This window comes from Urocampus carinirostris, chromosome 2 (assembly GCF_059441175.1).
Source record: "Urocampus carinirostris isolate Australia breed hairy pipefish chromosome 2, RoL_Ucar_1.0, whole genome shotgun sequence".
NCBI classification, from domain to species: domain Eukaryota; kingdom Metazoa; phylum Chordata; class Actinopteri; order Syngnathiformes; family Syngnathidae; genus Urocampus; species Urocampus carinirostris.
Window position 1 is genome coordinate 45,844,164 of NC_142350.1, and position 144,179 is coordinate 45,988,342.

Below are 144,179 nucleotides of genomic sequence, written 5' to 3' on the forward strand. Positions count from 1 at the left end.
TTGCTAATAAGATTTTCGAGAAGGTTTGTTCAAACCTCACTTTGTGTTTGCTGTTAAAAACGTAATATTGGAATATAATATTGTGAATGTGCTTAATTGCTGTTGAGATTGTCATGATTGTTTTCTGTTTTTAGTGTCAATAAATTTGTTCAAACCAAAAAAACCTACCTACCTACTTATATTACCTGCCCGTCCGTCCGTCCATCTGTTTCAGAGTAATATAATTTCTCTCATGGAGATACACTATGTCAAAAACGTAACACAATTTCCATGCCAATAACGCTCGTCGATGAAATTGGAGCTTTCCGGTTTTGAAACATTCAAACGAATCAACGTGACGAGAAAATATCCCAAATAATCCAGTTTATTGCTTCCGAAGATATTTATCTTTTCCCCTCCTGTCTTTACAGGAAAACAAAACACACTAAACAGTATTCACAGCTGCCCGTGTGTTACATTGAATTTTACAACAGATGTGGCTCATTGTTTTTTTCCCCCATTCCAATAAATTGTGCTTCTTAAAATATAAATTAAAATTAAGCAAATTAAAATTACGTCGCATTGCACAGTATATTCAAAATGGTGGGAAACAAAAGTGCACAATTAAAAACGTCAGCATAGAAAAAACATCCGCTTACGAATTCTCGAAACTTTGGATTCACGTCATTTATATAATGTCATCCCTCTCGACATTATCGAACGAAATACCGAACGAAACCACCACAAAACGAGCTCTCGGACGCTCGTTTTAAAATGTACAACATATTAAAATATATACACACACGCATATATTAAGACAAACTGCTTTTCTTCCCTCTTTTTACTCCCCTCCGATGTGCAAAAATACAGCCAAATAAAGACATTTAATACACTTCTAAAGAAATTTGGCAGACCACTAAAAATGTGGTTTGAGTCTTCAAATACTTTCGAAAATTCCAAAAAGTAAAATAATACACCACTTTTTAAAATATGAAGCTGACCAAATTTGACTCCCCTCCACAAATGCTTTGAACTGAGTTAGTAAACAAGAAATCCCTAAATAAATATATTTTCACAGTATTGTGGCAAAAAACATAAAACAAAGAAAAAAAAACATTTATCACAAGAAAACAAGTTCATGCGTGGGTTAAGCCAATTTAAATAAATAAGAACAATATAACAGGGAGGCAAAAACAATAAAACACGTTGAATATTGTAAAAATACATGAATAAGACATTTGATTCCCCTACAAATTAAATTTCAATTGATATGGTAAACAACAAAAAATCCATAGATATATTTTCACAGCATTGTGGTTAAAAGAACATTTGCAACTTAATAAATATTAAAAAAGAATAATTACAGGAATTTATTTTAATGCCAGTCATTTATGTAAAATTAATTAAAAAAACACTTGAAACGTGGGATGTAGAAAAACAATTTACCTTAATCAATTCATTTGATAAAACAAATGAAAATACAATGTTAGCAGACTTTTAACAAACGTTGAATGTAATAAATATTAAATATATAAATTAATTACAAAATAAAATGTATACGGACTTGCAATGTGACTATAGTATATATATATATTTAATTAACTCAAGTGTATACTGACGAGAAACGTGACGCATAGAATAAAAAAACTATAAAAATATAGAGACTTGAAACGGTAGCATATGCGTCGTCTAAATGCGTACAATACACAAATAAATAAATAAACAAATAAATTACTGACTTGAATCGAATGATACCCTATGAATACATACATAAATTATTTAAGCGTTTAGACATGGAATGAACAATTAGTATAAATAAATAATAAAATGTAGGCATAAATAAAATGTAGAAAATAGTATTCATAAATGAATTGCAAATAATTGAATCAATGAAAAATAATATGTATACGATCCTGAAACGTGGGATATGGGAAAAATAAATATATTCTACAGAACAGTTTCACATATCTGATACGAAGGATATAGTATAGACTAATAAAAAAATATATAATAATAATAATAAAAGGACACAATGTTCTAGAAAAGTATGCAACTAAAATAGATGAAAATAAATACTGTTATAGGAAAAGTTTTCACAGGACATTTGAACAACACACCCTAAATTAACCACTAGGTGGCAGTATTGGATCGCGTCTTTAATAAAGTTGTTGCCGGCACTAGTAACAAATACGGATGCTGTTCGTGGAGATTGAAAAGGTGACGGGAAGTAAATTTCAAGCTGGAAAAAAGTGTTTTTTATTTTGAAGGGGAGGAAGTGGAGGGTGGGGGGAGAAAACAGAGACAGAAGAAGTATTAGCTGTGAAGCATTTTCAGGGTCTCTGTCTCCTTGTGGCGCTCATGCAAGATATTTGGCGGGGGTGGCGGAGTGAGGGGCATGAGGCCCTTGAGGGGGTGGGCAGAGATGGGCGAGGGCAAGACGGCAATAGGCGGCAGGGGTAATGCCCCCGCCCCGCCCGGCTTCTTCCCCTCATTGGCGGCGGCGAATTCCTGCTCATCCGAGCTGCAGTCACTTAAGTCGGTGATCTCCAAATCCGAATCTGATTCGGCGTCCCGCTTGGCCCCGCCTCTTCTCTCCCCCGGGCTCTGCTGCAGATTGGGGGTCGACGCCCGGCCTTGCTCCCCGCCAAGCAGGGGGTTGCCCAGCTCGGCCCGGGCCAGTGACAGGGGGTAGGGCGACGGGACCGGTCGGCCCCCTGCTGCTACCCCTGCCCCATTGGCGCCACCCCCAGCCTCACCCTGGGGCAGTAATGTGGAGAAAGGGTGCGGGAGCTGGGAGAGACCGCCGGGCAGGGGACCAGGGTAGAACTGGGATGGGTATAGCGAACCAGGGGGTAGTTTTGGGCAGTTGTTGAGGGAGAAGGCCCCCGGCAGGTAGGGGTTGAAGCCCCAGGGGTAGTCGAACGGAGGACTGCGGGGGTACGCGCCCAGCAGGGATGGCGGTTTGCTGTAGCAGGGGCCACCTGTTATACAAAACATGAAAGTCAATTTTGTGTCGAGGAAAAGTCCGTTCATCATTCTAGTTATTAGTCCATGCTCAATTGTTGTCCAGATAGCACAAGTTAGTTACTTTCATGCTTTTGTCCAGTTACAGCTAATTAATGTGTCCGCATTCTCGTTGTATTGGCCGTCTAGTTATGATTCTGTCCATGTCGGGATTTTTTTGTGTGGTCTTATTTTCATATTCTGTTCCGTTAGAGAGAGCTAGTATTCCAGCATATACCGTGCTGTCTTACTTTCATGTTTTGTTCTGTCAGATCTGGATGGTATTTGACCATGATGTGGTTCTGTTCACGCATGAGTATGGCTTCCATCTTCTCTATTTTGTGTTTTGTTCAGTTATAACTCGTTGGCATTCCAACATATAGCATCTCTTCCCACTCATGTTTGGTCAGTTAAAAGTAGTGTTCAAGATAATATTTTATGGACTTTTGTCATGGAACTCTATTTATTTTTCCATGCACTTGTGGGAAAGTTCGGAGATTTCATGTTTTGTTCAGTGTGAGCTAGTTTGTGTTCCAACATATCTTTCCTCTTCTCACTTTAATGCCTTGTTTATTTAGATCAGGTTACAGTTGCAACATAATGTATTAGGGATGTGCCTGTGTTAGAGTAGGCTTTGATGTCTTTGAATTCTGAAATCCCAGTAAACTTCCTTGTCCTGTTTCTTTACACTATCAATACTAATTCATTTCACATATTTTCTAAAATCTTATTTTGTGCCTACATTAGTAGTTATTGTTCTGTCCATGAGCAGGAATGTTTCTCGTGTCGTCCTACTTTCGGGTTGTGTTCAGTTAGAGCGGGTTAGTGTTCCGATATATCATGTGTTGTCTTAACTTCATATTTTTGTACAGTTACAGCCCGTTAGCGTGCCCACATTATATCGTCGCCATGGAACTCTTGTTCTTGTTCTTTTCACATGTGGGAACGTTTCTAGTATTCTTCTCTTTCATGTATTGTTCAGTTAGAGCTAGTTTGTGTTCCAAAATATACTGCGCCTTCGTCTTCTTGTTCATTTAGAGCACACTGGATCATTACTTATTTTGCAATGAAAATATGGGAAAAAATGTAGAAATTTGGATACAAACATCTTATAAACTAAAGCTTTATCGGCGTATCGAGAGCAAAACGAGCAAAACAAAAGCGCCTCCACCTCGCAGCGCCATCGACCTCCTTCCAAGTGTCGAACAACTCCCCCCCCCTTTTTTTTCTGGAGCTGCCAGGCTGCGGCGATATTTACTATGCGCGCCTAATTTGACAGCGCCCGGTGCACAAGCGCGTGCGCGCGTAGTGTAGCTGGCAGACACATGAATATTGAATCAGTCAGCCGGGCCCCGGCTCGCTTGCTTATGAAAACACAGTAATGGGCGCCCACAGGCCACAAACTGGAGCCTGCACCCTCAATTAGGGCCTTCCTGCCTGGGAAGGGATTAGGACGGCGGGGACGCCAGGGAGGCAAAAGGAAATAAGACCTCGGGACAAAATGTGGAGGATGAAGGAGAAGAAGGAGGGATGGAGGAGGAGGCCGGGGGAGGACTAGCATCTGTTTACACGCTCGCTTGATCCTTTTTCTCTTTTTTTTTGTTTGCCGGTGTGACCTCACCTTCCTTCCTTAGGATCAATTTTGTGTTGAATATGAAAAGTTTGACGTAATTAGTGGATGTGGGTTTTTTCAAGGGAAAGTGTGTGTTAATTTTGTCACCCACTAGTGGTGAACGCCACTTAGCTGCATCGCAGCTACGGACTGTTGGAAAAACCTAGCCATTTTTAGCTGCTTTAGGTAAATCTTGCCATCCAGTTTTGCTTTATGCTTAAGCTAATTTTTGCCCGCTCACTTCAAATAAAAAAGTATGGTATGTCTCGGGTAGTTTTGGCAATTTAGCTTAATACGCTTGCTTTTTTTCTTTTGTGATGGAATTTTTCTCACTTTTTAGAAAGGATTGTTCCCTTTTTATTTGAAATATCTCATCTCATCTCATTAGCCGTACCGCTTATCCTCATTAGGGTCGCGGGGGGGCTGGAGCCCATCCCAGCCATCTCCGGGCAGTGGGCAGGGGACACCCTGAACTGGTTGCCAGCCAATTGCAGGGCACACAGGGACAGACAACTCATTCGCTCATTCACACCTAGGGACAATTTGGACCGGCCAATTCACCTGAAATGCATGTTTTTGGAATGTGGGAGGTATTTGAAATATTTGTTTTCTCATTGTTACTTCACTATTGTAAATACATCTTCACTCATTAAAATATTCTAAAAAGTGCAAAATATTCCCTAAAAAGGTGGTAATATTGACAGGTAAAATTGTTCGTATTTTTAAGTACACTTCTATTTTCTAGTTATTTTTTATTTTTATATTTAAAGAATATTTCTTCCTTTTTAAAAAATAATTATTTGTTTATGATAATTATTTCCTCAGTCATTAAAAAATATTCTTAAAATTTCAAAATATTTTCGGTAAGCAATATTTCAAATAATATCAGAAAAAAAGAAAATGGATGACCTATGTTTTTTATTTGTAAACATGTGGACATAATTAAGCAGTGAATTATGAAGCCCTTTGAGACTCTTTGTGATTTAGGGCTATACAAATAAAAATGACTTGACTTGACTTAAACAAAAATGATTTAGCTTTAGTATCTTTATTGTCATGACTTTAGGGGTTGGTAGCTGCGACTAGCACAACACTATCAACTAGCTTTACGCAGCTGACGTAACGGATACTATCACTGGCTGTATTACAATTAGCCACGAGCATTGGCATCTAGCGTTGCTCAATTAAAACATTAGAAAATTTAAAGTTATTGCACTGCAATTAAACCATTTTTATCTTATTTTAAGTTTATTTACTTTGAATGTTCTTATTAGCCCGAACTGAGCTATATTTAACTTTTGCGGTTAGCTGTCAGTTTTAGTATAGTCTAGCATTGCTCTAGGAGTCGCTAGCTGCGACAAGCACATTAGCACCTAGCATTAAAAGCTTCTTTCATTTTCAACATTAAATTAGTCTGACCAGTCGCTTTTTGTCAAATCTTTGCATTTGGACCCAGCATTCGCTTGCCTAGACACACTGTACCTTTAAATCATGTTTTGGATGTCTCCTGTTGCTTTATTTGTGTAACTACATCAGTTTTTCTTACCTGAACCGAGGAAAGGGAAGGCGTCCAGTCGAAGCTTGTCCCCGTCAGTCCCCGGGGCCCCGCTGCCCCGATCAAACAGCGAGGATGCTCGGCCAGAATCCGGCAAGCGGGGAAAAAGGGACTGGATGGCCTGCAACCACAAAGAGAAAAAATACAAATACATTATATATAAAATCCATTGTCAAATGGCCCAAAAAATTTACAAAAATAGGTTGTTGTCATTATGGCTGATTAGTATCACCTGTTCCCGCTAGTTTGGCGCCAGGCCGCTGCCGGCTACCTGATTGGTTCCCGGTCTTTTTTAAGCTCAGTCCTTTCACTCGCCTGAAGTTAGTCCGTCAGCGAACCTCTGTTTCTACAAGGCAACCACTTTGATCTTGACTCCCGTCTGTCCCGCGTTTTGCATCCATTTTCCACCCGTCCGTTCCTGATTTCCCCGTTTGCCTCCAGCTACAACGTGTTTTTTGACCCCGACCACGTTTTGCTCTCCCATCCCGTCTTACGACCCGTTTTTGATCCCGACTACGTTTTGGCTCTCCTGTCCCGGCTATCGACCTGTCTTTCCGTCTTCGACACCGCAATCTCCCACTTCCACATTCGGAACACGTTCTGATTCTGTGAGAGACTTGCTTCCCGCGTCCAGCGAGCACCGGATCGCGGGCGCTACCTTTCCTCTTTATCTCAATAAACTTGTGAGAAACGTTACGCGATTGGGTCAACCCTTTTTTCTGGACGTGACAGTTATTTCAAAATTAAATATATCAAAAAAAAATAAAAATAAAAATAAAATAAATATATATATATATATATATATATATATATATATACTGGTATATATATATATATATATATATATATATATATATATATATTTGCTGTACATATACATTTAAAATTACAATAAATAAAAGAAACATAAATAAATACAAATATAACTTTTAAAGCCCACAAATTCATTATAAAATTACATAAAAAGTAAAAGATGTATAAAAAAATATATTTGTATTTAATATAAATAAAATAATGGATACTTAATCACAAAAAAAGAAAAACAAATATATGTACCGGTAATGTAATCTGAACGAACAAGTAGATACATACAATTAAAAATAAAGCAACAAAAATAAAAATAAATACATACAATTATTACTTTATATGCCAATAATATCAAAAAAACCTGGTGTGGTGTGTAGATAATTATAAAAATAAATAACTCTAAATGACTCACTGTGTTAAAAACCCAGAAAAATCCCCTTAGTTGTAATTCTTTTTAAACTTAAAATTTTATGACTTCCTGGATTGGTCACAACAGCAAAAAAAGATGAAATATTGGTTTTATCCACATTTCGACGTATACAAAAGTACAAAAAATGTCTTTTATAATAAGCACAAAAAAAGGCAAGGGCAAGAAACTAAAAGGACAGAGGAAATGTCGCCTTTGAGGCATCCAGGAAAAAAGCAACAAGACCCATTAGCCTTAGAGGAGCTGAAACAAATAACAAGAGATGAGTCCGAGTTGGGGGGGACACAGACGGGATTTCTGTCCCGTCCCCTCCACCGGATCAATATTCGGTGTCACCCCCAGTTTGAAAAGCGAGACACTCGTCTTCGTGTTAGCTTAACAAAGCGAGCTAACGAGAAGCGTCGTTGATCTCATCTGACGCTCTTTCATTCTCGATCGATGGGGGGATGAAAAAAAGAAACAGAAAAAAGGGTATCATGTCGTCTTTGGGGGGTGGTCTCCGGGGTCCGGGGGGTGGTTGGGGCTTGAGGACGACCTGAAGTCGTCTCCTCACGACCTTAAGACGGGATGACACGCTCGCTGTCGCTTCATAGCTGATCATCGAAAAACCATTCCAAATGTATTCTGGATTATTCTTATTTTTCCTGATTTCCATAATTTCTGGGAAAGCCCAGCAGGTTGTAGCTCACCGCTGTGCCCAAACCGCTCGACAAAAATAGATTTTTGCAGGAATAAAATCAATCCGTAATACATCTTCAAAAAAAATGGCCCGGCATGCAAACAAGCTTTGATCGACCCAGCATGAAGTGTCTAGGCTTACCTCCGGGGTGCATTCGGGTGCGCCCGAGCCGCCGTTGAAGTGGTTCTGGGCCAGGAAGAAGGGCGAGTTGGCCATGTCCAAGATGGGGTAGTTGACTAGCACCACCTTGCTGAAGTTGAACTTGTAGGTGAAGCGCTTGCCTTTGGTTTTGTGCAAAATGCGCTTGTTGTAATAATACCTGCGAGACAGATCGAAGAGGTTAGGGTTTTTTTTCTTGTTTCCTACAGTTATGAGAGCACCGCTTTCCTTATCTATCCATCCAGTATATTCAGGTAATACAAAGTCAGCAGCCTCAACAAGGAAGCCAAGACATCCCTATCCCCAGCCACTTCGTCCAGCTGAACCCGTAATGGTCCAGGCCAACCTATAGACATAATCATTTTAGGTTGTCTTGGGCTCTCCCCTAGGCTTTTTGACAGTTAGTCATTTCCGGAACACCTCTACGGGGAGGAAACCAAACCGGATTTCCAAGCCACCTCAGCTGAAATGAGCTTCTGTTTTCATTCTTAAATTATTTTGTCAATTTCTATCTGTAAAATGTAGCCACAATTCCTAACCATAGGAACATAGTTTTAAAATTGCAGTTGTCGATTACACTTTATCCCTCCTTACTCCCCAAGCCACGTCAACAAACTCATCCCAAGGTGTTTGCATGCCATCCTCGGGACATAATGTCTGCAGACTGTCATGGGTTGTCGCTTAGGCCTTTTGCCAGTGGGACATATCGAGAACACCTCTCCAGGAAGGCGTACAAACCAGAATCCCAAGCCACTTCAAATTACGCCTCGCACACTTTTAATGTGAATTAATCATTTTCTTATGTTAATTTTTTTGTTAATATATCCCTGGAGAAAAAGCCAAAAATCCTGAACTCTTCTAAGTTATATTTTTGCAGATACTAATTACACTTTCATCCATCCATTAACTGAGCCACTTCAACCAGCTAATCCGAAGACATTCTCAGGCCTGCTTAGAGACATAATGTCTCTAACTTATACTGGGTTGTCTCCGGGGACTCTTGCCTGTGGGTCATTCCCAGAACACCTCATTCAAACCAGATTCCCAAACCACCTCAGCTGGCAAATCTCATAGTAAACACTCTTTATTTTTGTTGTTGTTGAAAAAGTAATCGTTACTTGACAGTTTTTTTAAGTAACTAAGTTACATTTATTTAAAGGTTACGTACCACATTACTTAGTCACGGAAACTAAGTTACTCGGTCAGCATTAAAAAGTTACTCAATTCAATTTAGAGTTACTTTAATTACAAAAAATGTTAATTAAAAAAAAACAACATGAAAAAAGGGTTTTAAAAACGACTTCAGAAAATTAAGTTGGTTTTGGTTTCAACTTAATTTAGGAAAACCTCTATTACTTGTCATAAAATTGAAAAGAAACGTTTTTTTTTAGATTTTGTTTTTAATTGATAAAGTTAACAACGAGTAATCGAGTCACAAATTGTAGATGGCCTGAAAAGCAAGCTAGCTTAACGCGTGAGAGCGGCTAATTATGCACGACATCGCCCGAGTCGGACCGGCACATCGGTACCGTGTACTGTGATTGGTGCGGCGGCCCTTTGATTGAGCAATTAGCGCAGGCTAATGAAGAGGGCTAATTGTGGCCCCAGCCAATTCATAACAATTAGACTCTTGCGACAACCCCCATTAAGAAGAGACCAAGGAGGGGGGCGTGTTTCTCAATTTATTCATGAGAATGTCATGAAAATAAACAAATGGAAAACTTCAAGAACTTCACGCCAAAACCGTATGGTATATAGTTATTAATCGACCATTAATTGATACATTAAGAAAAAACAATCGATAAATAATTTGTGTACATTTTGGAGTACAAATTACTGTAGTCCTCATTTCAAGTTCTCAGGCGTAACAAAAATAGTTTTTCAAATAGAGCCCCGAGAAGCAAGTGGTTCAGCACCACCAGTGATCGATTTTTGCATGCCAATGTTTTTTTTATATTTTACAGTTTCAGGAATTGAAATAAAGAATCTTTTTTTATCTGATTACTTTCTTTATTTTTTTTTTAAACATTTTTAAGTCAAGGCAATTATTTAAAGTTCAATTCATTCAGCTTCCCTTTTAAAATATTCTTTTTTTTTACAGCCAAGTGGTACATTGTATAAAAAAACTGGAAATTGAGCCCAAAGAAGCAAATGGTTTAGCACCACCTGCGGTGTATTTGTGCACGACGCTGATTTCTACATTCGGCAGTTTTAGGAATTTTAAAAGATGTATATTTTCTCCTACTTCTTTTTTGGAACACGTATGTTATGTTGAGGTTTTTTATTTTAATTTGTTTTACTTTACTTTTCTTACGTGCTTATAAATAAATAAAATTAATCGAAATTATATCATATCAAATGTATTATTAAATGTATTGTTTGTTGCAGCCTAATTGTATGTTCTAAAAAAAAAGAGCGACACAAGTTTTTGAGCACCACCTGTGGTCTATTTGTGCACACTAGTTGAGCCTACACTAATACAATTTCTTCCTTTGTATTTTTTGGGGACATACTTTTTTGTCAATAAATACAATTTATAAAATCATTGTATTGTTATATATTCTAAAAAGAGGCAAGTGGTTTAGCAGCATCTGTGCTGTATTTGTGCACACCACTGGATTCTACAATCATGCATACAATTAAATCGTTACAGCTCGTTCAAATTCTATTATTTTGAATCGCTTTTTAAAATATTTTTTGTTGCAGCCAAATTGTGTATTGTAAAAAACAAAAGCGAGGAGAGAGAGAGAGAAAGAGAGAGAGAGAAAGAAAGAGAGAGAGAGAGAGAGAGAGAGAAGCAAGTGGTTCAGCACCACCAGACGTCTATTTGTGCTCGACACTGATCTCTCCATTCGGCAGTGTCGAAAATGTATACTTCTCCTTACTCCTTTTTGGAAATTGTATGTTGCAATTGAGTGCTATACAAATAAACATGACTTGACTTGATTATCTTTTTAATGCACGTTTTTTTCTTTCTTTTTTTAAAAAGATGTTTTTGTATGAATAAAATACAACTACAAATCCAAACACTGTATTTTTAGTACCGTTTAAAATTATATTTTGTTGCAGCCAATTGTACATGACAACAGAAAAAAAACTCCACGCAGAGGCAAGTGGTGAAGCACCACCAGCGGTCTATTTGTGCTCGACACTGATTCTTTTTGGCAGTGATTAAAATGTAGTTTTTTGAGACATGTATGTGTTGATTTTTTCATGTATTTTTTCCTTTTATTTTTTTATATGTTTTCATCTGTATATGAAAACAATCAATTCAAATTCCTGTTTACAATAGCATTTAGTTGTATATCACAATGTGGAGGAAAGTAGTTCAGCACCACCATCCGTCTGTGCACAGCAGTTTTGGTCTCCGTACCTGAGCGCCCTGCTCAGCTTGTCGTAGTTCATGTGCGGTTTACACTTTCGTATCCCCCAAAGTCGAGCCACTTCGTCCGGGTCTTTGATGACGAACTCGCCGTAGTCGCCCTGCCAGGCGATGACACCCTGGTACTCTTCCTTCTGCAGAAGCTCCAAAATGAAGTGCCACAACTGGATCTGCCGAGACCCCGGACTAGATTCCGGCTTGTAGGCCCAGTCCGGGAAAGCGAACCCTAAGCACCAGAGGAGGCATGGTTAATTCTGAGGTTAATATAACCTTTTTTTAGAAACTAAGAAAATCATTTAGGTGGGGGTGGGGATAAAACGATTTGACCTAATTTTTTGGCTTGGTGGTTTGCAAAAACACAATTTTGAAACTGTAATAATAATGATAATGTCAAAATCCTGCACCTAGGTTTCCTCTCTCTCTCTCTCTCTCTCTCTCTCTCTCTCTCTCTCTCTACCTCTACCTCTCTGTTACCTTTTTTAGTCAATCATTAGAGGGTTTGATTTTTCTAGACACAGCTGCGTTTGCTTGTCTTCATATTTCTCCTATCAATTCCCTCCTTTATCACTATATAAACACTCTGTCTCCTTGGCTCTGTGCTAGTTTGTTGCCTTCATTTTCATGTCCCAAACACTCTTGTCACAGCATTTTTTGTTAATCCAGTGTACCGAACCCTTGCCAAGATGCAGACGAGGGGTAGGTGATCAAGTAAACTCAATCACCTACCCCTCGTCTGCATCTTGGACCACGATTGTCGCCTCACTAACTGACTGTACGTGTACTGTACCCTGTCTGAATAAAGACCTCTGTTACTACATCTGTGTTTCTGTGGGTCCTTGACAAATAATCATAACTATAACATAAGGGAAATGATCCAATATCTTGTTACTTTAAAAATGCTACATTTTCCGGGTGCTAATTACTTTTATTTATCACCCCATTTAAAAAAAAATACAAATACAATTCATTAACGCGACAGTGTGTAGTCATTTATCACCAGGGTCGATAAAGGCTTAGAATGGAGCTGCATCTTTTGCATTCGAGTTAATAGCTAGAGTTGATTGGAGTTTGTTTAAATGGCTAACTTTAGTGGCTAGTGAGAGAAGCTTGTAAGAAGGCAAATAAAAAAATTGCTTGAGCAGGTAGAAAGTGAGTATCACTGAAGGACAAAGCAGAAGCAGGTAACATTAATACTAGCAGCTAAAATTGAGCCATAGCCTGCAGCCAAGTGGCCAACATAAGTGGCCAGAGAATGAAACAGAGGGAAAAAAGCATTAGATGCCTGAATCACATAACTCAGCAACATTTTTTGCATGAGCAGCTTTTGTAAGTGTGTAACACTGAGGGATGATGAAGGAGCAGCTAGCAATAACAATAGGAGCTAGCAGCAATCTATCGCCTGCAGTCAAGTAGCTAACTTGAGTGGCTGGAGAAGAAAACAGTGGGAAATGAACTCTAGTTCCCTGAAACACAGAACCAGCTGTGGAAGTGGGTGAAACTGAGAGATGACGCAGGACCATCTAACAATAACCTGCAGCCAATTGGCTGACTTGAGTGGTTAGAGAAGGAAAAAGCGGGGAAAAAAAAACAACCTGGTGCCTAAATCACAGAACTTGATTATGTTCGCTTGCATGAGCAGCTGTGGAAGGTAAGTAACACTGAAGGACGACAAAAGAGCAACTAATAATAACATTAGCGGTTAACGGGGGAAACAGTGGGAAAAAGCACCAGATGCCTGAATCACAAGACCCTGAAAACATTTCCTTGCATGAGCAGCTGCGGAAAACACTGAAAGACGAAGCAAGAGTCGCTAGCAATAACAACAGCCACTCGTAGTGAGCCGTAGTTTGCAGTCAAGTAAGTTGCTGGAGAAGGAAACAGAGTGAAAAAAGTGCCATATGCCTGAATTTTTAGTTTCCTGTTATAAATGGCCACTAGATGGCAACCAGTACAATAAAATAAATGTGATTATCGCCCATCGCTAGTTACGGGAAACATGTATTTTTGAAGTAAGATATACAACCGATGGACGATGTTTATTTAAACGGGAAAGTTTTTGAAAATACCCACCTGGCGTCCAAAGTGCCGGCACTGGAGGGAGCAGTAGATCGCTGACGCAGTTGCAGTCCATAACTTTGCAACACCTGAAAAAAAAAGAAAGAAAATATTGGTCAGACCTTAAGGTCGATTCCGGCCCGCCGGGGGGACTCGAACGCGGTATCGACGGCTAGCGTGGCAAGGTTAGCCTTTGAGGCCGAGCGTGATGCAATCGACGGCCGAATCCTTAAGCAGCGCATTCAATTTTCATTTGATTTAATCTGGCGGCGTTTGAACGCAAAATATTTTTTGTTGATTCCGCACGTAGCATACGTACTTTATTCGAAACTTTCAAAGTTTTTGTTGAACCTGCACAAATAACGTAAACGTAACTTTTCTTCGCTACTTTTTGCTTGGGGTCTTTTCACACAATTAGGTTTTTTTGTGGGCTCATTTTGAACAAGAAGGCAGTTTTAAAAGAAAATAAACCTTTTTGTGTAAGCAAATATACCTGTTTTTTTTACAGCTAGTGTTTGATTAGCCAAGAGACCAAGAAAGAAAGTAAAAGATAAAAGAAGAAAAGAACTGTAGGAATTATCTGTTGGGTAGATGTATCTACTGGAAGGAGGTAAAGGAAGAAAGGGAGGAAGGAACGAAGGAACAAACAAAGGAACGAAGAAATGGACGAACGAATGAAGGAACAAACGAAGGATCGAATGAAGAAACGAATGAAGGAATGAATGAAAGAACAGAAGAAGGAACAGAAGAAGGAAAAAGGAATAAAGGAACAAAGTTAGGAAGGGAAAAATAGTAGAAGGAAGAAAACCAAAGGAAAAAAGGAATGATGGAACTACTGGATAGATCAAGTAGAAGGCAGGGAGGAAGGAAGGAAGGAAGGAAGGAAGGAAGGAAGGAAGGAAGGAAGGAAGGAAAGAAGTAAGGAAGCAAGGAGGGAAGCAAGGAAGGAATGAACAAACCAAGGAGGGAACGAAAAAATGAACGAACGAACGAACGAAGGAACGAACAAAGGAAGGAAGGAACGAAGAAATGAACAAACGAACGAATGAAGGAACGAATGAAGAAACGAATGAAGGAATAAACGAAGGAACAGTAGAAGGAACAAAGGAATAAAGGAACAAAGTTAGGTAGGGAAAAATAGTAACAAAAGAAGAAGGAAGAAAACCAAAGGAAAAAAGGAATGACGGAACTACTGGATAGATCAAGTGGAAGGCAGGGAGAAAGGAAGGAAGGAAGCAAGGAAGGAAGAAACAAACCAAGGAACGAATGAAGGAACAAACAAAGGAACGAACGAAGGAACGAATGAAGGAACGAAAGAAGGAACAAAGGAAGGAACAAAGGAACAAAGGAAGAAATGAAAGAATAACGAAACAAAGGAAGGAAAGGCGGGCAGCACGGCGGCGCAGTGGTTAGTGCGTGTGCGGCACAGTTCTAAGGTCTTGGGAACCTCCTGTGTGGGTTCAAATCCAGCTACCGGACTTACTGTGCGGAGTTTGTATGTTCTCCCCGTGCTTGCATGGGTTTCCTCCGGGCACTCTGGTTTCCTCCCACATTCCAAAGACATGCATTTCAGGTGGATTAGATGGTCCAAAATTGTCCCTAGGTGTGAATGAGCGAGCGAGTTGTCTGTCCCTGTGTGCCCTGCGATTGGCTGGCAACCAGTTCAGGGTGTCCCCTGCCCGCTGCCCGGTGCAGCTAATGAGATTAGATGAGATGAGGAAGGAAGGGAAAAACAGTAAATAAAGAAGGAAAGAAGAAAACCAAAGAAAAAAAGGAATGATGGAACTACTGGGTAGACAGATCAAGTGGAAGACAGGAAGGAAGGAAGAAGGGAAGGAAGGAAGGATACAAAGGAAGGATAAAAAGGATGAAAAGAAAAAAAGGAAGAAAATGAAAAAGGAAGGATACAAAGGAAGAAAAGGAAAAAGTAAACAAAGGAAGGAACATGTTTTTGCACTAAGAACATTCCAGCGAGAGCAGTCTCAAAAGTAACTGTTGAAATCCAATTAGTCACTTTTCTTCTTTTTCTCTTTTTCTTCTCCAAGACGCCAGCAGGTAAAAAGCAGGCGGGGGGTGTCAACCACATGCAAATTGGGCAAATGCTAATCTTGACGCTAATGATCTTGCCAGCAGGAAAACCTTTCACTTTTCCCGTCTAAAAGACGACTGGAGGAACATTTTCTCATTTTTCTTCTTTTTTTTCTCTTCTTTATCTTCTTCTTCTTGACCATCTTCAACGCTGCCCTCTGCATGGCTGCCTTTTCCACGTCTTCTTCTGCCTGAATTTAATTATGCTCTGTGAATTTGGGATTTTTTTTCTCCCCGGTAGCATTGAAATAGAACCTGAATTATTAAGGTGTGTTTGTATAAATTATTATTGCTTACTCCGGGCGTCTCTCTCTCTCTCTCTTCTTTCTCTCTTTCATTCTCCTTTCTCTCTCTCTGTCTATTTCTGTCTCTCTCTGTCTCCCTCTGTCTTTCTTTCTCCATACTATCTATCCTTTCTCCTTTCTGCCTCTCTCTGTCTTTCTCTATCTTTCGCTGGCTCTCTTTGTCTCTGTAGCTCTCCTCACTCTGGCGTGCTCTCTCTTTTTCTCTTTTCTCTCTCTCCTTTCTCCTTTCTATCTTTTTCTGTCTTTTCCTATCTTTCTCTGGCTCTCTCTGTCTCTTTCTCTCTCCTCACTCTGGTGCTCTCTCTCTCTCTCCCTCTCTCTCTTTTCTCTCTTTCCTTTCTATCTTTTTCTGTCCTTCCCTATCTTTCTCTGGCTCTCTCTGTCTCTGTCCCTCTCTCTCTCTCTTTCATTTGTCATTTCTCTCTCTGTCTCTCTCTCTCTCTTTTCTCCCGCTCTCTATCTTTCTCTGGCTCTCTCTGTCTCGGTATCTCTCTCTGTCTTTAGATTTCAATTTCTGATCTCCAGTTTTTAGTTCTACACCCCACATTCTCGTTTGTTACTTTTCAGGGCAATTTACAGACTTAAAGCTCTTTCAAAGGCTTGAAGCATACAGTAGACCCCAAAAATATGGCGCCCCTGCCTCGTGACATTTTCAATAAACGATGTGGTAAAAGATGGGTTTTCTTTTGGCTCCTCGTGACAGCATTGTCTCACTACACCACATTCACAACATAATATCTGGATATATATGCACAGCACACCCCCAGGATACAGTATCCCCTCCTTACAATGTATTCAATATTAAGGTGTGGAATAAGAAAAATTTTATCCCTCTTTATGACTTTTTTCCACACTATATTACATCACCAACTAATTTATTCACATGCCCAAAATCTTTTTCAATTTAGTTATGTCTCTAAGATGCCTGTCTGCTATTGGTTGATGAAGTATAAGATACTGGTCAGCTATTCTTTTGCATGTTCGCATAGTGAAAATGCCAAAATGCTATTGGCTGAACTCCCTCCCACAATGCCTTTCACTTCATTCAGTTCAGAAGCTTGTGTGAGTGATACAATACCGGATCCCGGTGGTGAGAGGACGCTGGCGTGTATGTCGCCGCTTCTCACTCCCAAAAACTTTTTCGAAGTCTACTTTTTCACTGGCCTCTCTCCCTCGTCATGGCGTGCCAAAACATCGCCGCTTTTGGACTATTCCCGATTCCTGAACGTCAGGAGTCGTTCTGCCACCATCCAGTGACAGGATTGCTCCAGTATTCCATCGCGGATCTTCTCCGGATCCGGTGGATTGCACTGGGGCCCCCGCCACCGGAGCTGCTCCACCATCCTGACATCGCTCGCCTGCCTCGACGCCGCTACATTCACCGCGGATCGCGCAGGCACGTCGAGTATAGAAACCCCGGCTCAATCACCTCAACCTGGTCCACTTCTCGACGCCCTCCCTTAAACTGCAGCCGTAGGGCTAACAGCCATGCATTAGCCCGCCTAGCTAGGTCGGCTAACAGCACTGCCGCCGTCAAACATGACACATCCGCCGTAAACTTTGGATTGCTGAACGTCCGCTCACTCACGAACAAGGGCCACCTAATCCAAGACGTCCTTGCCGAACGAAAACTCGACTTCCTCGTTTTAACAGAAACTTGGCAACAAACAAATGACTTCGCTGCTCTAAATGACTCCACCCCCCCCAGCTTTGTTTACATCTGCCGTCCCCGTGGCAACGGCCGTGGAGGAGGTCTCGCGGTAATTCACCGTGAGAAGTGGAAAGTCTTGCCTGTACCTGTCACTGCATTGACTTCCTTTGAGTGTCTGGTGATTAAGCTCCCAGGACCCACGCCAACCATCATTGCTTCAATTTATCGCCCCCCAAAGCCACATAGTGATTTTATCAATGAATTCTCCAGCTTAATTTCACATTTATCCACTCTCTCGCCTAATTTAATTTTATTGGGAGATTTCAATATTCACATGGACAATCCCAACCTGCCACTCACCAGAGACTTCACATCCTGCCTGGAGAGTCTCGGGATACACAGCCTTATTGATTTCCCCACCCACATTAAAGGCCACACATTGGACCTGGTCTGCTGCTCCGGCCTCTCTACTTCCAAGCCCACTTCCAACGTCTTTCCTGAATCTGATCATGTCCTCCTCACTTTTAACACCGTACTCTGTCTCTCTACTGTCAAAACCTCCCGTCTCATTTCTTTTCGTAATACCAAAAATATCAACATTGACACCCTCTGCTCCATTATTGACCGTTCCCCACCCCCAGAAGCTCTTTCAAGCCCGGATGAGCTCACCTCTCACTACAATACCTGCCTCACAAATATTCTAAATTCTATTGCCCCCCTGAAAACCAGGACTGCCTCATTCTCCACATCTGCCCCCTGGTTTACACCCGCTCTTCGGTCATTGAAATCAAAGAACCGCCAACTTGAGCGACTTTATAAGAAAACCGGCCTCACCATCCATAAGGACATGTACACTACCCATACTGCTAAATACAAGGACCAAATTACACAAACCAAATCCAGCTACTATTCCGGCCTCATCCTTTCCAACGAAGGAAATTCAAGAACTCTCTTCTCTGTCATGAACAAAATCCTCCAGCCACCAAATTCTCTCCCCCTCCACCTGTACTCCACAGCAACCTGCAACTCCATAATGGAGTACTTCAATCACAAAATCCTTAAGATTCACCACCAACTCCATCAAAACCTGTCTGCTCCCTCCCCATCTGAATTTCCTTCTGCTTGTCACTTCTTCTCCAGTTTTGCTCCACCCACGACTGCTGAATTATCCAACCTCATACTCAAATCCAAGCCCACCACTTGCCAGCTTGATCCCCTCCCTTCATCCCTTGTTAAATCCTGCCTCCCTTCTCTGCTTCCTCTCATATCTGCCATTATCCACTCCTCACTCTCTTCTGGTATCGTCCCATCACTTTTCAAAACCGCTGCTGTTACCCCTACGCTGAAAAAACATGGTGCCGACCCCAACAACTTTGACAACCTTCGCCCCATCTCCAACCTTCCATTTATTTCAAAAATCCTTGAAAAAACTGTTGCTGCTCAACTCCACTCGCACCTGTCCCTCCACTCTCTCTATGAGCCCTTTCAGTCTGGTTTCCGCCCCCGCCACAGCACAGAGACTGCCCTAATCCGTATTGTAAATGATCTCCTCATAGCATCTGACTCCGGTTTGGTCTCCATCCTCATCCTCCTAGACTTGAGCGCCGCCTTCGACACAATCTCTCACCCTATCCTCCTCAATAGACTCTCCTCCATTGGTCTCACTCATACGCCCCTCAGCTGGTTCCATTCCTATCTCACTGGCCGCACTCAGTTTGTCCAGCTGAAATCTTTCACCTCAAAGCCCTCCCTAGTCACCACAGGTGTACCCCAGGGATCTGTCTTAGGTCCTCTTCTCTTCATCATCTACCTCTTGCCTCTTGGTCATATCCTCCGCAAATTTAATATCCAATTTCACTGCTTTGCTGATGACACCCAACTCTACCTCTCCTGCAAACCAAACTCCATACTCCCACCTCCCTCCCTCACCTCTTGCCTTTCCGAACTCAAAACATGGTTCACAACAAACTTTCTTAAATTAAATGCCAATAAAACTGAATTCCTCCTTCTTGGCACCAAATCCACTTTATCCAAAGTAAACAACTTCTCTCTCAACATCGACAGCTCCTTAGTGTCCCCCTCCCCCCAGGTCAAGAGTCTGGGTGTCATCCTGGATAGCATGCTTACCTTCCATTCACATATCAACACCATCACCCGCACTGCTTACTTCCACCTCCGCAATATTACCAGACTCCGCCCTTCCCTCACCCCCCGCACCACTGCTATTCTCGTCCACAGTCTTGTCACATCCCGCCTTGACTACTGCAATGCTCTCCTCTTCGGCCTTCCTCAAAAGTCCCTCCATAAAATTCAGCTGGTTCAAAACGCCTCTGCTCGCATCATCACAAAAACATCTTCCCAGCAGCACATCACCCCCGTTCTCCAACAGCTACACTGGCTTCCTGTTCAGCATCGCATCAGCTACAAACTCATCCTATATACATATATGGCCATCCACAACCTGGCTCCTCCTTACCTGTCCGACCTTCTCCAGGTGCACGTCCCCACTCGCTCCCTCAGATCCTCGTCCTCCCTCCGACTGTCAGTGCCCCCTGCCCACCTGAGCACCATGGGAGCCAGAGCCTTCAGTTGCGCTGCTCCCAAGCTTTGGAATAATCTACCTCCGGACCTCCAATACTGCACATCTCTCTCCACTTTTAAGTCCCGTCTAAAAACACACCTGTTCAGGACTGCCTACAACACATAGCTTCTCCATTTCCTTTGTTTTTATGATTTTATGTCCTGTTTTTATTTATTATTTCGTTTACAACTTTTTAAATTGTATTTTTTTCATTGTTTGTACAGTGTCCTTGGGTGGCCTGAAAGGCGCTTTTAAATAAAATGCATTATTATTATTATTATTATTATTTAAGTACTGTATATATTCCCCATGGACTTGGAGTAATGCTAAAGGGAGAAGAAAACAAATGATAATCTCGGCGTCCACCTACTATTTAGTTTTAAAGGAAGCAATCTAGTGTGGGGGTTGTTTTGTTTAACAACACCATATTTTTCAGATTTTTTTAAAGTAAAAGTTACATTTTTTCTGTTATTTTTTGGGGGTAGGGGGGGGGTAGATTTCACGACCCTCTTTTTCATAAAACAATAAGATTTTTGTGGGTTTATATCAAACCATTTAAAAAACAAACAACACAATTTTAGGAAGATTAAACACATGCGCAAAAACCCAGTGTGTTCAACGTAACCGAATCATGAATCAGTCCACTTTTCACCCAAATTGGGATATTTTCACCTAACCCAATTGTAAAAAAATCTAAGGGCGCCGACCACAACCAACAACAGTGTGCTGAAATTCCTTCCTACCTATCGAGACGCCCTACCAATGTCCAATACAAGCGTGCACGTTTTTGTCCTACCTATCATATGGAATGTGTCTTTGAAAGTGGAGTACTCAAAATTTTTGCTTTAATTTTGTCGTATTTGACTCTTTCACTGCTTCAAAATATATTTTGCCAGATACGACTGTTAGATCAGCCGACGGTAGGACACCTCGATGGAGGGATAGATAGATAGATAGATAGATAGATAGATAGATAGATAGATAGATAGATAGATAGATAGATAGATAGATAGATAGATAGATAGATAGATAGATAGATAGATAGATAGATAGATAGATAGATAGATAAATAGACAGACAGATACTTTATTCATCCCCGTAGGGAAATTCACTCCGGTTTCCTTCCACATTCCAAAAACATGCATGTCAGGTGAATTGGCTAGTCCAAATTCTCCCTAGATGTGAATGAGCGAGTGAGTTGTCTGTCTGTATGTGCCCTGTGACTGGCTGGGGAACAATTCAGGGTGTCCCCTGCCCACTGCCCGAAGATGGCTGGGATGGACTCCAGCACCCCTGCGACCCTACTGACGATGAGCGGTGCAGAAAATGGATGGATGGACGGAGGTAATATGGAGCATTGTCCCATTGGTAATCAGCAATTACAGCTACAGTGGATGCTTTGCAAGTTGCGCCTGGGTTTGGCAGCATCATGTGGACATATTTGAGAATGCAAGAATGCAGCTCATTTTAGTCTTGTGCCACTTTCAGTAATATCTAGCCACATAAAATGTTGTAGCGGGCCGTATTTGGTGCACGGGCTGCGAGTTTGACACATGTTGTAAATACACTGACCCCCTTATTTAATCAAGTAGATAAAAACAAGCCAACTTTGGGATGTTTTTTTCTACAACGCAATGCACTTTTTGGGTCGTTTTGCAGAAATTGAGGTCAGTTGACCCCTCCGCCCCAAACAATGGACATGGATATTTATCCTTTCTTCCTGGTACCGCCCACCTTTCCGCAAAACCCTTCCTCCGCTTCTCACCCCTCGCTCTTTCCGGCGTTTTGCATCGGCGCGGTAATTTTTCGTTTGATACGCGAGCTAATGCATTTTTTACAAATCAAAGAGGAAGTGGGCGACCCCCCTCCTTTATCCACCCCCCCCCTCTCCCCCCACCCTCCTCCTCCGCCCACCCCCAACCCTTCAGCTTCTTGCCCAGGGCCAGAGAGGAGATAAAGGAGCCTCCATCATTTCCTTGTTAGTTTTGATTTGGGCAGCGAAGGGCTTTCAAGTTCCCCCCCATCACCCCCAGAAACATTATAACTAGCAGCCCAGGGAATAGCAGCGCTCGTGCACGCTAGCTAGCGCCTACACACACGTTACAGACACACCAAAAAAAAAAAAAAGCCATTCGGAAGTATACGCTACCGACACCAAGGTATTCAGGTAGCAAATAAAGACGTAAGACCCCATCGATAGTGACTGGATCGATACGGTCGGAGTGCGCTTTTGTTTCGCTAAAAAAGATGCCGGAACACTGATGAAAGAGCACAAAAGCGAAAGGGGGCTTTAGCAAGGGAGGGGGGCGGTTGCGTTGAGCACGCCGAACTCCAAACAAAAGTAGCCTTTCGCAACCTCGGATGATGGATCGCGTGTTGACGACGCGCTAAACACACAATTGGGGAACCGAAGACGCCGTGGGCCATTCGCGGCCCACCAGAAAGTTTCCCAAAGCTCGCCGCGAAAAGCGGAAATTTGACCACGAAGGTTATGGGAATAAATGAGGTGTTGAGGTACAACCAGCTTATTTTGTATCACCAAAAAGTAGTGTCGACTTTCTTAGTATCAGGTCTTCTGCAACGAAATGCGCCTTATACTCCAGTGCGACCCGAAAATATGGTAAAAAATTATTGCCTAGGCTAAAATGTCGATGTAATCAAGCTAGCTTAGTATAAGATCTTGCACAGGTACAATCCATAAGACACAACTTAAGCTCCAATGTGACTTCTAGCTCGAAAAAACATTAAATATACAACTGTATCCCTAAAAGATGTAAGTACAACCTAAAAATCGAGCTAATCGGGCTAGCTTAGCGTTCAATTTTCCACATCTAGCCTCAATAAAATGCAACTTTTAGTCCAGTGCAACTTTAAAAACATAGATATCAGTAAAAAAAAAATAAAAAAAACAATCTCTCTCTCTCCTTCTCAGGTGGTAGAGCGCTCGTCTTGGGATCAAGGGATCCCAGTTCGAATCCCGACTCGTCTGTGTTACATGTCGAAGTGTCCTTGGGTAAGACACTGAACCCCTAATACCCCCAATAGGCAGGTTAGCGCCTTACATGGCTGCAAGGCCGCTATTGGGAAATGTGGAGCACATTGTAAAGCGCTTTGGGAAGTCATTGACTTGAAAAGCGCGATATAAATGCAGATCATTTCATTTCATTTCATTTCTCTCTAAAAAAAATACATCTTAAAAAAAACATATCAACAAATAAATATAAACAATAAATGTGGCTATGCTAGCGGTGAAGCAATATCCCAGCCTGTAGTATTTTCCTACTACACCGCATAGTAAGCACAGCGTAGTATCTTTAGTACATTGTCACGTGAGAAAAACCCATCTCAAAAACAATTTTTTGCTTCAAAATTACCCGTCAATGGTTTATTAATTAATCAATTAATCAATTTTCCGATGATTAATATAGTTAGAATTATTTACTGGCTTTATTTGGTTGGCACAACGTAGCAAATTTAGCATATTGTCACTGTCATGTGAAAAAACTTTATTTGTTCATTATCCAAATCGGCCCTCAACGGTTTATTAAAGTATTATTTCATCACTTTCTGTCAGGACCAGAACGGAAACAGGACCCAATTGCGTTGCGTTCCTCGCAAGTTTTATTAAAGGAAAGAGGAAGAACTGCATCCACGATCCAGTGCTTGCTAGGCACGGGAAGCAGGTTGCCCTGAACGTGGAAGCGAATCTTCCATGACGAGCGATGCCGGTGTCGGGGACGAGTCAGTAGCCGGGACAGGAGAGCAAAAACGTGGTCGTGGTCGGAAATGAATCATAAGCCGGGAAAAGAGAGTAGACGTGGTCGGGCACAAAAACGGGTGGAAGCCGGGGGACAGACGGGAGCAAAAAACAGGTGGGAGTCAGGGTCGAAAAAGGCTTGCCTAGTGTTAACTGAGGTTCGCAGACGGACTGACAAAAGGGGACAGATAGGAGTGGGTTTAAATAGGGACAGGGAGCCAATCAGAGTCCGAGGCAGTTGGCGCCAAAGGTGCGGGCACAGGTGATTCTCATCAGTAATCATGACACTTTCGTGTAAGAGAGAAAAGCTTTTGAGGACTAAAGTGTTTGCGTTAGTTACTGTCGAGACTTATTTAGCACAACAAGGCATTCCCAGCATCTTGTCGTGACTTGGTTAGCACAAATGATCATATATAGCTCGAAGCTAACTTTAAACGAACAAGTGTGCTAGGTAAATTGTTTTCCAACATAACAATTTGTAAAAATATATTTGTGCAATTTCTAGGATGAGGTCGGTTCAGCTACTCATAAAAGAACCTGCTCATTTTCCCGACTTTTTCCCGGAAGGAGGCGAAACTTCCGACAAGTTTGTCCGAGCACTTGAGTGGCAGGATATTAGTATTACATATGGCGCGGGATTGCACTGTAGAAAATAAATAAATAAGGAAAAAGACTGCTTTAGTAAGAGGATGAAGAAGAAAGTATCGATCGATAGGGTTAAATTATTCATCGTCATTAATTATCGATCGCTCTCCGTTGCCGGGGCTCGTCCGCCCGGCGCCCGAGTTGAAAGGCGGGAAAGCGGGCTTTATTAAAACCGGCTCGGGCCTCATTGTTTCATGTCCTGCGGCTAAAAAAAGAGGTTGAAAAAAACAGGAGTGGAGTTTAGTTGGCTAGCTAGCATAGGGGCGTGCACGACGGAGGTTGCGGCGGCGGCGTCTCGCTGGGATCGATGAGGGATCAATGACTCGCGTGGACTAATAGCCCGCGAGCGCCTTTGATCTGGCGGATCAGAAAAAAAAGGGAAAAATGTGTGAGGCTAGCTGACCTCCGCGCGTGCACACGCGATGGCGAGGCGGACCCTTTGCAAACACGCTGTTTGACATTAGTTTGCGGTGCGTATAAGGAAAGCAGGAAATCAACAGAAAAAGCAGTCATTTTTACTTATTTTAACATGTTTCTATTGAATAAACCCCCTAACCCCAGAATCATACTGTGATGATTGTGGTCATCTAAATCTATCTGAACTAATCTACTTTATAAAGATCGATTCGTGTTTATGTGTGTTTGTGTGTTAGTAAGAATGTAATCATATTTCAGGCATCTGGGAGTGCCTTAGCTAGGTTGCGTGTCAAGGGACCCCAAATAAATACAGTGGAACCTCGGTTTTCGAACGCCTCTCAGTTCGGACAAATCGGTGTTCGACCAAAAATTTCGAGAAATTCTTGCTTCGCTGTTCAGTCAAAAAATCGGGAGTTCGAACGCCGGTACGCTAGGGTGCGATGCTGAGCGACGTACGGGTGTTTAGCCCCTAATTATGCCTCCGAAGAAGGTCGGTGCACGCAGGACAGGTAAAAAAAAAACAAGTTGTTCGTCCAACTATTGCGTTTAAGAAAGACATAATAGGTAAATATGAAAGAGGACGAATTTCCGATCTTGCTAGTGAATACAGCATGGCTAAATCTACAATCAGTACGATAGTAAAGAATAAGGAGGCTGTGAAATCGAGTGATGGGGCTAAGGAAGTTAGCGCTATAAGCAAGCAACTGCCGCAAGTTTTGGAAGAGGTTGAAAAACTTTTGATGATTTTTCTCTCCCCACTGTCCACCACAAAGGTAAGAAATCCTATTCATAATCCTTTTTTTTTTATTTTTACACGTTCATGTTAGCGTAATCTTCCGTACGAAAGATTACGCTAACGCGAACGTACGATTAGCCTGGGTTAGCTTCATGTTTACGTTCTTGCTAAAAATTCAGGGTGTTGGAACGGATTAAAATGATTTTACATTACTTTTAATGGGAAAAACGAATTTCCGTGATCGACCAAATCGGTTTTCGAACAGGGTTCTGGAACGGATTATGGTCGAGAACCGAGGTTCCACTGTACCAATAAAATCGATAAACATGTACTTGCGTGTAGAAGCAGCTTTGGGGCTACATGTAACCATGCGGCTCTTTGGCACTTCCTAGTGGCTCCCTGGCACCTTTTCAACAAGCAAGGGCTCCAACCACCACGTCCAAGTAGAACGCCCGGAAACGCCGGGCCATTATGCTTGTAATCCTATATAGCCTTACCTTACCAATAACCCTAACCTCAACCCTAAGCCTTAATGTTTAATTCAGGGGTTGGGAAGCTTTTCGAATGAAAGAACCATAAAAGCAAGAATATTTGTATATATTTTTCTCTTTTGAAAGAGCCACACCATATTTGTTAAGACCAAATTCAACAAAAACCCGCTCTCCAGACAAAAGGTATTATTCATTACATTTCATTTCACTGTGTGGTTTGATGATATGATCAAATCTATGCATTAAAAATAATGCCTGAGCCTGTGTCTCATATCAATATGAATACACCACTTAAATTTCATCTTCCTCTGTCATGATTACGGATGTGAATCACTTGTGCCCGCTCCTTGCGCGCCAACTGCCTCAGACTCTAAATGGCTCCCTGTCCTTATTTAAACCCACTACTATCTGTCTCCTGTTGTCAGTCCGTCTACAAATCCCCGTGTATACTAGGCAAGCCTTTTTTGACCCTGACTCACGCCTGTCCCGTTTTTTGTCCCTGTTTGGTGTTGATAAACAAAACAACCCCCATACTGTATTGCTTCCCGTTTCCGACACCAATCACATCTTGCTCTCCCAGTCCCGGCTACCGACCAGTTTTCCGCCCCTGACACCGCCATCGCTCGCTACAGAAGATCCACTTCCGTGTTCGGATCACAAGCCGAGTACGAGAGCGAACACCAGATCGTGGGCGCACCTTCCTTGTTCCTTAAATAAAACTTGTGTTACGTTACTCGAGTGGGTCCTGTTTCCGTTCTGGTAATGACATCCTCCTGCAGTTACTCAAGAGTGTTGAGGCATTGTTGTCCTTAATAATGATTTCAAAACAAAGTGTGAGCAAAGTTCTTTCGTAAAAATGTCACCAAAAACTGCAAACAAGGAAACCATCATAGCTACCTTTGGTGCAGACGTAACTGGGCCAGGGGAAGAAGCAGTGCGCGTATTGTGTCTGCTCATTTCTACTGCTCATTCAATCTAATTGCTCTAGGTGCTTTGCTAGAGCTTCTGGCTTTTTAAAGTTTGTTTGTGGCTTTTTATCATAAAGAGTCATAACAATTAACATAGTTTGTTTTAATCAGCTTTCTTTTAAATGATTATTTAGATTTACAGCCAAAACTGGGTTGGTTAGTGTGAGACCTTGACTGTAAACTGTACTTAAAATTGTGTCCTATATATACTGGAGCGAACATAATAGGCATTTAACGTCATATCAGTGTTGCACATGCGATACTTGGCACGATTTGTAACAATACTTTGATTATTTGCGCATTTTCCATTTTATCTCCGAGCCATATATACAGTACTAATGAAAAGAGCCATAGGTTCCTGCCCCTGCCTTAACCCTATCGCTAAGATTATAAAGTTATCATGATCATGGTAATCATCCTATACACCCTAACCCTCAACCCAAACGTTAAACCCTTAACGCTAACCCTACCCCATAAGCACAACCGGAACTTTCAAGGCCCAACCCTTAACCCTAATCTCATGAAGTTATTATGATGGTCCAGTGACATGGCCGCTTTCTTGTGTCCCGTTTCATCTGGAGGGACAAAAGCATGACCAACTTGGGTGCTGAGGTGCTTAACTTGTTTGGGTGTTTGGGCATTTGTGTGTGTTTTTTGCTACTGTTTCACTTTTTTTATTTTCTTTGTTTTTGTATCTGTCTTGCTGTCGGTCACCCCTCTCGTAAGATATGACCAGGGTAGATAGATAGATAGATAGATAATGATTGTGGTAATCATACTATATACCCCAACCCCCAAGTCAAATGTAATACCCTAAACCCTAACCTTAACGCTAAACACTACACCTAAGCTTAGAATCATAACGCTATAATTGTAGTAATCATCGTATATGGCAGTGGTTGGCAACCATTTCTGTACCACGGACTGCTTTAATATCTGACATTGTTCTCGCCACCAAGCCCATTAATAACATTGGTAATGACAACAATAACAAAAGTAATAAAAGCAATACTTATAAGCCAAAATCCACTGTGTTATCAATAAACCACTTGGGGACAAAAGAAAAGTCATTCAATTTTATCTCATCATGACACATTTTTATTCATGGTACTACATTGTCTATCTTTTATATCTTGAAGGCGCACGTGGTCAATCGTCATACAATCGTTATACATTATTACGTGGTAATTGAGCATTATGGAAAAGAGTTTATTCGAAACAAAGTTGTTCAACTAGGTACTGTGAGTACAAATAGTGTGGTAATAAGATAAAACCTTATGCCTTTTGCTTTGACATTTAGAATCCAAGTGGGTTTGTGGCTAGGATTCAGCACTTTCAACGTCCGTCATTTGGGTTTTATTCCTGCAGAATCCAATGCTGAACAAAGTCAGCGATGATTGACAACTGACAAATCATTTCTCAGTTATAGTGATGTAAATAAGGTGGAGGCAAAAAGACTTGCTTCGGTCAAAATTAACTGAGGAAAAGAAAGCTGTGGTTGTTGCAAGTTGGGTGTTAAAATGTTGTCATGTATTGTGTTTGGGTGCCAGAATCAGAGAAAATATGTTAAAGGTCGTAAAGTGAACTTTTACAATTTACAGGATCCCATTGGACACTCCAGATAAAAAAAAAAAAAAAGATGCGTGCAATGCGTGCTTGTTTTTATATTAAAACCAGTCGCACGCAGTGTTTCCAAGCTACTGTTGGCATTTAGGCGACACGATATGAATTACAAATATTCCTCCAACCACTTTCTTTCTTTTGCCCGACATAGTAAGGCTTGAAATATAAAGAAAGCAATTACATGCCATACTATGATGACATTCAACATCAGATCACGTCTGAGTGTGCTAAATTCCATGCAGCTCTCATTGGCCAAGCAATGTCACGTGATCACCTGCAGCCTGTAGTAGTTTAGCAGGGAATGTTATTGCGTTGAGACATAATGAGTCGGTATGTCTTGACCTCCACGACAGAGGTTCCACCGAACCCCCGAGACTGACTCACCGAAACTCTTGGGTTCGATCAAACCCAGGTTAAGAACCAATGCTATATAACTACCACTAACCCAAACCCCTGACCCCTAACTTAAACCCTAATTGCTAAACCCTACCCCCATACCCCAATCCTGGGATGATTATGATCATGGTTATCATCCTATATACCTACCACTAACTCAAACGTTCTCCCTTACCGCCTGATCCTAAACCCTGACCCCCTAAGCTCACCCCAAACCCTAACCCCTAACCATAGGATTGTTATGATTGTTGTAATGTGTATATATCCTAATGTTAACCCCTTAACCCTGATTACCTAGCTCTTACCCACAAACTCCAACCCACTAACTCAACTTACCTAAACCATGACCTAAACCCTTAAGCCTAACCCTGAATAAAATATGCAAAATCTTCCCCAAATTTAGAATCTCTCATCTAGTAGATTGTAAATAATATTTGCTTATTCCAAAATTATGTTTGTATCTGTCAAATGGTGCAAGGAATGGACAGACTTCATTTATGGCTGGAATCAATTTCCACACAAACCTGGACCCGCACCCTCCCGCAGCGTCGGAGTTACTCCCTCTATCGGGCTCACTTCCCGAATTAACCACTCAAGAAGTCACCACTGACTCAATCAATAGCTCATACATAAAAGCTGCAACAATCGCCAATCGTGCATGTCCCACTCGCCTCCTCCTCACACTCCTCTTACTCCGTCTATTACACACTTGATACTCACATTTTTCCCTCATTTGTTCACAATTACAATAACATTAAACTGAAGTAGCATCAGAGAGACTAGAGCCAGAGTTTATTAATCAATCGATTGATTATAACTTACTTTGCGTGTAAGTCATAAATATGATGAAAATATATTGTTATGCGCGCCAGATAGAGAATATATCACATGCTCTTATCAAGTGTCATTTCTTAGCTGTACACACTGGAAGCTATAATAAATATAAATACATAGACAAATACTGATGCAAAGAAAGAAAACTCCATAGGGCCAGGTCATGTTTGGGGTTCTGTCATTGCAACGTACGTGAAGCAAATTATGCCAGCGAAGATTACGTCTCTTTTGAGTTGTTCTATAAAACAATTGAGATGCGAATTTTGTAAATTTCCATATATATTCTATCTATCTATCTATCTATCTATCTATCTATATATATATATATATATATATCTATATATATGTGTCTTGGGCAAATACAGCCTGGTGCTACCCATCCATATCTCTACGCTCTCTACTCTCCTCTACTCATATATATATATATATATATATATATATATATATATATATATATATATATATATATATATATATATATATATATATATATATATATATATATATATATATATATATATATATATATATATATATACATATATATATATATTATATATATATTCATCTTTATATTTTTAGATATAAAATTAAGATTAAAAAATAATGATAACTAAAACATTACAATAATATATGTCCCAGTAGATGAAAAAGGCCTAAAAGTGTAAGAATATAAAAAAAATAATATGATAGGACCTTTACTATTTTAGACTTTCTAATAGATTATATTGTATGATTTTTCCCATTAAAATTATAATAAAATCAACGCAAATGTTCCTAATATTCCAAGTACAGACGTCACCAGGATCGATATTTTTTTCTGAGCTTTTATGTTCAGCAACAGGCAGTAAAGCGGCAACGTTCAGTCAATTGATCACAGATGATAAGAGTATTGATCTGGCGTCCGGGACATTTACACACAATTTCCACAGCAAACAATTGATATATCACCGGAGTGGCTCGTTAGTTGCTTAAGCGAGAAACGATTGTGATCTTCAAAGATTTATTTAAGACGTAAAAGACCTCACAAGCTGCCTACCAGAAAAAAACAACATCATAGTCAACAATACCCGCGCGGAACGTGAAACAAAATCGCCACTAAAGGAGTAATCGATACAATTTGGTAAGATAACGTCTATTTTGAGTTGTTTTTGAAAACAATGGCGAAGGGAATTCTTAAAATTTAGTCAGTTACAAAGCCCAACATAACGTAAGTTGTCTTCTTTCTTGTTTTGTTTTTTTTGGTTACAGATAGTTCCAACATTTTGTGGGTCATTAACCTTTAATCTTTTGTTCAGTTAGAGCTAGTTGGTTTCCCAGCATTCTGAATGGTCTTACTTACATTTTGTGTTCAGTTACAGTAATTCAACGTCCCAACATAGTTGGAGTTGTCTATTTTCCAGTTTTTCTTCAGTTAGAGTTAGTTTTACAACATATTTTGCGTTGTACTTTTTTATGTTTTGTTCAGTTGAAGTTTGTGTGCCTTCGCTTTATTTCATTGTATCCTTGTCATGACATTGGGGTCTTGTAACGTCCTCATGGGAGGATGATTATTGTGTCATCTTCCTTTCTTGTTCAGTTCAGTTGGAGCTGGTTGGTTTTGTAACATTGTGTAGTTGTTTTATTTATGCGTGAGTATTGTCTGTATATTCTCTCTTTTATGTGTTGTTCAGTTAGAGTGAATTACTGTCCCAACAGATTGGTGCGCTGGCTTACTTTTATGTTTTGTTCATGTCAAGTCATGTTTATTTGTAAAGCCTTTAATCACAAGAAGTCTCAAAAGGCTACGTCGTCTACAGACTATTATTACACCATCCCCTGATCTAAAACCTTCATGAGGGCAGGTCGTGCTCTCAAAATCTCAGCATGAGGTTACACTTAGTCAGCATGCCTGTGTTATACTTCATAATCTGGTCATAATGGACTCCGTGCACGAGTGGGAGTCTGGTATTGTCTCTTTTTATGTTTAGTTCTATTAGAGACATGTTGGTGATAGAACATTATGTCTGCATTTTCTCTCTTTCGGGTTAATTTTAGTTAGAACTACTTGGTATCCAACATATTTTGTTTTGTCTTTCTTCCATGATTTGTTCAGTTAGAGCTGGTTGGTGTTTTCAACCTTTATGTCGTGATTCTGTCCACTTGTTAGAAGTTGCCCTGTGGTTTCTTTATTTTGTGTTTTGTTCAGTTAGAGCTAGTTAGTATCACAACATATCCAGTGTTTTCTTACTTTCATGTTTTGTTCTAATACAATAAAGACAACATGTGAATTGGCGTTGGACTATTCCCTATGACAGACCAGACACAAAACGACTTGTAAGTCCTCAAACAAACTGTCATTAAAACGACCTTGTCTACCTTTCAAGGCCGCCCTGCGCTTCGCTAACCCGGTGCTACATTCGCCTTCTTGCCATCCCACGCTCATTTTTCTGGCGCCATTCACGCACGACGTTGAAATCCCTGACACGGATTGTGCTCATATTACGGCCACAACGCATCCATATTGCATTAGCTCATGTTTAACTAGGAGACGGCCGTCGTTGCTTTTTACACGCATGGAGGAGGTGGAATAAAACACACAGAATTTTAAAAACGCAAAGGCCTCCTCTGGCCGCTTCGTCTTCTTCTTTGCCCGTCTCAGCGAAAGTCTTTGATTCGTCGCTTCGGTTTGATCTGCGAGAGAGCGAGTTTTGTAAACACATTTTTTGCGATCATATAGCCACGGGCAAGGGGAGCGCCGGCTGCCGACGAAATAGAAGAAGAAAAAGATAGAGGGAGTCAGGCGAGAGAGGGACGTTTAATGAGGGGGGGAGAGATGGACTGACAGAAAATGCAAGGATGTCCACGGACATGTTAGCGCACATGGAGGTTTTTTCCATCTCTATTCGAGTTAAAACACCAAAATGCCAGGACGACGACTATTTATAATCACAATGATGCTAAAATCCTGAAAATCACCTAGGAAAGTGTGAAACAAGAATAGACACACCATTTTCCAGTCCTAGGTGAGAGACTAAAATGGCCTAAAAAGGTTCTACTTATCCACACAATGATGCTAAAATCTGGAAACTATTGTAAGATGGTCTGGAATACCAAAACACAAAGTTTTGTTTATGTTCTTATAAGGACAATAGGTCCCCAGAAAGATGGTAATTAACATGAAAAGGTCTAGGGAGGTATGAAATAAGAGTAAGTACACACAATCAAAGTATTGTTTTCTAGCCCTAGTTAACATATTAACATGTCTTTACATTGACTATTTGTTTCGAGAACGATGCTAAAATCCTAAAAATTACCAAAAAAAGTCTGAAATATGAGCACTGACTTACAATTTTTATCCAGGCGTAGTTAAGACCGTAAAATGTCCTAAAAGAACTATTTATCAGCACAACGATGCTAAAATGCAGAAAATGTCCTAAGATGTCTGGAAAATACGATACCAACGTTATCACGACAACCCTGTATGTAACATCCCACATGCCGACATTTCTTGTGTAAATACCATGTAAATTATAACTATAGCCTTATCCCCCTTGTCTTAAACATTATCTTCTCTGTTCCTTTATCTTCTTGCTCATACCTCACTATGAATGTGTAAAACTGGAGTGTCATGCCCAATTTCGTTGTCACAATATGTTAGCCCATTTGTAACAATGACAATAAAGGTATATTCTATTCTATTCTAAAATGATAACACAAACATACTTTTGTATATGTCCTTATAAAGACAAATGGTCTCCACAATTATTGTTTTGCCTGAAAATGTCCTAAGAAGGTCCGGAATAGGAGTAAACACTGTTTACACTATATTAGTTACAAAAAATGTCCTAAGAAGTCCTAAAATACGAGTACACACATAACAGTTTAGTTACCTGTTTCTAGTTAAGACACCAAAAGTGTCCAAACAAGGACTATTCATCCCATAAGGATGGTCTAATCCTGAAATTGTCCTAGGGAAGTCTGAAATACAAATACATACAATCATATTTTGGTTTTCCAGTCCTAGTTAATACATAAATATGGCCTAATAAGGACGTGTCATCACCAAAATGACGGTGAAATCCTGAAAATGTCCTATTAAAGCATGAAATATGAGTTCACACAGTTTTCTGTTCCTAGATAAGACACCAAAATGTCCAAATAAGGACTATTTATCCTGCCATGATGATGCAAAACTGGAATGGTCCTAAATAGGTCTGAAAGACAAATACACACACTAACACGTTTTGTTTTCCAGTCGTAATTAACATTCCCAATTGATCACTATGATCATTGTGGGGATGAATGATGGTGAAAGCATAAAAATGTCCTAAGAAGGTCTAAAATTCTAGTACAAAAACACACACACGTAATTTTCCAGTCCTAGTTAATACACCAAAAATGTCCCTATGCTGGTACAATCCTGAAATTGTCCTAAGAAGGTCTGTAATACTTCCATAGTTCCAGGCCTAGTTACGACACCAAAATGTCCTAATAGGGACTATTTATCCCAAAAAAATAATAGTATAATGCTAATACGGTCCTAAGTTTTAAATATGAATCAACACACAGACTTTGATTTCAAAATCCTAGTTAAGACACCTAAATGTCCTAATAAGGACTATTGGTCCCCACAATAATGATAAAATCATGAAAATGTTCCGAAACCCAAGTACACAGACATATACGGTTTTGTTTACCTACCCTAGTACAGACGATCCAAAAAAAATAATTTCCCAGCCACTTTCCCTAACCATCTTAATCGTTAACCCCAACTAAAGTCTAACTCAGACCTTAACTCCAAAATCAGATTTTAACGCTAAAAAGGGATCTAGCCACATTAAGTCAAAAATGTCCCAATAAGGACTATAAATCCCCACACTAGTCCCAAGAAGGTCACAAAAATCACTCATTCTTAAACACATCAAAACCTAACATACTCTCTAAAACCAGGTTTTAAGCTTTTCTTGGCATTTTGGGTTCACCAAATAAGTTAAAGACATGAAAAGAGCCACAAAAACACACACAAACACACGACATTCACACATCCCGCAGAGCTGAGATTGACAGTTTGGTCTCGGGCTAAGCATCATAAGCAGTTGATGAAATCTCAAGCAACTGTGATGATAAATGCCGCAAGATGTCGTCCTATTTGGCAACAAAACTAGTAATATACAATACTAAAAGTAAAAATACATAAATAATACCACCTACTACATTTGTAACAAAATAACCAATCAAAAATGAAAATTCTACAGCATTCAAAACATTTTCATCATACGGCAAAATATAGATGACTCCAAACTGTTCTACGATTCAAAAGAAAATTTGACAATGGATAAGATTGAAAATGGGTTTAAACTACTTTGGAAGGATATTGTACTTCAAAACAGATAGATTAAAGCCCCCCAAAATAATTAACATCGATCTTATTATCCTATAGCTAAATTTCTACAATCACAAGTGCAAATTTACTGTTAGAAAAATCTCATATCACTTTTCAATTGGAAGTAAAATAATACATTTTTGTGGATAAAACTTTCCTACAACCAGAAAATCATCAAAACTAATAATAGTATGAAACAGTTTGGAATTTTGAAACGTATCTACCTCACACAGCACGTTTATTTTTTAAAAAAGATCTTATTGTAATTTGTATTGTTTCTACAGTTGGGTGGAACTTTTTTGTAAGTATATGTGCGTTTTCTTCAATAAAGCGTTCAAAAAACAGCAACTAAAGTGAAAAAGTAATTTAATTCATTTAAATAGAGAAGATAAAGTACAGTTCATACTCAACAACATTGTGAGATATTTTGTTTTACTGTTTTACTGTAACGTACAACGCGTACAAGACCATCTCAGAAAATTTAAATATTCTGAATAAAGTTTTTTTATTTTCTATAATGCACATAAAAGCAAAAAGCGGGATTGTTTCCTTGCCTCGTTTTACAAAAACACTCGATTCAAAACAAAATCCGACATCTTGAATGCCAGTAGCGTCACAAGCGTGGCACGTTGCACCCCCTCCCCTTTTTTACGTTAGCTTCCTTTTTTAAATAAAGAAAATGAATCCCTTACGCCTTTCGTTAAAAAAATAAAGGTAAATCACTTTTATTTTATCCTTCCTTGATTTTTTTTAATAGCTGCAAGCGGAAAAGTCATTATGCATGCGTGTGTCTGTGTGTGCGTGTGTGTGTTTTAGTGTTGAAGCCTTTTTTTTTTCCTCCCTTCGTTTTGCTTCCTTTTTATTTATTTTTTTCTATTCAGTCTTTCTGTTTTTGCGCCCTGGGAATTGTTGCGAGCGTCCGCAAACACACTGCAAACACCCGCCGGCCCAGCGCCATCGATTTCTAATTAGACGGCGGGATAATCGTTGCGGAGGGATGGAGAGGGAAAAAAACAAAGGAGGAGGGATGGCACTAAATATATAAATGAATTAGATGGCGGATTCGTTGAGTTTTATTAGCCAAACAAAGGTGGGAAGAAAAAGGAGAGGGGGCAGGGAATATAAATAATCAGTTATTTAAAAAAATGTCCGTTCGGGCGCCCACTGTCCTTTATCGCCTAACGAACACAGAGATTAAAAAATATATATATATTGACTATAATCTAACGCTTGTTTGATAGGGCGCCACTTTGGTAAATCATCTAATATAAATAGTAATTAAGAGTCAAATCGTCTTGAAAATCTTTTTGTCTTTCTATTAACTTGTTGTTTTAGTGTTTAGCGCATGCGCGTTACGTGACAAGGTGGCAGTGGCGGGAAAATATTTAGGGTGCGTTAAGGCAAAACAAAGGTGAATACAAATATAATGTAATTAAAATATTCCCTGTCGTCTAATGTTTCATTTGAGCGCGATACGTGTGTTATAAAATATTAAAAGTTACACCTAAAAACGTTTTGAAAGTCCACTTCTGACTGACTTGTTAGTACCATAGATGAATGAGACAGATTTATTCTCATTTTTTATGCTATATAGAACACAACACACATACATTTCCATACAGAATTTTACCTCAAGGAGCATTTTTGGAATACCCAAAATACATGAATAATCATAATACCAGAAAATAAAGATAATTAAACATGCAAGTAACATAAAATAAATCGTTTACGTATATTATTGGTTTTAATGGCCTCTGGTTTTGGGAAAGCTTTATGGATACAAATGTATTCTTTTACTTCACATTGAACACAATGAAAGAGATTTTCTACCTGTGAACTTGAACTTGTTAATGTAGAATTTGGTCATGAGGAAAATCAGATTGACAATAAACATAATAATTTTTTCTTCGATGTACATGTATCTTAATCATATATGCCAAGTACAATATTTTTCCAAAATAGTTTGAACCCATTGCATACCTGTCAACCTCCAGGGCTCCAAGCCCGTACAAACTGTCGTATTTTCCCGTACAAAATACCAAATAATCGTACACCATATTTTTTTGCCGGAATGATGCATGATGGGAAATCCCAGGCGGCAGACGAATGCGATTGACAAATTTGCGTTTTTCCATACAAATTTCCTTGTACGTCGTACTCGTCTTAAAATGCATAAAAGCGTACTTTGTACGGCAAAACCGTACAGATTGACAGGTATGCCATTGTCAATCTTATCAGCTATAAAATTATAATTTTCTCAATGAGGCACAGTAAAAAAAAAGTTTCAGGGTCAGCGGAACAAAATGTATATTTATCATTAATATGCAAAACCAAGTGGAAAACATTTGTTGGCCTGGAGAGGAATGGGCGCCACCAGGCTGCACTTGCCCAAGATACACCACAGGAAAGGGTGCCCCTATGACCCTAGTGGTAAGGTGATCCACCCACCATATTTATTAAACCTTTTCGCAATATGCACTTTAGCGGGATACATTCTATGAAATAATTCAAACAAAATGTTTGCACATTGTTTCATAAAGCCCCAGTGTGTCATATTTGACCACTAGATGGCCCTGTATTGTCTAATGCAAATATAAACCATTGCCACAGAGCAGTGTAGTCAGACAAGCATGACGCCAAACACTAGGTAGGGATTCCATTATGTAGAACGAATACAAATATTTCGACTTTTTTACATAAACAGTAACATTGGTATGATAGTTCATGTATTTTTGCCCACTATTCAAATAATAAATTAAACAAATTTGTACCACTAGGAGATACTAAATATTATACATTGTCCCTTTAATAAATTTCAATTTAGTAACAGGCAGACTTTCTCCAGTCAATCAGTTGAACATATTTTTCCTAAAACTGATAATTTTCCTTTTTACGTTGTGATATGACATAGGCATTAAGAGAGTGTGACTGTTGGGTACCTCTTAAATGAAAATTAAATCAATAAGATGAATAATACTTTACCTGTAGTCCGTCATTTGCTTTTAAGCATGGCGCATGAGTAAAACATATATACAACATTACGTCTTCATAATCTTTCGATCTACATTTGCCTTGATTGTGCCGTGCGCATGCGCTTTGAGTGCTTGTAACGTGGCTGCAGTGGCGGGAAAGGGTTCGGAGGCAAGTTCAGGCCAGCTCGTTTACTTTAATCAACGTTTCATCATCCTCGAAGCGGGAGTGCGCACCCGAAGGCGGAGTGCTCTCGCTTTCATGGTCGCTGGGCCGTCAATTCATCACCATCATTTTAATCTTTTTTTCTGCTTTGGGCTCGCTACTTTTAATCTAGTTTTTGCTTCAAAGAAGTTGTGTTTTTTTTATTTTTTTTTATGCTGATACAAAATCCAACTGTAAGTGAACGCATCTTGTTCCCGCTTGAAGTTTAACAGGTATACTCGCAGTATCTAAAGCAAAATTGTCTTTCACAAATATAATAAATACGTCAAATAAAACTAATACAGTACTAATAAATAAAATAACTATTAAATAATAGTTAAAAAAAATAATAAAATTTACTTCTCATTTTTTTGCCCAACCTTTATGGGGCTCGTGGGTGCATATAGCAGCAAGATGGCAGACAATGATGTCAGCTCCTTTTTGGTGAGGCTCATTACGTAAAATAAATCATAATTTCTTGCCCTACAAGTATTTTAAAAATATAACCATGTTTATATGATAGTCCATGTATTTTTTTCTTGTTATTTGAATCAGTTTTGTTTAATGAATAAAGTTTTTTTGTACTACAAGGATGATAAATGATAAACACTGTCCCTTTAAAAAAATTATATTCCTTTTCTAAAAGTGCTGATATTTACACTTATTCTTGCAAGGCTGTTGTCGCTATCGGTGTGTGAGTGTGTGTGTCTGAATGGGTAAATGTAAAGCACATTGTAAAGCACTCTTGGAGGTCTTTAACGACTTGAAAAGTGCTAAATAAATGCAGACCATCTACCATTTATATCAAGTAACCTTTTCTATGCAGGGGTGTCCAAACGCAGGCCTGCGGACCATATACGGAGTGCTCACAGGTAATTAGCGGCCAGAAACAAATACAAAAAATATTTACACTCAAAAATGTTTTGTACCTTGTACAAAACAAAGTATTTTTTCAATTAACAATTTTTAATTTTAACACAATTTTTACATTTTCTGTGAGGTGAAATTTAAATCTAAACTAACCCTTAACCCTTGTTTTTTTATTTACAGTTTTTCACCAACACTATTTTCTCTTCGCATAAAATTCTTAACCAACACAACAGAATGAAAAGACGAAAAGAAAATGACCACCTAAAAATAATAAATTCATGGCCATTTCTTTCTTCTTGTTTTTAAAAAAAAATTATCTATGATTTTCTTTTTTTTAAATCTTAAATCATCTGGACGCCAGGAATTTGAATTTTGATTGATCTGAGAACTTTGTTACAAATTAGTTTTGGTACTTGTCACGGTCGCCATGGCTACCAGTCTGCCGCGCCCCCGAACTCAGCTGCAGCAGATCAGCTGATTGCTGGTCTGCTATTTAAGGCTGGATTTTGGGTTTGGCGGGCGCTGGCTCATTACACAATCCCAGGTCTGTTATGCCTTGTCCTGTTTTAGGTTTAAACATTTTCCGTCTGTTATGCCTTGTCCTGTTGAGTCCGTGCCGGAGGAACTCTGTATTGTTCTGTTTTGGTCCCGGAGTATTGGGCGACTTTTATTTTGTTAAATAAAACTTATGATCGTCAACGCATATGAGTTCTCCCTTCCTGCCTCCTGCCTCCGTTCTGGTCCGGTCACCCCTTCCCTCCACCTCGCCCCGTGACAGTACTAGAAACTTTAGGAACAATCTTTGAATTAGTTTACATGTATTGTACTTTCTAAACTTTATTTTTTTTTTACTATCAACCTCTGTAGCTTCAAATTATATTTATACAAATTATCTTTCTATTTTATTGCACAACTGTCTGGATTTAAGAAACGGTTCACTATATATCAGGTGTGGGCAAGTTACGGTCCGCCGGCCAAATGCGGCCCATCAAGTTATGTCATCGGCCCGCCAAACAAAAACAGTAAAAATATCATGACAACATATATACATATATATATATACACATATATATATATATATATATATATATATATATATATATATATATATATATATATATATATATATATATATATATATATATATATATATATATATATATATATATATATATATACGCTCCCCTACCTTCAACTTACGAAAAACACTAGATACGAACATTTTTTTCGGGATGTCAAAAAATATCCGGACATTGCTGTATGTTAGAATTTGTATTGTGTGCAACCTTTTTCTGAGTACGGGACATTACTGTACTGCTTCTTTCCACCGTTTCCGGGGTGTGGCGCTGTGAGAGGTCACCAGCATCCACACCGAAGAAAAAATCCGCTTCCTCTTAGTTTGTGTGTAAACATTCTGTACTGTATCTCCAGCGCGCTGAGAACTTTGACATTTTTATTGTTTAATATCCTGTGCATCCATTCAACATGGTTGATGTAAAGTATAAAGAAGAGGTGAGCCTTCTCACTTGAGATGAAAGTGGAATAAGAAAGCTTAATGCAGTTGAGAAAACTGTTGGATCGCTTTTTTTCCGCCACTTTTTACCACGGAGGAGGAAGTCTCCTAAATCTTGGAGCTCATCTTCCAAAAGTAAGTTAAACTTAACTTTGATTATCTTTATAGAGCATATTATTTTACAAAATGTTTATTTTTCAGTTTCAAAACAATACAGGTTACTTATACAAGCCTTAAAATTACATATATAAACCTTAGGCATACAAAATATAGCACTGAAGCATCTTACGAACAAATTCCACTTACGAACGATCGAAGGGAACCTATTTCTAACTAAATATCAACTTTATTTCTAAAAACAGGGACTTAATATATTATTTTCCTTTCAATGCGGGCATTTCAGAACCAATTTGATGAAACATTACTGTATTCTGAGAAGGATTGTGTTTTACGTGTAAAATAGAGTGCACGATTAAATCTACGGCTTTTTTAATTCAAAAGGTTGGCATGTATAAAGAAGTACAGTAAATAAATCACGGCAGTCGAAAGTCTTTAAAACCTAAACTGGGTAAAATAAAATAACTAAAAACCTCCCTCTCAAAAAAACAGATAACCAGCAAAGCCAAGACACGTGTGATAAAATGCCAAATTCAGTTCAAGACGTTTTCTAGTCCCGTGTGACCGAACATGCCGGTGGTCGTAAAAACGCTTGAAAAGGAGAAAAAAAACGCTTGTGGTGCTAACCGGATTTGAAGCCTAGCAGAGTTAAGAGCTCGCTGAAATACATGCTGGGAGCTCAGAGGTGAGAGCTCACATACAAATCGAGGGATCTACACTTGAGCCCACACTGGGATAGAAACAAGGAATGAACGATAATTATTGGGTTGAGGGTTATCGGAGTGATAACGCTTAAATATGACATTGCATTTATCGTGCCGATAGGAAAATAAAAATGATAATGACTCACTCGACGACATACTATAATATTTATTCGGCGAAACTATTTGTTAGAAAGATTCGAAGCATTTAGAATACTTGTAGTACTTATAGTAGTCTTAGTCGAAGAACAAGCAGGTTTCAGTGAGCATCCGAGAAGTTTCAACACCACCAGAAAAAACTTTTGGTGATTTTAAAGAAGGCTTTTGACAGAGTATGGCAAGCCACTTTATGGGCCACCATGCAGAAGTACAAAATGGGCCAGAAACTTGTTCAGACCATTGAACAACTGTATGCCAATGTCAACAGTACGGTACTGATTAATGGTACCATTGGAGCGTGGTTTTAAACCACAGTCGGGGGCTGTACATTGGACACTGTGGTTAGCAGCACAGGATCTCCGTGCTCTCTCCGTTCCTATTCACTCTGTATACATCGGACTTTAAATACAACTCTGAGTCCTGCCATGTGCAAAAGTTTGCGGATGACACTGCGATCGTGGGCTGTATCAGAAATGGGCCGGAGGAGGAGTACAGGAAATTGATTCAGGACTTTGTCCGATGGAGTGACGCAAACCACCTGCACCTGAACACCACCAAGACCAGGGAGATGGCGGTGGACTGCAGGAGAACTAGAACTCACCCGGTTCCTGTAACCATCAAAGGAGAATGTGTAGAATTTGTCCAGACCTCCAAATACCTGGGTGTGCAGCTGGACAACAAACTGGACTGCACGTCACATTGGGTATTTGTATATTGTATTCTTTTTGCTTTATTATTGTATTGTTCTCAGCTCAGGGATGCTGCTGGAAATGTGAATTTCCCTGCGGGGATGAATAAAGTATCTATCTATCTCTCTATCTCTCTATCTCTCTATCTATATAAAGCTGCATTCTCTCTCCAACTCCTGGAAAGGATCTTGTCCGAAGCTCTGGACGAATATGAAAGTGCTTTCAGCATTGGGGCATGCAACGTCACTTACCTTCGTTTTGCTTATTTTATTGGCAGAAGAAGAGCAGGACCTCAGAGTTCAAGTCAATCGTATGGACAAAACATCAATGTAGTATGAGATATAAATTAGCAAAGAAAAAACAAAAGTAATGACTAACAATCCCCAAGGTATCACCACAAACATCCCCATCAACAACCAAGAGTTTGAGCATGTCACCAAATTTAAATATCTTACAGTTGACATATCAGAAGAGGGGTCAGAACCAGAAATCATGGCCAAGATAGCTTAAACCACAGCCGCTCTTGCCAGACTTAAACCCATCTGGAGGTACAAGAACATAGCAGTGAAATCAAAGATCAGATTCATGCAAGCACTGATTACTCCTATCTTCCTCTACGCTTGCAAGACATGGACTCTCATAGCAAAACAGGAAAGATATTCTAGGCAATGGAGATGCAATGCTACAGAAAACTTCTAGGCACTATCTACATAGCCCATGTGACAAACAAAATGGTGAGCAACGCAGAAGGCACGTTGGACCTTACGAAAGACAAATGTGCGCGGATGAAAAGGTCAGTGGTATGGTCGCATCTCAAGATCATAAGGACTGGCAAAGATAATTCTCGAGGGCACAGTTCAAAGAGGCCAAAAATAACTGGGTGGACAACATCAGGGACTTGTGCAACTTTTCCACGACCTAAAAACAGACCAGAAACCGTCAACAGTGGAACAAGCTTTCCAGAGTTGCATCCTCATTGCCCCCCTGACAACCCAGGTGGGTAAGGGATCCGTGAATCGGGAACCATTACAGTATTAGCAGAACTTGGTCTTGTCTCCTCTCCACCTCTTCATTAAGACTGCAAAGTCACTTGACACCACACAATAGTATTTAGCCCACACTACTTGTTAGAAAGATTCAAAGCATTTAAGTTCCTCATTAGAATGTATTTAGATTTTTTTTATAGTAGTAGCGACAAAACTTGGTTGTGTCTCCTTTCTACCTCATATCTGCCCACAGTACTTGTTAGAAAGATTCAAATGTTCCTTATTAGAATGCATTTCTCATTTTCTGTAGAAGTAGTAGCACAATTTGGTCCCCTCTGTACCTCTTCGCAAGGACCTGTCATGTCTGGCGCGGTTGCCATGGCGCCCAGCTGGCCCCGCCCATGGACACCGGCTGACTCGCATTGACTGATTGCTTCTTGACAGTATTTAAATGCGTCCCTTTGAAGGGTCAAGTCAAGTCAAGTTTATTTATATAGCCCTTAATCACAAAAATGTCTCAAAGGACTGCACAGGATTACAATGACACAATCACCTGATCTTAAACCAAGGGTGCATTGCTGGATCGTTTTTTATACCTGTTAAACTTTGGTGAGACTTCTGTGAGATTCCTGCAAGTTCTGTTTTTTTCTGAGAAGTCCCTAGTTTGTAATTTTGCCCGCGTTTGACCCTGTTTTGTTTTTGGTCCGAACCGTTTTGGACAACTTTTCTTTTGTTTGGATTTCTAATCCACTCCGCGACCATCGATCTTCGGATCGAGTGTGCGCACCCTCCTTTGCTTTCTCCAATAAATTGTGTGAGTAAGTCTACGCAAATGAGTTCTTACTTCCTGCTTCCCGCCCCGCTACGTGACAGGACCTGTTAGTCACTTGATGCCACACTTTAGTATTCGGCCAACACAACTAAGATTCAAAGATTTATGTTGCTCATTCTACTATGTTTTTTATGGTCTAGTCGCACAACTTGGTTTTGTCTCTTCGTTACTTCTCTGTAAAGATTTGAAAATTACTCACTTTGTCACGGTTGCCATGGAGCCCAATTAGCCTGCCCTTGTGGCACCAGCTGTGGCTTGTTGACAGATTGGCTTTCCGTCTATTTAAGCTCAGTAGTCTCACTCTTCATCCGTCAACGAACCTCTGCCCCGCAAGACGTGGGTTTCGATTCGGTCCTGTTTCCTCTTCTTATTTCCTGTCCGGTATTGTTCCCGTTTATTTTGTCCTGTTTAATATCGGTTTCTAGTTTTGTTCCCTTCTAGTTTGTCCTGTTTAATTTCGATATCCTGTTTTGATATCAATCCTGTCTGTCCCGTTGTTTAATATCGGTTTGCAGTTTTAGTTCCTGTCTAGTTTGCCCTGTTTCATTTCGATATTAATCCTGTCTTTCCAGTCGTGTCCGGTATCGACCACATCTGTCCTATATCTGCTGAGGCAATTGGTATCTCGTCTGCCTCTGGCTTCCTATCATTCCACGCCAGACTGTTGCCTAACGTGCGTGACTCCCCATTTCTTGTAAAATAAAAGGCTTGTGTGAGAAACGTCACACATTTGGGTCCTGATCCTGTTCCGGTTCATGACTTGGGGCAACGATAAAATATTCAATAATTTCTTGTTAAAAAGATTCTAAGCATTTATGTTCCTCATAAGAATATATTTAGATTTTCTATAATACTAGCACAACTTGGTCATGTCTCCTCTTTACCTCTTTGTAATGACCTGATAATTAGTCGGTTTGATACATCTAATATTCAATCATCCCACACTACTTGTTAGGAAGATTCTATTCCAGATTACATCCCAAATATAAGATTCCAGCATTTATGTTGCTCATTAGAATATAATTTGATTTTCTATACAAGTAGTTTTACAACTTGGTCGTGTCTCCCCTTTATCAGTTCGTGTCGACAAGACCCGATAATTAGTCACTAAAGCCACACTTTGATATTTAATCACACTACTTTTTCAGAAATGTTTTAAGGATTTATGTTGTTCATTAAAATGTATTTTCATAGAAATATTAGCACGACTGGCTCTCTACATCTTTGTAAAGACTCGATAATTAGTCACCTCGAGCCATGTTATAATATTCAATCAGCTCACTCTACTTTAAGAAATATTCTAAGGATTTATGCTCCTCATGGGAACATATTTAGATTTCTCCAGAAACGGGATTTTATCAGTTATCAGTATCTTTAGGGAAAAAACAAATACAATGCATCCCTATTATTTCTGATTAAAATGTGAACAGTTTAATTAATTACATAATAATAACACCTTATTTAAAAAAGTCTTATCATACAATTGCCCGTTTAATATTTTGTTTCGAAAACGTCATTTCTAATTATAGCATTTTGGCACTTTCGAGATTCCATAGCAACCCTCTTGACAGGAGAATCCGCCATCGCCGTAGGGACTTTGGCATCCACTTGGCACTCTTAGCACCGGGTGGGGTTCTGATTTATTTATGCCGACCCAGTGAGGGTTGAGCCTCCTCTTCCTTGTTTGGCGCTGAGCAGAGGTGAAAAAGGGGGTACGTGGAGTGCAGGTGCTGGGGGGGGCCAACAACGATCCATCTCTTCTTTTTATGTAAATTCATAAAGGGAACAAGCAGCAACTTCAATAGAGCGCCGCCGGCGACTTTGCCCGCCCGACGACTTTCATGTGCTGTCGTGCACTCGCTGGACGCCGAGGCAGCAGGGAAACGGTAGTGTGGATTGTCTGAAACTTAGATCTTCGAGTGCCTCGTTGTTGGCTTCGAGTGCATGCTTATCCCGCTGAGAAAAATGGGAGGCAAGTTATAAATTGACAACAAAAACAAGCACTCGATTTTTCAGTGTTACTCCTTTAGAGTGCCTCGTTGTTAGGTGTTGCTCCTTTAGAGTGCAAGTCAAGTCAAGTCAAATTTATTTATATAGCCCTTAATCACAAAAATGTCTCAAAGGACTGCACAGGATTACAATGACACAATTACCTGATCTTAAACCAACATGCGGGCAAGGAACAACTCAAAACCTCAGCGTGAGGAAAAAGAGAAACCTTGAGAAGGGACCTCACAGGTGGTATCCCCCTTTCAGGATAACCAGGCTGAATTAGATTGCAGTGTTGTTCTTTACTAGTGTGTGCCCTGTCACCCAGAGAAAGACAGGTGGCAAGTTCCAACGTGAGAGTAAGCCAAAGATCTAAACTTCAGGTGAGTGTTGCTCCTTTAGAGTTCCTCATTCTTGGGTTCTGCTTCATCAGAGTGCATCGTTTTGCTTTGCTCTTTTAGAGTGCCCCATTGTCGCCAGGGGTGCATGCTCATCACGCAGAGAAAATGAGGAGCAAGTTCTTAATTTAAATCGAAAACACAAGGCCGCGATTTTTCGGTGTTACTCCTTTAGAGTGCCTCGTTGTTGGGTGTTGCTCCCTTAGAGTGCAGTGTTGTTCATTACTAGTGTGTGCCCTGTCACCCAGTAAAAGATAGGTGGCAAGTTCCAACGTGAGAGTAAAACCAAAGACCCAAACTTCTAGTTCGTGTTGCTCTTTTAGAGTGCCTCGTTCTTGGGTTCTGCTCATTTAGAGTGAATCATTGTTGGCTATGATTGCATGATACGCATGCAGAGAAAAATGGGAGGCGAGTTCTGAATCGACAGCCCCCACAAGGATCCAATCTTCCGGGTAACGCTGCTCCTTTAGAGTGTCTTGTTGTTTGGAACTGCTACTTTGGAGTGCTTCGTTGTTGGGTTCTGCTTCTTTATAATGACTCATTGTTGGATTCAACTCCTATACAGTGCCCTGTTGTTAGCTGCGATTGCATGCTCCTTACTCAGAGAAAAAAATAGGACGGGAGTTCTGAATTGCCAGCACACACAAGGATCCGATTTTTGGATTAGTATTGCTCCTTTTGAGTGCCTCGTTGTTGGGTTTTATTCCTTAAGAAACCTTCTTTGTTGGTGATTGCATGCTCCTTATGCAGAGAAAAAATAAGAGGTAAGTTTTGATTTGACAGGAGACACAATTATCCGATCTTAAGGGGAACTGTTGCGCCATTAGAGTGCTTCATTGTGGGGTTCTTGCTCCGTTAAAGTGCCCACTTGTTGTCTTTGAGTGTATATTCCTACCACAGAGAAAAATGGGAGGCAAGTCCAGAATTGACAGCCAAAACGATGATCTGAATAAGTCAGAAATATTTTTTTTAAATCTTACTTGAAAGTCAGCATGTACAGCGCGCTTCAACTAGACCAGGTTTTCTGAAACCAACACCAAACAAGTGTAATTTCAGAAGCTCAAACAATCAGCCTGAGCCAGATGATTTTGTCAGAGTTTTTTAGGGCCCCATGCACATTATGAAGAGTTAAAGAGAAGCCACAACCAACTTGTGTTACTACTTCTATAGAAAATCAAAATATATTCCAATGGGGAGCCTAAAGACTGAATCTTTCTAACAAATAGCGTCAGCTGATTAAATATTATAGTGGAGCATCAAGTGACTATTTATTGGCTATTTGCAGAGAGGTGAAGAAGAAACACAACCAAATTGTGTTACTACTTCAATAGAAGATCAAAATATATACTAATGAGCGTCATAAATACTTAAAATTGAACAAATCATGTTGGTTAATCCATTATCATAGCGTGGTCTCAACTGACTCTTCATAGTGGCTTTCCGGTGCCTCACGTATATTACTAAGTCGTAGAGAAGAGACACAACCAAGTCGTGTTGCTACTTTTATAGAAAATCAGAATATGTTCCAAGAAGAACATCAATGTTTCAAATCTTTCAAACAAGTATTGTCAGTACTATACCATGATGTCTAACAAGTGTTGTCAGGGGATATAATAGTAGTGCATAATGTTGCGTGATTATTGTGTCTCTCTGGTGCCTCGTAGAGATTACGCAGCAGTAGAGAGGCTACACGATCAAGTTGTGCAGCTTCTTCTATTGAAAATCCATGTGAGGAACATAAACGCTTTGAATCTTTTCAACAAATAATGTCAGCTAATTGAATGTAGTAGCATGTCGTCAACTGACTAATTATCATGTCTCTCCAGTGCCTCGTGTACAATGTGGAGAGGGAGAGGGGGGACATAATCAAGTTGTGCAACAGCTTCCCTAGATAATAAAAACATATTTTGATGAGGAACTTAAGTACTGAGAACTGTATTGAATATTACAGTATAGTGCAGCGTCAAGTGATATTTATCGGGGTTTGTTTTCTATTGTACCGAATAATGGTGACGTCATTTTTGGCCTATATCGGTCCGGTAATGATCGGCCTGATGATTACATGCATTCATAATAATAAACTATTTCAGGATTTTAATTGCAAAAACATGATGATTTTCATAATAAGAGTATCTGCACTACCAGTACCACCAGTATCAGTGCACAGACAGAAAGAAATATTGACAAAAGCAAGATATACACATAAGTCAGCCGGCCGTGTTTTATAGCGGCGCTCTATGCAGGCGGAACAGCCTGACAGGCCAGTTCCTTCAAGGGAAAATATGGACCCCCCCGAGCCTTCACCCCCAAACCCCCCGCGCCACCTCGTCTTTCCCGTCCGCCTGATATCATCCTGTCACTGCCGCCGTGCTCCTTTTTTTTCCCCATCATGCCCTTATTTCTTCCAGCGGCCGTCTCCCGCCTTTTATTGGCGCTCTACATCGCACCTGTCATGTTCCTGCCTCTGCTTTCCATCCATCTTCTTGTCGCTCTCTTAATCCCCTCTCATTTGCCCCCCAGGAGCTTCCCCCAGCCGCTTTGCTGTTGCACCACTACCGCCGGCTTGCCTTAGATTCGTTCCTGGCGTCCTTTGAGATACTGTGACGTCCTATGTACTAAAATTAAAAATAATTTTGGATTTAAAATCAATCATAATGACATTAACAATATTTATTTGTGTATAACGCAGGTTGTCGTTTTTTTTTTTTTACCCCAAAAAATAACTCAAAGTTTGGGCGTTTGCTATAAAACGAGGTCCTATATATTACGATAATTAGAGCAAAGATTGATCACTCGTAAATATCTCTGACCACAGTCGTAGAACATTAAAAGCAACCACAGCTCTCGACCCACAAGACATTTACGGTTTATTTTTGGTAACAATTTCCAAATCATTTGTATGGACGTTCCATAATAAATACCGTCATTTTAAGCAGCAGTTTGAATCGATAGACCATGCATTGAGCAAATAAAACACTGCTCTCTGGTGTCTTTGCTTTGCCATTACATTTCTTCTTCCTTCGTGATTAACGGCAGCTGGCATTAGTTTGTATGGCGTTGTTATGTGATGTGTCATACTTGCACTACCCCTTACAAGCATGATGTAGCCTAGCTGCACATTTGTTGAGGCAGAATGGCGGAATTCATGTCAGTTTATACCAGTCCATTGATCATAGATTGTAGATAGTAACAAATCAATTAAACACACAGTATGTGCTAGCAGCAAGATAGCCACTTTATTTTAGTGATCAAAATCAAGAAAAAAAAACTGTTCCTTTGATCAGTGCTACACATAGATTGTGCGGGCCACGTTGTGGATGGACTTCTGTGTGTTACTCATAAGCCTCATATACAACTCAGATCCATTTCAGAAAGTAACGACTAAAATATCTTTGTATGCCAGCAATTTAAGTCGAAATAAGAAAGGGCTCAGAGGACTTCATATTTACAGTAGCTTAGTTCACACATTTGTTAAATTTTAGAAAAAGTGACATCCCCTCTTGACGGATTGACGTAATTTAGTGCTGTCAGTAAGAAAAAGAAATTTGATACAACATAGACCAAACAGCAAACTCTAATGAAACAGGGCACAGCAACTCAGTTTCCATTCAATGAAGCTTCGGGTTTAATTGGGCCTCACAGTTCACAGATCCCCTAACCGCCTGTGTCATCGGGGCACCACTGAGGACGCAACTCTGGACAGCTTTCTCCCTGCTTATGGTTTTTGGCCTGCATTTGGGTTGTTGGCACCACTCCATTCCATCAGTGGCACCACCAGGGGGTGGCCAGGGGTGGCCACGCCCAGCCTTATACATTTGTTAGCCTGCCCACTGGTCACCCGCTTGGTAATATATTGTAAGATTTCTGGAGCATCGGTGAAGCATTTTTTGACTGGACACATATGGACTATGCACATTAAATCATTGGTAACATCAAATATTACACACTACACCAAAGTATATCAGTATCCATGTGGTTAAATCTTTTTGATACTTTTCCTCTGACTTCAGTAACCTGAAATGATGGCTTCTAGTTTTGGTGTACCACCCTAAAATTTTAAGTGGCCTTATCTGGCCATCCTTATGAAACAATTCTCGAAGTGCCGTTGCATTCCTTAATGTTGATGTTCCAGTTATTTTTCAGTCTTCTTCTCCTCCTGGCCCCTTGCACCGTGCCCTGGAGAATAATCTTTGCTAATCCTGATGATCTTCTGACTTGACCATCCAATATTCCCTCTGATGGTGTTGCGTACCCTTTCGTTCGTCACATGGGCTAAGTAGCTGATGCCTAGGAGATTCCTGTAGCATTGCATTTCCATTGACTGGATTTTCCTTTCCATCTTTGCTGTGAGTCCATGTCTCGCAAGCATAGAGGAAGATTGAAGTAACCAGTGCTTGCATGAGTCTGATGTTTGTGTCCCTCCAGATGGGTTTAAGTCTGGCAAGTGTGGCTGAGGTTAAAGCTATCCTCTGATATGGGAGCTCTAAGATAATTAAATTTGCTGTGAGGTTCAAACTCTTTCACCCAGGATTTATAAAATATTGTGGTTGTGTTTTTCAACAGGTAGCATTCACCATACCTGTCAACCTGTACGGTTTTGCCGTACAAAGTACGTTTTTCATGCATTTTAAGACGAGTACGACGTACAAGGAAATCTGTACGGAAAAACGCAATTTTGTCAATGATGGGTACCATCCGGGTATACACCGACTATCACGAAACGGCAAACCAATCAAGTCACAGGAGTTCGCCGCAGAAGCCTCTATCTCAGTATCGTTTTTTTTCGTTGCAAACGAAGCGAGCGGTTTGATGCTACAGTGCGCATGCGTCTGCCGCCTGGGGATTTCCCATCATGCATCATTCAGAAAAAAAAAATATATGGTGTGCGATTATTTTGTATTTTGTACAGGAAAATACGACAGTTTGTATGGGCATGAAGCCGTGGAGGTTGACAGGTATGCATTGACTGACCTAAAACAACAGGGATATAGATCAATACACACCGAATTTCTTCTTTTAATAGTAATGGAGAAATTGGAAAATTCCCTTTGAAAGTCCTTAAAAAGTGCTTGAATTTGGCCATAAAAAGGTTCATGAACCCTGTTTTTAGGTAAACCTTATCGTCCAAAAATATGGTAATCTTCCCAAGCCAACTTTTGTTGTCGCTGAGCTCGTTGCTGCATTTTCCTCCACTTTTGTCTGTTCTCGCCCCTTGATGTGCCCCCCTCTCTTGTTGATCCGCCCCACTCTCCCCTGCACCGAGGCCCCATGTGTCGGAATCAATTAGGCCTGAGAGCCGGCGCCGCCGCTCTTCCACGGAGGTAAATATTAAACTGCAGCAAGCAGGGGGGACCAAAAGAGGAGAAGAGGAGGTTGTGAGTTAGGGGGGGGGATGCTCCGTCCCTAATCCGGCGCATCGATCAGGCGGGGATGAGGGTAATATATTATTTTGACAAGATACGATCCTCCGACGCGCACCGCTATCCCCGCCGATCGATTTCTTTCTCCTTTTTTTCTTGCCTTTTCTCCCCCTCAGAGAGAGTTTGGGTGGGGGGGGGGGGGGTTCGAATGTGTGGGGGGCACATGCATTTGTTCACTGGAGTGTGGACGCTCGGTGACAATAGGAACAGCATTAGGAAATGTGAAGAAGGCGATGAGGATGGCGGACAAACAAGGCGGCTTCTAAACGGCTAAATCACGCGCTAAAAAGATGGATGGAGAATGCGGAAATTCTGTCTCTCAACCCCCCCGCCTGGCTCTACTTGCCGACACCAAAGCTTTTCGTGTTCGACCACGTTAAAACCCCCACTACTTTTCCAAATTTAAACAACAAAAACAAATCTTGTCTCGAGACAAGTACAGTAACCCCTCGCTTTAACGGGATCAACTTTAGCAGTTTTTCTACTTCGCAAAATTTCATTGCGCATTCTGATCAGCTGAATAGTTGCCCGCCCCTTTTCTGCCTGTGTCTGCCTGTGCGTCAATAACATTGTGGTCTCAGTTGTAAGCGAACGTGAAACAGCTTGACCCACAAAACATAAATATTTTTCAATGTCAAGTTTCTCTAAAAGCCACCATGACAACAAAACACCCATAAAACCACCAAAAGGCAAGGAAGATGCTTTCTATAGCCAGTAAAGTTGGACTTTTTCACATGCAAAAAGAAGATAAAAAGCATAACTTCCCAAAATATTATAATAATATATTGTCACACTAATAACGTAAGTTTCTAATTCACTTTTTAGGGGCCAGTTTAAGATAAAGCTGCTTTATCTGCACAAGTGCACAAGTAAGTCAACCAATCATATTGCATAAAACCATTCAATAGTTCAATAAAGAAGAAACAGAAATTATTTGAAAAAAATACACATTATTATAGTACAGTACTTTTATTTGTTGTTTGAAATGTTATTTTTCATGCCACATTTTTGTTTTCCAATTATCCACTTGATGGCAACAAAATATCATCTGGAGTAAAGTGGATCATGTTCTGAATCATTACAGTGGTGCTAGAGCCTGTAAGTTCATTTTGTTCTTTGGTTTCAATGTATGATAAAGTATTTAATAAATCAAATAAAAAAAGTTTTTTTTAACTTTTTGGAACCACCATTTGCAAAAAAACGAGGAATTACTGTAGTTTAGTTTGCGATAGATTTATCTTGAAGCGAGAAAAAGTCGTTTTGTTTGAACAAACCGCTCCAGCAGTTGCATTACATTTCCATTTTTATAAAAGTTTGCCACTTGTGGTCTCAAACAACATGTTATTTTTTTGTACATTCTGGAGACGGATTGTATTTCGTGCGTAAAAATGCTCAATAAAATCTATGGCTTTTTTTAATGTCAAAAGGTTGGCACGTATGCACCTATTGTAAAGTTTACTGTCCCCCCTCCTTCACACCAGCCTCCCCTCTACCTATACTCGTGCCCCCTCTTCTCGCCTCTATATCGCTTTGTAAACTGTGTCTAAATGCTAAATTCACGGATCAATTTTTTATCCTGCCCTCCCTCCCATTTGGTCCTGTCCCCTCGAGCCTCGGTCTCGCCGTCCTCCCATGATGAAGGGTGTCCTAGCGGCCTTCCGTCCTTCCAATGAAGTCCAAAAAAAGAAGAACATTCGGCGGAAGGGAATCGATAAAAAGTGACAGCGTGATACGTCGCTGCTTTTTTTGTTGTCGTTGTTTTTGTTCAATGGCGCCGCAATCTCCGAGAAACGCTTTTAAGCCATTACGCTTTTTAACAAAAGCTTCGTCCGGCCCCGGCCGAGCACTTTGCTCTTAAAACGACGTAGTTGGCCGTTTGTGTCAAATTGCTCGGTAAAATTGCGAATCCGGTAGCGCCCAACTGTCCATTCCACTTAAAAGAAAGCGCCAGAGCAAAAAGTGTGACAGACTACAAGAAAAAGACAAATAAATTACATTTTTCACCCTTCGATCATCTGTGTTTGTAAAAGTAAGCTGGTGGGAAAACAAAAGTAAGTATTAAAAGCTTTGTCGAGTCGATTTCAGGCTAAAACTCAGGAAGATTGATGCGGCGATTGCTTCAACAGCTAACTAGCTTGCTTTTGGTGTCAAATTTCAAAACAGGTAGCACTCCACTGTCAGTTCCACTTGAAAAAATTAAAACAAACAAAAATTGCATTTTGCACCATCTAACTTATCAACTAGCAATGACGTCAAATAGACGTCAAAGGTTAATTCTAAATAAAGTGCCATTGACGGCTTTGGATGTTAATCCACCGTTTTGCAACTAAGTAAGCCAATTGGAAGACAAAAGTGAGGATTAAACCTCAGAGATGTCCTGTAAATTCTTTTCAAACTGATTTCAAATTAAAAGCCCAAAAAATTGATGCTACTACACAACCGCTAGCTAGCTTGCTTTTTGTATCAAATCGGGAACCCGGTAGCGCCCAACTTAAAGGAAAGCGCTAGAGCTAAAAGAGAGACGGACAAATAAATTGCAGTTTTGACCTGTTGGTCATCTATTTTTTGACAAAGTAAGCTGTTTGGAAAACAAAAGTAAGAATTAACCCTCTGAGATGTCCTGAAATGCTTTGCCAAGCCAATAGCAACCTGAAGCTAAAGAAAATTGATGGTACAACCGCTAGCTATCTATAAAGAAAACAAAAAAATGTAAACCCACTTTTAAAAATCAACAAACTTATTTTTTGGGTTAAATATTTACACATAACAGACGTACTCGATGTACAAGCAATATATAATATACTTAACAATCTTTTTACGTTAAATTAAACACGTCAAGTCTAATTATGTTTATTTGTGACACCCTTAATCACAAGGAGACTCAAAGGGCTCCATCCCCTGATCTAGATCCTTCATGAGGGCAAGGATAAACTCAAAAACCTCGACATGAGGAAAATGAAGAAACCTTGAGAAGGGATAGCACATAAGGTAATTCCTCTTCCAGGATGACCAGGCTGCAACGGATATTACAATAACAAAATAATACACAGATATTGTCAACATGAAATCTAAGTCTTGATTATCATTACTTTTATACTTTGTTTATTTTTTCCCAAGTATTTCTGCAGCACTTTTCGTTCCCTTAAAAATAATTCACTTTGTATTGTTGTTTGACTGTTTTCATGCCAATTTTCTTTGTAATGATTCAATGTTCGATAAAAAGCATTTAACAAAAACAGCTCGCAAGCTTGCTTTTTTGTGTCAAATTGTAAATCCGGTAGTGACCCATTCGACTAAAAAAATAAATAAAAAAGTCCAAGAGCTAAAACAGTGACAGACTACAAAAAATAATAGAAAAGTAAATTGCATTTTTTATCTTGGAACACATTCACTACCACTGATAACTGTACACATCAAAGGTCAATTCTAAATAAAGTGCCATTGAGGGCTTTGGTTGTCAATCCCCTGCTTTCAACGAAGTGGGCAGGCTGAAAAGCAAAAGTGAGGCTTAAACTTCTGAGACGTCCTGGAATTAAAAAAAACATCTTGCACCTTTTCAGAATTTATCCATCCCTGACGGCTTGCACACATCAAAAATCAATTTAGAATGAAATGCCATTGATGGCTTTAGACGTCAATCCCCCGCTTTTAAACAAATTAGGCTAGTGAGAAATTAAGTGAAGATGTCATCTTTGCGATGTCCTGAAAAACCTTTGCTGAGCCAATGGTGAGCCTAAAGATAAGAATTTTGATGCTAAGCTATCTTACTTTTTGTGTCAAATAGCTCGGTAAAATAGTGAATCTGGTAGTACCCTCCTGGCCTTTCCACTTTGAAGAAAACCCGCTATAGTTAAAAGATTGACGGACCACAAAAAAGGCAAAGTTCGGTTTCTCGACAGAAGAAAAAAATGATACAACCCCCCCAGCAAATCACGGCTCGTAAACACACCCCACCAAAACGTGGCTTCAAATAAAGGAGCATCAATAAAATCCGAGTTGGTCCCGAGACAAACTAAGACAAATCGGAACCAAACCTGCAAGGTCAAAATCCTCGCAAAGATTTTTGTTGGCAAGTATATATTGATCTGCTGGGGGAAAATGTATTTTCTCAAACCAAGAAACCTAACCTTACCCTGTAACCCTAAACCTCGAATCTATCCTTCTAACACTAACACTAACGCTTAACCTTACCCTCTAACGGTATAACCCTCACTTTCCAACCCTAACACTACCCACTAACCCTACCCCTATAACCCTTACCTTCTAACCCTAACCCTCCAACGCTAACCCTACCGACTAATCCTAGCTCTCGCACAATAGCCCTCAATCCCCACACTCAATCCTTCCCTCTAACTTTAACAATCTAACCCCTAATCCTACCCTCTAACCCTTATTCCTCTTACCTTAACCCTTTAACCCTAACGCCTGAGTCTAACCCTAGCCTTTAATCCTGGCCTTAACTAATAACCTTAACCCTAACCCTACCCTCCAAGACCTAACCTTTCCTACTAAGCGAGGGCTTGGCAACCGAAAATCTTGAAAGAGCCTTATTGGACAGAAAAAAAAAAAAAGCAACATGTTTGGAGCTGCAAAAAGTTAAAAGCTTAATATAAGCTTTATATATCAATGTTCATTGGAAAACTTTAAGAATGTTTGTGTCATGTGTTTGCTCCTGCAGAAACCATATCATTTTCCATTATCAAGCATTTTGGAAAAACAGCAGGAAGCCACTCAGTAGCGCCAATTAGCCGTACACGGCTCCAAATCTGCCTGTTGCTGTCCCGCATCTTGACCTTGCCTCTAACCCACCAACCCTTAACTCTCCAACCTTAACCCTTTAACCTTAACCTTACCCTCCAACGTAATGCTTTTCAATTGTTTTCTGTCACGCTCCCTCTTTGAAGAAGAAATCCTCTCGCGTCCTGCCCTTGTTTACTTATCCGGGTGAATTATTTTTTCATGGGTTCACATGAAGGTCTGCTACATTTCATATCTTTTGCACAATGAGGAGGTTAAATGTAAACAAAACACTGTCAGTGGGAGCGCCACTGCTCCCTAGTGTAGTGGAGATGCTATTGCACTTGATTCCTTAGAAAGTTAAAAACAAAATACCCCGAGCCCCGCGCCCCCCAAAGATGCCCCCCCAATGACAGACCGCCCCACTATTTGAGAACCATTGCTCTAACTTGACCCACTAACCCCAACCCTCCAACTTTAACCCTCCATCCCAAACCCTACCCTCTACCTCGACCCTCTAACTCAGACCTGGGCACTCCGGTCCTGGAGGGCCATACGTCCTGCCAGATTTTGAAGTTTGCTCTTCTTTAACTCAGGTGATACAAATTATAACCTCGTTAGCAAGCTAGCAAGTGCTCGTTAACGATACTGGTGATTGGAATCACCTGTATTGGATCAGAGAAACCTCAAAAATCATGCAGAACATACGGCCCTCCAGGACCGGAGTGCCCAGGTCTGCTCTAACTCTACGCTTTAACCCTGACCCAAAACACTCCAACCCTAACCATCGAAGCTTAACTTTCCAACCTTAACCCAATCCTCTGACTCTAACCCTTTATGACTTATATGTCGAATAAATACTAATCTTCAATATTCAATATTATTCAGTGTTTTTTTTAGCATAACTGATAAAACAATTTCCCGTTGTTGTTATCACAGCCATTCACGGTTTGCGGATCCCTTAACCGCCAGGGTTGTCGTGGCACCTCTTCCTGTGGTGTGTCATGGGCGAGTACAGTTTGGCGGTTTTATTGAGCAGGGGTTTTCTCTGACACATGAAGCAGCTAGTACTGGTTTCCATGGTTACCAATAATAGGAGAATCCTTCTGACCTGACTTAGATACAGCACTTTCAACATCTGATCACTGTTGTTTTCGGTGTAAAGCGTCATCCCGTTATGATTAATCGTTCTGGTCCTAATTACGACAACTGCAACTACTACAAAACCCAAGACCGCCGTCTTCCGTGCTTCCGTTTTTCCGGCCGATTTCTTTCTCCGGCACCGGCCGTCGCTCCCATTGTGCCATTTTCTGCCACTTTGAAAGAGAGTCCGTATTGCGAACCCACACCCCGCCCCCTGCTGCGAGGCAGACGAGCAAAAAAGAGAGAGTGAGAGAGATGGGGTCAAGGTGAGCTCTAATACACTATTGATCGGCCCCAATTGAAAACCTGATGGAAATTTTACCTCCCTCCCCTCTGTTCCTCCCCAATCTCTGTGTGACCCCCCCCCCACCTTATGCCCCCCTCCCTTTTCCCCTCCGTCCGCCTCTTCTTCCGCTGAATGTCTTTTAATCACGCCCTTGCACTTCTCTTTTCTTCTTCTCTTTAAATCAGTGCTCTCAAACTTGTAGCCTGGGGGCCAACTGCGGCCCGCGGGATGATAGTATGATTCCCCCTCTGTAATATGACATTTTAAAAGGACCATGTGCATTATTTAGCACCCCCTAGTGGTGAAAAACATTTCTTGAATAATAAACAATATTGATTGAAATAATAAACAAAAATTAATAAACTGTGATAAACAGCCTTTTTTAATTCTTTTTTTTTTTTTTGCTTTTTTCCTCTTTTTCTTTTCTTTCTTTTTCGTTCTTTATTATTTTCTTGCTTTTTCTATATATCCTCTTCGTTTTTCGTTTTGTTTCTTTTTCTCTGTTTCATTTTTGTTTTTGTTTTTTCTTTGTGTTAATGTTCCCTTGCTGATTAACTCTTTTTCCTTTTCTGCTTGTTTCATATTTTCCTTTTTCTTTTTTCTACTTTTTTTTCTATTTTCTTTTTAACCACTTCCCAACATTTTTCTTTTTTCATTTCTTTCTATGCAAAAAGCCTGGCAAAAAATGAAATGAAATGATCTGCATTTATATAGCGCTTTTCAAGTCAATGACTTCCCAAAGCGCTTTACATTGTGCTTCACATTTCCCAATAGCGGCCGTGATCTGTGCAGCCATGTAAGGCGCTAACCTGCTTATTGGGGGTATTGGGGGTTCAGTGTCTTACCCAAGGACACTTCAGCATGTAACACAGCCGGGATTCGAACTGGGATCCCTTAATCCTAAAAAGATCGCTCTACCTCCTGAGCTACTGCCGCCCAAAAAATAAAATGAAATGCGTTAGGTCCGGTCACTTTGAGTCCCTGTAATTTGTATTCATCCTTGTGCATTGTAGAAGTCGTTATGTGTGGCACTAGACAATACATTCACATCTAGTGGTCGTATAATGCACTGTGACTTTCATATAAGTGCCACAACGATGGATTCATTTATTACGAATTGAACAATTTTCATACTGCAGTAATTCCTAATGTTTCTTTTTATTTAGGGATTAATTTTGTGTACGGAATTTTAAAAATTGATATTTGAAAACAGCGCAATTTTTTTGGGATCCTTTTCGTGGAAAACCCAATTCGACCCAAACTCATCAAGACCCTAGCTATACCCGCTCCAAGTAAATTGAGTTTGAGACCTGTGCTGTAAATCTTTCCCCACTGTTTCTGTCATTCTCTCATCACCGCCCCCCACCTACCCTCTCTGAGTGCGCATCAGATGGTCCATTTCTGGCTAACCCATTGCATATTGATCGGCGTGGCATGCAGTGCGAAAAGGGGGATGCACCACCGCCGCCGCAGTGTATTAAACGCCAGAAACGTTTTGGAGGGGCAGGGTGTGGTCAGAAAGAAGCGGGGGTCCGTCGATAGCCGGTGACTGTCAACAGCGGCCAAGTGGCCTCTTCAACTAAAATTGAAAAGAAATCGAGAAAAAAATTAAAGGGATCATACCATTTAAGCGTTAAATTAAAGTGAGTTTGCTATGCTAATCCAAATGCTTCCATAACATACATCTTCTGGATGAAGATTTCCATTCTGCTAGAAATCACTCCTCTCTATCTGACATTGAAAGTAAATAATGGAAAATTTGACCCATGATCGTCATTTAATTGTTGCGAATGCTAACATAACAAACATCTTCTGGATGGAAATTTATGGAGATTTATATCAGTGTTGATAATGTGCCTCTCCATCTGACACTAAAAAGAAGTATGAAGAGATTCTTGAGTGAATTATTGTGATTCAACTGTCAAACTCAATCATGTTCCCTATGCTAATGCTAATGGTAACACATCAAACATCTTCTGGATTGAGATTTCCATTCTGCTAGAAATAGCACCTCTTTATCTGACTTAGAAAATAAGACAACAAATATTCGACTGAATGATCACAATGTATCGGTTAAATTCAGTTACTTTCTCTATGCTAATGCTAACATATCACACATCTTTTGGAAGGATATTTCCATTGTGTTAGAAGTAGCGTCTTTCCAACTGACATTGAAAAGAAATTGGAAAAAATACGAGCGAATAATTAGTTGATTGGTGATAAGTTGTCACAATGCTTCGCAAAACAGTGTGCTGCCATCTAAAGGTTAAAAGTGGAATCATGGTAGGAACACCTTTACCACTGCCACATGGAACTTCTGCACCCTTGAATCAACAAGGAAAGTTGAAAGAACTTACTATGAGATGGAAAAATACTCTCGGGACAGTTTGGTCTATGTAAGACCAGATGGAAAAACTTCCCAGAGATGACAACTAATGAGGGCCACATCTTCTACTATGGTGGATAAGTTCTCAGAGACGAAGACTGAAGCACCAAAATAAATTGTAGGAAAACACCGGAAGAAGATAAAGCCGTGGGTTGGAATTAAATTCTCCTACAGTCCGACACGAGGCAAGAACTAAAGAAGAAAAGATACAGCCCTGGAGGAGCAGCCAAGTATTTAGCAGTCAACAAGTAAATTGGTAAAAGCTTGAGAGAAGCAAAGGAGAAATGAATCGAAAACCAATGTTCGGAGTTAGAAGAGTGCCTCGACCATAGCAATTCAAAGAAAGCCTTCCAGATTGTAAAAGATCCAGCGCAATCAAAGCAGGCAAAAGTCAGCAGCATTCAGGATAAAGAAAGGAATAAGCTAACTGAAGAAAAAGAGAACATGAATAGATGGACAGAATACTGCACCAAACTCTACAACCACCCGACACAGGGAGACCTTAAAAATTCCGGCCCACTGGAAAGTGACGACTTCTGTATCCTCAGAGAAGAAGTAGAGGCAGCAATTAACTTGCTGGAGAATGGAAAGTCTCCGGGACAACATCCTATCAGAACCCATACAAAATGGTGGCGAGCAAAAGGTCCTACTGAGTAGATTGAAACCACCAGCGGAAAACATCCTAGCCGAAGAACGGCCAGGTTTCATGGAGGGAAGGAGAAACACAGAACATATATTTAATCCGCGCATACTATGTGAGAAGTTTCAACAACCCCAGAGAAATAATGTTTTTGTCGATTTCAAGAAAGAGTTTGAGAGAGTATGGCAAGTCGCTTTATGAGCCACCATACGGAAGTATAAAATGGGCCAGAAAATACTTTAGACTATTGGACAACTATATGCCAATGCCAAGAGTGTGGTACTGATTAATGGTACCATTGGAGCGTGGTTCCAAACCAGTCAGACAAGGCTATATTCTCTCTCCAACTTTGTTCAACATCTTTCTGGAGAGGATCATGTCTGAAGCTCTGGAGCAACATTGAGGTACAGTCAGTATTGGGGACACAACATGACTAGCCTCCGTTTTGCTGATGATATTGCCGGATCGGCAGGAGACGAACAAGAACTCATGGATCTGCTCAATTGCCTGGACAAAGTATCAAGCAAGTATGGCATGGAAAACAGCACAGAAAAAAAAGAATGAGTAACAATCTCCAAGGTATCACCACAGGTATATTCTATTCTCTAAACATCACCATCAACTACAGAGAGCTAGAACCTTTCACCAAATTTAAATGTCTTGGAGTTGTCATCAGAAGAGGGTTCAGAACCATAAATCATGGCCAGGATAGCTCAAACCACAGCCACTCTTGCCAGACTTAAATCAATTTGGAGGGACAAGAACATAGCAGTGAAATCAAATATCAGACTCAAGCAAGTGATGGTTACTTCCAACTTCCTCCACGCTTGCGTGACATGGACTCTCACAGCAAATAAGGAAAAGAAAATCCAGGCCATGGAGATGCAATACTCCAAGAAACGACTGGGCATCATCTACTTAACCCATGTGACAAACGAAACGATGCGCAACACCAGGGCACATTGGACACTACGAAGAACTGATGTTAACTGTGAGCAGACGGAAATTTCAGTGGTATGGTTACGTCACAAGATCATCAGGACTGGCCAAGATAATTCTCCACTGCACAGTCCAAAGGGGCAGGAGTAGAGGAAGACCAAAAAATAATGGATTTGTCCCAACTTTGCCTCAACCAAAAAACAGGCCAGGGACTGACAACAGTGGAGAAAGCTGTCCTCATTGGTGCCCCGACGACCCAGTTGGTTAAGGGATCCGTGAACCGTGAACAGAAAGCTTAACAGTTTTGAGCTATACGATCAAAATAATTGAGAAATGGGGAAAAAAAGGCAACTAGTTGCCAGTATTAATGCACTGAAAAGTGTGCTTCCAATTTAAACTCCAAAGTGGAATTACATACAAAATAAAAATAAATACAGAATTAACTTAATAGTCATGAGATATAAATAAATAAATAAATAAATGTCCCTTAAATGAAAGTTAAATCCATAAGATTACGCTAGCACAGCTAACAAGACATAGCGACACCTTGCAGAGTTGAGCAGATAACGAGTGTGTTTGATTTATGTACCGTCAAGTCCGTGTGGCGCTAGCGCCCGTATCACAAGCAAGATCTCACAGCGGCAATGGGACCCCCATGTCGTCTTCGCAGGCGATACAAATCACAAGCGATAATTTTGTCCTTCACTTGCTTGAGATGTTAATATATTAGCTTCCCATTTAAAAGACGGAATTTTGAAAAAGGAAAAATAATACTGAAACAGAGTTTACTGTTAGCCACTGCTCACACCTTTAAACATATACACCTAGTCCTAAATTTTGGTCACTGAATTTGTTATGAGAAAAAAAATGCCTTCTTTACCTACCTACCAACCTACCTGCATACCTAATTACCTACCTAACCACCTAGCTACCCAATTAACTATTTCTCTCTCCCCCTCTCTCTCTCTCTCTCTCTCTCTCTTCCACTCTCTCACTCTATACATCTATCTTTCTATTGTATGTATATATCTACCTTATCTACTGTAAAATATATCTAATCTAATCAAAAGTTTTTTATAAATTCGGATTTGTGTGTGTGTGTGTGTGTGTGTGTGTGTGTGTGTGTGTGTGTGTGTGTGTGTGTGTGTGTGTGTGTGTGTGTGTGTGTGTGTGTGTGCGATTTATACGCTCCGAAACGCCCAAACCGATTTTTGTGAAAATGTACAGAGTTGTACTTTAGGCCTCTGGGAGTGTCTTTAGCAAGGTTTGCTGGCAATGCACCCCAATAAATACCAACAAAATTGCTAAACATGTGCCTTTGTTGTTGCAACCCAAGGTCCTGCCTTACAAGGCCAGCAGTACCGGGAGGGCAGACACGCCCTTTCCCATTGGGTGGCATTGTGAACCAACGTCACCTCCCAGTACATTGCAATCAATTGGCCCCTGAGAGTGGTCACATCTGAGGCCAATCTGTTTATTACCCAGAGAGAAGATGAGCTGGGGAAGAGAGAGTACCAGTCCCTCCAAAATTCTGTGGTAAGCGGCCAGTGGCCGAATCTTTTTTGGGAAAGTGAGAGGAGGAATTTGGTTCTGTTTAGAGGGAGGAGAAGACAGGACTGGACGGAAGCACTTCCTGGGAATGCTCGAAGAAAGGCCTGATTTGATTTGAACTGTTTGCTTTCTCTGCCACCTACTACAGGAACCCTCTGATCGGAGAAGAACCTTTGTTGTTTGTACCTCATCCCCAATTTCCCCGAATCGTTTTATAATATTCAATAAACTTTCTTTTGTTCGAATCTGGAAATCTGTCTCTTGGTTGAGTGTTTCCAAGTGTAAACTTTGCCTTTGATTACTCGGTTGCCACATAGTGTACAAACAGCTCTGGGGGTGCATGTGGTTTTTATAATAATAATAATAATAATAATAATAATAGACGACAAGATAATATAATGAAGGGAAAACAACGTGGTTTATTTTCATTACATAATTTAGCCGACTTGTTAAGTATAACTTTAGTCATCTGTAAAAACAAGTTTATAAAAAAATATAACATTATTTTATACATAAGATATATATTATTCTGTCGGAAAAAAAATAAAATAAAATTCAAAAGTGATTATTTTTGCAATTGAAACATTTCCACTAAGGCAAAAAATAAATTTTAAATAATTGATGTAAATGTTCCCTACAATAAAAAAACATTTAAAATAAATACATATTTAATGATGCACATTATTCAAAATGTAAAGGCAAAAATAACAACTATTACATAATTAAATATGCCTTTACAATGTAAACATTCACGAGGTTAAAAAGTAAGAAAATTGAATAACTAGAAACTTTTAAAATGTAAACCAGGGGTCTCCAACGTGGTGTCCACGGGAACCAGTTGGCCTTTTAAGAATACTTGAGTAGCCTGCGGACCGGTTTTCAAAATAGCTCACCAATGATCGGTCATCTAGGAAATGTGATTTCTAACTGGTATGATGTTATAGTGGTTGACTGGGCCTGATTTACTTCTAGTAACTACAACCTGGTAATAAAATAGTAATAACATAAGTTTTTATTCTAGGAATGCGTATCAAACTGGTAGCCCTTCAACAATCAGTCACAAAAAAAACCTGTCATCTTCAATAAGGTTGGTGACCCTTCATGTAAACAATACTGTAAAGGTAAAAAAATGAGATGTAATTTGACAAGAAGTCAAAGTTTGGGTGCGTGTACTACATGAGGTTTTATCGTAGCATGTTACTGTATTTGAACAATGTCTGATCAGTCGACAATGTCAATGACCAAAATAGCAAATTATTGAATGTAACGGGAATCGAACCTGGGTCCCCGAGAGAGCAGAATCCTAAACACTGGAAGACCAGTGAAATAGATAGATAGATAGATAGATAGATACTTTATTCATCCCCGAAGGGAAATTCACTTTTCCAGCAGCATCCCTAAGCTGAGAACAATCGAAAATAACTGAGAACAATCGAAAATAACACGGGAGCTGCTGGAGTGGCTGCCATTCGTGACGGCGCCGGAGAAACGATTCAATTTGAATCATGTACAAACAAACAAACAATTGAATCATGTACAAGAAACGATTCAATCTGAATCATGTACAAACAAACAAACAATTGAATCATGTACAACAAACAAACAAAATATTTATGTTTCAATAAGTGGAGTGTTAATAAAATGGGGGGAAAATAATTTCTGATACTGATATAACCAGGTAAAACTAATTTTAAGTTACCTGTCCAAATGAATGTTGTGCCATCTCACCTTTCCCACTCTCTCTGCTCGCTCCTGAAACTTTATCAAATAGTCCAAAATTTTACCTCATCTTCTCCGCTCACCTCGTCGTCCTCTTCTCCTTCCACTTCGCACTACAGAGACTTTTTAGCTGAGCCGTCTCTCATGACACCATCCCCTGATCTAGACCAAACTAATGCAAGCAAAAATGCAATGGCAAAGCAAAGCCACTATGTTGTTCCTATGTTATTACCAGGTTAATTATTGGAAGTAGATAGATAGATAGATAGATAGATAGATAGATAGATAGATACTTTAAGAGTACGTTATCAGGACTTTCGGTGAAAAACTAAATAATTAAGCAGCAAGACCTCAACTCGCAAAGCTCTCGGATAAATGATTGCAAATACTCCAGGTGAATAATTCAAGTACTTTTGTCAAAACATTTGCAGATTTCAGAGATAAATCAGGGGAAGAGAAAGATGCTCCAAACAGAGAACGATTTTGAGGACGTACCCGACTGAATGCAGACAAGCGTGCTGGTGTCAACCAAGTTTTTGGAGGTGAGTTTGTCGCGTTGCATGATGGGAAATATTCTAGGCGCCGCCACCGCCCAAATAGATGGAAGGCATAAAGGCATAAGGTTTTATATCGTTAGGACACTGCTTTTAGTGTCATGATTTGGACCAATTGGACCCCGCCGCGTGGCGCCAGCTTTTGTCATGGTTGCCACGGCGCCCAATTGGCCCCGCCCATGGACACCAGCTGAAGCTCGTTGATAGATTGTTCCCTGTCACTACTTAAACGCTGTCCTGTGAGTCGCCTTTTGTCGGAGCGGCTGCGAAACTCCGTTTTGACACATCAAGCCCTGTTTTCGTCCGTCCTGTGTTTTTGTTCTTTTTTTCCTCCCGGCCATCGATCGTTTTTTCGCCCGCCCTCGACTCGGCTTCCACTCGCCACAGAAACACCGCTTCGCGTTACGAGCAATCTACTCCCCGGGACCAACGATCCAGTGTGCGCTCCTTTATCCTTTCCCCAATAAAACTGTGAGTAACGTTACATGAGTGGGTTCTGCTCCCTGTTCTGGACATTTAGTCACGGTACCAGAGAAGAATGTTAGAGAAGAGAAAACAGGAAGTTGTCCCGAAAGATATAAATAAATGCAAAAAGCACAATGTTGGAAACCACTTTGTATCTGATGATGAATCGAACTTTGAAGGACATTCAATGAATACATTGTAAATTTTATATTGGTGTTTTGTTCATACTGTATCATGTCAATACATGATTTTAATCATGGCCGCACATATTCAACAAGACTTAGTTTGAGCTGAGAAAAGTGACTCAAAATGTGATTTTTAATCATAAATTAGGGTTGAGCGTCATACACGATATTTCGTTTTTTTATACCATGTAAACATTCCATAATGGGGCTAAAAATGACCAAAAGTGGAGCTCTGTATTTCCCACTTAGCTCTGCAGCCAACTGCTTGCCGGGATTTGAGCGTTTACGGTCTCTCGGGGCGTCTTCAAAACGCCGGCGAGGGCGATAAGAGCGACGGTGAGGATTTGTCAAACGGCGTCCTATCGATTAAGTGACCTTTCACGCCTGGCGGACACTCCGCCGAGTGCCGGCGGCACACATAAATGGAAAACTGACACGCTAAGCCTTAACTTTCCACTCAGGTGAGGATTGCAACAAAGTAGAACTATCTTCTCCAAGTAAAACACACAAGGTATACGTAAAAAAATAACCCAATTTGGGTTAGGTGAGGACCAATCCACTGTATGGGTTATTACAACCCAAGTTCTTGGGTTTATGTGAAAAAGAAGACAACCCCAAAATGGATACCTTTAAAAAATTGACTACCTCCCAAAACTTGACAGATTTTTTCCTCCAAAACGTTGGGGTTGTTGGCACTCAAAACGGGTTCTTTGAACAAAATACTTGCTTCTAAAGAAATGTAGATGTTTTCCTTCCTTTGCCTCCCCATGCACAAGGTTACATCAATTTCTATATGATAGCCCTCAAAAGTGGATTGTTTATTAAAAAAAGAAAAAACTCCTATCAATTATTGGAGTTATTTTGACCCAAGTTGGGTTGTTAAAAGAAGAAGTCACGCCAATTTGATCCTCTTTTTTAACATTCCCCCTAAAATGTATCATTTTTTTTGGGTTGTCTTGTTAAAAAATCACAAAAAGACCTACTTCAAAACAAAGACTGATTTATTTCCTTCTTTTGTAACCCCCACACCCCCTAATGTTACATACATTTGTGTAAAATAACCCTCCAAAATGGTTTGTGTGTTAAAAAAACAAACCAAAAACACACCATTTAAGTAGAGAAAAAAATGATTTAGGTGTGGACCAACCCATTATTTGGGTTATTTTGACCCAAGCTCCTGGGTTGTCATGAAAGGGAAAACACTCCTTTTGTTTCTTTTGATAACCCAAAACAGTCATTTTTTAAAGAAATCTGCGCCCCAAAAGTTGGTTTGTTTTGTTAAAAATTTATTGCACAAAAGACCTAATATATTTTCCCCAACTGAAATGAAATGAAATGATTTGCATTTATATAGCGCTTTTCAAGTCAAGACTTCCCAAAGCGCTTTACAATGTGCTTCACATTTCCCAATAGCGGCCATGCAGCCATGTAAGGTGCTAACCTGCTTATTGGGGGCATTAGGGGTTCAGTGTCTTGCCCAAGGACACTTCAACATGTAACAGGGAGGAGCCGGGATTCGAACTGCGTTCTCTTGATCCCAAGACGCGCTCTACCTCCTGAGCCACTGCCGCAATCTCCTTTGCGAACAGCAACATCAATTTTTGTAAAATAACCCAAGAACGTGGCTTGCATTTTAAAATAAAAATCACACACATTTGTTAAATGAAAACAACTACACAATTTGGATAAATTCCAGTGGGTTTTGTAGTAAAAATAAATAAACTCTAGTCAAGTTAAAATAAATATGCAGTCCAACCCATCATTTGAGTAATTTTGACCAAATCTCCTATGAAAAGGAAACACCCCAAAGACCTGATTAAAGAAATTCAGATGTTCCTCTCTTTGCACCAAATTACATCAAGTTGTGTGAAATATCCATAAAAGGTGGGTGTGTAGTAAAAAATAACCCAATTTGGGTTAAGAGTATATGATCCATTATTTGGGTCATTTTGACCTAAGCTCTTGGGTTGTTATCAAAAAAGAAAGTACCACAAAGTTAATCGTGTTTATTTTAAACAACCCCCCCAAAATTGTCAAATTTTTAAACCTGTCCCTCCAAAATAAATATCCCCCACCTTTTTTTTATACAGAAAACAAAATTAAACACAGATTGGGTTATGTTGGAACAACAGACAACGCAAAAGTTGGATTACATGGATTCAAGTCAGGGATTGGTCCATTTTGTTTGTACCTCATTTTAATATTGTTTCAATTCATTGAATGATTATTTAGGATAAGCTTTCACCATTCAAAAGAAAAAAAACAAATTATTTTTTAAATTATATGAAATAAACATAAAATACGAAAATAAATGACATAAAATAAAAAACATCACGTTAACTATAAATATGATATATATTTTTGTCCTACCTGTCTTGGGCTCCGTCGCCCAGCCTCAGAGAATGACCTGAGGCCGAAGCCCGACCACCGTCTGTCGGCCTCACACGAGGGTGGCGATTGCCGCTTCGGTTCGGTCCGGATTTGGATCGCAGAACTTCAGAGGATCCGGAAAACAAAATGAGAGAAAATAATCGGAATATTAGTGCAGAACATGATTAAAATCAGCAGGAAAAAGAGAAAAGACAAAAAAGAATAACAGATTTGTTCAACTTCACAAACCCATAATTTACTTTTAATATGTTTTGTTTATTTATTCGATAAAATCACACATGCAGGAACAAAAACGGACAAAAACAGCATGCACGATAAAACCAATCAATTTGTATTAATTATAATGTGTTTAAATTCATTTTAAAACTCTCTCGGGCCGTTTTAATTAATAATACTTGATTTTATCCGTAAAAAAGACACATACACATACTATTTGGCGTAGAGTTTGTGCCAGTCAGGCGTTTCCATAGTTTTGTGACACTCGTTCAAACTCTGAAATCGATATATTTTATTGTTATTATTATTTTTTTCGTTAGTTTTCTAGTAGTATTCCAGACTGGAGGAAAACAAATATTGACTTCGGGTATAGGTCATATTATTTTATTTCTTCTAAATTCGTTATTCGTTGTAGGCCCCACAACACGCTCTGGACTGTGACCGCTCAGGTGCGCTTCTTTTCGTCACGTGACGCTTGGAAAAGCCAGGAAAAGAAGGATTTTAATCATTATTTATTTTTTGTTTGTATTTTTTTATTTTTTATTAAAATGTATGATTCAATTTGGGTTTATGTCACTTGGGAGAAGAACAAAAAAGAAACAGGCCTCGATGCTTGGAGAAAAAAGACAACATCTATTAGATTAGAAAACGAATGAAGTGAAATTTTAAGTTTTCCCACGAGTAAAAGAAATAATACGTCATATATATGTACGTCTTTTTAATTACAAAATACAGTATAGAAAATAAATGGCTAACGAGTGAGGGTTTAAATAAACCCGCAAAACACAACCCAATAATGATGATGATGCTTATTATTATTATTGTTACTTTCCTCTATTCAAAATACAGTCCATGCTTTGACTCTCATAATTTTCCACCCAAAACCGTAGTTTATACTATTATTATTATTATCATTATTGTTATTATTATTATTATTGGTGGTATTATTTCTATTTATATTAATATTATTAATAATAATAATAATAATAATAATAATAATAATGAGTTGCCACAATGATAATAATAATATTAAGAAAAAATATATATAATTAAGGAAATATGTAATTTAAAAAAAACAATAATAATAATAATAATACCATATTTATATAAAAACAAAATTACCGTAATAATATTACAATTATAATGCTAACAACAACTTGGGCTGATTTTGTGCAATGAAAACTTAATTAAATGCTAGATTTTATTTAGCAAACACGCCTCGAAAATCCCCATTAATATTTTATCTAAAAAAAAATCGCCTGCAGTTTTATAAAGCAGTCTGATGCAAAGTTGCGTATTGACTGCGCTGGCATGTGCGCGTATTTGTGCGTGTTTGTGAGTGTGTGCGTTGAAACATCAAGAGGAAGAAGAAGAAAAAAAAAGAAAAAAAAGAAGAAGACGGGCCTTGGATTGAGTGTATCCATCGATTGGCCTCTTCATCTGCAATAGTTACATGCGCATATCGATCGGCAAACGCTGTTTATCTGCACCGATGCCAGCACAAATCGTTCACGGGGTCGCGCGCATTCCAAGTGCGTGGAAAGTCGCGTGTGGAATGCGTGGCCGCTTAACGGGGAAAGTTAAAAAGATGACAAAGGTATGAATGGAGAAATTGGTGTTTATCCAGAGATAACCAAAATAAAACATCTGAGAAACACGGAAGATGATTTTATTGCGCCTGGAAAGTTGCGCGTGGAAGGCCTAGACGCTGAACGGAGAACAAGAAAATGACAAGGGTGCAGGTAGGGCAACTGCGGTTTAACCAGAGAAAACAACAAATATATAAAAATAAAACGCAACCAAGAAACACAGCAAAATGATTAAATCATGCGTGGAACGACGCGTGTGTAGTGGGTTGACTTCCAGTAGAAGAAAAATAAGGGAAAAGTTGTGCAGCTACAGGAAACAAAACATTAAGACTTTAAAAATCATCAATATACTCCAGTCCACGCGTGAACCTATGTAGAAAGTCAAGTGCGTAATCCATGGACCTCTGGCGAAAAGAATGAGGGAAAAGACACGAATATACATTTTAAAATAATACTTTTTGTCCACAGAAAATATGGAAACGCCACCCAAAAGACGCTAAACGCGTCACGTGCGTAATTATATGATCTTTTGGCGAAATAAGTGACGGAAAAGACAAGAATACAAGTTAAAAAAATATATATCCACAAAACACAAAAAGAAACCTCTAAACACCACCAAAAAGATGCAAGAAAATTGCATCCACACACAAACGCATACAGAAGGTCCCACGCGTAATACGTGGAAGTCTGTAGAAGAAAGTGTATGGTGAGAGAAAATGTTGTGTGACACTGAACGCCAAAATACATGGAAATACCGCCGAAGTTGACACGAGATAATTGAATTGCGCGCAAAAATGCACAAGTGGAAATGTCCCGCTCATTATACGTTAAAGTTTGCAAACAAGTGATAGACATGACATAAATGCAGGGGAGGGGGAAAAAACACAGAACACAAAAACAAACCTATAAAAACTCCAAAACAGCAAAATAGTTTATTCCACGCGGGAACACGCACGGAAAGTCCTGTGCGTAACGCATGGGCGTCTATCGAAGAAAATGAAGAAAACGACACGAGTGCAAAGGGGAAAATGTCCCACAGCTAAAGAAAACAAAGAATAAGTCAAGAAAACATCGCCAATAATAGTACATGAAGAATTCCACGCGCGAAAACGTGCAGAAATCCGTGCGTATAGTGCGTTGAAGTCTGGTGATGACAGTGAGAGGTAACATACATGGAAAAGGAAAAATGTCGCGCAGCTAAAACCCACTCAAAATAAAACACAAAAATCCTCCCAAGAATACAATGCGTGGAAGTCTGGTAAAGAAGCTTGAAAAAGTAGCAAGAGTGTACCGTGAATGAAGGCATCTCGTAAAGCCAAAGAATACAATATATGGAATAGGAAAACACCTGCAACCAACAAAGACGCAATAAACGATTTAATCGCGTGTAATCCCGCTCGGGAAGTCGTGCGTGTTAGGCGTGGACGTCTGGCAAAGAGAGTAAAGAAAATTACATGAATGCAGATACAGGGAAAAAATGTAATACAGCAAGAGAAAACAAAATGGAATATATAAACTCCACTGAGAAACACGCGAGACGATTGAATCGCGCGCAATACGCGTGGAAAGTCCTGTGCGTAATGCGTGGATATCTAATGAAAAAGGTGAAATAAAACATGACATCAGAATTAGAGAGAAAAATGACGCGCACTCTCAAAACACAATAAATGAAACATAAAAACACCAACCAAAAACACGCAAAATTATTGCATCTGCACGCACGAAAGTTACATGAACACGCGTGGAAAGTCCCATGTGTAACGCATGGACGTCTGGGGATGAAAGTGAAAGAAGTAACGTGTGCAAATGAGAAAAAAATGTTGTCTATCTACGGAAATTAAAATAAAATATAAAAAAGACCACCCCAAAAAACACCCAAGACAACCCGCAAACACTCGAAAAGTCCCATGTTGCGTGGACATCTGGGGATGAAAGTGAAAGAAGTAACATGTGTGCAGATGATAAGATTGTTATCAGTCGACGGGGCGAAAACGGAACATAAAACCAAAAACACGCAAGATAATTGAACCCAAAAGTTGCACGTGTATTGCGTACACGCTCAGCAGATAAAGTAAAAACAATTATCTGATTGCAGTAAAAATAAAATGTTATTTATCGACAAAATCCCCAAAATCCACAAAGAAACACGGGAGATTTTTCAACTTGCACACGTGCCCAGGAGCGCGTGTGAGTTGAAAAATCTCGCGTGTGCACACGCATGCGCTTGTATAATTGACTGACGGACGCAATTAGGCTTGCGTGGAGGTGAGCGCTCCGATAAATGGGGACACTTAAGGAGGCTAATCCGGAACACCGCGTGGACCGGGACTCGATACACGCGTGGTTGTATGTTCCATATAAAGAGAGAGGATGTGAAAGCGGGCATCAATTACACCCAACTTTTTTTCTCTAAAAGAATACGCAAAATTCAACTAAAAACGAGTTGGAAGCGTGCGTAAATTACGCACAAGTTTTTTCTCTATTTCAAATTAAACTACAGGAAAAAATGGATACGTGCGTAATCACGCACGCACCCCCCCACAAAACACGCAAAATTCACATAAACACGATTTGGATTCGTGCGTAAATTACGCACAACTTTGTTGTCCCGCCAAATAAACTAAATAAAACACGCAAACGCGCGCGATAACAACCAAAAGCAAATGTGCCTCACGCATCCACAACACGCATGACACTTTTCCCGCGTGGAAAAAAGCAAAAAAACGCACCAGAATCCTTAGTGGGGGAGGCAGGAAAAGGTCAAACTCACCTGGCACTGTTTTTCCTTTTCTTTCTCGTTGTTTTCTTGTTTTTTTTCTTTTTGGCGGGAAAGTGCGCAAAGGCGTCAGTCCATCCGAGAGGTAACGCGCGACCAGCGAGCACAACTAGCGTGGATGGCGTGCAGGAGGTGAGGAGATGCAGTGGGGGGGGGTGGGGGGAGTGGGGGGTAGTGGGTGTCGGTCGGATGCGAGGGAAGGATGCAAGGAAGAGAGGAGGATTTGTCTCTCTTTTGCGCCCCTCTCCCTCTCTCTCTCTCTCTCTGACTCTCTCTCACTTTCTCTCTTTTGTGCACGTGCGCGCGTGCAAGTAAGTAGTTAATTAGTAAATCCCCATCCGCGGCGCCTCGGGTCGGTTTGTTTTCCCCGGTCGACGCGCCGTGAGGAAGGAGAATTTGAAGTAGGATTCGACCCGTTTCCGCTCCCGTGTCTCATAGATGAGGCCGGCGAAGTGTGTGTGTGCCTGACACCCCCCCCCCCCCCCCCCCCCCCTCACGCTCCCCTCACGCTCCCCTCCTTCCCAAATGCCCCGTAGGGACGCTCAAGTTGCAGCGTTCAAGGCCCCCCTCTAAAATAAGCAGATTCGTTTAAAGGGTAAAGCCAGCCGGCAGATTTTTGGGAGTTTAGTTCTGGGTTTAAGCTACTTCCTGGAAGTTTTAGAGGACGTGATTAGTCCAAATGTTTCACTGTGATTTAGGTCATTTAAAAAAAAAAAAATATTTTCTTTTTTTATCAGGGTTAAGGTCTGATCTTGGTTTAGTGTTTTTATTTTTACTGGCAAATTATAGGACCTTGGTATTGGCTTGCAGATCTTTTTCCTATATTCCGAAGATGTTCCTGGTGTTAAGATCTGGGTTTCTATTAGAGATTGACTTTAAAGCTCTAGTACTAAGGCAGAAGATTATTCCAAGTGTTTATTCAAAGTGTGTTCCTGACTTTGATATCATTTACTAGTCAACCAACAAATAAACCAACCAATCGAGCATCGAACTGACCAGTCAAGCAACTGTCACCTGTGTCCCGACGGATCATCAACTTATCGTGGTGGGGCACTTTGTGCGTCTCCATGACCCCTAGAGCTATGTCGGCGGGAGTCTCGTACTCCTGGTAGGGTTACCCAAGCCGAACAGGTCGAAGGGTAGAGTCCAGACTAAGAGTGATCCAAAATGTGATTATTAATAGATTGATAAATCAATCGACCAATGAACTGTCCAACCAACCAATCAATGAACACTCCAGCTAAACATTTGATCAGTAAAGAACATCCAACAAACCGGTTAGCTATCCAACCAGTTAACCAACTAATCAACTATGCAACCAGTCAACCAACCAATTAACAACTTGACTAGTCAACCAACCAATCGAGTATCTGACCAACCAGTCAACCACTCAATCAACTATCCAACAAACCAAACAACTATCAAACCAACCAGTCAAATAAAAAATCAACTGTCCAACCAAACAGTTCAGCAACCAATAAACCGTCCAACAAATCAACCAATCAACTCGTCAACCAACCAATTAATTATCCAACCATACAACCAAGCAATCAACTATCCGACCAGTCAACTATCCGACCAGTACAACAACCAATTAACTGTTTGACAAGTCAACTATCCAACCAGTCAACTATTTGACCAGTTAACTAGATAGATAGATAGATACTTTATGCATCCCCGTAGGGAAATTCACATTTCCAGCAGTCTCCTATGTTGTTAAATAACAGATTAACAGGATGCAGTTTAGCCACAGCAGAGTGGATGACGTCACACGCTAGTCCAAAAGTTCAACGTCCCTGAGCAGATGGAAATCTTTGTGCCCAGAGATACGCCACCTCGTGTTAGCGAGTCCACCTCCTCTCCGCTTCCCGCAGGCTTCCGTGTCTCTGTCTAACACCGCTGAAGCCGGGTAGCTCCGGATAGCTCCGGGTGGCTCCACGTTAGCGTCCGGGATGCTAGACGTGAGCCACGTCTCCGTAAAACACAGCAAACTGCACTCCCTGTGCGCTTTGATGTTTTTCACCAGTTCTGCCATTTCGTCAGTCTTATTTGGTAGAGAGTTCACATTTACTATAATTACGTACCGAAGACTTATAAGGCCGCTCCATCCATCCACGATAGGCCCCCTCATCACGCCGGCACGAAAATTCTTCAGGGCAAGGAGTTGATTCCTCGAATAAACGCACTTTTGTGCGTTAAAACCCATAACTAAAACTACCCAACCAGTCAACCAACCAACCGACTATTTGACTAGTCAACCAACAAATAAACCAACCAATCGAGCATCGAACTGACCAGTCAAGCAACTGTCTACAAACAAGTAAACTACCCAACCAACCAACTGACCAGTCAGACCGACCTGCCTACGATCCAAGAATTAAATCAAACACTGAATCAATGAATCATAATATATAGCATGTGTTGCATATTTTACTGTGCTGTGTTGAATCGCACATGGCTAGGCTGTGTGAAAATATTTTATCAAAGACGGATTTCTGACAAGGAAAAAAAAATAACAGGAGGGAATCAGGGACTGATTCTTGGCTAGCGTCCAATCGGCTTTTTCAACGTTAAACGCTCAAAGTGTGTGTGTGTCCGTTTGGGTGCGTTTCTGTGTGTTGTGTGTATGCACGCCACAAATCTTTAAAGGTGGCTAACGAGAGGTCGCGCCCCGTAGCGGCTTGCGGCCTTTAAGATTTGGCATAAAACTCGGAGTCGCTTTTGACGGCGTCGCCACGGAGACGCTCCGTCATCGACTGGTCCTAACGTGCTTTAATTGTCCGATCGATCGTCCGTCGGACGCCGCCTAATCAATTGGCTAAACCCGCGGAAGTCCTTTAAGTTAATATGACCAGAAGATCGGGCCACGGAGTGGACTCCGCTTCTCCGGCCGGGAGGAAGATTGGAAAGACAGTAATTAAACATACAGTAGATAGATAGATAGATAGATAGATAGATAGATAGATAGATAGATAGATAGATAGATAGATAGATAGATAGATAGATAGATAGATAGATAGATAGATAGATAGATAGATAGTTACTTCATACTTTAGTAGACTTCCTGGATACAGCAATCTCGCTTTACGACATTTTCACTGTGGAAGAAGCTGCTTTTTGGACTTGCTTTAAGGCATCTTCCAAACTATAAGACATCAACAAAAAATCACTACGGGGTCCCACAGACTTTACAGTGATTGTGCGTATGTCCCAAAGATTCCTGTTTGTTATTGGTTGACATAATATAAGATGCTAGTCTGCAATTGGTTGCTATCACAGTGTCATGGAAATACAGACATGGGATTGTTTAAACTACCTCTCACAATGTTTAATTTCTCTCTCTTTGTTCAGGTCAGATTCTCATGTAACAATCTTGAATTTGTTTAGCTATGGGTTCTAAGACTTGCAAAACATGATAACCATGGAAAACAAGTTTGAGATTATCAAGAAATGCGAAGAAGGCACATGCATCATTACTCTAGTTTAGCTACATGGCTTTAACAATCAACCACCAAGACAATTAAAGTTCACCCCTTGGATAAGGCAACCCCAGCTTACAATTTATTTTACTTTTTGGCCCCTGTTTATGGCATTTTACCCACTTTACCACAATCACACAATTTGTTTGTACACCAAAATCTAAAAATGTGAACTTTGTGTTGTTAGTGCATATGACAAGTTATATGTCCAAAATGCCAGTCTATTTTCAGTTCATGTTATATAAAATGCAGCTGTTAATGATTTGCATCGTGGGATTATGAAAATACTGATATGTCATTGGCTGAAATACTTCCCACAATTCCTTTTACACTTGCTTTTTAATTTACAAAGAGGTAATCCGAAAAAACACAAAAAAACACAAATATCATTGACTGAAACACAAAATATGTTTTGTTTGATAGTGCGAATGTCTCAGAGGATTAGCAGCAATTATCTTGTTCAAGACATTAATTTTTTTTTTTTTCGAGTGCTCTTTTTCTCTTTTGGCACACAAATTCGTGCAAAAAAACTTGAATTTGTTTAGTGAAGACTTGCAGTGATGCTAAAGGGAGAAGCAAAACACGATAACCATAGAAAATAAGCTTGAGTTAATAGTGAAATACAAAAAGAACATGCATCATTACTCCTGCTAAGGTGCATGGCCATAACCTGTCAACGATCAGGACTATTATTAAAAATCCAGCGATGCTGGAGGGGAAGCAAAAATATGATAACTATGGCAATGAAGCTTGAAATAGATAAAAAACTCGAAGAAGGCACACAAATCACTACCCTGGCTTTATAACAAGACAATAACCTTACCAATTGACATTTACGACAATGATTTAAATCTTGTAAGGGCATTACAATTCTCCATGCTATAGGTGAAAAAGACATACATCAGTCGCACTGGAGAATAAGTCACATTTTATTTTATTTTCAAGTCAAGACTTCCCAAAGCCCTTTACAGTGTTCTTCACATTTCCCAATAGCGGCCGTGCAGCCATGTAAGGCGCTAACCTGCTTATTGGGGGCATTAGGGGTTCAGTGTCTTACCCAAGGACACTTCCACATGTAACAAGGAGGAGCCGGTATTCGAACTGCGATCTCTTTATCCCTAGACGAGCGCTCTATGTATTCTGAATCCTAAAGTGATTAAAGATATCGATCGCACTAAAGTATTAGTCCCACATTGTTTAATTTTTGCAGTTTGTGTATTTAGAATCATTGAAATATATTTAATCTATTGACAAGGACTAATTCTCGGCCTAGAAGGAAGACAATGCTAGCTTTTCTTGCAAAGGAATAAAAGACTAGATTTTGGTGTACAAGGAGAAAGCAAAAAAATGTTTTAACATTTTCATTATAATCTCCTGTCTTTCTTCCCCTCTGCATCCACCTGTTACTTCACTCCACCAGCTCAAGTAACGTCTCGCACACAGGTAAACAAAATGTCATTTTTCCTGTACATTTAAGACGTGCATTTATTAATTCTCATCTCATCTCATTAGCTGCACCGCTTATCCTCAGTAGGGTCGCGGGGGTGCTGGAGCCCATCCCAGCAATCATCAAGTGGGCAGGGGACACCCTGAACTGGTTGCCATCCAATCGCAGGGCACACGGGGACAGACAACTCACTCGCTCATTCACACCTAGGGACAATTTGGACCGGTCAATTCACCTGAAATGCATGTTTTTGGAATGTGGGAGGAAACCGGAGTGCCCGGAGGAAACCCACGCAAGCACGGGGAGAAGATACAAACTCCGCACAGGAAGTCTGGAGCTGGATTTGAACCCACGCAGAAGGTTCCCATGACTTGAACTGTGCCGCACAATTGTTTCACAAAATTTACAAATGAGTACTTACTCTATACTATATAGTTACTTCAATCGTTTTATTCTGGGGGTACTGATTACCAAGATATTCTAAACCTAATTTCATTCTTCTCCAGATCACTTTTAGAAGAGTATGAGCACCTTAGGAAAACTGAGCACCCCCCTCAAGCACACACACACACACTAGAACACAGACAACAACTCCCCGCCTGATCCATTTCAAGTGGCAGTCAAGTCCACATTGATTTCTTTCTTTTTGATCTTTTTAAGTTTTCCATTCTGGGTTGTAATCCGTGTCGACGGCAGGCAGGGATCAACTGCAAAAGCACGACAACAAACGTTTTCGGCTTAATAATTCATAACTTAACAACCGATCACGACCGTTTTGGAGTTTGGACGCCAAAAACAGCGGCATGGCGTGATTACAAATGATTATTTTCACAGTCGGACGAATGATCGGATAAACGGGCAACATTTCATCTTAATGAATTCTAAAACGGAAAATTAGTTTTGAAAATATAATCGTTGGATATGCTGATTGCTGTTTTTCACAATAAAAAGCTCATCGCTGGGTATACTTTTAACGAGACACCCAAAGCGGCATGTTTATGCAAGGATTAGTACTGCAGGCAGTAGACTCAAACGCGGAACATTTCACATAATGCTTTATTAAGGGATCGGGGAAGTCAGGGCTAGAGGAAAAAGACAGCAATCTGGTGCTCGCTAGGCTGGAGGAGCGGGGAGCCCTCGCGAACGGAGCGTGGTCAGAGATCAGAGCAAGTCGGGTAGCCAGGACGAGTGGGAAGTCATGGATCGGGGATGGATAGAGGAAACAGAATCAGGATACAGGTAGCCAGGACAGGAGAACGGAGCTTGGATCCAGGATCGATGCAGGTAACAGAATCAGGATACGGGTAGCTGGGACAGGAGAACGGAGCTTGGATCGGGGATCTATACAGGAAACAGAATCACGATACGGGTAGCCGGGACAGGAGAGCGAAGCTTGGATCGGGGATTGATACAGGAAACACAATCAGGATACGGGTAGCCGGGAGAGGAGAATGGAGCTAGGATCGGGGATCAATACAGGAAACACAATCAGGATACGGGTAGCTGGGACAGGAGAATGGAGCTTGGTCTGGGGATCGATACAGGAAACACAATCAGGATACGGGCAATCGGGACAGGAAAACGGAGCTTTGATCGGGGATCGATACAGTAAACAGAATCAAGATACGGGTAGCCGGTACAGGAGAACGGAGCTTGGATCAGGGATCGATACAGGTAACTGGTCGGGATCAAACCAGGAGCAAGAGTCAAAAGTGCTTGCCTTGCATGCGCTGAGGTTCGCAGACGGACTGACCAGGAGTGAACGTGTATAATAGGAGGGGAACCAATCAGGAAACAAGCAGCAGCTGGGACTAAACGAGCGAGTGCAGGTGAGAGTAATGGGCAAACCATGACATGATATTGTATATATATATATATATATATATATATATATATATATATATATATATATATATATATATATATATATATATATATATATATATATATATCTCACCCATGTTTTGCTTGTTTTTATGCGTTTGTGTGTTAGACTCTGCATGAGCGTTTGTGTTTATTTGTACGATTACCTTTGCGTGTTTTTTTAGGTTTAAATGTGTTTACCTTACACATTTGTGCATGTTTGCATATGTTTGACCGTTTGTGTTTGTTGGCGTATGTGTGTTTGTGTGGGTTTCGTGTGTTTGACCATAGATGTTTGTTAGTTTACATGTGTTTGTGTGCTCGACTTGGCATGTTTGTGTGTTTGATTGTATATTGTTTTTGTGTTTGTGTGCGTATTTTCGTCCATGTGTGACTGTGTCTGTTGTTCGTCTGTCCCAACATTCAAGTTAGCGTATGTTTTTTTTCGTGTGTTCATGTGTTTGACCCCATGTGTTGTTTGCGTGATAACTTGTGCTGTGATCATTCAAGTTAGTGTGTTTGTGTCTGTTAGTGTTTGTGTTTCACAGTATATTTTTTTATGTTTTGTCTTTTTACATGTGTGTGAGATCGTGTACTCGTGTGTTTTTGACTGCATGTTTTAGTGTCTATGCGTGTTTAACTGCGTGTGTTTGGGTACCAATTGTGTGTTATGTGTTTGTATGTCTAATGACCACACACGTTTGCGTGTGTTTGAATGTGTGTGTTGGCCTGTTTGTGTGTTTGACTGTACATGTTTTTGTGTGTTTTGTGTTTTTGACCATGCATGGTTCTGTGTTTACGTGCGCTTGTGTCTTTGGGTTTTAGTGTTTGACTGCGTGTGTCTGCGAGTGTTTGTCCGTTTCACTGTGCATGTTGGCCTGTGTGCGTGTCTGTTTGTGTGTTTGTGCGCACAAGACCCAAGAGGCGGGTCCGACAGAGCGCCGGGGCCGCGCCGCAGGATGAATAACCGACCCATCACATCCCCATCGAGTGAGTTAATTAATCTAAGTAGAGGCGAAGATCCCCGGCTCACTTTTCAGGCGTATGGATTTGCTGTCGGCCGGCGTTTGCCGCCTTTTTATGTCCATTCGATGCAAATCCGATGCCGGGGGTCCCGGGGCCCCATCATGACAGCTAATTTTGGCACTCGAGCTGGATTTTTTTATTTTTTTTTATTGGGTCTGGGAGTGACGGATGGCAAGATGAGATCGCACCTGAAGGCGTCCACTTTGGGCCTAAGGCAGTGTTAAAAAGCCACTGGCTCGCTACAGTTTTGCTACGGTGGTTTTCGAGGGCTATTGATGTTGAAGGCATTGTCATTTTATTTGATTTTTTTTTAAAGTCGGAGAAATGTTTTTATTTACATGACGGCGACAATTTTATACTTGAATTTTTTTAACTTATTTTTCACTCTAAGTACTTTAACCATTTGTTTGCCATGGTTATGGTGACCAGACCCCAACACTGTGTGAAATTCCATAAATAGCCTTCACCCCATTCTAAACATGTGCTTCGCTGGCTCCTGCCCACAGCAAAAGTCGACAGGGGATAACGGATCATGGACGCACAAGTGGGCTTCAGTTTGGGCGGAAATAACAGAAAGAAGAGCGACCACTCGTCACAAATTTTCTCTCTCAGCGCCTGCTCACAGCAAAAGCTGATTGGGGATAATGGATCAGTACCACAACGCGAACGTCATAAAATATCCAATTGACCAGACAAAAATGTGTCTTGTCATGAATCCAAAACGTATGACATTTGTCTTTTTTAATTGTATTGCAGAAAATAAAAATGAAAAAACAATCACAATATTCTAAATTTTTGAGACAGTCCTGTATCTTAGATGTCACAATTGAATCTATCCATATATAGTGCAGGTCTTCAGTTGTATATATTGGATATCACAGTGGTATCCATCCATATATGTTGCATGTCAGTTTCATCCATTAATATAAATTGGATGTCACCGTTGCATCTATCCATATATAGTGAACGTCACTCTTGAATCCATCCATTTTTTGTGGATTTTACACTTCCATCCGTATTTAGTGTAAGTCCATGCTTTCGGATAGCCACGAACGAGCACAGCTAAATAAATACTACGAAGCGATGTAGCATGGTTATTTTGTGGATAGACATAAATAAAATCACCCTTTTAACTAAGGTGAAAAGTTAATTACTAAAATCAGTGCCCAGGAAACTGAAGGCAGTTCTCCGATTGTTTGAATGTACTGGCGTTCTTGAAGTTAAAAATACCGAAATGTAATTAAAAGGAAAACAAATAAGTGATGCACCAAATACGCTACAGTCAAATCGTAATATGGCGACGGAATACTACATTTAATACTTTGTTCAGTCTGATTATCTCAATTATTATGAGTGTGCAATTTGGCGCCCTCTTCTGGATAAAAGCTAGTAAAACTTCTAAAACTTGTGTCCGCCTCCGGCACGCCTGCTTTTGTTTTCAAGAAAGACCTTCTTGGACTCTTTAAAAGCATGCAAAACCAGCTTTCTTCTTTGAGTCTGAATGAGGAGGGGGTTTTAAGGAGGCTGGGGGGTGACACGAACAGGACAGACAGGAAGACAGGAGGAAGAAGGTGGGAAACGATGAGGAAGAAAGCAAGAAAGAGCTCCAGTGCCGAGTCTTAATCTGAGCTGTTCTGATCAATAGCCCATTTCCCATTGTTGCCAGAGCTCTTCGATCGCTACAGCGCCGAATTAACACACCCACTTTAATCTAGGGGGAGAGGAAAGGGAGGAGGGCGGGCTTTAGGGGAGCAGCTGTGGAGGCATTCTCCAATGAAATCAAATCTAATTGTTAGCATTGTAGCCACCAAACAGGACTTTATAGGCTTTCTTTGCTTTTACCTGAAAATTCTGATTTTAAAAATTGCTCCAAAACGTCAGAACCCAATCCTTGCTGTTTTGCGGAAATTGGAAGTTTCCCTCCTCAAACACTGCTGATTTCAATCAACGAAAAGGTTATCGTATTTTGATGTAGCCTGCAAACAATACTGTATTTGCTTAGTTTGGTTTTATAAGAACGATCGGAGTTAAAATAATTATTCAAGAGTGTCAGAAAGAGGTCCTTAAAGACCACAGTCTTTTTTTGTTCCCCTCCTGAAACACAGCTGAAACCTATCCCGTTTTGACATAGCCCCCAAACGAGACTTTATGTGCTTTGTTTGATTTTATCAGAAAATTTGGAGTTAAAACAACTAAGGGGTCAGAATCAGGTCCTCTAGGGCCGCAGTCTTGCGCGATTTTTCAAGGTTACTCTACTCAAACATAGCCGAATCCTATTCTGTTTCGAAATAGCCATGAACAGGACAATATTCAGTTTTGTGAAGGCCCGAAGAGTGCCAGAATCAGGTCCTTGAAGGTCGCACTCTTGCAAGGTTCCCCTCCTCAAACACAGCTCTATCCTGTTTTGACATGGCCCCCAAACCAGACTTTGTCTGCTTTGTTTCATTTTATCCAAAAATTCAGAGTTAAAACAATTATTCAAGGGGTCAGAATCAGGTCCTCTCAGGCCACAGTCAAGGTTTTTCAAGGTTCCTCTCCTCAAACACAGCTGAATCCTATCCTGCTTCGATATAGCCATACCAGGACAATATTCAGGGGTGTCAAAATCAGTTCTGTGATGGCCCCAAGAGTGCCAGAATCAGGTCCTTGAAGGTTGCACTCTTGCAAGATTTATAGAGGTTCCTCTCCGCAAACACAGCTAAATCACATCCTGTTATGAGAGAGCCCCCAAACAAGACTTTATTGGGTTTGTTTGCTCTTATCGGAAAATACAGATACTAAAAAAATTATCGGGTGTCAAAGTCGGGTCGTTGAGGGCCACAGTCTTGCGAGGTTTGTCCAGGTTCCACACCTCAAACAAAGCTGAATCCTATCCATGAAAAGGACTGAGTTAAACTGGTGAGTTAACTTGTGCTAAACAATCTTATATCTATCATGATATGGAAAAGAAGAGCTTTCCCCTCTTCAAACACAGCTAAATTTCATCAAGAGAATTTAATGCTTGAAAGTTTGAGGTCCCCTCCCGAAACCTAACTGAGCCCCCCCACACACGAACCCCAAAACACAGTTGAATCTAATTGAAGAGACAGGTATCCTGTTTTGGCAGAAAATGCTTATAAATCGGGTGTGTACGAGAAGAGAATACGATAAAACAGGAAGGAATGTGACGCTGCAAAACCAGAAACAAAATAGGCATTCTGTTTTGGCAGAGCTCGCTAATACATCATAAATCAGGTATGTAAAAAAAGGTAATCCGAAAAAACACAAAGGACTAAGTACATCTGCGATTTAAAAGTTTACTTTGCAACTTCTGTGATACATTAAGATTTCAATCCTGATATAAATAGCAGGCTGTTCTTCAAATATTTGGAGGTTTCCCCTCCTCAAATACAGTTGAATCTTATCGCCAGAATCCAATGCTAAACAGTTAAAAGTGTTTGGCTTTAACACAGATGATTGTCATCGACAGAATCGGATACTTGAAAGTTTGCGCCCCCCCCCTCTCAAACACAGTTGAATCTCATCGACAAGATGGCATAGCTTGCTCATAGATCATGTGTGTAAAAGGAGGGAATCCAATAAAACACAAAGGACTGAGTTAAAAATCTCAATTAAAAAGTTGACTTTCCAAGTTGTGCAATATGATAATATTATACACAGCTTGAGGCGTTGCCAGCAGAATGTTTGCTTATTTTACTAAGACGATTCAAAAAAAAGGGAGGGGGTCCCTCTTCCGCCACCCCCGGCCACGTTTTCTGCCCTCACCCTTTTGAAGTCGCTTCATAAAAGAGCAATTTTCTCGTTAACGTTCGCCTTTAATTGCGGGTAATTAAGCGTGCTCCGGCGCTGTTTGGTGAATGGGGGGGAAAAGACGGAATTAGCCGTAGTTCAGCTGTGAAATATGAGGTTAAGTGGGAGAGCTGGGATGGAAATAAGAAGTTGCAGGGGTGAGCAGGGTGGGGGTAGGCCCAAATGATGTAAAAGTGAAAATATAAATGACTATAACCGATTTTCCTGATTACAAATTGATTTTTTATTTAAAGGTGGGCTATTCCGGACCAACTTACATATAAATTTTAAAATTTAAAAATGAAATAAAAAATATATTCCTGTGTGTAGTGCTCCATCAAGCGTGCCGAAAACTAGCACGTTCATGATCTATGGTTATAAAAAACAAAGAGCTAATCTAAATCTAAATCTAATATGCCATAAACTTGCATGTAATCCACAAAAAACAATACTGTAGAAGGCTTCTATACTGGTAAAATGTAAAAATGATAGCAATTCAATTTTATTTTTAAATCATCTAATGTGTCGTACTTTTTGGTCAAAAGTATGTTTTTTTTTTTCTTTTTAAAGCATTATATACTGCAGAAAACCTGGTGTTTTCTTTTTAACAAAACTTTAGGTTTTCTTCTACACAATGCATTAAAGAAAAAAAGAAGAAAAAAAAATCTATGTCATCGTGTCTCATGCTGCATCATGAGTGCCAAAAATTAGCGCTGACATTATTTACGCTAAAAAATCAACAATTGTGTTCTTTTTCTACGCCAAAAACTATCCTCAGCATTTTTTGCAAAGAAAACTTTCATTTTTTTCTGTTTCGGCCTGAAAATAAGCAAAGTTTTGGTAGATAATTTAAATCTTTTGGATACATAAGCTGCAAAAAAAAAAAACTGTGATCTATACTCCAGTGCGACAGATGTTTTTTTCCAAACGCATTGTGGAAAAAATGACACATTTTTGTGAATCATTTAAACACAGAGGTACTTGGGTTGTGATGTGGCTGCAGTTGGTGGAATGGAGTGCGAGGTATTGCAGAGTGAATCAAGGAAGAGAGATGAGCAACAAGAGTATGAGTATGGATGTTAAGAGGGGACTGTATGAGAGTGTGATTTTGCCGACTGAGTTGTATGGTGCAGAGACACGGAGCCTGAACGCAGATTTAAGAAGGGAATTGGGGCGTCGTTTGAGGTGTCCTTAAAAAATTAAAAGTCAAATATTGTGTCAATTAATTTTGTGTTAAGAATGCCCCATTGAGTTTGAAAAGCCCTTAAGCTCTAATTTCCATTGCACCTATCTGCTTTTATCTTACTTTTACTTACTTTTAAAGAAGCTGTTTGGGCTGTGGAATACATTAAGTAGGAGGAAAAGTGGGAGTGGGGGCGGTTGGAGAATGACTTTATGCCCGTCACCGCAGATTTTTGTTAGTGTATCATGAAAACGATAAGAGTAAGAAAAGGCCTGCTTCATATAGAGTCCAAACGCCAACCGTAACCCCTAAAAAGATTGAAAAGAAGAGTTTATTCGAGCATGTCTTGCACGCACAACATAAGGACTTTGGCAAAGGCTGCGATGATGACAAAAGCCAGAAGATGGCGTCAGTGAGTAAAAATCTTTATAATTCCATACAGCACCTTTAAATACTCAAGCTGCAAAATTAAACGCAACTGATCGACCTGACGGATGTCTTTTTTCACCTTATCATGCACAAAAATTAGCAAGGTTTTTGTCAATGATTTAAATACTGTTAAATAATTTAAATAGGAGGGCAGCACGGCGGCGCAGTGATTAGCGCGGCACAGTACTGAGGTCAAGAGATCAAACCTCCTGTCTGGAGTTTGCATGCTCTCCCCGTGCTTGCGTGGGTTTCCTCCGGGCACTCCGGTTTCCGCAAATTGTCTGTCCATATGTGCCCTGCAACTGGCTGGCAACCAGTTCAGGGTGTCCCCTGCCCACTGCCCGAAGATAGCTGGGATGGAATCCAGCACCCCCGCGACCCTGCTGAGGATAAGCGGTGCATAACGGATGGATGGATGAATTCAAATAGGAAAACCGCAATAAGATGCGCCACACTTCAGTGTGACAATTGCATGTCTTTTTCTATCTTGCACAAAAAAGTTTTTTTTTGTCAATCATTTAAATACATTTACATCATTTAAATGAGCAAGCTGCAAAAAATGTGACTTGTACTCCAGTATAATCGATGTATGTCTTTTCCCATCCTATTATGCAAGAAATTTTAACGTTTTTGCCAATAATTTAAATATGTTTAATTAATTCAATTACATCCATCCATCCATTATCAGCGTTGCTTATCCTCAGTAGGGTGGCGGGGGTGCTGGAGCCCATCCGAGCTATCTTCAGGTAGTGGGCAGAGGACACCCTGAACTGGTTGCCAGCCAGTCGCAGGGCACACAGAGACAGAAGACACACTCGCTCAGTCACAATTAGGGACAATTTGGACCAGCCAATTAACCTGACATGCATGTTTTGGGAATGTGGTAGGAAACCGGAGTGCCCGGAGGAAACCCACACAAGCACAGGAAGAACATGCAAACCCAGCACAAGAATGCTGGTAGCTGAATTTGAACCCATGACCTCAGAACTGTGCCACGCACGCGCTAACCACTGCGCTGCCATGCCGCCTTCAATAATTTGAATATGTTTAATTAATTTAAATGTATCCATTCATTTATTATCGGCATTGCTTATCCTCAGTATGGTCGCGGGGGTGCTGGAGCCCATCCCAATTATATTCGGGCAGTGGGCAGGGGACACCCTGAACTGGTTGCCAGCCAGTCGCATGGCACACAGAGACTGACAACTGACTCGCTCATTCACACCTAGGGACAATTTAGACCGGCCAAGTCACCTGACATGTATGTTTTTGGAATGAGGCAGGAAACCCGAGTGCCCGGAGGAAACACATTCAGGCACGGGGAGAACATGCAAACTTCACACGGGGAGGCTGCGATATTTGGACTTGAATCCTGAACCACTGCACCGTGGTGCTGCATGATAACCACCCTGCCGCCGAGCCGCCAATTTAAATATATAAGCTGCAAAAAAATTTTGACTTGTACTCCAGGACAACTAATGTATGAAATTTTCGGGCCTCGTTTAAATTGTAGTCCGCGGTGCTGGAATGTAGAAAATAAATAATATTCAATATCTGTGTATTAAGGGCAGCACGGCGGCGCAGTGGTTAGCGCTTGTGCGGCACAGTTCATGTCATGGGAACCTGTCGTGGGTTCAAATCCAGCTCCAGACTTTCTGTGCGGAGTTTGTATGTTCTCCCCGTGCGTGGGCTTCCTCCGGGCACTCCGGTTTCCTCCCACGTTCCAAAAACATGCATTTCAGGTGAATTGGCCGGTCCAAATTGTCCCTAGGTGTGAATGGGCAAATGAGTTGTCTGTCCCTGTGTGCCCTGCGATTGGCTGGCAACCAGTTCAGGGTGTCCCCTGCCCACTGCCCGGAGATGGCTGGGATGGGCTCCAGCCCCCCCGCGACCCTACTGAGGATAAGCGGTACGGCTGATGAGATGAGATCTGTGTATTATTTGTTATTGCAACATCCATTGCAGCCTGGTCATCCTGGAAGGGGGAATATCTCAAGGTTTCGTCATTTTCCTCATGTTAAGGTTTTTGAGTTTTTCCTTGCCCTCATGTAGGTTTTAGATCAGGGAATGGTGTAATAATAGTCTGTGGTTTGCAATAATCTGTGGTCTGTGCAGCCCTTTGAGACTCTTTGTGATTAAGTGCTATACAAATAAACATGGCTTGACTTGACTTTACTATTCACAAATATGCAAAAATAATTTCTGAAAAGGATACACAGCAAAACAATGACCGACAGGTGGTGACAAAGCTGAAAGCTAGGTGTCTTTCAACTTGAGACGGTAAATATTTTAGACACAATTAAAATGAATAAAAACAAAATTATCAACTTGGAAAAATTCTCAAAAATTTCTAAAACCATTAAGAATAATTGAATTCCATTAAGATTTTTTTAATAATATATTTCATATTTTTCGTTAAAATTCTGTATTTATTTTTTGTTTTTGCATGGACTCAATTTGAAATGAGAAGGATCAAAACTCAATTTTTTCTAATATTGGCTAACCACCTAAAATTCTCACGTGGTCGGCGATTGTCCAGGCCGATTAACTAAAGTGTGACCCTCAATTAAATAACAGCTAGCCGCTAACCTCTAATGTCAGCGGCCATAAAACTTGATGCTGTAATAAAGAACGCTCACAAGTATCAACTGGACTGAGTTGTGCTTGGAAGGTCCGATTCATCCCCTGATGCCCTCACCTTGATTGGCAATAATAAACTTGTTAGAATCGCTATAAATATCGAACTGCACACGTAGTGATCGTCTTTCGAGGTTACAAAAAGGTAAATAAATAAACAAATCACTTAACATCGAATAGCTCACTAAATAAATATCTGGCGCCCCGCCCCCCCCAAAAAAATATTGTGAAAAATGTGAGAATAAAAACAAAATAATGAAAAGCAAAATAAAGTATAAAACAATATGATAAAAATAGACGTTACCTCAAATTTCAAAATAAACTACTTTAAAAACAAAATTTTTCAAATGAGTCAAGCAACTCGATGAATATAAAACATTCAACTAGGAAGTATTTGAAAGAAACCGTAAAAAGCGAATACAAAAAATATTGAATTCAGAACCAAAAATAAAATAAACATTGAATAAGAATTGTAGAACCTCTCAATTACTTTGCTAGCATGACCCAAAATATCAAATATCGACTCCGATAACCGGCTTTTCCGATAATCTGACCGACCGATGATCGGCTTATAAATAGTAAGCAAGGTGAAAAATAAAGAATTATGGAAATCAGATAGCTAGTAAAGCTAAACTGAAAATGACAAAAAAATTGTTATCCAGTGATGATATACGGCTGCAGAAACGATATAGGAAAGTAGAACTTTTCAAATATCGACCCCGATCATCAGACCGGATGATAATCAGACCAAACAACATTCAGCCTAGCTAGTAGAAGCAAAACAAATTCAAAACGTTTTCTTCAAATGATAGCGACAGTACACAGCTACAGAAATAAAAAAAGGAAAGTAGTGCCTTTCAAATATTGACAGCAATAATCTGACCAAACGATAATCAGACTGGATGATAATCAGATGGACCTGTCATCAACCTATTACCAGTAAAGGCAAAAATGATAATAATGACCCCCCAAAAAAGACTAATTTCACCTGACAGTGACGATATCCAGCTACAGAAATAAAATAAGGAAGTAGTATCTCTTATATATCAAAAACATAATCGGACAGGACAATTATATGGGTGGACAACAATCGGACAAACTGATCATTGGCCTATCGCTAGTGAAGACAAAAAGAAATTTAAATTAGACAAAATAATTGATAGTTTTTTTTCCGCATAAAAACGACGATATACAGCTACAGAAATAAAATAGGAAAGTAGCATCTTTTACATTAGCAAAACCGATAATCATACAGGACAATAATTTGTGATCGGCCTATTGACAAAAAAGTTTTTTTTACATGAAAGCAACGAGATAAAGCTACAGAAATGAAATGGTAAGTAGTACCTTTTGAATATCGATCCCGATAACCAGAGTGATATTTGGACCGAATGATCATCGGCCGAAACAATCATCGGCCTATCAGAAGTGAAGGCAAAAATGATTGAAAATGACCTTCCAAAAATGTGTTTGTTTTTTCACATGACAGCGACGATACACAGGTACATAAATAAAACAGGAAAGTAGTACTTTTCGATAATCAAACCCAATAATCGGATCGGATGATCATCGGCCTCTTACTAGTGAAAGCAAAACAAATTTAAAAAGGTCAATTTTTTTTTCCATAAAAGCGACGATACACAGCTACAGAAATGAAATAGGAATTAGAAACTTTTAAATATCGATCCATATAACCGAGGTGATAATCCGACTAAACGATCATCGGATAAACCAATAATTGGCCTATCAGTAGTAAAGGCAAAAATGATTAAAAATGACCAAAAACAAATGTGTTTGTTTCTTTCACATGACTGCGACGATACACAGCTAGAGAAATAAAATAGGAATTAAAACCTTTTGAATATCGATCCTGATAACTAGAGTGATATCTGGACCAAACAATCATAGGACGACACAATCATCAGCCTATCAGTAGTAAAGGCAAAAATGATTAAAAATGACCCAAAACAAATCTGTTTGTTTCTTTCACATGACAGCGACGATACACAGTTACAGAAATAAAATAGGAATTAGAAAATTTTAAATATCGATCCAGATAACAACGGCGATAATCGGGCCAAACGATCATCGGACAAAACATCATCAGCATATCAGTAGTAAAAGGCAAAAATGCCCCCCGAAAAATGTGTTTGTTTTTTTCACATAATAGCTACAATACACAGCAACAGAAATAAAACAGGAAAGTGGTACCTTTAGATAATCATACCCAATAATCGGATCGGATGATAATCGGACGGACTGATCATCGGCCTATCGCTAGTGAAGGCAGAACAGATGTGAAAACGACATTTTTTTTTTCTCATGACAGTGACGATACACAGCTACAGAAATAAAACAGGAAAGTAGCACGTTTCAAATATCGATCCCAATAATCGGACCGGCCGATAATCGGCCTATCGCTATAGTAACGGTTTGAAAACTCACCCACTTGGCTGTTTTTTTCCCACGGAGTTATCAGGAATCCCACAATAGTGAATAAGCACAATAAGTGCAGGGTGAAGAAAAACTTTTATTGTTATTATTATTACTTTTTACGCCTGCAAAAAAAGTTGACTGGAGTGTCCGACACCGGCGAACAAAATGCTTTGGATTACATAAGCAAAGCCTTTAAGAAGCATGGTGGTGCAGGAGGGAGAGAGGGGGGGGGGGATTGATGGTGGGGTTGGGTCTATGTGAGGGAGGCGGGGGGCCTTGTGTTGCGAGCGTCGGATCGATGGGGTTATAATTTTGTCCGAAGTGGGGAGAAAATAAAGTTCACGGAGGAATGAAATTTGAAAACAGATGGCAAATCTCGTCCTGGTCGTCGGCCCCCCACCCCTCCCCCCGCCTTACATGCACCCCACCAAGCCCCCTTTTCCCCTTCTCTCCACCTAAATAAGATTCGATCCCCGGGAATGGAGTGTAGACAATATTCCAAGAGACGTTTGATGAAAGTGACAGATTTTTCATTTCGGACATGTTAGGGGGGGTGGGGGTCGGCGGGGGGGAGGAAAAGGTGGGGGTGGCGGGGGGGGTGTTTGTCGGTGTTGGGGGACCTCATCTGATTTGTGCACGAGACGCAAACTTGAAAGCGTTGGACACAAGCGTTTCCCTTCTCGGGTAAAGACCCCCCTCCTCACCGATTTTCGTGACCCCCCCTTATCTCCCGCCTGGCCGCCCCTACCCCCTGCAAAAGGGTGAGGAAACAAGAATAGCAAATAAATGAGAAAATTTGGTACAGCGCCCCGCTTCCGTGCGTTCCGCGCTAGCAATAACAATTAAATATCGACCGCTTTTCCCTGGGTCGGAGAGAACCTGAGATACCCGGAGACTGCCAAGTACTGAAGCCACGCCCCCCCCTGCTACCCCCATGTCAACTTCCCCCACTTACAACCCCGTATACACCTCCTTTACTTTTAATCCGAATCTGTCGGACCAATCAGCTCTTATTTGATGCATCTAATTCCTTTAGAGGTACTTGTTGGTCTTTACCCCTTTTGCTACTCGGAACACACCTAAAACCGTATTTCTAGCCACGCCCACCTAGGCCATCACACTCATCGGAACAGAAAACACAGTCAGGTTTTGGAACTCCTGCGACTATTCCTAGAGAAGTATTTGTTGGCCCCTCCCACTTTGCTATGACATCCAACATATTTGTTCTAGCCCCGCCCACAAAGCCACGCCTTCTTCATTCTATTAGATAGCATGGTGAGTCTCTCAACTTGCTGCCAGAATTTCTGTGACTATTCCCATACCTGTCAACCTGTACGTTTTTACCGTGCAAAGTACATTTATTATGCATTTTAAGACGTGTACGACGTACAAGAAAATCCGTACGGAAAAAACGCAAGATTGATGATGATGGGTACCATCCGGTATACACCGACTATCACCAAAACGGCAAATCAATCATGTCAAACGAGTACGCCGCGGTAACCTCTATCTCGGTATCGTTTTTTTCCCGTTGCAAACGAAGTGAGCGGTTTGATGCTACTGTGCGCACGCGTCTGCCGCTGTAGTGCCCAATTTCGACTCCCCTGCAAAATCCTCCCCCCTTGCGTGAACGCGCATTCTGCTGCGCTTACAACAATAGCGACCGTATTCTATGTAATAAGCTTATTGAAACAATAATGCTATTGTCGGAAGCGCAGCAGAATGCGCGTTCACGCGAGGGGGGGGGATTTTGCAGGGGAGTCGAAATTAGGCACTACACCGAAGACTCCTCAACAGCTGCAGAAGTGATGTTTTGCCATTTCATCGCAGAGCACAACATACCTCCAACAGTTGGCTTATGAAAAACATGTTTCCCAGACACAAGGCTGCAAAGGTTTGTATATTCTGTCCCTGTTAAATAGATTGATGTTGTGGTTTTGTTTACAAAATAGAAATGCCAACTCATTTTTTCCTCCCAAAAATATCTTTATTTACAAATTTAAATTTAATGTGTTATTAATGGATATTTTAGTTACGCGGATAACATTTTTTTTTTTTTTTTTTTAAAGAATATGTACAGAATGATATAACGAAACACATATAGAATATAACATGTTAAAGTACATGAAGAAACACGTTTGAAAAAAATATATGGTGTAAGATTTTTTGGTATTTTGTAAGGGAAAATACGGCAACTTGTAAGGGCATGGAGCCGTGGAGGTTGACAGGTATGTATTCCTCAAGAGCAGTGTTTCTTAAATGGCGGCCTCGGAACCAAAAGTGGTACGCGGCCCCGTTTTCAGGGCCTTTAACTCAGCAAAACAATGCTCAGAAGAAAAAATAAAGAGGGTCAATTACACTCCTTACCAGTAGATAGGAATAATGCCCTGCCATATCTCTTTTACCTGTAGAGTCAATTGGTGCGTTTAAGAGGGACCACACTTCATTTGGTTGTGATTTTTTCTGTTGCATTTCTTTTTTCTGCCCACAATAATGGGTCCCAAGAAAGTTTGTGATAAGGGGAATTAAAAGTGGAAAACAGGGACAACGATCAAGGTGAAGGAAAGTATTGCAAAATTTAAAAAAAATAATTTATTTTAGTATATGGCTATTTCAAAGCAATATTAGAGGGTCGCTCATATGTGATGCAGGCTTATATGTGATGCAAGCTTATATGCGGGTATATACGGTACTTAAAGTCGTCTTGGAATTGCTGGTCTCTTTTTTTCTCACAAAGATGATTATACTACCATTTCTGCTCTAAACTTCACAATGCTTTTTATTGGATATAATAATGCAATAATAAATTCTGGTGTTCACCAAAAGATCCTCAAGTCATGATTACCGATGTAATGCACCTGTGCCCGCTCCTTTGGCACCAACTGCTTCGGACTCTGATTGGCTCCCTGTCCCTATCCCACTCTTTTCCGTCACCAGTCTGTCTGCAAACCTTAGTTTACACTAGGAAAGCCTTTTTCGACCCTGACTCCCACCTGTTTTTCTGCTCCCGTCTGTTCCCTGGCTTCAAACCTGTTTTTGATCCCGACCACGTCTACTCTCCTCTCCTAGCTTACAACTTGTTTCCGACCCGACCACATTTTTGATCTCCTGTCCCGGCTACTGACCCGTTTTTCCGTTCCCGACACCGCCATCGCTTGCCACGGAAGTCCAACTTCTGCGTTCAGAGCGATCTTCTTCCCGCGCCCAGCGATCACCGGATCGTGGGAGCAACCGTTTCCTTTCTTCCAATAAAACTGAGAGAAACGTAACGCAAGTGGATCCTGTCTCCATTCGAGTCCAGACACCTCAAGGATAACGTCCGGCCATTATGGAGCACCACAACGAACCAAAAGACAACACCAAGTCCACCTAAAAATGAAGGTTCTGGAGTGGCCAAGTTAAAGTCCGGATTTAAATCTACCGTATTTTCCGCACTATAAGGCGCACATAAAATCTGATTTTCTTTAAAAACGCTGACTATGCGCCTTATAATCCGGTGCGCCTTATATATGGATCAATATTGAATTGCAAGGTCTCGCAACTAAGAGAAGCAGCCACCGACTCCATTTTTCGGGTAGAAGAAGAAGTGCGCTGTGCATACTGGGAAATATTAAAAAACGATTCTCTTTTATTTGTGCGTTTGTATAAAGACCCTGAAATGGCTCCTATTAAGAGACACGCTTACAACGCAGAGTTTAAACTCAAGGCGATCAGTCACGCAGTAGAACACGGAAATAGAGCAGCAACAAGTGGAGGAAGCATGAGGATAAGCTGCGCCAAGTAAGGAAGACTAAACAAAGTTTCCGTGGCAATAAAAGCGAGATGGCCACAGTTAGAGGACACACTTGAACAGTGGGTTTTTGAACAAAGAGCAACAACTAGAAGTGTCAGTACAATAACTATTCGAATGAAGGCAACAGCGCTGGCACGGGAACTTAACATTAAAGAATTCAGAGGTGGTCCTACTTGGTGTGTGTTTACGTTTTACATTTTACAGTTATTATGTTATTGCTTTTTTGTTATTGTTTTGCACTTGTTGTTTTTGCACATTACGAGTGTCACTATATTGCGATTGCACTAACGTTTAATTTACCATAATAGTATCAGACGGTTTTTTGCGTGTTGACTAAAGGGAGGAAAAGTAAAATGTTATGCCTTGCTGTTGTTCAAAGATGTTAAAGATGTGTCACGAAAATGCTTTACCTGAGAGTAAATAATAAAACAGCTGTTTATTCATTTTGGTAGTGAATGAAGATTGTGGAAAGCTTGTTTGTATTGTCTATTAATAAAGTTTGACTGACCTATCTGACTGTTTTGTTGACATTCCCTTTAGCGCGGCACCATCTGATGGTTGCATAACGTAACTACATCCTCTATTGTAGCCAAGTCAAGTTAAGTCACATTTATTCATACAGCCCTTAATCACAAAAATGTCTCAAAGGACTGCACAAGATTACAATTACAAAATTGCACAATTACCTGATCTTGAACCAGCATGCACTTATAGCGCCTTATAATGCGGTGCGCCTTATGTATGGAAAAAGTTTAAAAATATATCATTCATTGAAGGTGCGCCTTATAACACGGTGCGCCTTATAGTGCGGAAAATACAGTAATTGAAATGCTGTGGTGTGACCGTAAACAGGCAGTTAATGCTAGAAAATCTTCCAATATAGCAGATTAGAAACAATTTTTGCAAAGAAGAGTGGGCCTAAATTCCTCCACAGTGTTGACTCATTGCCAATTATTGTAAACGTCACAAAGGGTAATATAGGTTTTGAGTTTTTTTGTGCTTTAACAAATCAACATTTCAAAATTGCATTTTGTATTTCCTTGGGTTGTCTCTGTGTAAATATTATAATCGGTTTGAGGATCTGAAACCTTTGTGAGTGATGAATACGCAAAAAAATCTGGAAGGACGCATATACTTTTTCACAGCACTGTACACGTGACAAAAACATTCTCAAAGTCAAACTCATCCTACTGTACTGACTCAAATTCAGAAGCCCGTACAATCGCAAAAGCATTCATACATGCAGCTGATCTTAAGCTCGCCCATCCCTTGCACACATGACAAAGTGATGGGGAGGAGACCAAGTATCGTTACTACTACATAAAAAAATCATTATACATGCTACTAACTAAGGAAGGGTGCATGACAGTTATGGCACTGAAAACAGTTTTCGGCCTGATAAAACAATTATACCAGCATATATATATATATATATATATATATATATATATATTCTACTCAGAATCTTCAATAAGCCGGCAATACTTGTTAAAAATATTAGAAATCAAGAAATATTGTTGTAGCTTGTAGTCAGATCATTTACTCTAATTGGAGCCTATTTTTTCATGATTTTTTTTAACCATTTTGCTGCTTTTTGCAGAGACTATTTTCTTTAATGTATTCATTTCGAACAATATTCCTCTTGAGCAGGGGTTAGCAACCCAAAATGCTGAAAAATAATATTTCAAATTAGCTTTTTAGAAGTCGACACGTACTGTATACATATACTCTATATCTATCACTATATTCATTGGAAATGGTAGAGGAAGAAGACGTATGTCATATTTTTCCTCCTACAGAAACCATATATTTTTCCATTATCAAACATTTGTGAATAAGCACTAGGGAGCCACTAGGGAGCACCAAAAAAGCCGCATTGGTAAAAAGCCCAAGCAGCTTGTTGCCCAGCTCTTGAGGTACTTGTTTTTTTTTGCAGAGAAAAATTGTCTTTTATGTTTAGACGTGTATTTCTTTTGAACAATATATATAAAAAAAGAACACAAATCCAATAATCAGGGAGGGTCGGTCCGCCTTTTGTTGACGGACGGGGATTTTCAAGCGGCGTGACGAGATTCCCAAGGGCCGGCGCTTTATGTCAGACTTAGCTACAACTTTTCGAAAAACAACCATCAAAAGTTTCTTTAATCATTGCCGTCGACTGTTTTCTCTCCCTCCTGCAACTTTTGTGCGCTTAAGCCTTCCAATTTCTATTTATGACGCCCCCCTCTTACCCTCCTCTTCTCCACTTTTCTCAATTTATATTACATAAAGAAGAACACACATTCGCTTTATTAGAGAGATTTTTAATTGATTTTATTTAATGGCGCCATAGTTTTCTGTCTGGCCAATGGAGTTGCTCCATTTGCGCCATAGTAACAGGAGGATGCACATGCAGCAAAAAAAATAAAATTTTCACCATTGGCAGAATTAATTTTCTTATTTTCTTAAATTTGACCTCATTTGGCCGGACTTCAGTTCCTAATTTTACCAGAATTTGTAGTCAGGATGTAGTTCATCACTATGACGACAACATTTTAAGGCCACGTAAATCCCATACTAGCATGGAAATGCTTTGGGAGATGAATGAATAAATACAACATAAAAATAGTAACGAATAATAATTAATATCCAAAATTCAGTAAATGTTGTTGTAGTAATTTATGTTACATAGTTTGACTTTGAGGCGTGTCTTTTTACATTTTAAGCCCTCATAAATTGAATACTTTCAGGGATGAGCTTTGGGGGAGGAATAAATAAATCATGGAAATTAACCCTAAAACAAGCAAATGTTATTGACCTTTAAGAGTTGGGACTTTTGTACTTGAACAGCCCTCGTAAATCAAATACTTGCCAGGACCAGAACGGAAACAGGACCCAATTGTGTTACGTTTTATTGGAGGAAAGAGAAAGGGCGCCCACGGTCCGGTCCGGAAGTGGATCTTCTGTAGTGAGCGATGGCGGTGTCAGGGACAGAAAAAACGACTTGGTAGAGTACCCCAGTTGGTAGACTGGGGGAGCAAGGCGTTGTCGGAAGCGAGTAGTAAGCCAGAACCGGAGAATAGACGTAGTCAGGGGACAAAAAGAGGCCGTAAGCCGGGGCCGGAGAACCGACGTGTAAGCTTTTAGAAGCAAGCCTCTTATACATTTCAAGGTCTTGCAAATGTTATACATACTTGCATTGAAGTGCTGTGGGAGGGATAAGTAAAAAAAATAAAAGCATGATACCTTAAATTAGCAAAACTTTCTGACAATGGAGTACGAATTGTTTTTATGCGGTGTGGGCTTTAAGAGGCTGGACCTCCACACATATAAAGCCTCGTAAATCAAATACTTGAAAGGAAGTGCTTTGAGGGAGGAATAAATATATAAAACATTTTTAAAAATAACCAAAAATTAGCTTAAATTTGGCGTAGGATTTATTTTCCATTGGATGGCCTTCTAGAGGCGGGACTTTTGTACATCATAATGCCTCATCAAATACTTGCACGGACAGGATGGTTAAAAGAAAACAAATCTAAAACGAGACAAATTTTCTACCAATGGGTACTAACTAGCAGAAAGTCCGTTCCAAACATGACCAGAATTTGTTCGCAGGATGCAGTTTATTGTCATGACAACAGTATTTTAATAATAATAATAATTTCCTTGTATTGTCATTCTGTGTAACAATGTACACAGAACGAAATGTCGATTGCACCTGACCCGTTGTAGCGAGCCGATGCAGCCGCAGCCAACAGAGGGCGCCGCCGACCACTTTTTAAGTCTTAGGAATGACTCGGCCGGGGCGCGAACCACCGACCTCCCAGTCTCAAAGCGGGCGCCTTACCATCTAGGCTACTAAGACCTCGTGTATCAAAATTATTGCATGGAGGTGCTTTTGGGGAGGAATAAACAAATAAATAATAAACATTAAACCTACTGAGGTAAGAATTACTTTTCCATTGTTTGACCATTAAGAGGCGGGACTCTCGTACAATTTTAGGCGTCATTCATCAAATGCTTGCATAGAAGTGCTTTGGGGAGGAATAAATAAAGAGTAAAAATTAACACCTAAAATTACCTAAATTTCGTGGAGTTTAAGAAGCAAGACTCTCATTCGTTTTAAGGCGTAGTAGATCATATACGTACTTGCATGGAAGTGCTTTGGGAGGAATAAGAAGAAAAGCAATTACAAATTAAAAAATTTAAACCTAAAATGAGGTAACTTTTGACTTAAGAATTTATTTCACGCAAAGTGACCTTTAAGAGGTGGGACTTTTTGTAGATTTTAAGGCCTTGTAAATTAAGAACTTGCATGGAAGTGATTTGAGGGAGGAACAAAAAATGAAAACAAAACCCCAAACCTAAAATTAGCAACGTTTTCTAACAATGAAATAAAAATGCATATTATTGAGTGTGACGTTGGGAGGCGGCACTTCCATTCCTTATATTACCATAAATGTTTTGCCAAAGTGTAGTTTACCACCAGGACGAAGAAATTTTAGAAGCTTGTAAATTGAATACTTGCATGGAAGTGCTTTGGGAGAGGAACAAGTCAAATTAGAAAAATAAACGACCCTAAAATGAACTACATTTGGGGTAAAAGGGTATTTTATGTAGTGTGAGCTGTAAGAGACTTTTAAGCCCTCGTAAATGGAATACTTGTATGGAAGTGCTTTAGGGGGAATAAGTAAATCAAAAATATACCTAAAACGAGCAATGAGGTGATAATTGGCCCCGTATGTGTGTCATGGTTGCCATGGCGCCCAATTGTTGACAGATTGGCTCTCTGTCAGTATTTAAACTCTGTCCTGTCAGTCTCCTTTTGTCGGCCCATCTGCAAATCTCTGTTTTTACACTGCAAGCCCTTTTTTGCCTGTCCTGTATTTTTGCCCTTGTTTTTCTCCCGCTACGATCTGTTTGATCTCGACCACGTCTGCTCTCCCGTCTCGAATTACGACCTGTTTTGATCTCGACCACGTCTGTTCTCCTGTCCCGAATAACGATCCGTTTTTGATCTCGACCACGTCTACTCTCCTCACCTGGCTTTTGACTTGTTTCCAATCCCGACCACGTTTTTGCTCTTCTATCCCGGCCACACACGTTTTTCCGTTCGCTCGCCGCGGAAGTCCCGCTTCCGCGTTCAGAGCGACCTATTTTCCACGACCAGCGATCACCAGATTGTGTGTGCAATCCTTTCCCTTCTTCCCAATAAAATTGTGAGAAACATTACGCGAAAGGGTCCTGTTTCCGTTCTGGTCTTGACTCATTGAGTGTGACCTTTTTGAGTCACAACATTTGTACACTTCAAGGTCTCGTCAATAAAACACCTGCATGGAAGTGCTCTGGGCGAGGAATAAGTAAATATGTATATATATTTTAAAATACATATCAAATGAGCTAAATTTTGGGGTGACAATGTAACTGAAGTGGCGCGAGCTTAAAGAGGTGAGACTTTTGTACATTTTAAGGCCTTGAAAACTAAAAACTTGCATGGAAGTCATTTTGGAGGGAGGAACGAAAAAAACAGTGCCCCCTGTTGTGCACCCCATCCTTACCCCCTCTCGTTATCTCTCCCGTTTGCCTTTAATTGCTTCATGCATTTGGTTATCAGCTTCCCCCCTCCTCGCTCACACCTTATCCTCTTTTTCCACTTTATTTCTCATCACCCCCCCAAACCTGAAGTCACCTCTCCTTGCTTCTTCATTCCTCCCCCTCCCTTCTCTCTCTCTGTTTCTCTCTCCCGGGCGACGGAATTATGAAAAATGCGCCCATCGACAGAGCGCCTCAGCTTCGATTAGCCGAGATGGGACATGACAGGCGGCGATCAATACTTATACCGTCCTATAACGTGTCAACTAATGAATCAATCTCGGCTAAATTTTCCATTTTTCAAAAGCCGACGCGAGAGACTGGAATATCCTCTTTTGTAAAGATATTATTATCGATTTCGTCGGCAATTTGACATCGGGGGTAGTTAATTCCACTCTAGAATAAAATTGAAAACACTTGAGATTGAAGTGAGAGAGGTGGGGGGGAGGAACGAGGGCGGAGGGGGAGGAACGAGGGCGGGCGGGGAGGACGGGAGACGGCTGTTGACTTGATAAAAGAGAACGGAGAGATAGAAGGAAGGAAAAGGAGAGATTTATTGGGTGGCTGGGTGACATCAAAATTGGGGTTTGAACCGGGACCTTGGTACTGCGAGGCGGATTTTAAAACCACTACCCCACCGCGTCAATATTTCAAGAAAATACTTACCATTCCAATTAAGTACAAAAAGCTGATCTGCCCTTGAATATGGGTAAGGAGAGTCGATGTTTCCAATCCTAAAGTGCCTGTGAAACGCTGATTTAGGCCACTATTCACGCAGAAATACTCACGCATGAAACAGACAGATTTATGAAAGTTTTTCGGTCTTTAAATTGTCCTTTTCTTTAAAATTGTATTTCTCGATTCCCAATTATATTTATTTTTGTAATATTTTTGTAAAAGACCATTTAGGGCATTGTTTTAGATTGTAACTATTGATTTAAAAATAACCAAAATAACTAATAACAAATTCGATATCAGTTTTTCTACATGACAGGATCTACATTTTGATTTTTTTTCTTTCTTTTTTTCTTTTTTTTTAGACATTGTACACATTCTATAAATGATAATTTATGGTTGGTTTGTTGAAAAAGTGCCAGGGAGCCACTAGGGAGTGCCAAAGAGCAGTAGGACCGCATGGAGCGCCGCAGCCGCTTGTACACAAAAGAAGTTGATTATCAATTTTGTTAGTATTTATTGAGGGTGCCTTGATGCAAAACTTAGCTAAAGACACTTCCCGAGGCCTAAAGAAGTATTGTGTAAATTTTCATGAAAATCGGTATAGTTGTTTCGGAGAATATTAGCCACATTCGAGCACCTAAATACACACACGCAAGTTAGGATTTATTTAATAGTCTAGACTAGATAGGTTTTTGTAATTAATATGAATTTCTGTATTTTATTTTACATTGTAAAAATTATTTTTGATTTTTTTTTTTTGAGAAGACAGCTTATCTGTTTTTGTCATTTTCAAATGTTTATTTTCCCTATTTTGAACATCGTAAACATTCCATAAATAAGAAAATGTAAATAATCACCAAAGATTGAGAATTTTTGTATTTTTACTTGACAGCAATTTTATTTTTTTGTCATTATCTGTTTAATTTAACCCCTTAACAATCCTGTAAAATTCCCCCAAAATCCCAAACCAAGACGTACCCAAAGTAGATTGAATGCTTTTCTTGGTCTATTTTGAAAGCTTACACACTAAAGGTTTGTCCAAGCTGAAATAATGACTGCAAGTGTTACTACCAATCCGAGTTGAAACACACAGAAAAATGTTTTCATTCTGGCCTGAATTTTATTTCGCAACCACATGCTTGCGAAAGAGTGTAGAATGGACGTCCGAGGAAGAAAACAAGTGAAACAATAGCATGAAGCCTTACTTGGTCCCATGTCAAATTTGATAACAATTTGAAAAAGTAAACATTTGATTTTACACATTTCTCTAAAGGTATGTCAAAGCGTTTCCAAAAGTGGCCAATTGGAGATGACCAGTTTATAGCTCTAAAACCTCTGCAACAGTGTATTTGACTTGGGCCAATTTGTAGACATTGTGAAACAGTTGTAAATGTTTAACTCTTTTTTTGAAAAGTCTATCACTGATTGTGTACACTTGCATGTGAAAAATGTGCGTAAAGATGGATCCCGAATTCCATTACGCATGTTTTATTTTCGGCTCTGATTTGAATACACATTGTAAATATAAATATATTTATGTTGGGAATTTCAAGGGCTAACCAATGTGTCAAGAATAATTTGAATCGGTCGCTTTTCGCTAAAGAGTTTTTAACCCAAAGTAGGTAATGTCCGTTTCCTCAACACAGGCTTTCATAGGCTATGAGTTGCAATTGGTCGGGAGTAATGTCAATCAAAAGATCACAGGCTAACGGCCAAATTGGAAATCAGTGCATGGGTTAGTTTACTTTTAAAAGGGAATTATTGGGTGAAACAGACGGAAAACAATGAGGAATGTCAAATGATGCAGGAATGCATTTAGGCGGATTTGTTTTTATCTATCGGCATCATCGGTTTTATAGTTTTCGGGTATCCTTTTTCAGAATGATTGTGATATTTCTGTGATGAGTACATTTTAAAATGGTCAGTTTATCTTGATTACCAAGAGCTGAGGCTTTCCAATGATCAAGGATTAACAATAAACAACATTCTGACAATACGCCATCGGGCCGTTGGAACTTTAGGGGTCAATTATTTTTGCAATTGTAACTGTAAGTTCTAGACGTTACATTTGAAATATTACATTCAACAAAAAATAATAAATAACAAATAGAGATCCATTTTTTTTTTACGGCATTTCAATTTTTGCTATTTTTATTTTTTCACTTTTGACATTGTTTGTGGCACATGTGAGTGGCTAGAGATAGAAACAATGAAAAAGTGCCAAATTCCTGAATCATGATTGCAACGTTCAGCTAACAGTAATAATCGTGACCAACCATAGCCGGCAGCCAAGTGGCTAAAATTAGCGGCTAGTGAAGTAAACAGTGAAAAAAGGTTGACAACTAAAGTACGAAGCAAGCTTTATTCACACAGAGCAACTGAAAATTACAAAAGGGTCTAGGAGCGAGCCTTTCGCCAAACAGCCCAGACAAGTGGCCAGAGAAGGAAACACCGGGAAGAAAGCACTAAATGCCTGAATCATGGAACTGAGGGACATTGGCTTGCTTGATTGGACGTTAAAGGCAAGTGACACTAAAGAACAAAGCAGAGCAGCTCACCAAAACAATTTTTTGTCAGCCACATCCTGCAGCCAAGTGGCCAAAATTAGTGGCTAGAAAAAGAAACAGTGGCCAAAAAAAAAGCTGTGTAAGACAAAAAACCAAACAGGGGCACCCAACAATATCAATAGCGGCTAGCCATAGCCTGCAGCCAAAATGTAACATTAGGGGTTAGCGAGGGAACAAGTGGAAAAAAAGTGAAAAACTAAAGAGTAACAAGGAGTAACCAACAATAACAATGGTGGCTAGCGGTGAGCCACAGCCTTCAGTCAAGTGACTCTTATGAGTGGCTAGAGAAGGAAACAATGAAACAAATGTGCTATATGCCTTAATGATGAAACTGGTGTTAACTTGCTACTAACTGTAAAAGGAGAGTACCACTGAAAAATAAAGCAGGAGCAACCAACAATAGCAATAGAGGCGAGCCACCGTCTTCAGCCAAGTGTCATTTATGAGCGGCTGGAGAAGGAAACAATGAAATACAAGCACCTGATGCCTAAATCATGGAGCTTTTTGACATGGGGGCAAGTGGCACTGAACAACAAACCAGGGGGACCTAACAATAACAATATCAGCAAGCCATAGCCGGCAGCCAAGTGGCTCATGTGAGTGGCTAAATAAGGAAACAGTGAAATAAAATTGCCAAATGCCTGAATCATGGAACTCAGCAACATTAGTTTGCATGAACTTCTGCGAGAGGCAAGTGACACTGAAAGACGAAGCAGGAGCAGCCAACAAATTGTGTTTCTCGTTTATTTTTTATTTTCAATCATGTTGCAACAAACATCTCATCACAAAATGAACATATTTCAGGTTGAAATGAAAGAATTGTAAGATGACCGCCCCCAACACAACTTCTATCAATCATTCAAAGAAATGAGCATAACTTGAGCACATGTGAGAAGCGTCCTTTCTCAACAAACTGACAACACAAATAGTGGCGAGCAATAACCTGCAGCTGACAAACATGGGTGGCTAGAGAGGGAAATGGTGGAAAAAGCACCAGATGCCTGAATCATAGGAATCAGTGACCACCACATACTGGGCTCAGCTGCGTGCAGTAAGTGGCCTTTAAGACCCTGATGGTTACCCCAGTCCCCCCGCCAACCAGGCCTGAATGAACGAATGAATTCTATTCCAACGAGAAATTGCCGGAAACGCCGCGTGAAATTGTACTTTGTGTTATGTCATTTTAAACAGCTGAATATGCGCAAGAGTGCCGGTCTCTGAAAAACAGATGGAGGTGTGTGTGGGACGGGGTCTTTGAGGGGGTCACGGAGGTTCAGTGTAAGCGTGGCCAATCACAGCCTTATTTACCTGTCAAAAACACTATCATCCCACAGCGACCCCAGCGAGCAATTTCTGCCGTCTCTTCCTCACATTCTGCCTCCAATTACAAGGTAGAGGGGGCTATTTCTCGCCAGCACAAAAAAATGACCCCCACCCCCTTTTTTGCCGCCCCCACACTCTAGTCTGTTCCTTCCATGGCTGAGAGTTGGAGTGGAAAGGAACAACCTGTAAACACAGCCCACTTATCCCAGTGTATAATGCTGTGTGTTTGTTGCCCACGGCTGACCGAGCCAAAATGGGGAGGGGGGATAGACAATATAGGAGGGGGTCGACTTCACGGGTAGGGGGCGTCATGACCAGACGGAGACTTGTGAAATAAAGATGCAGCCGGCGGCGGCGGCTCGGTGAGAAAAGCACCACGTCGCTAGCCATATCCGTCTTGTCTCAAGCAGGTGAAGGAGCGGGGAGCAGGCCCTGCGGCACCGGCCGGCTGTCCTCGCACGACGCCACTGGGGCTTTGAAGTCGGCTCCCTTGTCAAAAGAGTAAACGGCGGCCGGGGAAGAACCCAAACGAGATGTGAGATGTTGAGGAGAGTTTAGGGCGTTGTTGGATAAAAACCAGCGCCGTAAAAAAGAATAATAACGAAAAAACTGCAAGAAGCGTGCTCTGATTTTGAAAAACCATCAGGAAAAAACGTCTAGGTTGGAATTTGTCAAACAATGCTAGCTTTGAAGCCTTTTTAACGTGTTTGATGAAGAATTAAGTTCGCTGATGCTACAGAAGCTAGCCAAAATGCCGGCTAACATGAGCAACAGTGACACTCAGTGGGAGCGAAGGCACTAATGCATTAACATAAGTTCAGCATACCTTTCAACCTGTACGTTTTTGCCGTACAAAGTACGTTTATTATGCATTTTAAGATGTGTACGACATACAAGAAAATCCGTACGGAAAAACGCAAATTTGTCAATTATGGGTAGCATCCGGAATACACCGACTATGACGAAACGGCAAATCAATCAAGTCAAACGAGTTTGCCGCGGTAGCCTCTATCTCGGTATCGTTTCTTTTAGTTGCAAACGAAGCGAGCGGTTTGATGCTACTGTGAGCATGCGTCGGCCGCCTGGGGATTTCCCATCATGCATCATTCTGTGGTAGTTGTGTAGTGAAAGGAAGTCCGTCTCTTTTTAGAGAACCGGCTTTTTCGGCTCAACTCATGAAAGAGAGCCGGCTCTCAAACGGCTCACTTGCTTTGATGCATTATATTACGAATTATTATGTTGTATAAAGAAGTTAAGAAAAAAAAGGAAATATAAAAGGAGAAAATGAAAAAAAGACAGGTTTGTGGTTATCGCTTTAATCAGTATCTTACCAACAATAATCTAATGCAGAAAATGAATTCTTAATTTTAATAAGAAAATGTATTTTTCTACTTAATCATATTTGCATGTATTTTTTCCTTCTACAGTGAACGTCCAAGCTACTTCATTTTTTAACTTTTTTAATAATAAACCTCATTCATGTCGAGCAACTCAGTATCTCACACTAAAATGTTAATTAACAACATATATGATATAACAAAAGACATGTACAGTATAACATGTTAAACTACATAGATAAGCACGCTTAAAAAAAAAACATGGTGTAAGATTTTTTTTTAATTTTGTAAGGGAAAATACGACAGTTTGTAAGGGCATCGAGCCGTTGAGGTTGACAGGTATGGTTCATAAGGCATGAAGCATAAATCCACGTTTTAAGAACCGGGCACCGCTAATGCACATGTGGCTAGCTCATCTGGTTGCTAGCATTAACAAGAGCTAACTAGCGTGCTTGGCTTCTGTATATCTGTTTTTTTGGGGGGAGGATATGTACCGATTTTTACAAAGCCCCTAATTCCAAGCCCCAATGTCAACCAGGGAGTACTAATGGTGTAAGTCTTAGGTACGACTAGGCCAAGGCTCAAACCTGTGACCTCCCAGTCTCTGGGCGGGCTCCCAGTCTCCCTAAGGCCGCCGTGATGATTGGCTAGCTTATGTATGTGGTTGCTAGTATAAGTGAGAGCACTGCTATATTCTTGTTCTCAGTTTTCAACAAACCAAGTGCTTTGGATAGCTTGAATGCAGTAGTGGCTAGCATCAGCAAAACCTAATTAGCATGCTAAGCTGACCAAGGTGATGCAAATTTAAATGCGGCCAGCTTTGTTAACATGGTCAGATTGAATCGTTTCTTGTACATGATTCAATTGTTTGTTTGTTTGTACATGATTCAAATTGAATCGTTTCTTCGGCGCCGTCACGAATGGCAGCCACTCCAGCAGCTCCCGTGTTATTTTCGATTGTTCTCAGTTATTTTCGATTGTTCTCAGCTTAGGGATGCTGCTGGAAAAGTGAATTTCCCTTCGGGGATGAATAAAGTATCTATCTATCTATCTATCTATCTACTAGCAATAGCAAGATGCTAATAATGTTCTGTGCTGAATTAGTTTCAACAAACCAGGTTCTGCTAATGCCAGCGTGGCTAGCTTCTTTAAAGTTAGTCATCACCAGCGTTAGCATAAGCTAATCAGCTGGTGTGCTAATCCACTCGTTAACTTACAGGGCTCTGCTAATGCCAATGTAGCTAACGTTTCTAACACATTCACTAACATTAGCAAAGGCTAAGTAGCATGTTGTGCTATTTTGTTTAAATAAATTGGCCTCATTTAATATGATCTGATCTGTCTCCAAGATATGGATTTTCTTCATTGTATCAACATAAAACACCAAAGAAATTCTCTTTGCAGTTGATACTAGAAGTTTAAAATTAGGATACAATAAGAATATATATATACAACATGGAAAACACTGTGTAAAAAATCTGTGTTGTTGTATATTTACATCCAGATGTGGCTGAGTATAAACACACCATGTTCTTAGTATATTTGAATCCCCCGCCAAAATAAAACATTAGGGCAGTTTGCTGATACATGACTGCGCGGACGCAAGATGGCCTTTGGATTCTTGCTAGCGAAAGCAATTCCCCCCCCATGTCCATCTTCATGAGGGTCCCTCGGAAAAGGCCATCTGACAAAGCCATTAACAGGGCGCTCTAACACGCACGCCTGCCACAAAGACATCGCTGGGCTGCCATGACCGCTTGATTGAGGTTCCAAATGAACGGCAAAAAAGGAGGCGGAAGAAGGGGGATGTCTTGTTCGACCAGCCTGATGAACGTCAGCGCGTCCGCCTGACACTTTTAAAGGTCAGGGTACGAATCCCGACCCAGACCTGGGAATTTTTGGTGGAGTTCCGTACAAAAATGGAAGGAAAATCGTCGAAATACTCAAAGTGGCTAGGTCTGAATCCTAAAGGACCGATAAACCGGGGGGCAAACTATCCGGGTGCGGCTTTGAAAGGGAGCTCCCTTGTAGACAACCACACCCGTTGCCAAGGGGATAGCGAGGAGCCGGTAGCTGGTGACAATTGTACTGTCGCTCGTAGCGGCAAGATGAACGGAGCAAGGAGGTTTGAACATTCTTCCACGTCTGACGAGCTCTTTGGATGAAGGCGTCAGCAGAGGGCTCCTCCATCTCCTATTCGTGGTCAGGGAAAAGCGATAGCTGGTAGACTCAGGCAGCTTGGCAGGGGGACAGGCCGGTAGAAGAGGAGGGCAAGGTGTTATGGGAGTATTCCACCCAGTTGGTCAACCCAGGACGAGGGGTGAGATTAGCCAATGCAGCGTAGGGTGGTCTCGAGGTCCTGGGGATGGAACAGTGGGGTCAGCCAGGCGAAGGCACCCAGGAAGGAAATAAAATCCTCCCAGAAAAGAGAGGTGAACAGAGAGTCCACCTCTTCTCCGCTTCCCGCAGGCTTTCGTTTCTCTGTCTAACAGTGCTGAAGACGGGTAGCTCCGGATGGCTCCGGGTAGCTCCGGGTAGCTCCGGGTAGGAAGAAGACGTGATCGAATAGGACTTAAGCAGTCTCTTTGAATGTAAATAGTTTGGGGAATGGAATTAAGTGAACTGATTTAGAGAACCAGACTACAACTGTGAGAATTACGTTGTTCCCCGTGGAGGGTGTCAAGTCAAGTCAAGTCAAGTCATTTTTATTTGTGTAGCCCTTAATCACAAAGAGTCTCAAAGGGCTGCACAGGTTATTGCACAGACTATTATTTCAGACGATTATTACACCATCCCCTGATCTGAAACCAACAGGTGGTAGACAGGTAACCAAATCCACAGAGATGTGAGACCAGGGTCGTGGTGGCAGGAAGCCAGAGGGACGAGAGTGGGATGCTTTGCTTTGGGCACAGGTAGTGCATGCTCTCAAAAACTCCCAGACATCTCGGTCCATAAGAGCCACCAGAAGCGTTGCAAGAGAACTGAGAGTGTGCGCTGAGCGCCTGAATGGCAGGTCAGGTGGAAAGAATATACCCAAAGGATGACATAAGACTGGAGAGCAGAGGGGACAATTGGGTGAAAGACAGTGGGGACAGTGTGAGAGCCGCAAGCTTCCCAGACTCTCTTTTCACACTCCCACGGGACCGCAGTGATTACTATGGCCTCAGAGTGAATGATGGTAGTTTCGCTGCTGGATTCGGACAGAAAATAATTGAGAAGCACGGATATAAACCAACCAAAACAGCAATTTTTTAAAGGCCATTTATGTTGATTGAAAAAAGGGTTTTTGATTGTTTGATCAAAAACTATACTTTTTTTCACGGTTTACGGTTCACGGAACCCTTAACTGCATGGGTCGTCGGGCACCAATGAGAAGTTGACAGTCCCTGGATTTGTTTTTTGGTGGTGGCAAAGTTGACACCAGTCCATTCCTTAATGTTGTGGGCCCAGTTCTTTTTGGGTCTTCCTATCCTTCTGCCCTCTTGGACTGTGCCCTGGAGAACTATCTTGGTCAGTCCTGATGATCTTGTGACGGGACCATACCAATGAAGTTTATGCCAACAGTTCTTTGTAGAGTCCAATGTGGCCTCTGATGGTGTTTCGTTGGTCACATGGGCTTAGTAGCTGATGTGTAGAAGTTTCCTGTAGCATCTCCATGGCTTCGATTTTCAGTTTCAGTTTTTATATGAAGGTCCATGTCTCGCAAGTGTAGAGAAGGATGGAAGTAACCAGACCTTGCATGACTCTGATCTTTGATTTACAAAAAAATTGTTGTTCTTAAACAACCAACTGACAAAATACAAATAGGTCGCTAGATCCTTGAGAAAAAAGACAAAAAAATCAGCCACAAAAGCTTTCTAAAACTTCGATCATATGTATATGTCAACCGCTTTGTAGTTTTTTTTTCAAGTCAAGTCAAGTTTATTTGTATAGCCCTTAATCACAAAGAGTCTCAAAGGGCTGCACAGACCACAGAATATTGCAGACCACAGACTATTATAACACTATCCCCTGATCTAAAACCTACATGAGGGCAAATAATACACAGACATTGTGAACATAAAATATAGGTTCTTCATATGCTAAGAATATAAGTGTGTTTTAAGGATCACTAATAGACCAGCATTTTCAGAGCGAAGGGTCCGGACCGGAACATAGGGAGAAATTAAATCGGAAAGATATGATGGAGCAAGTCCATGCAAGAACCTTAAAATCACATCTTAAGCTACGAGGGAGCCAATGCAGTTTAGCTAAAGTGGGGGTAATGTGATCAAACTTTCTTGTCTTAGTTAAAAGCCTCGCTGCAGCATTTTGTACAAGCTGAAGGCTTTTGATTTTGGACTTTAGGAGACCAGAGAATAGTACATTACATTTAACGAGACGGGAGGTAACAAATGCATGAATTTTCTCCGCATCCGACTGAGACAGCATAGGGTGAATTTTAGCAATGTTGCCAAGATGCAAAAAAGCTGTTCTCGTAATATTCTTAATATTATTTTTCAAAGGACAGATTGGGGTCAAATATGACACCTCAATTTTTAACTGAGTCACTCTGGGTGATATGACATTTGTAAATGTTCACAGCAGTTTTTGAGAACAAGTCACCCCATTTAGATGGACCAATAACTAACATTTCAGTCTTTTTAGAATTAAGGCGCAAGAAGTTAAATGACATCCATTCTTTTATCTCAGTGAGGCAGGCCTCCAAATTTCCACAGTTTAGTGTGACGGATTCCTCCATTGGAACATATAGATGAATGTTATCTGCGTAGTAATGGAAACTGATATTATACTTGCGAATAATATCACCTAATGGAAGCATGTAAATGCTGAAAAGAAGGGGGCCAAGTACTGAACCCTGCAGAACACCACAGGTAAGACTAAAGGGCTAGGAAAGTATTTAATAAAGGTTGTTGAAAGGATCCTTGGATCGTTATATTTCTATGTTAAAATACTGTTGAAATTAGAAAGACTGTAAAAAACACATTGATATTTGAATGCCTCACTTTTTAATTGTATTCAAATCAAATATTTAAGTAAGAAAAATGAAAATATAGGTTAAAATCACCATGCATTTTATATGTATTATAAACATTTGTGTTTGGTATGAACTAACATGAAGAAAATGTGCGTTATTGAACAAAATGAATTGCATTTGTTTTGCCCACCTATTTTAATTGTATGTCCTGTCCAAAACCCAAATTGCACTTTTGTCGCATTTTATTTGCTTATAGTTATTGCTGACTCTACCAAAATTTGTTTCTCTGTCCCCAAAGTGGTAATCTGTAAAACAAAAATAAAAATAGAAAAAAGTAATTTTTTTGGGGGCTGTTCTAACGAAGCCATACAAAAACAATAAAACCAAAAAATAAAATCCAGTTATCGTCAATTCAACACCTTTGAGCTTGAAGAAAATGTCTTAAACGCATCAATCTGCCGGCAAATTAAAGGGGCAGTGAGATTTCACCCGCGGGACCCAAAAACACATTTTCAAAAAGGCACAAAGGCGAAGGATGGAAAAAAAAATGTGGAAAGCGACTAAGGAATAATGTGTAAGGCGGGAAGGAGGCGGAGGCAGTTGAGCAGAACGAACCAATCAGGTCTTGATTAGCTCGAGCGGGCGAGGGGATCGATGCTCGGCCGCATCAATTAAACAACGCACAAAAAAAGAAAAAAAAGATAACTCAAACCAATTGTTGACTATTGTTTTACGATATATTCTGCCCACAGAACAGCCAATCACGGCAGACCTGTTTTTTTGGTCATGTGACCTTTACAAACTGTGACGTCCTTTTCAGTTGACGGCAACAAAGAAATATGCATGGCCATTCGAATACATATGGAAAAAGGGTTTTTTTTGTTTTGTTTTTACTTTGAATCTGCATAAAATGAATCCATATGTGTTATTTTATTCATATTTTTGAATTTAGCGTTCTTTATTTATTATACAATTTTTAAACAAGTATTTATGTCAATAATTTGTTAAGCTTCACTATTTGGTTTGTCTAATTAGCAAGTAGGTTATTTAGATGACCAATTCGTTAATCATTTTTTATTTTAACATTTTTTATTATTTTTTGTAAAATTTTGATTAATCAATTAGTCTCAACAGTCTAGTTTTTGTTTAATTTATTTTCTTTTACTATTATTAGAACTATGTTTTTTATAGTCTTTTTATGTTTGATGTATATTAGTTTCACTTTTAATTTGTTTTGAAAATTATTAATTATTTTTTAAATCGCAAAAAACTTTTTATTTCTATGCTCTTTAGAATTTGATATAGAGCTTTTATTTTATTCGTTCTTAATGTATTAATGCATATTAGTTGTTGAATTTCAATTTAATTTTGTTTTGAAATTAGTAATTAAACTAATTAATTAACCATTAATACATTGACATAATGGCAGCACGGCGGCGCAGTGGTTAGCGCTTGTGCGGCACAGTTAATGTCATGGGAACCTGTCGTGGGTTCAAATCCAGCTCCAGACTTCCTGTGCGGAGTTTGTATGTTCTCCCCGTGCTTGCGTGGGTTTCCTCCGGGCACTCCGGTTTCCTCCAACGTTCCAAAAACATGCATTTCAGGTGAATTGGTCGGTCCAAATTGTCCCTAGGTGTGAATGAGCGAATGAGTTGTCTGTCCCTTTGTGCCCTGTGATTGGCTGGCAACCAGTTCAGGGTGTACCCTGCCCACTGCCCGGAGATGGCTGGGATGGGCTCCAGCCCCCCCGCGACCCTAATGAGGATAAGCGGTACGGCTGATGAGATGAGACATTGACATAATTATTTTTGTATTTCTTTATTTTTTAATGTATTATTTTTAATTAATTTAATTATTTATGTATTAATGTTTTTTAATTGTTTTAATTCTTTAATTTGATATAATTACAAATAATTTATTTGCAATTAGTTAACTCACATAATTTTTTTAATGTCTGTGCTTTTTAATATTTCGTAAAATAAAAATATTTCGGGCTTTTACTAAATTTCATTCTTATTTTAAAATCAGAGATTTACCACATCCTGATTTTTTTGAATGGGACCATAATGTGTGTTTAAAAAAGTCAGATATCTGTCATAAAAATGGGAAATTTGTCATTTTTTTCTTATACAATGCAAATGTACCAGATTTAGTCTTAACTAATCAGAAATCAACCAAACTTTGACTTTCAAAATTCGGTTCCAATGTTTTATTTTGATTCTTCTAGCATGGAAGACAGAAACATAAATTAAGGGATGTGTAAAGGATCATATGAAAATAAAATAGAAGTTTTAAGCATATTAGCATTTTACTCAAAATCTTGCTCATTTTATAAAAGCTAAAAATGTGTAATTATTTGAATGGCCAATTTTTTTTTTACAAGATAACAAGCTAGAATACTTTCTAAATATAAACAATGAATATGATTTTCCATACTCCTGGAATAAAAATAACGTAAGAGCGACCCAGACGGACTTCCCCGCCCACTCCTGAGCTCCATTAGCTTGTGGAGCCCCCGCCTACCATCGCCTGCTGGCATTGACACATCAGTCTCGGGGCCTCTAACGCGATGTGACACTCTTGAGATTATAATATCTGCCTCGTATTACCGGGCATTAAACGCCATTACTGCGACACGCCCCCAAGCTCAGGTGCGCCACCGGAGAACGTGGGAGGAAGATGGCGCTCTGAAGGATTCAAAATGTGGAATTGTGTTGAATTTGATTTTCTTTTTGGGAAGCAAACACTGTAGCATATACTAGCCATATATATATTTTTTTGTGCAAACTGTAAAGTACCTCGTCAAACAATGTCCTGCCAACCATACAAACTGCCACATGATGTCCACTAACCGTACAATCTGCCACAGGATATTTGCTAAACATACAAACTACCACAAGATGCCGGCTAATGATACAAACTGCCACAGGATGTCTGCTAACTGTACACTTTGCCACAGGAGGTCTGCTAACTGTACAAAATGCCACAGAAAGTCCACTAACCTACAAACTGCCAAAGCAATTTTAGCTAACTGTACAAAGTGTCACAGGATGTTTGCTGACCATAAAAACTGCCACAGAGTCTGCTAACCGTACAATTTTGCCACTGGAGGTCCGCTAACTGTACAAAATGCCACAGAAAGTCCGCTAACCTACAAACTGCCAAAGAATTTTAGCTAAGAGTACAAACTGTCACAGGATGTTTGCTGACCATACAAACTGCCACAGAGTCTGCTAACTGTACAATTTTGCCACTGGAGGTCCGTTAACTGTACAAAATGCCACAGAAAGTCCGCTAACCGTACAAACTGCCGAAGAATGTCCGCTAACCGTACAAATTGTCACAGGATGTTTGTTGACCATACAAACTGCCACAGGGTCTGCTAACTTTATAATTTTGCCACTGGAGGTCCGCTAACTGTACAAAATGCCACAGAAAGTCCGCTAACCGTACAAACTGCCGAAGAATGTCCGCTAACCGTACAAATTGTCACAGGATGTTTGTTGACCATACAAACAGCCACAGAGTCTGCTAACTGTACAATTTTACCACTGGAGGTCCGCTAACAGTACAAAATGCCACAGAAAGTCTGCTAACCGTACAAACTGCCAAAGAATATCCGCTAACCGTACACTCTGTTGCAAGATGTCAGCTAAGGATATCTGTTAACCTTGCCAACTGTAAGAGCGCCAGTTTTAAATCCACCCTGTATGACTTGGGCAACGTCTTTAAAAAACTATGAAAAGGATGCCTCGAATGTTATTTGGATTGTAACTGTTATCAGATTGTAACCATTTCCTTTATCATAATAGTTTCTATAGTATTCTGCTAGTAAACTTCTAGGAAGTCAATCTCCAACCCCTATTTTTCCAGCGTTCTCATAGTTCCAAATTCAACAAACAAGAACAGCAATAATGCCTGAGGAAAAAACTAATAAAGTTGTGAGGTGCCAAACCACACCATGAACTCAAAGTTAGCTAGAAAGTGTGTATCTCAGCTCACTCCGTCCTAGCCACGCCAGCTTAAGCCATCCACTTATCATTATCGAACATGTAGCTCAAGTTAGCCAGTCAATATTTCTCCGTCCTACTTTCACCTTGCGCCAACATCCTAAAGTTTGCTCGGACAACCATCCCCCCGTTTATCTGTCAGCCCCATTTTTTTTGTCATTGACCCTTGAACCTGGGCATCTAAGCATCGACTGGCTCTCTCCATGTCACCCGAGCTGACTGTCGATACTTACCGGGTTTGTTGGCCACCCACTCTGAGTGTACCGGGGGGGTTTCAAGAGATGCTCCACAGCACAGAGATAAAGTCGAAATGAAGAGTGGCGCTGGGGGTGGGCGAGTGTAGCCAGGGACAAAAAAAAAGAAGGAAGGAAGGAAAGAAGGAAGACCGCAAGTATGAAAAAAGAAAAAAGGGAAGAAGGTAAGAAGAATGGATGAAGGATGAAAGTGAGGTAAGGGAGGATCAAGGACAGAAGGAAGGTAGTCGGGAAGGTAGATAGAAAGGAAGGAAGGAAGGATGGACTAAAAGGAAAGGAACCCACGAAAGACAGAAGGAAGGACAAAAAAGAGGAAAGGAAGGGAGGACAAAAAAGTAGGAAGGAAGGACAAAGGACAGTAGGAAGAAAAGATGGAAAAAATAAGGGCGGCAGGAAAGACAAAGAAGAGGGTAGGAAGGAAGGAAGGAAAAAGAGAAGGAAGGAACAAAAGATAAAAGGACAAAAAGAGGGAAGGAAGAACAAAGGTAAGTAGGAAGGTGGGAATAAAGAAAGAAGAAAGTAAGAAAGGAGAAGAGAGGGGGGGCTAAAGGAAGAATTAAAAAAGAAAGTGAAAAAGTTAGGAAAAAAGGATGAAAGATGAAAAAGGGGGCGGGAAAGAAGGAAGGACAAAAAAGAGGGAGGAATGAAGGGTTGAATAGAAGAAAGTAAGAATGGAATGACAAAAAATAGGGAAGCGAGGATGGAAGGAACAAAGGAAATAATAATGAAAGGAAGGTAGGACAGAAATAAACATGTGAAAAGAGGGGAGGAAGGATGGACAGAAGCAAAGACAGAGAAGAGGGAAAGAAAGATAAGGAACAAAAGGAAAGAAGATAGTAAGAAAGGAAAAGTGAAAGGGGCGAGTCAAGGAAAGATGATAAAGAAGGAAGTACAGAATGAAGGAAATACAAAAAAGAGGGAAGAACAGATGAAAGGAATGAAGGAAGGAATAATGAAAAAAGAAAGAAGAAAGAAAGGACAAAAAGAGGGAAGCGTGGAAGGAGGGTAGGAAGAAAAGAAGCAAGGCTGAAAGGAAGAGAGGGAAGGAAGGACAAAAAAGAGGGTAGGAATGAAGGTAGTAAGAAAAATTGTGAAAAGAAAGAAGCAAAAAAAAAGAAGGGAGGAAGTAGGAAGGAAGGGATTTGTCCCTCAAAAGTTTATTTAATAACTCATTCTTACAACAACAAAAAAGCCATCGAAGATTTCTAAAACTTCTATAAGTCATCACGGTTCACAATTCGTGGAACCCTTAACCACATGGGTCTTCGGGGCAACAATAAGGGTGCAACTCTGGACAGCTTTCTCCCCCTTTGACGGTTCCTGGCTTTGTTCTTGGGTTGTATCAAAGTTGGCACCAGTCCATTCCTTGATGTTGTGGGCCCAGTTCTTCTTCTGCCCCCCTTGGACTGTGCCCTGAAGAATTATCATGGTCAGTCTTGATGATCTTGTGACTTGACCATACCACTGAGTTTCCGTCTGTGCACAGTTGACAACAGTTCTTGGTAGGGTCCAATGTGCCCTTTGATTGCGTTGCACACTGTTTCGTTTGTCAAATGAGCAATGGAGCTGATGCCAAGACGTTTTCTGTAGCATTGCATCTCCATGCCTTGGGTTTTCTTTTCAAATTTTGCTGTAGGAGTCCATGTCTCGCTAGCGTAGAGGAAGATGGAAGTAACCAGCACTTGCATGACTCTGATCTTTAATTTCAGAGCTATGTTCTAGTCCAGGGCTCAGCAACCTTTTCGGTGTGGAGTGCCACTTTCAAATTTATTTTTAAATCAGTGTGCCACACCAAGATTAATAACTCGCACAACATTTTTATATCCAACGGAGCTGTTATTTAACACCAGTCCGGATATACAACATGGATATACATTGAAATCGTATAACTGACCAATTTATCTTCCTCTGTTCTTGTTCATCAATAAACTAAAAAATGGATGTGGGCAACATGTGGAAAGGCCTGTAGCTATCCATGACTTCAACTTTTTACCACAAGAATTAACCAGAATCAACTATTCTTCATCAACAATCAACTACAAACAAAAGTACCGGTAATATGGACAGCTACCATACCATTTATCAATTAAATCTTATAGCCGCCTTGTCAGACTTATCCTTGAATTCATGTTCATGTTTCGTCTCGTAATGGCGTTTACCACTTGATGTGTGAGGTACAACGCTCTCGAGGCATAATGCACAAACAGCACAGTCATTTTTTTGCACAAAGCCCCAGTCATTTCCCCACACTGGCTGAAAAGAACGAGATTTTTTCGCTGGAGGAGCCGTCATGATTCATTCATTTATCGCGCGCCGGTGTCTCTGTGGCTGGGTTAAAACACAGATTTTTCCTCCTCTGCAAGGCGCGGCGCAAACACACGCTCACACATGAAGCAGAGGAGGAGGGGTGCTACCGTAAAGCCCCTGAACAACACGGAAGGCAACCGAAAATGTCTTAATTTCAGGTAAAAATGTGGCTTTTTAAAAAATAATCATAATTATTTGTATTATTTTGCCGTGCGCTCGCGTGCCAGCAGTGGCACGCGTGTCATAGGTTGCCGACCCCTGTTCTAGTCCCTCCAAAGTACTTTACAATGTGCTTCACACTTTTACCTTTTTACACACTAACTAACTGATCGGGGGCATTAGTGTCTTGCCCAAGAACACTTTGACATATAACACGGAGGAGGCGGGAATCGAACCTGCGACCTCTTGATCCCAAGGCTGTATGTAAAAGGTACACAAGGATTAGCCATAATAAGTCATATAGGCAGTTTTTTTTAAATAAAAAAACAAGATCATTACTTTAGTTTTTTCTGTGCTGATTACTATCCCATACTGGGTTAATGCTTTGTCAGAAGATTGACCAGATCTCTAAGTTCCTGTTCGTCTCCTGCCAATCCAGCAATACCGTCAGCAAAACGGAGGTTAGTGACGTTGTATTCCCCGATGTTGACTGTACCTCAATGTTGCTTCAGAGCTACAGGCATGATCCACTCTAGGAAGATGTTGAATAAAGTAGGAGAGAGAATGCAGCCTTGTCTCACTCTGTGCTTCGAAACCACACTCCAATGCTACCATTGATAAGTACAGCACTGTTGGCATTTGCATACAGTTCTTCAATGGTCTCAACCAGTTTCTGGCCCATGTTGTAGTTCCGTATGGTGGCCTATAAAGTGGCTTGCCCTACTCTGTCAAACGCCTTCTTGAAATCAACCAAAACATGATAGAGGTTTCTCTGGTGTTATTGAAACTTCTCACATGAAATGCACAGATTGAAAATCGCTCCCTGAAACCTGCCTGGTCTTCGGCTAGGATCCTTTTAGCCTGTAGTTTCAGTCTGTTCAGTTGGACCTTTAACTTTACTTGGTTGTTTTTGTGAACTTTGCTACTCAAATACCTGTTTTTCCTTTTTTTTGTTTGTGCACATATGTGAGGTATAAACTTTGTAGAGTGGTTATCACATTTGCCTTATACACGAAAGGTCCCTTGTTCAAGACCGGGTGGAAACATATGTTAACCTGGAGAGGGATGGGTGCCAAGACACACCACAAGAAATGATGCCCCTACGGCCATCGTGGTTAAGGGATCAGACCAACCAACCAACCAATTATTTTTGGGACAGCATCCTGATTTGCATTGGGGAAAGGGCCCACCTCCTACCTTTCCTTTTTCACCTCATCCTCCCTCAACTGGAACACAATGTTGAAACTCTTCATCTGAGTTTGTGCACAAGAAACTTAGCATTGAAATGTACCTGTTTCAATGTCAGAAAATGATGAAGGAATGTCAAACATTAGAATTGAATACTATACTCAAATTCAATTATTTAGTGATTTAATTATCAGGTTGCAACAGGCCGTGAAGTCTGTAATCTTGCATTTGTTAAACAATGGACATTCCAGGTTGTCTTGACAACTTACCCAGTGGAAGCCAACAGGAGCAGTGTGAGGGGGGACTGCTTTAGTCTTGTTGGAGCCAGCAGGCAGGCAAGTTTAATGTAACTTCGCGCTTTGTGCATGAATAAAATTAGCAATAACAGACCCTCATCAAGGAAAAATTGTCAATGGAAAGGGGAGCGCTAACTACCATACTGGAAATAATTTTATGCGTCTGTTTATTTGTAAGCGGAAATAATGTGGCGATATGAACGGATTACACGAAGCAACGTCCAACGAAACAGAAATGTTTAAGGTGGATTCTCATGTATTTGTCGGCATGATTAAGTATTTTGGATTACACAGTTGGATTGAAGAACATGCAAACTCAAAACAGGAGGTTCGATCTCATGACCTCAAAACTGTGCCCCACACGCGCTATACACTGCGCCGCCATGCTGCCCATTACATAATCTATCCCAATCGAAATCATTACTCATTAGCTGCACCGCTTATCCTCAGTAGGGTCGGGGGGGTGCTGGAGCCCATCCCAGCAATCATCGGGCAGTGGGCAGGGGACACCCTGAACTGGTTGCCAGCCAATCGCAGGGCACACGGGGACAGACAACTCACTCGCTCAGTCACACCTAGGGACAATTTGGACCGGCCAATTCACCTGAAATGCATGTCTTTGGAATGTGGGAGGAAACCGGAGTGCCCGGAGGAAACCCACGCAAACACGGGGAGAACATACAAACTCCGCACAGTAACGCCGGGAGCTGGATTTGAACCCACGCAGGAGGTTCCCACGACCTCAGAACTGTGCCGCACACGCGCTAACCACTGCGCCGCCGTGCTGCCACAATTGAAATCAATCACAGCTTTTTTAATCGTCTTATCAACTCATGCACAGCACTACAGTGCCCCTAGAAGCCAAATTCAATCCTGCTAGACAATTAAGCTGCCTATACAAAGTGCTAACCGGAAGTTGATGAGTGTTATTCATTTTACGTGACAAAAAAGTTTTTTTTAAATGTCTTGATTTGAATGGTGTCCACAATGCGTGCCTGGCACAGTACACTGCACCTAGAAGCAAAAAGGTTCGAAGGCAGAGCTACCTATTCAAATGTTAACAGGAACTGAGCATTTCATGGACAAAGACCATTCATCCATGTACACATGGATGAATTATTACTTTCTTTTTGAATGCAAAAAAAAAAAAACTTTCAATAGAATGTAATCCCAGTTTGTATTCTGTCATTTTCAAATTGTGTCCACGAGGCATGCATGGCACCATATGCTGTCCACCGCGAAAAAAGTAAGAATGCTCGCCAATGAAGCTATCTAAGTAAATGCTAACAAGAATTTAGCATGTATAAAGCTCATTTCTTCATGTGTATTATTTCTTTAAACTCAATAGAATGTAATCAAAGCTTTTTTTGTATTTTCAAAATGGTACCCACAATGCATGTATGGCACCACACTGCCCCCAGAGGCCAAAGTGTGTAACTATTGCTAGTAGTGGCCTCTTTGCTGGCATTCTTAGTTTTTTTCTCTTTCAAAAATGACTGAAACATCACTTGATCGTATGCAGTTCAGAAGTATGAGATTCGAAGTCACGGGGGGAGGGGGGCAAAGCAACGGAGTGTATTTGTGTGTGCGTTTTTGTCCCTTTTTTCCGCAGTGGACAGTTTGACTGATGACATGCATTATAGAGTTAATCTGTCTGATTGAATGTTTGCTTCCTCCAAATTGAAACATTAAACAACAAGGCGATGGAGGGAAAGGGGGTGCGAGAAGGGGATATGGCTTCATCTATTGGTCAAATCATGTAAAGCATGAGACTGGAATATATAATACTGTTCGGGCAGACGGCCCACAGATTGGAAGGGATAGTTCAGAAAAAGGGGCTGGGGGGGGCTAAATAGGGAAAAGGGGGGCGCAGGAAAAGTAGCTTAGACATTCATTTTGGGTTGTTCATTATATAAATGGTCCTTTAATGGTTTATTTGAGGGGTTAATTCAAGAGGAATTGTTTTCCGAATCTGACCATATCGAACGTATCATGTTAAAACGTGTAAAAATAAAAGAATAATCGCCTTTTTATGGTACTAGTGAGGTTTTTTTTTTTCTGATGTCTAAATGAAAGACCTTAAGATTTTTTTCCAAAAATGCAAAAATTGAAAAAAAATCAACAAAACAATATTTCCAATACACTGGAAACAAGGGAGCCCTAAAAAAATTACATAATTTTTTAAAAGGATCATATGTAGAAAAATAATCGATTTATTATGTATGAAACCTTAAAAATCCAAAAATGAGGACTGGATTATTTCAACGTTCAATACATCAATCAATTCAATTTCAATACATTTATTTGTATTTGATTTTTTTTCCCATAAAAATAATAAATAAATTACCAAACTAATCAATATTATTACCATTTATATTGCATTTTATTTATATTTCGTTGTATTTTATTATTATAATTGATGCCTGATTTGATGATTTATGATGAATTTATTACGTATAAAATATTTTTTTATACACTTTTGTATACAGTTATTTTTTCCAAAATCATACACATTGAATGTTCAAGAAGCAATATTTTTATCTATTAAGGTGACATACTTTGTAGTTTATACATTTTTTTTCGCATTAGCTCAGGAGGTAGAGTGCTTGTCTTGGGATCAAGAGGTCGCAAGTTTGATTCCCGGCTCATCCGTGTTATATGTCGAAGTGTCCTTGGGCAAGACACTGAATCCCTGATGCCCCCAATGAGCATGGCTGACTCCCTATTGGTGTGAAAGTGTGTGTGTGAATGGGTAAGTGTGAAGCACACTGTAAAGCGCTTTGGGAGATCTTCTTTGACTTGAAAAGCGCTACAATATATAAATGCAGACCATTTACCATTTATATTTTAGCATTTTTTTACGCAGTTTATTTCTCCAATATTCTTTTAATCTTTTATCTTTTTTATACTTTTGTTTCTAATTTAGTACACATTTTAAGATTGATATGTATGTTAATATATGTTTATATTTTGTTCTTTTTTTAGTTTATCTTTCCAACATTAAACACATGGAATGCAGAAAATATTTTGGATTAGGATTCATGAACCACTTGATGATTTATACATCTAATATAGTTTTTTTTTTGTCTTTTTTAACAACATTTATTTCCAATATTAATTACTGGGAATGTTTGAGATGCTATATTTTTATTTTTTATGATGCATGTATATTTTTCGTAAATATTTTGGGATTATGATTGGTTCCGGATTTGATTAAAATCCGTAAATCCCTTCGGGTGGAAGACCGGTAACCGATAAGCGAGCATTTAACAATCACCAAACAATAAATATCAAAACAAATGTTGCCAAACGATTACGTGACCCCGAAGCCGGTGCCTTTTACCCCCCCGGCCGACCCGGCCCACTCACGAGGTTCGATTCCGACACCAAATGGCTTTCCCTTTGTCTCAAGTGCGTCCCAAATAGCCGTCATTTTCCGCCTAGCGACCCGTTTTCGTGGCGTATAATTGGCCGGTCGGTCGGTCTGGTCTTGATGAGCGCGTGACTTTCAAGACACTTTCCCGGAAAACGAAACGAGATGGACGGCAAAATTGACGCCGGGGTCAAACTTGGCCGGCCATCAGCCGCGGAAAAAAAAAAAAAAAGAAAGAAATTGATTGCCGCTCGCTCACAATGGCGGCAAAATGACTGCAGAAATAATTTTCTGGCCGATGAACATTGGAGGAAAGTGCGAAGGCTTTTCACGCCCCCCACATGGCGGGAAAATGGCGAGGGAAAAAGCGGCTGTCAAGTGGAGTTGTTGTCCGTTCAGATTGTGTGTTTGAGTGGAGGCGTTTTGCCCGACATTCCGACATACAAACAGGAAAAGGCCGAGGATGCCAGACCGGGGTTAGTATCGACACCAAGTATCGGCACATATGACGGCGGCTGATATTGGTAGCTGCTACCCTCTAGAGCAGCGGAACTGTTTGGAAAATAGCTCACCAATGCAGGGTCATTGTGATTTTTAAGTAAAATGATTTTTTTATTGTTTGACCGAGTCTATACCACCCTATTTAAAAAAATTTACCTGATAATAACATAGTTATTATTTGATTGAGTTATCTCATCTCATCTCATCAGCCGTACGGCTTATCCTCATTAGGGTCGCGGGGGGGCTGGAGCCCATCCCAGCCATCCCCGGGCAGTGGGCAGGGGACACCCTGAACTGGTTGCCAGCCAATCGCAGGGCACACAGGGACAGACAACTCATTCGCTCATTCACACCTAGGGACAATTTGGACCGGCCAATTCACCTGAAATGCATGTTTTTGGAGTTATTGTTATTGTTGTTGTTATTGTTACCATGCTATTCCCTTTTCGAACATATTATGTCAGGTTATTTTATTGTTGAGTTATTGTTTTTGTTCTGTTTTTATTTTGATGATCGAATAGAAAGTTTTCATTCATTCATTCATTCATAGTAATAACATGATAAATTGTTATTTTAGAAAATTGAATCATAATTTGGGGCGGCACAGCAGCTGAGTGGTTAGCGGGTCCGTGGCACAGTTCTAAGGTGACGGGACCGAATCGTCCTGTGCGAAGTTTGAATGTTTTCCCCGTGCTTGGGTGGGTTTCTTCCGGTGTGTGTGTTCCTCCCACATTCCAAAAACATGCATCTCAGGTTAGTTGGCTGGTACAAATTGTTCCTAAGTGTGAATGAGCGAGTGAGTCTTCTGTCTCTGTGTGCCCTGGCTGGTAACCAGTTCACAGAGTGTCCCCTGCCCACTGCCCGAAGATGGCTGGGATGGGCTCCAGCAACCCCGCGACCCTACTGAGGATAAGCGGTATATATAATGGATGGATGGATGGATTAAATAAGTTCCAGTTCATTGGCTTCAAGGACAAAAACAAATCTATTCAAGTATTGATAAGTATTTTAAAGCAATTACTAAAGAGCTTAGAATGAAAATCAAATTATGTATTGAACACATTTTTTATTTATATTTTTATTGGTTTATTTACAGGAAGTAGGAAGTGGGTTTTATAAAGCAAACTAGCAAATTAGTTGTAAAGCGAGCTATCCGGCTAACTTTATAGCTTTGTAGATGGCTATCTTCCTACCCTTTTAGCTATATAGTAAGCTATCTAGCTAGCTTTTTACACTTTTTTTCGCAGGCTGTCAAGCTAACATTTGACTTTTTTTCTAGTTATAAAGCTAAATTTCGGCCTTCTTTCTTAACTAGCTAGCTTTTTTAGCTTTCTATCTGGCTATTTAGTTGGCTTTCGACACTTTTAGCAGGCTATCAAGCTCCGTTTATCTTTCTAACTAACTATCAAGCTTTTGTGTAGCTATTTAGCAAGCCATCTAGCTAAGTTGCTATTTTAGAAATGCTTATCAAACTGGATACCCTTTGCGCTAATCAGAATAAAAAAGTAGCTCTCCAAAAAAGGTTGGAAACCCCTGCTCTAAAGGCTGTTTTTACAATCAGGGTGCAACCAATGAAAAGTTGTTCAAGTTTCGTACAATTTCCTTCCTTCGATATTTCCTGCTCTTCCGCTTTCTTTTCCTCCTTCCTCCCGTTCCTCTTTCTATCTGTTTTTCTTCCATCTTTTCTGTTCCATTCTTCCATTCCTCCTTTTGTTCCTCCCTCCTTATCCGACTTCCCCTTTACTCTTTCATTTCTTCCTTCCTCCTCCTCTGCCCTCTTTATTCCCTTCATTCCGTTCATTTTCTCTTTTCATTCATTAACTCTTTTTGTCACACTTTTTTCCTTCATCTCCTCTATTTCTTTCCTTTCCCCCTCCTCCTTCCTTTCTTTTCCCCTTCCCTACTCTTTCCATCCAATCTACCCCCTCTTTACTTCTTTCTTTTCTTCTTCCCCTTCTCCTTCTCCTCGTCACTCTTCCCCCTTTATTTTTCTGGCTGTTCTTCCTTAACTCCTGCCTTTTCCCCCTGTTTTCCCTCCTTGTAATCCTTCCTCTCTTACTTCTTTCCCTTTCTCCTTCCTTTCCTCGATTCTTTTCCACTTAATTTTTTCACCTTTGTCCTTCCCTTCCCCTTTAAATACTTCCTTCCTTTCTTTCCTATGTTTCATTTTTTTCTTTCCTTCCTTTCACCTTTAATTCATGCCTTATTCCCTTTTCCTTCACTTCATTCCTTGCCTTTCCTATCTCCTCCCTTCATTCCTCCCTTGTTTCCTCTATTACTTTTATTTCCCTTCTTCCTGTCTTCTTCCCTTCCTTTCCTCTTTCCTTCCTACAAAATAATCGACAGGGCAATCGAATCATAAACAACCCTTTTTCCCTCCAGTTTCTTCATGGCTGTTGTAAATCGTCAAGCGTTCCCTGGGGACCTCAAATAAACAGTCGCGTTACAAAGGCACTTAACGGCGTCCCGTCTCTCTAAAATGCTAATGATGTCGTCTTCTTTGACATATGAAACTCAATAAACAAATGTTTCACTTTCTACTTCCTGTTGTTGACCCCGCCCCTTGCCCAGATGGATGGGGGCGAGGGGGCTCTCATAGATGCTGCATTAGGAGTGCATGGACAAAGATGAATCAGGGGGGTCTGTGCAGATAAACAGACTAGAGTTGATTGCTAGCGCAGGGGGGGGCATTACGGCAAATCCGCAAGCTAATCGTAATGAATCACTTGCTTATTAAGCGTTAACTACGGCGCACAAACGCATCCCCGTGCGCTTGACAGAGCACCCGACTGTCTGCGACCCCCCCTATTTGGTTAATTCATCCTTATTTATTAATTTGTCCCATTTAAACAACAAGGCGGAGAAGGCATTTTGATTCTCGATTCTAATAAAAGTGAGGGGGCGGGGCTTTAAATCATGTATGGCACAGTTCTGAGGTCATGAGATCGAACCATCCTGCGTGGAGTTTGCATGTTCTCCCCATGCTTGCATGGGTTTCCTCCGGGCACTCCAGTTTCCTCCCGCATTAAAAAACATGCATGTCAGGTTTATTGGCCGGTTCATTGGCCGGTCCGAGTCAAGTCAGGTCATTTTTATTTGTATAGCCCTTGATCACAAAGAGTCTCAAAGGGGGCAGGGTGTGGATTTATTTATTTTTGTAGCGCCGGTCGACACTAATCATTAATGATTAAAAGAGTAAAGAATTGAGTCAACGGGCGATGTAAAATAAAACTGGTGTTTACTAAAGAGAGAGAAAAAAAGTGTTCCTTCCTCTCCTCCTTTTCATCCTTTCTCCCTTACTTTTCATTCTTCCTCCCTACCTTCTTCCTTTTCCTCCTTTGTTTTGTTAATTTACTTCTTTGTTTTTCTCTTTCATTGGTTCCTTCCTCCTCTTCTTCTATCTTTCCTTTCATTTACTAACTTCATTCTTTCCCTCTTTTTGTCCCATTTTGTTTCTTTTCTTCCATCTATTTTTGTTCCCCTTTCTCTCCTTCCTTTCTTTTTTGCTTTTTTCTCTTTCCTTCCTTTCTCCTCTCCTTCCTTCCTTCCTTCCTTCCTTCCTTCTTTTTCCTTCTCCTCCCCTTTCTTCCTTCCCTTTCCTTATCTGCTTCCCATTTCTTTCTTTCTGTTTGTTATTTCCTTGCCCCTACCCTTTTCCTGTCTTTTAATGCTTCCCGCCTCTTTTCTTTTTTCCTTCCTTTCTTTCTTCCTTTCCACTTCATATTCCTTCTTTCTTTTCCCCTTCCCTCCCCCTTTAATTCGTTTTTTCATTTCTCCCCTTTTCTTCCCTTTATTTCCCATCTTTTCTTCATTCATACCTTCCCTCTTTTGTCCTTACTTCCCTCTGTTTCTTTCAATTCCCTCCTTGCTGTCTTCTCCCCTTCCTTTTCCTCTTACCTTCTTTTCTACCTGCCTTTTTTCTTTCCTTACCTCTTTTCTCTCCTTTTCTTCTTTCTTCCCTTTTCTTTGTTCTTCTTTCCTTCCCTCATCGTTTGTTATATCTGTTTTCCTAAAAGTACGGGTTTTTTTTCATAGTAACCGGTTCCAGAGGGGCAGGGTGCCGATTTATTGATTCATTTTCGTGACCCCGCTCGACGCTAATCATTAAAGATCAAAACACAAAAAAAGTCTTAGACGGGCGATGTTAAATGAAACTGATGTGAGGTAAAGGCAAAGAAAAAAAAAAGGTTCACAAAGAATGAAAAAGTAGCCGTCGGGAAAAAAGGACGGACGGTTGAGAAACAAAGATGGACACCCGAGGGAAAAAAGGCGGCAAAGAAGGATAATTGCATTAGAAAGAAGAGAGGAAGGAAATGATTAGAGGAGTGTGGTGGTATCCGATTGGGGACGATGGCCAACTCTCTTACCGCTCGCGGTTCGATACCGACTGACACGCTCGCCGTCGATACCGTGCACGGCGACTCGTGCGAGCACGTGTGAGTGGTCACTATGGCCTTTCCCCGTAGGATACTTAAATCTTGAACTTTATACATCATTAGGGATGCGCGTTGATTATCGAGTAGTTATTGAACTGATATAGGCTAAATATGGTGGCACGGTTATCAGCCCAGACTGAAAAAAAGCCAACAATTAGTCATATGATAATCAGAATTTGGTCCTTTGAGCCAGTTTCCGTATTTGTTATCTAAAACCATCCCTCGTTGGCATATGAATGATTATTTAGGAATCATTCTCTTCTGCATACATCTATATTAAATATATTTTAACTTACTTGTAAAAATAAAAAATCTAAAAAAAATATTAACACATTTTAATTGGGTTATTTGAAAGAGATTCTATATTTATTATTCATAGCTATCCCTCATTTGTTTATGAAGAAATTAAATTAAAGAGTAATTGTTTTCTAACTCTTTTTATAATAAATTTGCTTCCTTCGAAAAAAAGCTAAATCCTTTGACATTTAAATTGTCCCTGAAGCCGGATAGTATATTTGCTATGTGAATCATCCCTTAATAGTTTATCAAAGAGTCATTGTCATAATTAAAACATATATTTGTTTTTTGGGGTTAAAAGAAAAAAATACATATATACATATATATATACATATATACATATATATACATATATATATATATATATATAGATAGATAGATAGATAGATAGATAGATAGATAGATAGATAGATAGATAGATAGATAGATAGATAGATAGATAGATAGATAGATAGATAGATAGATAGATAGATAGATAGATAGATAGATAGATAGATAGATAGATAGATAGATAGATAGATAGATAGATAGATAGATAGATAGATAGATAGATAGATGGATAGAGAGAGAGAGATACATTAGAAATTTTCAAAAACTACCTAAAATCCTTTTATTTGGTCCTTTGAGCAGAATAGTATACTGTATTAATCAAAGCAATTGTCCCTCGACTGTTTATTAAAGAGGTTTTTACTGAGTCATTGTTTTTAAATCTGTATAAAATATATAGTTGCTTTCAAAACCAAATCTCCAAAATTATTTTTTTGTGTGGAGTAAATAGTTTTTTTTCAAACTAAAACAATAAGTATTTGTCATGATTACTGATGTGACTCAGCTGTGCCCGCTCATTTGGCGCCAACTACCGTGGGTTCTGATTGGCTCCCTGTCAGTATTTGAACCCAGTCCTGTCTGTCCCCTGTTGTCAGTCCGTCTGCAAACCTTAGTTAACACTCGGCACGCCTTTTCCGACCCTGACTCCCACCTATTTTTTGCTCCCGCCTGTCCCCCGACTTACGACCCGTTTTTGATCCCGACCACGTCTGATCTCCCGTCCCGGCTTATGACCCGTTTCTGACCCCCGACCACGTTTTTGCTCACCTGTTCCGGCTATTGACCTGATTTTCCGTCTTTGACACCGCCATCGCTCACTACATAAGATCCACTTCTGTGTTCGGACCACAAACCTAGTATAAGAACAATTTGCTTCCCAAGCCTAGCGAACACCGGATCGTGGGCGCAGCCCTTCCTCTTTCCTTAAAAAAAAACCTGTGAGACACGTAACACAATTGGGTCCTGTTTCCGTTCTGGTCCTGACAGTATTTTTTCTCATGGCAGCTGTGTCAACTCCCACAACACTGCAAAACAAAACAAAAAAATACTGGAATGTGATATTAATTGTGTTACTAAAATCAAAGAATGAACACAGACTTGTGCGGGTGCTAACGCTAACGCTGCAAATTTGTAATATTAAAAAGAATAAAACTTCACAGACTCATGAGTTTTTTCCCCTGTGTGACAACTCCCGCAGGAAAAAAGAAGTTCCAGGATCAATCCATGTCTGTAGTTTTCAAAACTAGCGCAACCATTAGCCCCCTGTGGCCGATATCCTGATGCTTACCTCATTAAATCGTCTCAACTGGAAACGCGAGCAGGTGCAAAGGGAAATATTTTTGACTTCCTGCCAGTTGGAACCTGCACCTGATAAAAGGGGAATGGAAATAGACAAGCCCCGCCCATCGCCATCCGATCGAGAGCGCTACTTCCTGTTAGCCCGGGGCTAGCGTCGGAAACAGATGGTTTCCCCCGGAATGCTGCCACGGCCTGAAGACGTTAAGGGAGCGTTGATTATATTTGGGGTTAGTAGTTTTTCCCTGCTGCACTCTTAATTATTCTTCCACAAGTGTTATCTGACTAAATTTTGCACTGTTAACACTAGCTTAGCTGACACTTTACCTGATGCTAGTCCACTATGCAAAAACTAGCATGATTAAACTCTTTTTCATACCATTACTGAGATGATATCTATACCCAATACAACTAAAATGTGCAACAGAATTGCTATCTTAGCTAACACTTTGCACATTGGCCTGATGCTAACACACAATCCAGCAACCAGCATTATTAGAAATAAGGATGCATGGTAACTGTTTTTAGTACCGATATTTATAGCAAATCTGACAAAAATTTGCACAATTAGAAATAGCTAAGCCGAATACTTTGCCTGTTAGCCTTTTACTAACGCACAAAGCAAAAACGAGCATCATTACGAACAGGGATTTGTGATAAGTGTGTTTTCATACTGACATTGATGACTTCTAACCAATATCAATAATGTATTTTACAAAAATGAGCAATTTTAGCTCTAGCTTAACCAACACTTTGCCTGTTAGCTTACACACAATGCAAAAACTATAATGGCTAGAAAAAGGGATGCGTGATGAAAACATTAAATTGAATTATACCAAAACTGATAACATCTCCAGACTAATATCAATACAAAATCTGACAGAAAATTGCACAATTAGCACTAGCTTGGCCAGTACTTTGCCCAATAGCCTGAAACTAATACACAATGCAAAAACTAGCATGATTAGAAATAGGAATGTGTGATAATTATTTCTTCATACCAAAACTGACACCTCCTGACTGATATCGATGCCGAATCAGACTAAAAATTGCAAGTTTTTGCGCTAGCTTAGCCGAAACTGTCAGGGCGGACCAGAACAGAGCAGGAGACCCCAGAGCGTTCGTTACAAGTCTTTTATTTGGGGAAGCGTACAGGGTTAGCGGGAGACGCGATGACCGTCGAACGTCAGCAGCAACGCCGTGAAGACAGCTTCGGGACACGTAGCCAATCGTAGCGTGGGACGGAAGCAGGTCGAGTTTACCGGGACTGAAGAGAAGATCGTAGCGTGGAACGGAAGCAGGTCGGATCGGAGGCATGCAGAATCAGGTAAACAAGTCAAAAATACACAGGAAAATCAGGCGAACGGGGTAAAAAGTAATCCTCCGACAAAGAGTTCTCCGCGTAACGCGTTTAAAAAGGGAGCATTAACCAATCAGGAAGCACATTCCAGCGCGCCACCTGATTACCCCAGGTGGCTCCACTTGGGTAATCATGACAGAAACTTTATTATCTTGATGCATGCACACCACGCAAACACTATCAGGATTAGAAATAGGAATGCTTGATAACTGTTTTCTTTCAGACCAATACTATTAAAATGTCCGGACTTATATCAACACTAAGTCGGAATAAAATTAGCAATTTCAATTGTAGTTTAGCCTGTGAACACACAATGCAAAAATTAGCATGGGTAGAAATAGGGATGCCGATACTGATAATTCCAGACTAATATAACGAATCGGAGTAAAATGTGTGATTTTAGCGCTGTTTTCCTGGCACGTTATTAGCCTGATGCTAACACTCAATACAAAAACTAGTATGATTAAAAATATGAATACGTGATGGCTTTTTTTTCACCGATACTGATAACACATTCAGAATGGTATTGATACTGACTCTGATTAAAACTTGCAATTTTAGCCTTACGCAAGCATCAGGCTAACATGCAAAGTGTCAACTGACAAACAATTCTAAGGTAAAAACAGATCCAAGATGTTGTTTTTAGTAGTAGACGTAATATTTTAATTTTGGGATGTAACTATCATTTATTTGGAACTAGAACCAAGGCTTTAAATACCTCGATTGAGCACAGACTTGCACGAATGCTAATGCTAACGCAGGATTGTTGTGATATTAAAAAGAATGAGATTAAGATTTGGCAAGGACATTTATGGATGCTATTGCTAACTCTAGAATGTTTTGGTATTAAAAAAACGATTTAGCATAGCCAGTTTAAGGATGATTATGCTAACAACGGAAGGTTGCGATATTAAAAAGAACGAGATTTAGATTTAGCAAGGACATTTATGGATGCTAATGCTAATCTTAGAATGTTGTGTTATTAAAAAAATGATTTAGCATAGACTTCTAAGGATGATTATGCTCACGCTGGATTGTTGTCGTTTAAAAAGAACATTAACTTAGCGTAGACTCGTTAGGATGCCAAAGCTGGAATGTTGTGATAAAAAATGTTCTTTTTGTATAGATACTAATGCTAACATATTTTATTAAAAAAAAAAAGAAATAGCGTAACGATCTTAGTCCGGCTCACTAGCGGTTTACAAAGGAGTTAAGCGGCTATTAACAGCGCTAGTGCTTCCCGTCCAATTAGCCGTCGCTAATCCGCTACTCATCCCGGACTTTTCTACGCATGACTCTTCCCGCCGCCGATACTTTGATCCGGCTACTTCATTGTGGCAGCTAATCTCACTGACCCGGCGCAACCCCTGACCACCCACTCTCGCGCTAGCAAGAGCAGCGCGCCAGGCTAAGATGCGCTAGCTGTAGTGATCGATACTACCGGTCATCTTTGAGATAATAGCGACTCGAGAAGTAGTTCTTTTAGAAATGTTGTCATATTTTTTAAGTTCAGCTGTCAAATTGTGTAACTGGTCAGGGTTTTAAAAGTCAGTTTGGATTCGTTGTGGTCACTGTAGGGGAACAATTTTCATAATAGTGATTAAAAATGTTTAATTTAAAAATTCAGCTGACATGATGTGGAACCGGGTTTTAAAGGAGGCAGGGTTTTAAACTCAGGTTTGGCTTTTTTACTATTTAAACAGGTGTTATACGACTGAATTTAAAAATTTCAGCTGTCAAAATGTGCAACTAGGGATTTTGAACAAGTCAGGGTTTCTTGGACAGTTTGGTTTCTGTTCAAAGTCACAATTTTCATCAGAGGTTAAATAATTTGGATAAGAAAATTCAGCTGTTAGAGGAGACGGGGTTTTCTAGGCTTTACTTTGATACATGTCACAATTTAGAACAGCTGGTATGAAGTGCGACCTCATGTTTTGGTGTCAATTTATGAAGGTGTGGCTTCGAAGCATGTGAGGATTTTCAAGAGTCATTTCAAAAATCAACTGAAAACAATTTCAGCCGTCAGAATGTAACAAAAAGTATTTAAAAAAAAAATCAGCTTTCATTAAGTGTTGCTTTATGAGTCACTTTTTGAAGATGTGGTTTTTATCCATGTTATGACTTTTAACAGTTGACACAAAATTGACTGAAAACAATTTCAGCTGTCAGAATGTGAGAATAACATTTTGAAAAATCAGCAGTCATGAAGTGTGCCTTTATGTTTTAGAGTCGGTTTATGGAGGTGTGGCTTCAATGAATGCCATGATTTTCAGCACGTGTTAAAAAAATCAACTGAAAACAATGTCAGCTGTAATAATATGACAAATCGTATTTCTAAAAAATCAGCTGTCAAAGTGTGACTCCATGTGTGAGAGTCACTTTTTGAAGATGTGGTTTTGATGCATGTTATGACTTTGTTTTAACAGTTGACACCAAATCGACTGAAAACAATTTCAGCTGTCAGAATGTGAGAATAACATTTTGAAAAATCAGCGGTCATGAAGTGTGCCTTTATGTTTTAGAGTCGATTTATGGAGGTGTGGCTTCAATGAATGCCATGATTTTCAGCACATGTTAAAAAAATCAACTGAAAACAATGTCAGCTGTCAGAATGTGATAAATATGATTTTTGTCAAGGTGTGACTTCATGTGTTCAAGACAGTTATTGAAAATGTCGTTTTGATCCATGTTGTGATTTTTAACAGTCAACACAGAATCAACTGAATACAATTTCAGTAGTCAGAATTGGAGAATAACATTTTAAAAATTCAGAAGTCATGAAGTGCGCCTTTATGTTTTAGAGTCCATTAATGACGGTGTGGCTTCAATGCATGCTTTGATTTTCAACACGCGTTGAAGTCAACTGAATACAAATTCAGCTGTCAGAATTTGAGAAACACTGTTTAAAATGTCAGCTGTCATTATGTTTTACTACATACGTTTGTGTACGTTTTTGAAGATGTGGTGTAGGGATTTTTGACAGTCATTACCAAAACGATTTAAAACCATTTCAGCTGTCAGAATGTGAGAAGAAATTGTTTAAAAATACAGCTGTCGTAAAGTGTGACCTCATGTATTGGATTTAGTTTTTGAAGGTGTTCCTTTGTTGCATGTTATACATTTTAATAGTGGTGATGAATTTGATTTAACAATTTCAGCTGTCAGAATCTGTGACCTGGGATTTCAAAACAGGTCTCACTTTTAAAATAAAAGATTCAAATGAGACTTTTTTTCAGTTGGAAAAGAAAAAATTGGTAAATAAAATTGTTCTCAAGTTAATAAAAAGGATCAGGGTTTAAGAAACAATTTTTTGCATTTTTAACAAAATTGTGTCAGACAAATTCAGCTGACATATTCGCAAGCAGAGAGAGAGAGAGAAAGGGAGGAAAATAGGAAAACATAGAGAGAAAGAGAAAAAAAAGAAAGATAGTGTTTGAGAGAGAGAGCTTGTGTGTGCAAGAAAGAGTATGAGAGAAAGAAAGGAAAAAGAGAGTAAGATAGAAAGAGAGAGAGAGATAGTGTGTGTGTGAGAGAGATTGTGTGTGTGAGAGAGAGGGAGTAAGAGAGAGAGAAAGTGGGTGTGAGAAAGATAAAGAAACAAATGGATGGATAAAGGGAAGGAGAGAGAGATAAATAAAACAGAGCTAGAGAATCAGAGAAAGAGAAAGCGAGAAAGGAGAAGGACAGGGACACAGAAAGAGGAAGAGAGGGGGAGAGAAGGAAAGGAGCAGTGGGAGGGAGAGAGAAAGAGAAATAGAAAGAGAGAGTGTATGGGTAGAGAGAGAGAAAGAAAGAACGAGAGAAAAGTGAGCTAGGGGCAGAGGAAAAGAGACAGAAAGAGAGAAAGAGAGGAATAGAGAGATACCTATTTCCAAGATTTTGTCATGAATAAATTAAACTCATATATGAATTCTTTTTAAATGGATTTATTTGATTGGCTGTGCTAAAAGCAAAGCAAGAAAGAAGCTCACTTGCCCCCAAACCCCCACCTACCCTTTCCCTTTTACCTCTCTCTCTTTCAGGAATGGGAGGGAGGCATTCAAGTGGTGGGGGGAAAAAAGGGAAAAAAAGCGTGAAGGAGGCGCGACTCTTAGGGCGGGCGAGCGGCACCTTGCTGATCAATATTCGATTTAGTTGCTAATTTAGGGCCTTTCTATAGCTGTCATCCCGTGATGTATGAGTCCTAACCCGAGGTCGCCGCGGAAAAAGAAGAACAGAGGGGAAAAAAGAGAGAGAAAAATCAAACAGCAGTCAACTTTTCACTTAACAATAGAGCCACTTGAATATTATTTATGGATGGCTGGATTGCTTCTCCCGTCGCCGACGGCCGTGAAGGGAGCGCTGAAGTGGGAGAGAATGCCGCCCGCGCTGGGCAAAGTTTTTAGCGAGTAACGTTCTCAATCGCTGTTCGGAAGGAAGATATCGATAAACTGAAAAGCCTTCACAACTATTTTCTTTTTGGACGTTTTTGTACGTCCGGTTTTGAATGAAGAAATACGGAAAGAACACTAAAATAACAGTCAAATTACTCACACATAATACTTTTCCCCTTTTTCCCTAGTTTGTGACGTCACCGCATATTGTTCGGAGGGCTATGTTTTTTTTCGTTTTTGTTTTTTTTAATGAAGGGAGGGAAAAACAACATTAAATAAAAGTAAAATTTTCACTCATCGAAGTGATTTTGTCATTATTTATTCATAAAAGGGTAAATTAGTTCTCCCATGGCCGACGGCCGTGTCAATGAACGCGCATGCGCCACGACACAAATTGCGTATTTTCTTTCAATTTTCCTCGTTTGTCACGTCACTATTTGGAAGGATATGTTTTCGATTTTTTTCTTTTTTGTGCAAAGGGAAGAAAAAATATTCACTTAATAATGGATTTCCAACCTACCTCATCACCAGATCAGTACAGGCTGCGCACGCATTGTTGACCCGAAACAGGTTGAGTAGCATACCTGTCAACCTCCAGGGCTCCATGCCCTTACAAACTGTCGTACTTTCCCTTACAAAATACAAAATAATCTTACACCATATTTTTTTCAAACGTGTTTATTCATGTAGTTTAACATGTTATATTGTACATGTGTTTCGTTATATCTTATATATTGTTAATTAACATTTTGTTGTGAGATCCCAAGTTGCTCGACATGAATGAGGTTTATTATTAAAAAAAAGGTAAAAAATTAAGTAGCTTGGACGTTCACTGTAGAAGGAGAAAATACATGTAAATATAATTAAGTAGAATAATACATTTTCTTATTCAAATTATGAATTCATTTTCTGCATTAAATTATTGTTGGTAATATACTGATTAAAGGGATAACATCAAACCTGTCTTTTTTATTTTCTTATTCTCATTCCTTTTTTTCTTAACTTCTTTATACAACATAATAATTCGTAATATAATGCATCAAAGCAAGTGAGCCGTTTGAGAGCCGGCTCTCTTTAATGAGTTGAGCCGAAAAATCGGTTCTCTAAAAAGAGACGGACTTCCTTTCACCACATCATACCGCTTGCTTCATTTGCAACAAAAAAAGCGATACCGAGATAGCGAACTCGTTTGACTTGATTTGCCATTTCGTGATAGTCGGTGTATACCGGATGGTACGCATCATTGACAAATTCGCGTTTTTCCGCACAGATATTCTCGTACGTTGGACACGTCTTAAAATGCATAACAAACGTACTTTGTACGGCAAAACCGTACAGGTTGACAGGTATGGAGTAGCAGTGCGAGTTTGAATAGAGCTAGAGAAGAATTTTAGGATGAGTTGCGTTTTTAGAGCTGAAATTTTCAAAAACAACATGCTCAGCTGTTATGAGCATGGGTGCAAAAATTGCAATTTAAAAGAACACAACTCCACCGGAAACTGGACTTTTCTAAAGTACATTAGGCTGCAAGCCATTAAAATAACTAACTTGACCGAGGACACCATTGGAATATCTGCATTTTGCAGTGTCCATTTCAGATCTGATAAGTTACCGTGGCGATCTAGATATACCTGAATGCCAAATGCCTTCGAAAGTGTAAATATTATATTTGTTGGGGAAATGTTAAGTGTTTGCAACCAATACCCACTATAGACTGTACGTTTGCCATTACTGGTTCTTGCTAGTAGATCTTTTATTCCAATAATTATAACAATAACAATATTGAAATTATTCTTAATCTGTTTTTTATATACATTTTAATAATAATACAATATTACATGGTCAATAATAATGATGATAAAATAACTATTTTTCTATTTTTTATCAGTATAATATTATATTATCATTAAAGCCACCAACACCAACAATTTATTTAAGGTGGGTGCAAGCCAAAGAAAGTTAAGTTTAACTTGTGTAAACTACTGTAAATATGAACTAGCTCGCCATTACCCCCTTGGACAATGGGGAAAAAGAAGGCCGAAGCCCAGAGCCGTGTCCCTTTGGCAAGGAAGCCTGGCGCACGCCAACCACGAGGCCTGAATGGTCTGTATTTCACTTCCTCCCTCTCCATTGGCTGAAAGCCTAAAATCTTGGTTTTCTCCAAGACGCCATGCGACGACCATTCCCCCGTGTGATGCTTTGTCTGACAAAAGGTAACACCGAGAAAAGATTCTACAACAAGCATCCATCCAATATCTACACCGCTTATCCTCAGTAGGGTTGCTGGAGTGCTGGAGTCCATTCCAGCTATCGTTGGGCAGTGGGCAGGGGACACCCTGAACTGGTTGTCAACAACAAACTGCTTTTTTGTTTTGGGTATAAATATCATTCTGACACACTATGAAGTAACTTATATACCTTGAAATAAGTTGGTTATCTTAAAATCGGCCTTATTGATTGGTACGTTCAACCACCCCCTTCCCCCACATGGTTCCTTTTGTTTTGATAATTAGTAGCGCATGAAGAAAGTATAAAAAAAAGAGAGAATGAGAGTGAAAAAGGGAGAACGAGAGACAGAACGAACAGGCGGGAAGGCAGGCATTGAAGGAACCATTTCTTTTTTTTATCTAGTTATTCATTAAACTACATGAATAATTTAAATACACATACAAAAATAGACAAACCACAAAGTCATTTACTGGGCAAAGAAATTTTGAACTTTCTGTATATCACTAATGCAAAGCAGATATGGCCACAAAGTTTGTTCTTCCCCAAAAATATGAAAGCCACAAGTGATGGAATGTGTATCGTACGATGTGAATATGAAAAAAAACAGGCCTACTCTTAATTATGTAATAAAAGATTTTTTTCTCATTGATTTACGATCTAGTTTCAGTAAAGTCACACACGTGTCAAAGCCCGTCAATGATCAGGTCTTTGTCACGGTTGTCTTGGCGCCCAATTGGCCCCGCCCATGTGGCACCAGCTGCGGCTCGTTGACAGATTGATTCGTTGACAGATAGATTCCATCTATTTAAGCTCAGTGCTCTTACTCTTCCTTTGTCAGTCCGTCAACGAACCTCTGCCCCGCGAGACGTGGGTTTTGACTCGGTCCTGTTTTCTGTTGGTATGGTTCCCGTTAATTTTTTCCTGTTTAATATCGGTTTCCAGTTTTGTTCCAGTCTAGTTTGTCCTGTTTAATTTCAATATCCTTTTTTGATATCAATCCGGTCTGTCCCGTTGTTCAATGTCGGTTTCCATTTTTGTTCCTGTCTAGCTTGTCCTCTTTAATTCTGATATCCTGTTTTGATATCAATCCTGTCTGTCCCGTCCTGTCCGGTATCGACCCTGATATCTGCTCCGGCAATTGGTATCGATCTTGTCGGCCTCTGGCTTCCTATCATTCCACAAGAGAGTGGTGCCAAACGAGCATGACTCCCCATTTCCTGTAAAATAAAAGGCCTGTGTGAAAAACGTGACGTATTTGGGTCCTGATCCTGTTCCGGTTCCTGACAGTCTGGCTCATTTCTAAAGAACGGGTTGACGCTTTACACTGAAATTTAACAGCGACCAGGTGATGAAGATGCTGCGTTTGAGTAAAATCTGGAGGCTTCTCCTGCTCCGGGGAACCATGGACACGAGTACTATCTGTTTCATATGGGGGAGCAAACCAAAAAACAGCCTGGAGATGGGTGCCTCCAGGCTGTACTTGCCCATGACATACCACAGGAAGGGGTGCCCTAATGACCCTGGCGGTAAAGGCATCCCTGAAACGTGATGCAAGGGAAAGTACATTAATCCGCATGCACCAGGCAACAAACACGGCTTATGATTTCTTTTCTGGCTTGTGACGTCACTTGATCACTATGCGAAGGATGTTATCAATAATCTGAAAAGCAGTCACGACTCCATTCTTTTTTTTTTCTTTTTTAAATGAAAGCGTAATTAGTTCGAGATGCTTGATTTGAAAGATTGGAAATTAGTGTATTCGGGGGGTGAATAAGCTTGGCTGATAAATGGAGACGTCGACTGAGGGGGGGGGGCAGAAATGTTGTGGCGGAACGAGTCATAAACAGGCATCCATCACCGTTTTCATTATCTAATGAGCGCGTATTCGTGGACAAAGATGGAAAAGTTGCGAAGCAAAACGTGCAAAAGTCATTTCCTCAGGTAGCAGATTGTCTCGCTCATTCAACAACCTCCCCCCGATTATTCAAAACGAAAATTACCTGCAGCAAGTAAGTCAAATAATCCAAGGCACACAAAAAAAGAAGCACTAAGCGATTAGAAAATGGTAAACAGTAATAATAATAAAAAAAAAACAAATCATATATTATATAACACATACAGTGAAGAAAATAAACTAAAAAGAAAAATCTAGAAATCACAATCACAATTTTTTTTAACAATTTATTTGTGTGATATAGCTGCAAATAAGTATTTGAACACCTAAGAAAATGAATGTTAATATTTGGGACAGTAGTCTTTGTTTGCCATTACAGAGGTCAAACATTTCCTGTAGTCTTTCATCAGGTTTGCACACACTGCAGAGGGGATCTTGGCCCACTCCTCCACACAGATCTTTTCTAGATCAGTTACGTTTCTGGGCCTTTGCTGAGGAACACGGAGTCTGAGCTCCCTCCAAAGATTTTCATTTGGGTTCAGGTCTGGAGACTGGCTGGGCCATGCTAAATCCTTGATATGCTTCTTACAGAGCTGCTCCTTGGTTTTCCTGGCTGTGCGCTTCGGGTCGTTGTTGTGTAGGAAGACCCAGCCACGAGCCATCTTCAGGGCTCTGACTGAGGGAAGGAGGTTGTTTCCCAAAATCTCAATACACAGCCCCAGTCATCCTCTCTTTAATGCAGTGCACTGGTCCTGTCCCATGTGCATAAAAACACCCCCAAAGCATGATGCTACCACCCCCATGTTTTACAGTAGGAATGGTGTTCTTCGGATTGTACTCTTCAATCTTCTCCCTCCAAACACGCTACGTGGAATTATGACCAAAAAGTTATATTTTTCCCTCATCTGACCACAAAACTTTCTCCCACGACTCCTCTGTATCATCCAAATGGTCATAATGGTCAAATCAAAGCGGCACTGCCACAAGCGGCTGCCTTTTCCAGCAGCTGCCCTATTGTTTTATTGTCTGCTCCTATCTTCGGTGTTTTTTCTTCCCGTTTTGACAACTACACTATGGCTGAGTCCCATTCTTCGCACTTTCACTCGCTATGTGCCCTAGTCACTCGGTTTGCGCGTTCACGTGAAAATGGGGTGTGTCCCGATACTCTCAAGTCCGAGGCAGAAGTGACCTCAAACCATCTCGTAACCACTTCAAGACCGAGGGGGCTCCCTACCTCACTTGGCGGCGAAGTGACCCAGAAGTCTTTGCGAATTCTCAATATCAACAAACATGCCCGGAAAGGAACCGCACAAATGTAAGTAGTTTTCCACAACCACGCATGTATTTGCAACAAAATGTATTGAGATATCTTAGTTAGACGTAAATGCAATAGAAAATCGTATTTTCGCGTTAAAACATGAACATTGCAAAATCGCTACTTTACGAAGTGCACAAATCTACCAAGGGAGCTGCCAAAAAATAATCTTCACGCTACAAACTCTAAAGTAGGATAACTGTGCAGAAAATCACGGTTCAGCCCATCCCTGTTTGTATCTTAAACGAGTCGTGCTTTTACATTATTATCTACATGGCCAGTCGCTAAAGGAGCATAGTCAGAATAACGTTCTGGACATACGCGCTTGTTTACTGCACACAATTTCGGGTGTCGTGTTTTATTTACAATATGATTATTTCATGTGAGATCAGAATGCATTAGTTTTCATCATGCATTATGAGTAATGTTTCCGAATTTCACGTGGAAATACAGTTGAAACAAATTACTATCACACAGTCCACTGCCTTCTCTGTAAACACATATTAAGTAAACTAATTACCTTCTCAAAATGTTGTCCAAATGTGGAGTCAATTCTAAAGCATATGTGATGCTGGCCAATAGAAGGCTCTTACAGCCATAAGAATAACATGTCAATTTTGTGTATCTATTCACTATCAAATAATTATCCAGAACACATCCTATAATTTCTCACATCAACTTGTTGAGCATCCTATACACAGTTGTTTTTGTGCAATACACAAGCATTAAGTAATTCTTGTTTTTTCCACCCAACCTAAAGGCCAATGTAGAACGTCCCGTGGAAGAGCTGGCCACCATCACAGCTACCACGCCATCCACACCGACGGGCACGTCGTTGGCATCTTCTAATCCGGCGCCAAACCCCAAATCACCCAGAAAAAAAAGGAAGCACGATACACTCCTTGACTTTTTGAAAGCGGAGTCTGCCGGAGTGAGGAAAATGCTCGAGGAAACTGTGGCCAAAACTGAGCGGTTCCCGTCCTTTTTGGGAAGCTCGTGGACAAATTTCCAGAACAGTGACATCCCTGCAATGTTTCCCTTTGTTTTATAAAAGGAAAATATTTTATTTTATTAAGAACTCAATGAAGTTCCAGTTTGTGTTTTCCAGCTTTATGGAAGTATTGGTATATTTTTGTTACAATTTGTGACATATTATTTATTTACTATTATGTATTTCGGCCCAATGTGATTTTGTTTTTCTGAAAGTAAACTATTATTTAAACTGGAGTGATTTGTAGTTGTTTTCTGTCCAACAGTCACATAGTTCACACACAGTATCTCACATCATTACGAAATAAACCACCAAGGTGTTACTCAAAATAAAGATGTTTATTGAATAGTAATGCAGAAAAGCACAGAATGCAAATGTGGGTCTGACTTCCAAAGCCTAAAACATGGCTTTTGGGCAATTTATTCCATATTAACTGTGGACAATTCTGTGTATTGTGGACCTGGGAACCCTGAAGACCCGTGACACCACACGGTAGGACAGACCGTGGGCCAGCCAGTATAGGCCCTCCAGCCATGGCCCTGTTCCCTCTTTTGCAGCTCCTGCAGGGCCCACATGACCTTCTTGCTCAACCTTAAGTCCTGAATGAGTTTTGACTTCACATCGAACCATAAGCACAGGATGGGAACATTCCTGTCCAACCTGTCCACGCTTATGGGACAGCCACTCTGGAACACAATAGATAACAAACAATTTAGACATAAATGTGGGCATAGATGATGTAAGCATCATGAAAAAATGTTGAAATGAGCTTTTTTATATCCAATGACAACTCTTTTGAATTAAATTCCTTATGAACTAAGGTTTTTGGGTCGTACAGGGAAGTTTGGTGACGATATTATGTCAGCTTAAGGGTCAGGTGGACTGTTCTTGTTTGTTTACTTTTCATCATGTCACACACTAAAGACCCCTACTATATGTCATAAAATGGCATTAAGATACTAATAAGTAGATTGCCATTTATGTCTACACAAACATAAGGTATTATGTGAACGTGCATTGTATGCTAACTTTTACTGTATTTGACCGAACGGGTCATTTTTTTTAATGAGTGTACGTACCTTGTAAAGATGAATCAG

General features: G+C 40.2%; 1 protein-coding gene and 1 long non-coding RNA gene across 4 annotated transcripts; one reads left to right on the forward strand and one right to left on the reverse strand.

Moving 5' to 3' along the window:
* Positions 1-397: 397 nt before the first annotated feature.
* Positions 398-92,378, reverse strand: erfl1 (Ets2 repressor factor like 1). 3 transcript variants are annotated; one of them, XM_088327992.1, is made up of 7 exons: positions 92,239-92,378; positions 69,339-69,462; positions 13,674-13,747; positions 11,595-11,829; positions 8,204-8,381; positions 6,141-6,270; positions 398-2,960 (listed from the first exon to the last, which is right to left on the reverse strand). In XM_088327992.1, exons 3-7 carry the CDS (start codon positions 13,732-13,734, stop codon positions 2,293-2,295), a joined length of 1,272 nt encoding a protein of 423 aa, XP_088184118.1. In that variant the 5' UTR covers positions 13,735-13,747; positions 69,339-69,462; positions 92,239-92,378; the 3' UTR covers positions 398-2,292. The 3 variants fall into 3 exon arrangements, with proteins under 3 accessions (XP_088184118.1, XP_088184117.1, XP_088184116.1); XM_088327991.1 differs by lacking the exon at positions 92,239-92,378 and adding an exon at positions 73,935-74,031; XM_088327990.1 differs by lacking the exons at positions 69,339-69,462; positions 92,239-92,378 and adding an exon at positions 38,498-38,593.
* On the forward strand, positions 39,096-40,185 carry LOC148372064 (uncharacterized). Its single transcript, XR_015849649.1, has 3 exons — positions 39,096-39,133; positions 39,516-39,561; positions 39,740-40,185. It is a non-coding gene; the product is annotated as an uncharacterized LOC148372064 (long non-coding RNA).
* Positions 92,379-144,179: the final 51,801 nt, after the last annotated feature.

Coding starts and splice junctions, on each gene's coding strand:
- erfl1 (XM_088327990.1), bottom strand. Junction 6,271..8,203: donor CACCCGAATGCACCCCGGAG/GTAAGCCTAGAC, acceptor TTGTGGTTGCAG/GCCATCCAGTCCCTTTTTCC. Junction 2,961..6,140: donor CTTCCCTTTCCTCGGTTCAG/GTAAGAAAAACT, acceptor TTTGTATAACAG/GTGGCCCCTGCTACAGCAAA.